The 144179-nt window shown below is 40.5% G+C and overlaps 2 long non-coding RNA genes and 1 pseudogene across 2 annotated transcripts; 2 read left to right on the forward strand and 1 right to left on the reverse strand.

Annotated features, from left to right (window-relative positions):
* The first annotated feature begins 13192 nt into the window (after positions 1 to 13192).
* On the forward strand, positions 13193 to 15191 carry LOC120364953 (protein FAM32A-like; annotated as a pseudogene).
* A 7053-nt stretch (positions 15192 to 22244) lies between these two features.
* LOC141584977 (uncharacterized) lies at positions 22245 to 68650 on the forward strand. Its single transcript, XR_012518260.1, has 4 exons — positions 22245 to 22301; positions 26278 to 26430; positions 63450 to 63519; positions 67746 to 68650. It is a non-coding gene; the product is annotated as an uncharacterized LOC141584977 (long non-coding RNA).
* A 40412-nt stretch (positions 68651 to 109062) lies between these two features.
* Positions 109063 to 114101, reverse strand: LOC141584978 (uncharacterized). Its single transcript, XR_012518261.1, has 3 exons — positions 114006 to 114101; positions 110953 to 111555; positions 109063 to 109148 (listed from the first exon to the last, which is right to left on the reverse strand). It is a non-coding gene; the product is annotated as an uncharacterized LOC141584978 (long non-coding RNA).
* Positions 114102 to 144179: the final 30078 nt, after the last annotated feature.

Here is a 144179-nt window from a genome sequence, read left to right on the forward strand (position 1 = left end):
TAGTTCCCAGTGTCTATTTTTGCCATCTTTATGTCCATGATTACCTAATATTTAGCTCCCAGTTATAAGTGAGAACATGAGGTATTTGGTTTTCTGTCCCTGTATTAATTCGCTTAGGATGATACCTGAGGCTGCACCCACGTTGCTGTAAAGGACATGATTTTGTTCTTTTTTATGGCTGTGTAGTATTCCATGGAGTGTATATACCACCTTTTTTTGTTGTTGTTTTAATACAATCTACCATTGATGTGCATGTAGGCTGATTCCATGTCCTTGCTATTGTGAACAGTACTGTGATGAACATATATGCATGCTGCTAATACTGCAGAATTTTATAGAATTATTTATTTCCCCTTGTGTATATACCCTGTAATGTGATTGCTGGGTCAAATGGTAGTTCTCTTTTTAATTCTTTAAGAAATCTCCAAACTGCCTTCTACAGTGGCTGAACTAATTTACATTTTAACAGACTGTATAAGCATTCCCTTTTCTCTGCAACCTCACCAGCATCCTTTTGTTGTTGGTGGTGGTTTTTTGTTTGTTTGTTTTGTTTTGTCTCTTTGATAACTACCATTCTGACTGGCATGAGATGATATCTTATCATGGTTTGGATTTGCATTCTTCTGATAATTAGTGATATTGAGCAATACGCTTTGTGATCATCTGCATGTCTTTTGTTGACTTAAGTTTCTTATACATTCGGGATATAAGATTTTAATTGGATTAATAGTTTGTGCAAATTTTCTCTCATTCTGTGGGTTGTCTGTTTACTATGTTGATAGTTTCTTTTGCTGCACAGAAACTCTTCAGCTTAATTAGGTCCCACTTATCAATTTTTGTTTCTACTGTAATTGCTTTTGAGGACTTAGTCATAAATGCTTTGCCAGCGCTGAAGTTCAGAATGCTATTTCTTCTAGGATTTTTACAGTTTGAGGTCTTACATCTAAATTTTTAATCCATCTTGAATTATATTTGTACATGGTGAGAGGTAGGGGGTTCAGTATTATTTTTTGGCATATGAGTAACCAGTTATCACAACACTATTTATTAAGCAAAGAGTCCTGTCTCCATTGCTTATTTTCATCATCTTTGTCAAAGATCAAATGGTTGTAGGTATGTGGCTTTATTTCTCAGTTCTGTATTTTGTTCTATTGGTCTATGTGTGTTTTCATACCAGTACCATGCTGTTTTTTTTACTGTAGACTTGTGGTATAGTTTGAAGTTGGATAATGTAATGCCCCTGACTTTCTTCTCAAGTTTATATTTCTGTGGCTTCTGTTCCACATAAAAAGATCTCACTCGTGCTGTCTTTCTGGATTTGCTTTTCCCTTGAGATTTAGATATGTTGGTTTGGTCTGTGACCTCAATTATCTGATGAGTCTAAGAGAAGTTATAGAGGTTACATATATCCAATTTATTTATTTATTTACTTAATTGTAAGTTGATAAATAATGATTTCTGAACTCTTTATAGGTAGGAGCTGAAACTGGAAATCCTTGATAGACTTTTTTTTTTCTCATGTCAATGGAGAATGAAAATGCCTGCACATTCTTTGTTGCTCCTTTCCTTGAAAGTTGAAGTTTATTTTATCTTCCCTTGAATTGCAGTTGACATTATTAAAGCTCCAATGGTAGAATATGGTGGAAATGATGTTCTGACGGCCCCTAAATGATATTGTAAGGACACTATTATCTTTGTTAAAATACATGCTCTTGGAGTACTCCAATTTGGGGCTGTCACCACAGAATTCCACAGAAGAATTCTCTGCTGGAGAGAGAGCTCTTTTGGGAGAACAGAAAGCCATCAGACATAAAATAATCCACCTTTGATATTTCTGCATCTAGTAGTTTGTGTCATCCTAGATGACACTCCAGACATTATGGAGCTTCAAAGACTGACCGCACAGTAACTTTGTCTAAGTTATTCATTAATGAGAAATGTTTAATAATAGTATGGTTTTACTAAGTCACTAAGTTTGGGAGATGTTTGTGACATAGACATAACCACAACACTCCCCTACATGCCTCTTCAGCTGCTATGTGTCTCACATTCTTTTTATTTTTTTATTCTGAAATCTAAATATTTACTATCAATATAGTTTTGAAATCACTAAAACTCTCTTTAACTGTGTCTAATGTGCTCTTAAATATAATCACTATGTTTTTAATTCACTTATATTTTTAGTTCTAAAATTTTTTTAAATTTTACTTTAAGCTCTGGGATACATGAGCAGAATGTGCAGGTTTGTCATATAGGTATACACATGCCATGGTGGTTTGCTGCACCCATCCACATATCATTTACATTAGGTATTTTTCCTAATGCTCTCCCTCCACTAGCCCCACACTCCCACCAGGCCCTGGTGTGAGATGTTCCCCTCCCTGTTTCCATGTGTTCTCATTGTTCGACTCCCACTTATGAGTGAGAACATGTGGTACTTGGTTTTCTGTTCCTGCGTTAGTTTAATGAGAATGACATTTTCCAGCTTCATCCATGTCCCTGCAAATGACATGAACTCATATATAGCGCAATGGAACAGAACAGAGGCCTCAGAAATAACACCACGCATCTATAACCATCTGAACTTTGACAAACCTGACAAAAGCAAGCAATGGAAAAAGGATTCCCTATTTAACAAATGGTGTTGGGAAAACTGGCTAGCCAGATGCAGAAAACTGAAACTGGACCCCCTCCTTACACTTTCCACAAAAATTAACTCCAGATGGATTAAAGATTTAAATATAAGACCTAAAATCACAAAAACCCGGTTCTAGAATTTTTATCTGAACTTTTATAAGTGAAATTTATTTATGGACATTCTCTTTCTTGTCATCTTTTTCATTGAGCTGCCTCCACTTTTGTGTCCTATTCCTTTTTGTGTCTGGTGTTTGAATAATAAAATAAAAATTATAGCATCTGGATAAACCTGAATAAAAGATATTATATATTACTAGAAGATAGTTGGTGTTGGCGCTTATCAATTTTATCTAATCTGGAATATGGATGGATGTGAGGCTGGGTTTCAGTCTTTGTACATCTGAGATATCGCTAGCTTTCTCATCTTTTTAGGATAACCACCTTCAGAGTTCCCAATGGAATTCTGAATTGTTTAATAGGATCCTTATCTTAGGTGAACTCTACACTTCAATTTCACACCCCCGCACTATAAGACTTGTGAAAACTCTATTTAAAATTTAAGTTTTCAGCTACTGCTCTGTGCTTAGTTCTGCTGCCCTCATATATGACTTTGTTGACACATAAGTAAATTCGTTGAGAGGATAATTAGCTCCGAACATCGGGCTTATTAACCTGATTCCCCTTCTCCATGTTGTGTTGGCCCCTCAATTCATTCCTACCATGGCAACCATTACATCATTTTTTTTCCCATCACTATGAGATGACTAAAATCTCTGCTCACCCACTCTACATTTTATTTATTTATACATTTTATTTATTTATACATTCTACACTCTCTTTATTTATACATTCCATTCAGCCTCACTGGCCTGTACCACTTATAAATCTAATAATTGCCTTAGAAGAAAAAAAAAGCATAAAATTCTAGGCTCACCTTAATAAATTTGCATTCTCTTTTTCTTGATCTTTCCAGCTCTGGAAACCTTGAGAATTCTTTGATGTCTTTTAAAATGTCACTCTTTGGTGGTTTTGGTCAGGTATTTTTGTTGTTTTCAAAAGTATAGGTAGTTTAGTATAAATTGGTGCATTCTAGATAGAAATGAAAGAACCTGCATGTCACTGTTTTTAAGAACTTTTAAAAGAAAAGGTAGAGTGTTTGCTTGTTAAGATAAATTGGCCTGAAGCCACCTCACCCATTTTGTTTTCCTACTGTTCATTTTTTGCTTTAATTTATTTAACCAATTAAATATAAAAATCTAACTTAAAAACAAAATTATGCAGGACAAGCTATGAAATAAAGAAGAAAGACTGTCATTCTCAGAATATTTTTATTCTGGCTTAGGCTATAAAGCTATATCACATAAAACACACATCAACTAATTTAAAACAATTATATTTAATTAGTAGAAAGTTATGCTACATGTGGGAAAATGTGTGTAAAATAATAAATACCACATAGACCCTGTCACGCTATGGAACTTGTCTTAACATTGTAATTCAGTATTTTAAAGTTAGGCATTTTACAAATTCTGTAGATTTAGCATGGTTGGCTCCTGGTATGGTCTCTTTGACCCAGTATTACAATACAGATTACTGTCTTTTGTAATCTTTTAAGCAAATTCTAACATTATTGGAAACACGTTTGCAAGGCTGCAATTGGAAAAAAAATTTCAAGATATACAAGGAAGAAAAAACACAGGTCTTTGTAGGATGAAGATAGTTCTTTATAAGGACTGAGCATACAAATTAACTCTGAAGAACTTTAAAAACGACTCATTCCTGTGAAATTCTGATTTAATGGGATTAACTCACAGGTATCTAATAAGATCACTGATGAAGTTGCAGGATGGATGATAATGACATCATTGGCCAGCATTTATCCTGTTATTGAACGTTGGAATGGTTGCTTCATTCACAAAGATTTGACCAGGAGTCTTCTCTGTAAACCCACCAGGTCCTTGAACCATCCCTGTAGCTGACTGAGTTAGTGGTGAAGGCATTTGGTCCAAGCAAGGTCCCCTAAAGGATTAGGCCAAGACCACCAATAGATGTGGTTAGAGAAAAGGCACATGAAATCCAGACACTGGAGTCTCCCAGCTCTTCTCTTCTTGGACCTTGTTCAACACTCACTTCTCTCAAGTACCTGAGCCAAAGCCTTTTAAGAAGTCTCATTTTAGTGTTAATTATCCAGAACTGTAACCAAAGAAGCTAACTAAAAGCTCACTGCTGAAGAATACTTTCAGAGATGCAGATACTTGATAGTCAGTCAACCCCAGACACTGGGGATTCAACAACGAAGACTGAAATAGGGTTATCAACTAACATATGAGCACCCCTGAGCTGATAAAAACCTGGACCCTAATGAGTAGCAGATGGTGCTTCTGAATAAAATGGTCAATTAGCTGTTTTGAAAACAGTCAGCATTCTAATGATCATAACCCCCTTTGAGAACAGGGATTCCTCACATGATGAGGGCATTATTTACAACTAATTCAGCCATGTAAATCTAAATGATACTAATAGTGGTAAAAATTAACATTTATCAAGCACTTACTTAGATGTGTCCCAAGCTTTCATGCTCAAAGCTTTAGACTTATAATTACATTTACTCACCACCGCCATTTTATGGAAAAGATCCTATCGTTTTCTGGTTTTGGAAATGGAAAACAGACAACAAACAAAAAAAACCTCGAGGCCTAAAGAGTCCACAGTCCACGGTCTCTTAGCAAGCAGCAGAGCTGGGATTTGAATCCACATCTGACTTGGGAATCCACATGGACAACCTCTGCTATTTACTGCTTCCCTGTGGAAAGAGGGCTCTTCAGGAGATAGCGACATGCAATGTCGTCTTCTTAGCTTGTGGGTGTCCCAAAGGAATAAAGTGTTTATTCATGCCTCAACATCCCATAAAGTGTCTTATAGAAATCTGTGCTAACGAGTGAGAATCAAGCTGTAAAAGTGATACTAAAATCAATATATTATAGATTATGAAATGCAAACATTGTCTTGGTAAATATTTATGACATAATGCCCCAAATTATGTTCAATATTATAATTCAATTATCATTTTTAAAATTGTACTTCGTATAGCATAAGCCTAAATAGGCAACTAATCAATAGCACTTGAAAAAAAGTAGGATCCTATATTGACCTTAGAAGCTTGGGAATAAATAAGATATGCATGGGTTGCAGAAGAGATGTACTGAAACTCCTTGCAAAAGAGTCACATATGAAAGCCAGTTAGTAAGACTGGATAAAATCAAATCAGGAGTGATTCTTCAGGGATCAGATATTTTTATTCACAATTTGGTCCAAAAAAAAAAAAAAAAAAAAAAAAAGCAACCCAGCAGCAACAACACATACACACATTTAATTAATAATCAAAAATAAGTTGTTATTCATTATAGTCAACCTGAATGAATACAGCCTTTCTCTGGTATCTTTGCGGGATTGGACATGTTGTGAGTTTCCTCATGAAATACTTCATAGGATGATAAAATGCAACAGAAACTCTTGTCTAGACACCATCCTTGCTGAGGCCCACTTGGTCACCTTGGAAAGCATCACAGAGCCACACCCAGCCACTCTGCCCTCTACACACGAGGCTATACCAAGTACAATATTTTAAAGCAGGTTTCACAGTGAAAGTCTGGACTCAGGCCATGAGACACTGGCTCTAAGAATCCTGTGTATTATCTCAATGTGAACTTTTTAAACAATCTCCTGAATTAATGTGGTGATTCTCAAACATTAATTTTGCCTCTTCCTCCTTCGGCAGGAACATTTGGAAATGTCTGGAAACATCTTTAGTTGCTTTAAGTGGGCAGGATGCTACTGGAGTCTAGATGGTCTAGGTCGAGATGCTGTCAAACATTCTACCATGTACAAGGCGGCCTCCCAGGTGATGAATCACCTGATACAAAATGTCAATTATATCAAGGTGGATGATACGGCTTGGCTCTATGTCCCCACCTAAATGTCACCTTAAATTGTAATAATCCCCACTTGTTGACTGGGCGTGGTGGCTCACACCTGTAATCCAAGAATTTTGGGAGGCTGAGGCAGGCAAATCACAGGTCAGGAGATCAAGATCATCCTGGCTAACACGGTGAAAATCGTCTCTACTAAAAATACAAAAAATTAGCAGGTGTGGTGGCATGCACCTGTAGTCCCAGCTACTCGGGAGGCTGAGGCAGGAGAATCACTTGAACCCAGGAGGTGGAGGTTGCAGTGAGCTGAGATTACACCACTGCACTCCAGCCTGGCAACAGAGTGAGACTCTGTCAAAAAAAAAAAAAAAAAAAAAAATCCCCACTTGTCAAGGACACAAGGACAGAACCAGATGGAGATAATTGGATAATTGGGGTGGTTTCCCCATTCTGTTTTCATGATAGTGAGTCTCATGGGATCTGGTGGTTTTATAAGCATCTGAGGTTTCCTCTGCTTGTACTCATTCGCTCTCCTGACACCCTATAAATAGGTATCTTAGCCATGATTGTAAGTTTCCTGAGCCTCCCTAGCCATGCAGAACTGTGAGCCAATTAAACCTCTTTTCTTTATAAATTACTCAGTCTCAGGGAGTTCTTCACAGCAATGTGAGAACGGACTAATACAGCGAAGAAAACCTGTTTTAAAAGGTCCCCTTCCCTACCTAATATATTTATTATTAAATACTTAAAAAATATGAAACACAGAACTGAAGTCCAGGCCGTTCTCAGCACTAAGGCTTCAGCAACGACAAGGCAGAGTCCCTGTCCAGAGATTACCTCTTTTTTTTTTTAATTGCATTTTAGGTTTTGGGGTACATGTGATTTGCTGCCTTCCTCCCCTTCACCTGTATCCGGCATTTCTCCCCATTCTATCTCTCCCCAACTCTTAATTAGCAATGTGAACTTAGGCAAGACATGTAAACTCCTGAAGGCTGGTCTCTTGTCTGTAGTATAGGAGTACATAATAACAACTAGAGTGCACATTTTTATTGAGGATTAAATAAGTTTATAGACAAGTTCTCTTTTGTTCTTCTCCTCAAATCTCACGCCCTCTTCCCATGACCCCTTAGGAATTATTTGCAACATCTCATCTAAGGGACTCCTTTGGTTTTAGATACCTTAAATTATTAGTAGGTTCTGGATCATGTTTGATGACTATACACCTTCCAATGTTAGTCCTGTCTTGTAATATTCCTTATTCTTTGCTTTTTCGCATTTCCCCTGGGAGTTGCTGGCGCAAACAACAGGTGGAAAAATTCAAGGGCAAAAGGAACACTTACTAAATAGAAGTTTATCTGCCATTAAAAGCCATCCGTTAGTCAATAATACCGGCAAAGTGGCCGTAGTATAGCAGGCACTGGAGCAGGGTCTGGGAAGTGCACAACATTATATAGACAGCCCCATGGAGATAGAATTCCACAGCAACTCTGAAGCCATGTACATCTCTCAACCTAAATTCCAAAAAATTCTCCATGATGTTTCAACTTGAAAAAGAGAAGTATAAGATCCCTAGAAATTAAAAACAAATAATCTCAAAATCTTTAAACTTTGTTCATTGATGTAAAAGGACTTCTAAACTTTGTTCAATGAAATAAAAAATAACTATTCTGCTGTAAGGTTCAGGCAAGTCCAGAAAACTTGCTGCTTAGTATGGCAATGGGACAGCATCAAAGCCTCACAGTTGTTCTGTGCTTACAGTCAGCCTGTGGCATGTTTCAGTTCTTACAAGAGCCAAGAGAGGTGGACGTTATAGAGAAGAGAATGGTGCAGCTCAGGAAGGCTGAGTGGATGCAGTCTCTATATGTAGACCTCCTTATATCTTCTTCAGCACCAAGCATAGTGCCTTGAATTATTCACTATATTTAATGCTTTCTAAAAACAGAGATATGCCTAAAGACCTGTTTTACTGGGTCAGGAGTCAAGAGAGATAGTCTATTACTTTAGGTGTGTCCGTTTTTAGATTACTTCATGTTTGCTTACAAAAATCCAGCTGGATTTCTAATGTAAATGTGGTCCAGGAATATGTGTCCCCATTTCCCTGATGGACTTTTCCTAAGCCAACGTGTAAGCTCCTCAGGCTGAAAGAAATAACAGTTTTGTTGACCCTGTGCTTCAACAAATTTGCTAAGAAGGCATAATGTTGAAGCCCCTGTACACCTGCGGGATGCTGTGGGAGGCCTGCCTACCTTCCTGGAGAATTCCTTTATTGGCTCTGCCCGGGAGCAGTTACTGGAATCTCTCCAGGACTTGGGACTGCTACAGCCTGGCTCGATCTCAGGCCTTAAGATTCCAGCTCGTCACTAGAGGCGGTCCTCCATGGACCCATGGAGACTGAGGTGAAGACCTTGGTACTAGGGAGGGAGGGAAGGATGTGGGCGCGTTTTCTTCTTGGACCTGAGAGATGATACATGATACCAGATTAAAAGAAGGAGAAGTGTGTACCATAAAAAAAACAAACAAACCACAGCAACAAAAACACTTTCAACACCATCCCGCAGGGCATACAAAATGCATTTGCTAAGAAGGCATAATAGGTTTCCTCAATTCAGGTAACAAAGAGGTCAGGATATCAGAAGGGGTTCAGAGACCTGTTTGCGGGTACACAATTTTCTATCCTGCATATCTCTGCATGAGAATATCAAAGGTGTAAAAAATATGATTCTGTCTTGAACTTCTCTTTCTACTCAATGGGTGAGATGAAATTCTAATTATTAAGGATTAAACAGCTGAGAAATTATCAACTAACTATATATAATACAAAAAGATAGTTCACTTGAAATCTGAAAAGAGAACATAAAAATGCAGTACCTATGTTTGAGAGGTTGGTTTGTTTGTTGTTTTTGTTGTTGTTGTTGTTGTTGTTGTTGTTGTTGTTGTTGTTGTTGAGACAGAGCCTCCCCTCTGTCACCCAGGCTGGAGTGCAATGGTACAATCTCGACTCACTGCAACCTCCACCTCCCGGGTGCAAGTGATTCTCCTGCCTCAGCCTCTTAAATAGCTGGGACTACAGACATCCACCACCATGCCCAGCTAGTTTTTGTATTTTTAGTAAAGACAGGATTTCACCATACTGGCCAGGCTGATCTCAAACTCCTGACCTCGTGATCCACCTGCCTTGGCCTCCCAAAGTGCTGGGATTACAGATGTGAGCCACCACGCCCCGCATTTGAGGTTTTTTTGTTTTTTTTTTTCTTACTTTCAGATTCTAAAGGTTGAGAAAGTTGGGTGTGATGTGACAATTCATTCTGCACCAGCCCTGCTGTCAACGCCTTCACCCAGATGTCGGCGTTGAGGTCCCAGACTTCAGAAAAATGAGAGACCACATGCACCAGGATAACAGAGACAAACCCCAAAAGCCGTATGTGAAAGTTGATGTCTCTACCGGCAAGGCAGCAGGAGTCTGAGAGCCTTGATTTAATAGCTTGAATTTGAATTGAATAAAGCCTCAACCAGCTGCAACAAAATGTGCAAGCTTTCTGAAAGGTGACACTGGTAAGTGTGGATAAATTCACTGTACTAATTAACCTTACTCGGATACTAAAGTAATTCCATTCAAGTATCTTCCACTGAATAGGGCAACATAATGGACAGTGAAATACATGCTTTCCATTGGTAAAGATTACAAATTAAAATTTTTATTTGTGTTTGCTTTGCTTTCAATTTTTAGCATGACCTGTGGAGATCAAATTGGACATTAGAAGGCATACGATATACAGTTTCGTACCCGAATACAATGACAAACACACATATGTTATTTTAGAAAGTTTTTCAGGATTCCACTGCCTAATTTCTTTTTCTTTGCAAGAAAATTGTGTTTTTCAAAGCATTTGATTTTTGCAATGACTTATAACTAAATAATAAGCCAATCTAGAATGTGTTTTTTGGTGAACATATGTTTTCATTCATACTGACAAGTATGTAAGGATGAAATGTTGGTTGTCAGGTCTACATATATTCAGCTTTAGTAGGTACTGTTTAATAACTCCACAGTATTTTAACAATTTTAATTGCTGTCTTATAATGTTAATGTTAATATAAAGAATGTTTTCTTTTTTTTCTACTGATTATTTAAGCTAACATATTGTCTTACATGTGGCCTCTATACAATGAATGTGGATGCTTTTGACCCACTGAGCATTGAACCTGTTCCTAAAGGGAGTTGATACCCTCTGTGGCACTCTCCTCTGGAGACAGACATCCTGGGTTTTATTTATTTTCTTCTCTTATGAGTAAGATATTTAAATTCCTTGGGTTTCAGCTTTGTCACCCGCAAAATTGGGATAATAATAGTTCCTACTTGATGGTATTGTAGTGTGAAATAAATAGTATCACACATAAAGTGCTTAGAAAAGTCCTAGATACAATTTAAGAGCCTGAATTGTGGGTTAAAGCCATAAATTACAACTGCAATAAACTGATCAGTGGAACACCATTTTATTTGCCATTTCTTTTCATGGCTGACTTGCCAAAAAGTAATACAAGAAGATCTGCTAGCTATTTCTGGGAAACAGTTGTCCCTCTTTAAAAAGAAATTGCTGGCTGGTCATTGTGGCTCATGTCTGTAATCCCAGCACTTTGGGAGTCTGAGGTGGAAGGATCACTTGAGCCTAGGAGTTTGATACCATTCTGGGCAACATAGTGAGATGCCTGTCTCTACAGAAAAAAATACCAAAATAGTTAACTAGGCATACGGTGGTACATGTCTGTAGTCCCGGCTACTTGGGAAAGTAAATCAGGAAGGTCACTTGAGCCCTAGAGTTTGAGGTTGCCACAAGCTGTGATTGCATCATTGCACACTCCAGCTGGGTAGAAAAGCTAGACCCAGTCTGGGTGGTGGGGGGGGGGGGAAGAGAGAGAGAGAAAGAGAGAGAGAGAGAGAGCCACATATGGAAAATACTTTCACACTGCCCTCACTATTGATTGGAAGCTGTCAGGTGTGGACATAGTATCTGTAATTTCAGCAGCCGTATTTGACCATGCAGAGACAAGAGTTAATAGAAAACCAGCATCCCAAAATACACCAATTGGAAAGGAAAGTCTGGTTCCCTGATGACATCACAGATGTGTGCACACACCTTGCACTGGCCTGTGTCTGCATTTACTGTTACGTACCCAGTAACCACAACCATCATTAACCTATTCGTAAGGTGTGCCATGCCTTGCAGTCAATATATCCTAATTGATACAATTCAAAAGCCAGAAGGGGTAAAGACATCGCAAGGTATGTAAGAAAGATTTTTCAGATGTGCCGTCCCTCCCCGTCCTTACTCCTGAAGAGAAGCTTCAGGAGCAAGCCAACCATAGCGTTCTATACAAATGTACAAGATTGCAATCAACGCCTCCTTCATTCTTTCTTCCCTCTTCTTTGCTGGCCTCTTTTCTGCTCCTCAAACACACTGAGCATCCTCCTTCCTTAGGACTCTTTCACTTACTATTCCCTCTGCAGAGAGTTATTTTCTGCAGATGAGCCACACCTTTCTGACTCACGTTCTTCAGGTGCTCAAACATCACCTGCGGGACAGGCCTTCTGTGTGTAAACTAAATCACGTGCAAGCACTTCCCCTCACCCTCTATTTTTGTCCTTGCCTTGTTTTATATACATGATCACAGTGATCACAACCTGATAATTCATTAATTTTTACAGCCGCTTCCACCATTTTATCAACTCCCAAGAACGTGGTTTTTTAAAAATATATTAATCTCTTAAATAATGTAGAAAACATAAAGTGGAGTTACACATCCTTGTTACAATAATGCTAGCTTTTACAATTGTCCATGTATTTACGCTTACTGAGATCTTTTTCTTCATAGAGCTTTAGTTACTGTCTAGTGTCCTCTCATTTTGACCTGTCGGGCTCCCATTAGCATTTCTCACAGAATAGACCTAGTGCTAATGAATTCTTTCATCTTTGATTTGGAAATGTTTTAATTTCTCCCTCAGAAGGATAGTTCTGCTGGATACTGAATTCTTGGTCTACAGTTTGCTAGGGCTTCCTTCCTTCCTGCCTGCCTTCCTTCCTTCCTTTCTTCCTTCCTTCTTTCCTTCCCTCCCTCTTTCCTTCCTTCCTTCCTTTCTTCCTTCCTTCCTTCCTTCCCTGCCTCCCTCCCTCCCTCCCTCCCTCCCTCCCTCCTTCCCTCCTTCCCTCATTCCCACCTGCCTGCCTGCCTGCACTTCGAATATATCAGCCCACTGCCTTCTGGCCTCCAAAACTTCTGATGAGAAACAGGCAATCTTACTAAGGATGTTGGGCCAGGTAAACTCCTGGCTGCTCTCCATCCCTGTGTTCCAAGTCTTGCTGGTTTCTTTCCAGAGTCCCTTCTCCCATTGCCTCTTGTCTCTATTCTGCAGAGCCAGGCTCACATCTTAGCTACCACACAGCCTCCTCTCACTTTCAGAACACCTGGTTGGCATCTCTATTAGCCACATTTGCTTATAAAACTTACTTGTCTGGGTTAGAATTCTTGTTTTTTTCACTTTCTGCATAATTTTGGGCAAGGTGCTCACCTTTCTGTATTACAGTTTTCTCACCTGTACAAATAGAGAGAATAATAGTACTTACCCCATAATGTTTTTAGGAGAATTAAATGAGCTAACACACAGTCTACCCACAGAACTGCAGGCAGATGTCACAGTGGCCCACAAGCAGGTCCGAAAAGAACCTCTTAAGTTTAAAAGCATCACAGAGCTCAGCGTAACCAAGCAGAAGAAGAAAAAGAAAGACCAAGACAAGGCGAAACTCAAGGAATGATGGAATGAGCAAAAAGAATCAGGAGGAGCAGTGTGGCCAGGACAAGTGGACCCCAGCCCAGGTGGCCTTCAAGAAGATGCAGGAGAACAGACAGAGAGGATCCTGAAGAAAGCATCCAAAAGCTACAGGCAGAGGGCAGAGGACTTCAACAGACACCTGCTGCACACACTCAAGGAGCATGATGACGTTTCTGCAGTGAGCTGGACGATGTGGTCTCCACGCTGGGATGTGGCCGTAGCGTGGGGAAGTGAGAGTCCACATCGGAGTTAAGTCTGTTTCCTTTGGTATTTTCTAGAAACATTGCTTGGCATGCACCCTTGAATCTCCTGCTGCGACGCTGCTTTTCAGAGCTGTGCACCCGCATTACAGAACTTGATTAAAGTGAAACGGTTTCTTCATAGAAAGTACACCTTTTGGTGTAGATGGGAAGTTTTAAAAGCTTATCCAGAAGTAAAGGCCACGTTCGTGTCCATGCCCTGTAAAAAATGTTTTTAACTTCGAGTTGCATCTCACCCTCTGAGGCCAGGCAGCTGTCTTTGCCTGGATGAAATGAACTCCAGAGGATGAAGCGCTAATGGCGTGTGACCTGCTGTGTGCAGACCCCTGTGAGACCCCCTGTGGGTGCCCTTCCAAGCTCCCTCCAGCTCTGGGCTAATGCTGTTCCCTGCAGGTCCCAGGAAAGCCACTTGCAGCTTCGTGGTCCTCTGACTGCCTCCTCAGCCACTGGCCAGTGAGACAGTGCAGCCTGATAGCAAAGCAGCATCTAAGGCAGGGATGGACCATGAACCTCGTCCCTTTCTGGATGTGTCTCTCCCAGTCTCCTTCCAAAAACTCCTAATGGGCATTGTCAATTGATTTTCACTTTTCTTTGTAATGAAGCCCAGACACAAGCTGCCTCAGCCCTCAGCTCAGAGCTCCAAGGAGCCTCTTGAGTTTACTCAGAGTTGACACATCACATGGGGTTCTTTGGCATTTCTGCCTTAAGACAGGTCAGGGGTGACAGGACCAGGACAGAGCCCCAGCACAGACAGACATGGGCACAGTCAAGTGGTGGAGCTCAGGTAGCAGTGCTGGAGGGCCAGGAGGGTCTGGGTGTGCCAGATGAGAGTCCAGCTCCACGTGCTATTGGGAAAAATGGTCTCTTTTGGGAGAAATGGTCTCTGTTAATGTAGGTATTTAAAGAATAACAAAGGCAGAAGAGAAAAACCAAGCGTGGAGTTTGGAGTTGTCTGCAAACTGTAGAATAAAGCAAAAACTGGTTATTAAAAAGTGAGCTAATATATACAAATAAGTTAGAAAATGGACATATTGTCACAGCTTGATAGATATTTGCTTTTAAAATTATAACTGTAATAATCATAGTGCTTTGAATCATCAGTCCTTTGTATAATCTTCACTCCCAGCAGACTAAAATACGTCTTAGTGCAAATGAAGGGATGGCATTTCATTTATTTTAGAATATTTTCACAGAAGAGTTCATATATCTGGCAAAAATGTAGTTCTATGTAAATGCATATCTCATTTCCACAGTTAGCGTATAAAAGGAAATTATTTGAGGTCAGAATTACTCTTGAAATTTCTTTAAATCAACTATAAATTATAGAGTATAAATTTGTGTACATAATCCTTTTAAGTAACACCCATGCCCATCAAAGTGTTGACAATCACTGAGTTAGACCAAAAGTGTAATGAAAGAGAAAACAACACACGGAAAGGTAAGAAGTCGACCAGTCCTCAACGTGAATCCAGCATCTTAGAGGAGCCACACCGGTTCCTTCTCATCTGCAGGCTTGACTCCCTTCAGTTCTGCTGCTAACCTCGATACACAATCCTAGATTGTCTTGTTGTAAAGATTAAGGAGATCACAGAAAACATCTTGCTAAGGATTGAGTTTTAATGCTGGTGCTTTTAATTATTCTTTCATGCTGCAAAACCATGTGAGGCAAAGTATTAACATTTAAGTTTTTTTTTTTTTTTTTTTTTTTTTTTAAGCATCAAGAATTCCAAAATCAGGTACAAAATCAAAAGGCAGATTTTCAAACAAAACCTTTGAAAAGTGGTTCTTTAATGCTTAAAGGATCTCACCCTTTTCCAGAACAGAGAAGTGTCAAGAGAAGTGAGCAAGAAAAAAGTTCTTTGGACAGAGCCTGGCGAAGAGACATCTTTGTGTTTAAAGGAGCTGTTGAAACTCATGGGTGCTATGGTCTGGGATCTGAGTCCTGCTTAAGATGTGTGAGGCTCAGAAAGGGCTGGTTTCCTGTTGGACATCACAGCTTGGACATCACTTCCTAGCTGCGATGTCCAACAGGAAACCAGGGCTCTCAGAATGGAGAGAGGAGGCAGCATGTCCTGTGCACCAGAAGTGGGTAAGCCCTGGGCCAACCATGACATTTGGCATTTATTGTCCAAAGAGAGTTATGTTTGAATATCAGCATGCTTGCTGTTGATAATTATCTATTACATAAAAAAAAAATAGACAAAGCTGAGAGTTAAGCCAGGCAATCGGAACCCTGTGGTCACTCTAGCCATGCAGAAAACCAGCCTGGAGCCATTGAAAGGGCACCTTTGGAGGTCATAGGGGCCTAGGCAGAGTCTGAGTGTGGTGGATGAACAAATAAAAGCAGTTGTGGAGGTTCAGGAGGGGTCAGTAGAAGCAAACTATGCATTGCTCAGGGGGATTGCCATCTGAGTGCCCAACAGGGTACCTTCCAGGAGTCCATGAAGTCAACAGAGAATGAATCAGACTGAAGCTCCCACCAGACCAGAGACCTTAAGCCAACTGAAGACAGTAAGTTACTACAATCTCTCCTGTCTTCTCTTGTGCCCTGTCTTCCCATTTGTTGGAAATAGCTGCTCGGTGCTGCAAAGAAAAAAATAGCACTGAGACAAAGGATCTTTCAGCAATGCAATTTTTAATTCCTGCGCTGCAGGAAGGGCACCCTCCCTAGTCATCATGCCGTAAGAGTACCATGAACAAAAGAAAACACACAAATTTATTCCTTACGCATGTGGGATCATCGTTGCTGCTGTGTCTGATCTCCGTTGGCTGGAGTCAGACCTCACAATCTAAACTAAAACCCGATTGGCTAACAACTTCAAACTTTTTTAAACAGGGAAAAGCAGTGGAGAGCTGGGACCTGCCTGTGAGCAGGACCGGCACAGATATTTTGGTTAAAGAACAAAGACATAGAATGTATTATGTGTCTGTAAGCATGGCATGTCTAACAGCTACATAGGATGGGGCTTAACAAAGTCATTAGCACACTTATTGTTTAACAAGAAAGGAGACTTTAAAAAGGAACTTTTCTACTTCCCACACCTTTCCTCCCCCTAACCCTCAGCAACGCTGGAAAGATTAGAAATCCTGGAAAGAAGAGAGGGGAGACTGCTTCCTTCCAAAGACTTCCAGCCTGAGCTGAGAGAGGAAATAATTTAATATAGAACTGTATTTGAAATTTTCCCTCATTATATATTCAAAATAACCATTTTTTGAATTGGTTATTCTAATTTAGACTGTTCGCAACTTTTAGGGGAACATAGGACTTTTTTTTTTTTTTATCCTAAGAGAGGTGGTGGAAAGTCCTGGGCTAGCTGAAATTTTCACCCATTTACAGGAAGGATTGACTCATTGGAGAAAATTTAAGGGCTCAGGGAGACAGAATAATTGCATTTTAATCACATCCCATAAACTACATCTTCAATGTACCTGCTAATCGGGATTTCCTTGTTTCCATTCCTCCTATTAATAAATACTTGCAAAATACTAGGTGAATCGCCCTCTTTAAGAAATACAATTATGATATAACTTCAGCTTACTTAATACCTGTTGCTTAAAGTTGAACGTATTCATGTATGTGGTTTCATTAATCTAATCCTTCCTTATAATAAAAACATAATCCCTCTGGCTTAATACAAGGAAAATTCACCTTAAAACATTTCGATGTTATGAAGAAGTCTGGTGTATATTAATGTCTCCCTACACTTCCTACAAGTCAGCTTCAAATACTTTTTACATTTTACTTTTCATAGAAAACTGCCCTGCACTGAAAAGAAGCCTGCTGGATCCACATCCTAGGTTCAGCTTTTATGAGCTGTGGGGCTCGGGGGAGGGGAGGTTCACTAACATGACTCGGAGGAAGTATAAAAATTATAGTAATGAAGAACAATGCCTTGAAGATTGTAAACACTGAAAGTCGTTGCCTGACATTCATCCTATCATTTAGGATCTTGTTTTGGTCTTAAGTGATAGAATTGCAGCAGGAACCAGTTCAGAGCAGAGATTGTCTGGGGCTGTTTCTGGGAGGCTGGGTGTTGGGGGTGGATGTTTGTCTGGAGCTGTTTCTGGGAGGTCGGGTGTTGAGGGTAGAGATTTGTCTGGGGCTGTTTTTGGGAGGCCGGATGTTGGGGTCGTAGGTGCAAAAGGCAGGGACCAGAGTCCCAAGGACTGGAAAGAAGCCAGTGCCTTTCTCTCCCTCCCTGGTGGTTTCATCTCTTCTGGTCTTGGTTTGGACTCCTTTGTTCTCACAGCAAAGTCTTCTCCACAAGGTTAAAGAGCACCCATCTCTCTCTCCAGCATGTGTCTCTGGAGGCAAGGCTGGTTTTACTCCAACTTCAAGCATTAAAAATCCAGAGACAGTTTCAGAAAGGCCTGGCCTGGTTTCCATGCCTACCCCGAATCTATCTTGGGGGAATAGGCAGCTAAGATTGTCCATGATGGGCCAGGTGCCTCCAAGAGATCAGAGGAAGGATGGAGTGCACCCTAAGAAAAGGGAGAAGACAGCCTTGGAGTAGGATCCAACAAAGACTTGGAGACTCTTAGATGTCAATATAAATCCATTCAATAGCCTGAGTGTCTACCCGAGGCAAGCAGATGCTGCTGCTTGCTGAAGATCCAAAGACAAGAAAGACACGTACATACTCCTTGAAGAGGGCACACACTCACTATGAGAAACAGAGCTGTCCCTCAACAATCACAGCACACTGCGAGGAGCTAGCATAGACATGCTAGAAGGCAGCATTGTGGGCTGGGCACGGTGGCTCACGCTTGCAATCCAGCACTTAGGGAGGCTGAGGCAGGCGGATCATCTGAGGTCAAGAGTTCAAGACCAGCCTGACCAATATGATGAAATCCCGTCTCTACTAAAAATATGAAAATTAGCTGGGCATGTGCCTGTAGTCCCAGCTACTTGGGAGGCTGAGGCAGGAGAATCACTTGAACCCAGGAGGCAGAGGTTGCAGTGAGCCAACATTGTGCCACTGCACTCCAGCCTGGGAGACAGAGTGAGACACCATCTCAAAAAAAAAAAAAAAAAAAAAAAAAAAAAAAGAAAGAAAGAAAAAAAGAAAAAAGAAAGCAAGCAGCATTGTGGTAGCTCTTAGAAGAGGTTGGTCTCTGCCCTGGGCAGGCAGGCACCAACAACTTCCCAAGATGATTGATTGAGGCCTTGAAGGATGAGTAAGAGTGTCCCAAAGACAACAGGAGGAGTGACTTCCAGGCAAGGCATAGAATGGCACATCCTCAGGCAGAGTTGAAGGGTCCCAAGTTCTGAAATTAAAAGGAGTAAGTAGGAAAATGGAAGTCACATCTGCTCATGGATAAATGGGCAGGAGTTAGCGTGGAGGGTATTGCCCACCATGCTGAAGAGCTGGGAACTTATTTCTGAGTATGATTTAAAAATAAGCTGGTGATAAAACTCTCATGGGGTATAACAGCAGGGCCTCATCACTGTGGGCTCTGGATAGGCATCGTGCTCTGTGTGTTTCACACTGTGGACAGATGCTGTTCTAGATCTTACAGTGCAGGTGAGAAAATTAGGCTTAAAAGGGCTGTATGCCATATCCAGGATCCCTCAGACAGTAAATGGTAGATCTGGAAAGCCACTTTACTACACTACATAGCCTCTTGAAAAAGGCAATGCATGTGGCAAACACAGAATATAGAGAAATACTGAAAATGGAGCATTATGACTTTCAAGCCAATGTCAGAAACAAATAGCTAACATACTGGACCTTCTGAAATATGTGAACTCCCAATTTGTCCTATAAAATTCATCAGCATTATTCTCAACTCCCAAAACGTCCATTTGAGTGAGGCGAGTTGCCAGTTTATATTTGTTTTACCAAGATTTCTATGAACCAGGTTTTGAATTTCAACGTTTCTTCATCAGAGAATAACCAACAATGATTGCAGGGAAATAATGAGTTCCACTTTCTTACTAAAACTGGCTGTTTCTTTTTTATTTATTCCTTTATTTTCTTGAGATGGAGTCGGCCTCTGTTACCCAGGCTGAGGTTCAGTGGTGCGATCTCTGCTCACTGCAACCTCTGCCTCTTGGATTCAAGTGAGTCTCCTGCCTCAGCCTCCTGAGTAGCTGGGATTATAGGCATGTACCACCACACCTGGTTATTTGTGTGTGTGTGTGTGTGTGTCTGTGTGTGCATGTGTGTGTTTAGTAGAGACAGAGTTTCACCATCTTGGCCAGGGTGGTCTCAAACTCCCGACTTCAGGTGATTCACCCACCTCGGCCTCCCAAAGTGCTGGGATTACAGGCGTGAGCCACCACACCTGCCCAGAATCCATTTTTAATGTTAATTATTGATATTTTGAGAGGGTCTAATTCTGTAGCTATTTTGAGATTTTTTTTTCATTTCTACAATGATAACTAAAGAGGGAAAATATCTAAGAGTTGGCTTGACAGCATGGGGATTTTTAGGGGTCCTCTTTAGCGTCTGACTTCTGAAAGTTAAATATTTATGGGAGTAATAACTATAAAGCTGTCTTTGCTGCTGACATTAATGGCAATGCCTGATCCTAAAGCACAGAGTTGACCTTGGCCTTAGAACACCAAAGAAAAATTCCATTTGTCTCTGGAATAAGATATGCAATTACAGGGAGGAAAAAAAATAAATGCCTGCCTGACTCCAGAGATTCTTTCCAAGGAGAACTATCCTGATTAAGTTTCTAAACAAGCTTCAATGCAGATGCTCTGGGTATCTCTCGATTCATTTCTTCCATGTGTTTTCTGAGATGTGCTAATTTGTGACAAAACTCTCTCCTCCCTACCTTCTCTTAGTTACACGGTATATATAATCTGTGCATTTGGAAGAATTAATTTTATAGTTTGTGAAGTCTTCAAGGCAGGATATTGGTGAAAAATCAGGCAGCAGAGTGGGTGGAGGGGATGTATTCGTCTGTTCTCATGATGCTAATAAAGACATACCCAAGTGTCAGGCCTCAAAGTCCAAGCCTGGCCATTCTAGCCTTGGTGACCCTCATGTATACCTCTGAATGGTCCCCAAGAGCCAGGAAGTCTGAAGTAACCACAAGTAACCAGATGGCCACAGAAAGAAGTAAAACAACTTATTTCTGCCTCAACTAATTGCTCTCCCCCTGCAACCTGCAACCATTTTTCCTGTTCAGCCTTGTGAAAATTTCCCCCTGGACACTGGGTTTCTCAAGACCTACACCCTTGTAACTATGTGATTTATCTCACCCTCTCCTCTGCTTGCAAGGGATATTGCCCACCCTTATGATCATGCCTGTTTGTAGTAGATGACCCCTACCCTTATGACCATGCATCCTGTGACACCCTCCCTGCCGACAACACCCCCGGCCCCAGCTTGCAAAACCGCCCTGAACTGTAACTACTGTAACTTTCCACTGCCAACCCCAAACCTATAAAACCAACATCTATCCCACCGCCCTCTGCTGACTCTCTTTTCAGACTTGGCCCAATGCACCCAGGTAAATAAACAGCCACGTGGCTCACACAAAGCCTGCCTGGTGGTCTTTTTACGGAAATGACGTGCCTGACACCAAGACTGGGTAATTCATAAAGAAAAAGACTCTTAATGGATTCACAGTTCCACATGGCTGGAAAGGCTCACAGTCATGGCCGAAGGTGAAAGGCACGTCTCACACGGCAGCAGGCAAGAGAAAGCATGTGCAGGGGAACTCCCCTTTATAAAACCATCAAATCTCATGAGACTTTTTCACTATCACAAGAACAAGGCAGCTTCTGGGCTGAACAGAGTGAATGCTTTCATCTACCTCAACCCTTTGCTTTAAGAATGCACACCGGAGACGGGATAAATTGAGTGCTGTCACTCAACTTATGTTTTCAGCTTCTTAAACTTGTCCCCAGATTTCTCTGCTTAATCCCTTCAGCTCCAAAATGGATGAGGGCCAAAGACAATATTTACAGCTAAACTGATCAGGTATCTCAGTGAAAAGAATGAAAGATCTCTTACATCTGCCCACAGGGCCAGCCTATTTGTGGGTTCAAAGTCTGGGCTGTTTAAGAAACGTGAAGGGAAAACATCTTGAGCCCCCTCAAGCTGGGAACTGCTCAGGGCAAACCTGCCTCCCATTCTTTCAAAGCCACCTCTCTGCTCACTGAGATAGATGCACATCTGATTGCCTCCTTTGGAAAGTCTTACCAGAAACCAAAAAGAATTGCAACGATTTGTCTCTGACCTACCTGTGACCTGAAAGCCCTCAGTGGAAAAGAGGGAGGCTTGCTTGAGTTGTCTCTTGTCTTTCTGGACGGAACTCATATACTTCTTACATATATTGATTGATGTCTCCTGTCTCCTTAAAATGTGTAAAATTAAGCTGTGCCCCGACCACCTTGGGCAAATGTCCTCGGGACTTCCTGGGTTGTCACGGACATGTCTTCAACCTTGGCAAAATAAACTGTCTCAATTAACTGAGACCTGTCTCAGATTTTCTGGGTTCACAGAAATCTTATACAAAAGGAAAAAGAAAGTTTCCTTTAGTAAAATACTTGTTAAAACATCTCCTATTGCATCTTAAGGCTGTATTTTTTTCTTTCTATCATGTTAGTGAAACTTTTTGATGGCCCACATCCATTCATCCTTAAATGAGAAAATACCAGTTCCAGCATGGTATTGTAGCATAAACGTGGTGGGTGTAATTTCTTTTCCTTGAATTCCTTCACCATTTACCCAAATTTTCATTCTAACATTCCAGTGGAGCACAGTCAAAGTACATGTCCGGTAAGCAAGCAGCCTGGAAGATGAAGGATCGGGGCTGCCAGGGGTCTGGGTAAGGAAGTTGTTCTGTTGCCTTGTCTTCTCCGTGTTTTGGGTTTCCACTGCTGCAGGGAGCAGCTGTCTGAACCTGGATTTTGTCTGGTCTGGAGTCCATGATGGACAGCTCACATGGCCAAGTTCAGCTCCTTTTATTATTTCTTTCTGACCCAGCAGAGAGAAGACTGGCCACTCTTGCCTGGCCCCTGCTGTAGGTCCTGGGGGCCCTGCCTGGGAGTTCCGATCACTGGTCCTTTATAAGCTGATCATCCTTGAATGAAAAGAGCTACTCAGTGATGTGAGATGCACCTGCCTGGTGGGCTGCCCTCTCCGTGTGCCCACTCTCACTCACAGATGTACACAGCAGGGGGTTCTGCCAAGATCTGTGTACCAGCTGATGCTATTTGGGGTGCAGGTTTCTGGAAGCCATGCTCAAACTGGTTTCAACAAAAGAGTTGAGCCAGGCATGGTGGCTCATGTGGTAATCCCAGCACTTTGGGAGGCCAAGGTCAGTGGATCATGAGGTCAGGAGTTTGAGAACAGCCTGAACAACATTGGTGAAACCCTGTCTCTACTAAATACAAAAATTACCCGGGCATGATCGCATGTACCTGTAATCCCAGCTACTCAGGAGGCTGAGGCAGGAGAATTGCTTGAACCCAGGAGGCGGAGGTTACAGTGAGTTGAAATGGCACCACTACACCCCAGTCTGGGTGATAGAGCAAGATTCCATCTCAAAAAAAAAAAAAAAAAAAAAAAAAAAAAAAAAAAAAAAAAGAGTTTACTGCTGAATAGAACTACAAAGCCCAAGACTAGAACTAACTGACTAACTGACTAGCCTCAGGGGCCTGACTAGATTCAGGCGCCATAATAATGTATCCAGTCTCTTTCTACTTCTTGGTATCCTTGGTGAATGTTAGATTTCATTTTCAGATTCCACTCACCATCTCAGGCTTCTGTGATCCATATGTTTAGTGATACCTGAGGAAAAATATAGTATCTTTATCTGATAATTTCCTAGGAGTCCCAGAACTTACACTATTCATAATAATCATCTCAATCTATTCAATATCCCAACACTTAACTTTGGCCACCATGGTCAGAGGGATGGAGTGAAGAGGACTGGGGAAGAAAGCCCCCGTCCGTCATGTGCCTCCTGGTTCCCAGTGACCGCAGCAGGGAAGAGGGTGGGCTTTTGATGCTCTAACTGGTCAGAAGGAAAATCTCATCAAAATCCCCATGTAATAAAAATAGCTATATCCAAATAAAATTTGGTACTGTGAGGCAAACAAATGAGCTGGGACATGAACAACATTAACAGTTGTCTGCCCCGATATCCACTAACTACCTTTAAGTGAGGCAGCACCGTTTTGCCAGAAGAGGTTCTGCCTGTTGTGGATATGGATGACTCTCTGTTCTTGTTACCAGCCCATGAAAGTGATACGGCTCTGATTAGCGGAGGAGCATCAGGTTCTTTGTCTGGAGTTAGAAAAAAACGACACAGACACATGTGGAGTAGTTTTAAGGAGCAGAGAGTTTAATAGGCAAGAAAGAAGGGAAAAGACAAAAGGAAGAAGCTCCCTCTACAGAGACAGAGGGAGGGGAGCTCCAAAGGCGAAAGGGGAAACCCCAAGTGTGGGGGTTACTAGCCAGGCATAGGTAGAGGCTGGAGGAGGCTGTGTCTGATTTGCATAGGACTTAGGGTATTGGTTTGATCAGGCATCTCATTTATGCAGCCCATGACAAAACCGGCCCTCCTACCTTGGCCTTTAATATGCAGATGCAGGGCGCCAGGATGTTCTGCACACGTGGGGATATGTGGGGGCAGCCATGTTGCCGGGAACAGGCGGGGCAAGGTCAGGAAGGCATGGCAATTGCCATGTTTGGGTGGACCCATTTCTATGGCTGGTATTTGCATATCAAAGGTTGCCAGCCTGGCTTGAAGAGCCAGGGCTTTCCAGCTAGGCAAGAAGCTTCTTTAAAAATGAAAACCTCCCAAGGACGCCTTTTTCTCTCTATCTGCCTAAAATAATTTCTTAATAAATCCTACCACGAAAGCATCCTCTTTCTTTAAATATCCCCTTGTTTGTTTTACCAGGGAGAAAGAGCTAGTGTTGACACAGTTGTTCAATTTAAAGACCTAATTGGAATTACCCAATTTTAAATAAATTCTCAGAATGGGTGTCAACTTCCTTGGGTCCATAATCCACATGAAGAAAGAGATTAGAGTGTTTGACTCCTTTCTTAATATGCAAAACTAAAATTCTGGATGCTGTTGATAAGACAATCCCTTCTTTTTTGGACTGTCAGAAACATGATAGCCAAACAAAGATTCTGATTTACTTTTATGAAAGAAAGTGGAACTGATGTTGAAATTGCAAGGAGAATTAGACTTCATCAGAAACAAGTCATGCCATGATGTTGGAACTCTACTTTCTTCTTCAGTTCTGACGATGTGACATAAAAGACTAGATATTTTATCAATTTTCCATCTTTATTGATATACAATTGATAAATAAAATTGTAGATATTTAAGGTGTACAATATGATGTTTGGATATACACATACATTGTGGAATAATTACCACCATTGAGCTATTTAATATATTCCATTTCACATAATTACCATTGTGTGTGTGTGTGTGTTTAGTGAAAGCATTTAATATCTCAACCCTTAGCAAATTTCTAGTATATAACACATCATTATTATCTATAGTCACAATGCAGTACATAGATCTCCAGAACTTATTTATCCTGCATAAGTGAGATTCTGTTCTCTTTCACCAGTATCTCCCTATTATCCTCTCCTGCGGCCCCTGGCAACCACCCTTATCCTCTCTGCTTCTATGAAGGTAATTAGTTTTAATCCACATCCTAGGGGTAGCAGTTTCACTAATCACACACTCACACTCTTGCATTGATTAGCAAATGCCTAATTAGAAAGTCCACAGTCCAGAATTCTCACTAAAGCCTGTCAGCTGTCATTTTCTATGTCCACTCAACACTGAGGTCTCATTAGCTACTGTAATGCGTCTAGGGATGCTTTTTCCCTGGAAAGTTTAGCGGTGTGTTTACTAGCAACATGGATGTAGAAAATGGGTTTTCATTGACGAGAAAGGCAGATGGAATGAACTCAATAAGTCACTCCCCATACCTGCAAAACAAGGTCTCACCATCTCATAAGCCACATACTCTATACTTGTAGGGAGAACACATGAGATCAAACCTGAAACCACCCTCCATCCAGTCACTGAGATGGCAAATTCTGGTTGCCAGATGCCAACTGTGACAGATTTCTTCTCTGAGAACATTGTCATAGCTGTCTCATGGGGAAATTTTATGGGATGTGTTATGGACTGAATTGTGTTCTCCAAAACTTATGTGTTGAAGTCTTTGGTTTTTCTGTTTGTTTTTTTTTTTTTTGCTTTTGTTTTTATTTTTGTTTTTGATAGAGTTTTCCTCTGTTTCCCAGGTTGGAGTGCAGTGACATAGTCTTGGCTCATTACAACCTCTGCCTCCCAAGTTCAAACAATTCTCCAGACTTATCCTCCCGAGTAGCTGGGATTGCAGGCGTGCATTACCAGGCCTGGCTAATTTTTGTATGTTTAGTAGAGTCGAGGTTTCACCATGTTGGCCAGGCTGGTCTTGAACCCCTGATCTCAGGTGATCCACCCACCTCAGTCTCCTAAAGTGCTGGGATTACAGGCATGAGCCTCTGCGCCTGGCCTCATATGTTGAAGTCTGAACCACCAATGTGACTGTACTTGGATATAGGGCCTTAAAATAACAAATTAAGATGAACTGAGGCCATAAAAACGGAGCCTATTCCGCTTTGATTTGTGTCCCTGTGAGAAGAGAAAGTCACATGAGAGATGTGCACGCTGAAAAGAGACAAAGCGAGGACACAGTGAGAAGGTGGCATCTGCAAGCCAAGGACAGGGGCCTCCAGAGAAACTGAGCCGGCATACATTACACCTTCATCTTTGACCTCCAGCCGCCAGAACTGTGAGACACGCCTTCCTGTTGTTTAATCCATCCAGGCTGTGAGACTGTTACAGAATGTGTGGTTGGATCACTTACAAGGACAGAGGTATCGTGCAGTTTACAGAAGGTATGGACTGCTATGCTCCTGAGGTATGATATGATTAATTATCAAATACTCATGTGCATGGCAGAATTTGTCCTGAGACTTTCTTTTCTCTTAATCTGATTATGAAGTTGGAGAAAAGGCCAATCCCTTGCCCCTCTCAAACTCTGACAACTAGGTAATATGATAATTATTATTATTATTTTTTTTTTTTTGAGACAGAGTCTCACTCCATCACCAGGCACCAGGCTGGAGTGCAGTGGCGCAACCTCAGCTCACTGCAACCTCCGCCTCCCTGGTTCAAACAATTCTCCTGCCTCAGCCTCCTGAGTAGCTGGGACTACAAGCGCACACCACCACGCCCAGCTATTTTTTTTTTTTTTTTGTATTTTTAGTAGAGACGGGGTTTCACCATGTTAACCAGGATGGTCTTGATCTCTTGATCTTGTGATCTGCGCACCTTGGCCTCCCAAAGCACTGGGATTACAGGCATGATATAATATTATTTTTAAAATGGTTACCCACTACCTAAAGGGCTGAGGCTATTTCATAGCATCTGCTCTTTGACTTCACCTGGACAATCTCTATAAATATACCTAATGTTGCCTCATAAAGTGCCCAATATTTCCGATTGCTCTGGCAAGCTGTTTTTTTTTTTTCTTTTTTCTTTTTTCTTGGCATGGAAATTAGATGATAATGAAGCCTGAGGTCTTCTTGAAGTCATTTGGTTACCTATCTTGGTATCTTGGCTCTAACCAGTTTCAGCTGGTTTGTTTATAAAGGGAACATTTTATTGCAGGCATCCTTAAATATTAGCAGAATTTGGATAGGGTAGAAATTCAGCTTTGTCACGTAGGCATTATACTAAGTAACATGAACACCAGGGAAGAGACAATACCCTTCTCATGAGTGGGGGCACTGTCACCAAGGAGATGGTGGGTTGGAGCTCTGCCTACCAACCAAACCTTATATCAAGACTCTGTTCTGTTCTTATGCTCTAGAATTCCACAGTAGTATTGCAGATAGGACATTTCCTTAAAGAAAGATAGAAAGCTAAAGCACGTTGCTATTGATCTGTTGGATATAAACAGCTTGCATGCCTGCAAATTATTTTGGTTGATTTGTGCCCACTCCTGTTCAAACAAGGCCTTCAAAGACTCCTCGGTTCATTCTGGAAACACAGACATTTAAAAACCTCCCATGTTGGCCAGGCACAGTGGCTTATATCTGTAATCCCAGCACTTTCGGAGGCCAAGGCAAGTAGATCACTTGCGGTCAGGAGTTTGAGACCAGCCTGGCCAATATGGTGAAACCCCATTTTTATAAAAAATAAAAATTAGCCATGTGTGGTGGTGGGTGCCTGTACCCCCAGCTGCTGAGGTGTGAGAATCGCTGAAACCTAGGAGGTAGAGGTTGCAGTAAGCTGAGATCATGCCATTGCACTCCAGCCTGGGTGACAGCGAGTCTGTCTCAAATCGAAAACAAAAAGAAAAACAACAATAAAACTTCCCGTGTTCTTAGGCTCTGGCTCTGTCCAGGAAGTCTGCTGTCCATAGGACAACCTGAGGGCTTTTTTCCCAGCTTCTAATTCCAGAGGCTTTTGTTCCCTTCCTCTCTGAACACTGCAGTCGTCAGGTTGACAAGTAGCCCTGGTTTCCCAAAGTCTTGGTTGAAACATGGGAAACAAAGGACATTTGACAAAAAAAAATAATAATAATAATAAATTTTAAAAAGTTCCTCAACTAATGCCACAGCGACCCCAAAACAATTCAGCAAATGCATCAGGCCTCAGAATCATTTGTTAAATCAATTCTTTCAGCCTCTGCCGATGACCATTCTCTCCGTAAGTCTCCAGCAAAATTCCCAGTGGGAGGCAAATAAAGCTGTATCCGCATATCGACTGTCCTCCCTCCCACACACCCTGTCCACTTCCTTCCTTGGCAGGCCACAATCAAAGCACCTATGCAAACTTAGTGGTTCTTTGTAATTTCTTATCCACGGAGCCTCCCGAGCTCTGCTTATCAGTTTTCCATGAGCACGAGACAGTTGCAGAATGGGCCGGTGCTTGGGACAACTGTAGATGAAAAATACATCCTTGGAGGTTGTGATCTAGCAAGGAAGACAAGACAAAGTTTATACATAGGAATGTTAGGAAAACAGGAGCCTAGGAGAGCCAGGGCGACACCGTTTTACAATTAACTCCATTTTCAAACTCACAACACACATTCCTTGCCAATCATGACCCATGGTCATAAAACATGTACTGCTGAGGAAACAGCTTGGCAATGCCTGCAAGGACGAACTCCTACAACTGCAGAAAGCCCAGATGTCCCAATAACACATAACAATATACGCTTTTAAGAAATGTATAACCATGCTATGATGTACTTATAAACTAAAATGCCAAGAGTAACGTTCTTTAAATTGCCAAAGTGCTAAATTTTGTCAGACTGTCAGCTCACCTACACATAGAGACAGCTTAGCTTTTACGTAGATAAGAGCCCTATATAAGAAGAGTTTAAAACAAAGACCAGGCATTCCTCCTCTTGCTTTCTGAAGACACCCTACTCTGAATCTGAAGGACTTTCCATAAATGATCTCTTCCCACTGCACTCTACGGCTCACCTTGAATTCCTTTCTGCGCGAGGTCCAAGAACCCTCTCTCGGGGTCTGAGTCATAGGGACCCCTTTTTCCAGCAACAAAACATTGACAACATAAAAAGAGAACATGTTTACCTATGATATCGATATCTGTAAGTATACCTAGCTCAAATCTGTATATTTGTCTAGTTATCTAACTATATGTCTATATCTTTATCTAATTTCTGAGATGTTGTTGTAGGAAGTCATAACAGAACCTACCATGAAATGACAGTCTCTCTCTAGCTCCTGTTTTTTTTTTGTTTGTTTGTTTGTTTTTTGTTTTTGTTTTTGTTTTTTGCGATGTTGTCTTACTCTGTTGCCCCAGCTGGAGTGCAGAGGCATGATTTTGGCTCACTGCAACCTCCGCTTCCCAGGTTCAAGGGATTCTCCTGCCTCAGCCTCCTGAGTATCCGGGATTACGGCACCTGCCACCACGCCCAGCTAATTTTTGTATTTTTAGAAGAGACGGGGTTTCACCGTATTAGCCAGGCTAGTCTCGAACTCCTGATCTCATGATCCACCCACCTCAACCTCCCAAAGTGCTGGGATTACAGGTGAGAACCACCATGCCCAGCATTTGCTCCTATTTTCTATTCATCCATTTAGGTTAAAGTCTTTCTGAAGCACCCTCCCCCACACCCCCTGGAATAGTTACTCTGGCACAGCCACTCCAGCCTGGGTCTCAGTTTTGCTTTTCCTGGACTTCTTGCTGTGCAGACGTTAGAGGTCTATGCAGAGGTTAGAGGTCCTGTTAGCAGGAGGTCTCTGCTGGCCTCCTGCTCCTTCTCTGGAAGTGAGCAGTCGTCCCTCTGGGTGGCATTTGAAGTCAAAGTTGGGTATCTTGACATTGCCCGCATCTCGTATTTCCACTGCAGGAGGGAGGCCTCTTCTGTCAGCGGTGACAGTTATTACAGAAGAATGCCTGGAGAGATGATGACTTCCAACAATTTCATTGTCTTTCCCCTTGACAGCTCAGCTCCCACACCAGAGCAGGTAACACAATGTCTAGGAATAAGAAAGCAAAATCGCAAAACCAGAGCCTTCCTTGAGTTTACTTTGCTTTCTAAGCAGATTTTAATTATTATTATTAATATGATTATTATTTTAGAGTTTCACTCTAGTCACTCTGGCTGAAGTGCAATAGCATGATGTCAGCTCACTGCAACCTCCGCCTCCTGAGTTCAAACTATTCTCATGTCTGAGCCTCCCGAGTAGCTGAGATTATAGGTGTCCGCCACCATGCCCAGCTCATTTTTGTTTTTTTAGTAGAGACGGGTTTTCACCATGTTGGCCAGGCTGGTCTTGAACTCCTGACCTCAGATGATCCACCCGCCTCCGCTTCCCAAAGTGCTGGGATTACAGGCATGAGCTACACCCCCAGCCTCTCACTAGATTTTCTGAAAACGTCATAGAATGATCCAGGGTTCCAGATTCAATTTAATTTAAGGTGAAATAAGTGAGCTGGTTAGCAAGTAGCCAGCTTTTCTTTGGTCTGAGAATAAAAAGAGGGTGGCTACTTTCTATGGCTTTCCAAACAGTCTACGTTTCACTTAGTTCAAAAACACATGTTCACACAACAAAGAAATGATACATATTTGAGGCGATGATATACTAAGCTGCCTAATTGTATCATTCCGCCATGTATGTAGGCATCAAAACATCACATTGTATGCCAGAAACACATACAATTACTATTTGTGAATTAAAAATAAAAGTATAAAAAAACGCAAGACACTAACGTTCTAGATGACTTCTGAGGCATTTAGCAGGTATTGAGTACTTATACTAAGTCTCTTACTGCTTCTACTCATCAAAGATATTTATATTGTAAGTTAACATAATTATTATCATATCCACTTTACAGATAGAAAACTAAAGCACAGAAATAAGTATTTGTCTAAATCTGCACAAGAAGAGGTTAGACACAGGGATAGAACCCAGGGAGTCCAGTTTTCAAGACCCACCATCTCATGTACTACACTGCACTGCCCTCCGTTCAGTGCAGCTAAGAGTCAGGAGCAATAACTGGACACAGTCATACAAGTTTGCATTTTTACAGAAAATTCCACCCATTTTGATTAATGAAAATTCATATCTTTAGCTATGATTTGGTTCCCAGAATTCCTCCAAGTCAGAGTATAAACAGAGCTAGACATCTACAGATAGTTGGTCATACCAACAAAACTTGAAAAAGGATACAGAATCAATCCATCAAGTAGGAAATTACAGATTTTTATTAGGCTGAATATAATAAAGTCAACTGGCCATAATGCAACTCTTGAGCCCCATGGGTGGAAATCTTTGGTTCATAAAGAGTGTTTAGTTCCTATCTGAGCTGAAACAACTTTCAATCTCATTTTAAAGTAGAAAGAAGACAAGGACTCCTTCCCACACCAATAAAATTAGAACAAATATGTGTAAGCAACTAAGACAATCCTGGAATATTGTGGGCACCAAATAGATATCATGGATTCATCTTACACAGCCAGACAGGATGACCCAACAATTATCAGACATCTAAAGGCTCATAGATTTTGATCTTTCAAATTCACTCTGATATATGAAGTCCTATTATTCTTGGCAACTGAGTTTTTTGATCTGTAAAATGGATGTGACCATACTTTTGGAAAAAGTGTGTCCTAACTGAGCTAACATTGAAATTTTGTATTTAAAGACACCGAAAATGACTTTTCGGGAGTCAGTGCTCCCATCAATGAATCGGAAGATATTCCTTAGCTCCTAGCAGTAATAAATGGCATCTGAAATTACCTCAAGATGAATCATCCTGGGTAGACTTTGAAGGTTCGTCTGAAATTGCACGTAACAACCCAGAAAAGCTGTGCTTTGCCCAGCTAAAGGGTAGTCCCTGAAAGTCATTACCTCAGCCAGGTAAGCTGCTAGGCCACATAGGGTAGAAAAATACAGAGCACCCTATGGGCAGAGTTTCTTACCCAAGGCCGGTTTAGATGGAAGAATCACTTGAATGATTTTCCACTTGGTTCTTTCTTCAATCCCAGAGGATACTTACTCTTGGAATATTCACTTTACTCCCCACATAGCCATATTTTTCTCACTTAACTCCATCTCTTCTTCCCTTTAAGGCCTGGTAGAAAATGGTCAAATTTTATAAAATGAGGTAGAAATGTCTCTAACATCGCCCATATGTGGTAAGATGAAATCTAGGAAACAGAACTTAGAAGGAGAGAGTCATGGTACTCACTGGGGCTCTCAATGAGAACATTGTAGAAGGTGTAAATTGGTGGACTGAAGGCTGAATACAGCCCATAGGTATGTTTTCTTGGCCCACACAACATTGCTTTTAAAATCACATTGATTTTCAATAGTCAAAATTCAAGGAATTTTATATGTAGGGTCCTGAATTTCAGGCTGCTCTTAAAAGTTTAGAAGATGTGGCAATGCTGATCCTGTGTTTCTGCGCAGCAGCCTAGGTCGGGAGCAGTGTAGCAGCTGCCTGACACACAGGTGGCATTAGATCTCCACTACACCACAGTCCCCAGCACTCCCAATTGCCTTACCCTGGTTCTGACACTCATTTGTGTCACTTGTCAGGCTGCTATGGGCATTGGAGTTTGTGTCCCCTACTTAAATACTACTTAAATACCTTTGGAAAACACATTTCCACAAATAGAATAGAGCAAAAATTAATCAGACCTACATCCTGCTCCCATGTAAAAGTAAAGTGCAGAAGAGTATATATAGTATGTTTCCATTCGGGCAAAACAACAAAGAAACAAAAACCACATCTTCTCTCTATATATACAATGTAAATACACAGTGCATAAATCACAAAGATCTCTTAGCATCGGAGGCAGTAGATATATCTGGACAATTTATCAAATTACAAAATGCTTATATTAATTTTTAATAAGAGATCTCATTGTTACTATAGGCTTTAGAGAGGGTTACCATAAATATTATTCCTTTTCGTATGTGCATTAACTCAAACCACCAAAAAGAGAGTCAATTTCTTCTCCCCTTATATCCAGACTAGCACTATAACTTATCTGGGCTAGCGCTGTAACTCAGCTTGAACAAGAGAAGGTGGTAAAGGGTCACTACGATGATTCCAGTCACAGTCTGTAAAAGCTCCAGTAGCTTTTGCTTTCTCTCTGGGGAAAGCCAGGCACTGTGCAAGAATCCAACCATCCTGTGACTGCCATGCCATGAGGAAGCTGTAAAATGGATATGACCATGCTTTTTAGAAGTGTGTCCCAACTGAAGTAACGCTGAAATTTTGTATTTAAAGATACCTAAAGTGACTGTGGATAGGGATAAGCCAGGTAACTCGACTGCCAGTGACCACTGAGGCCCGGAGTATGTGATCCTGATAGAGCCATCCCAACCAGCTCCCTGCCACCACTATTTGTGACATTCCAGCCAAGGATCCAAACACTGGGAAGCAGAGAAAGCCCCTCTCATTCTATCTTGTCTGTATTCCTGATATTAAAAATGGCGAGCAAATAAATGATTGCTTTCAGCTCCTGATTTGCAGGAGATCCTTGAAACAATAATGAAGCAAACATTTTGCATTCTAGAACTCAAGCAACAGAAAAGGAATGTGTGCAAGACCAAACAGGCACATACAATCATGTCATCTTTCTGACTGAGAAATATTGCAGGTGCAATAAAAATCCATCGGCTGGGCGCAGTGGCTCACGCCTGTAATCCTAGCACTTTGGGAGGCTGAGGTGTGCGGATTGCCTGAGGTCAGGAGTTCAAGACCAACCTGGGCAGCATGGTGAAACCCCATCTCTACTAAAAATACAAAAATTAGCCAGGCATGCCGGCATGTGCCTGTTGTCCCAGCTACTCGGGAGGCTGAGGCAGAAGAATCGCTTAAACACGGGAGGCAGAAGTCACAGTGAACTGAGATCACAGCACTGCATTCCAGCCTGGGTAACAGAGCAAGACTCTTGTCTCCAAAAAAAAAAAAAAAATACATCTATCATCAAAGGGCATCTGCAGTAGGTTCAAGTTGAGCTTACCCCTCTGTATTCAGTTGGGAGCCATTGAGGATTATAGCAGGAGTGTCTCCCATACTCTATGGTGAACTCTCTAAGATAAAACAAATCCCTGGGAGCTTTAGTTTCCACACAAATGGGTAATATTGCTATCTCACTCTCTCCATGGGCTTGTTGAGAAGATGAAATAACATAACTGTGGCCAAAAGTGTTTCATAACTTGAGAAGGGCGTAGAGATTTGGTGAGTTACTAGAGTGGAATTAAGAAGAAAAAACATTCAGGTACCGAGTTCAAGTGAAGCCAGTTCATGAAAGTCAATGTAAGTAGGAGATAAGACTGTGGACACAGTGTCTGGTTAAGACCCTCGTTCTGTGATTTGGACACTGTTTGCCCTATAGTGTGATGCTTGGAAACTGTGTGTATTATTTTGCTCATGGTAAATGAGAATTGTAACAAACACACTATGAGGGCATTTTGTAGTATTAATGAGTTAGCATGCAAATATGCTTAAAACAGGGCTTGGCACACGCCGAGGGCTTAATTAATATGAGCCATTAATTTAATTATTATTACTACTGTAATTACAACTTAGAACATCTTCATGGTTCTAATGTAGTTCTATTTCTACAGCATATGATTAATTCATAACATTTCAGATGTTATACAGCATCTCATCCTATCGTTATCTTTATGAGAACGTTTCACTGAAATTCTCGCTAGTCTGCCACCTACTTCTGCTGAAACTTTTTCCGAGATAGCAATTTCTATGCCAGAGAAGCCTCTAAACTTTTTTAGTTTATTCGCTTGTGATAAATATATAGGAGAGAAAGTATTGAGGTAATTGGTATGTTCACTTCTAAGGCAATTGTCACATTACCCTCCATAATGCCTAGAGTAATTTTTTGAACTCCTACTAATCCTGTTGGGTGCATACATCAACATTTTCTCCCAACAACGAAAACACAACCTTTTAAAATACTTTTCAGTTTGATCAGTGAAAAAAGTAATTTGTCATTTTATTTGGATTCCTTTAGTTACTAATGAGGTTGATTTATGTCTCAAACACTTGTTTTTTAGATTTTCTTTTACTGCTGCTGACTTGTTTTTTCAAGGTTTTCATGCATGACCTGTCTACTGAGTTGTTTTATTATAACTCAATGTTTTTGCTGTTACTCTGTTTTACGATTGTGCGTATGTGTGTGTGTAACTGTGGTGAAAGGCAGTGTTTCTAAACTTGGTTTTTCATTCTTCACCTTTCTTCCCCTGAGGAGACGTTTAAGCCTGTTTCCGAATCACTTTCCTCCCCCCATGAAATGCTGATGCTGTAGTCATGTTGCCTGTCTCTTTGGACATCACATCTAAGCTGGTATTAGTTGTACTCCCTACCAGCCCCACCAGCAAGTGTTGCCCCTGTAAGGATGGCACCTTTGCTGTTGAGACTGCATGGTGTTAAAGACAGAAAGGGCATTTTTGAGCAGGGGACTTCATTTCCACCTGACTCCTGCGGAGACAGTGCATCAGAGCCCCCCATCCATGTGATGTTTATTGTCTGTTTGCCTTCCTTTGCATTTTTTTTTCTGTTTGTTTGCTGTTTGTTAGTAAATCCTCTCCTGATCACATTGAACGCTGCTGGGCTTTTTTGGATGTGTTCTCCCCACTCTCATGACATGGAGATACCCCCGACATTCTATTTTCTGCTCTCTTTGATCTCTAGAGTAGCTGTTTATTTATTTATTTATTTACTAATTTAAATGGAGTTTTGTTTTTGTTGTTCAGGCTGGAGTGCAATGGCACAATCTCGGCTCACCACAATCTCCACCTCCCAGGTTCAAGTGATTCTACTGCTTCAGCCGCCCGAGTAGCTGGGATTACAGGAAAGTGCCTGCATGCCTGGATAATTTTGCATTTTTAGTAGAGATGGGGTTTTCCATGTTGGTCAGGCTGGTCTTGAACTCCTGACCCCAGGTGATCCACCTTGGCCTCCCAAAGTGCTAGGATTACAGGCATGAACCACCACGCCTGGTCGAGTAGCTGTTTTCAAACTGACTCCCAACGATACACATGGCTTCAGTGAGATATGGCCAACAGTCCCAAGACACATGCTCTCCTTCAGGGTTCTCCAACAGTAAAATTCACCGTGCAAGAAGTACCCCATTAATCTCTTCTTCCTGTTTTTAATTTTGATAAAATATGCATAACAAAATTTACCATCTCAAGCACTTTTATATTATATTATATTATTAATTATGAACCTGGGTATCACTCTATTACCCAGGCTGTAGTTAAGTGGTGTGATCTTGGCTCACTGCAGCCTTGACCTCCAAGGCTCAAGCAAGCGATTCTCCCACCTCAGCTTCCTACATAACTGGGATTACAGTTGTGCACCACCACACCCAGCTATTTTTTTTTTTTTTTTTTTTTTGTGGAGATGGGTCTTCACCACCTTGCCCAGACTAGTCTTGAACTCCTGGGCTCAAGCAATCTTCTGGCCTTACCCTCCCAAAGTGTTGAGATTATGGGCGTGAGCCACCATGCCTGGCCAATTTTAAGCATTTTAAAGTGTGTGCTGCACTGGCATTAAGCACATTCATACTGTTGTGCAATCATAGTAGCATGTAGTTTCTAGAAATTTGTATCATCCAGAGAAAAACCTCCTACCATTAATTAAGCAGTCACTTTCTATTCCCTTCTTCCCCAGTCCTCAGCAATGACAAACCTGTTTTCATTTCTGTGGATTTGCTTCTTCTGGATATTTTATATAATAAAGGTCTATTATCTAGAATATATTTTTAAACTCCAACTCAACAACCAAAAGACAAATGACAGTTTTTAAATTGGCAAGATAAATATACGTTTCTCCAAAGAAGATATACAAATGATCAACAAGCCCATGAAAATATTCTCCATGACATCACTTACTACGGAAATGCAAAATCAAAACCACAATGAGGTATCACTTCAGACACACAAGGATGGCCATGAAAAATCAAAAAGTATAAAGAAGGAAAGAAAGTAAAAAAGAAAAGGCTGGGTGCAGTGGCTCACGCCTGTAATCCCAGCACTTTGGGAGGCTGAGGCAGGCAGATCACAAGGTCAGGAGTTCAAGACCAGACTGGCCAAAATGGTGAAACCCCATCTGTACTAAAAAATAAAAAAATTAGCCGGGCATGGTGGCTCGTGCCTATAATCTCAGCTACTTGGGAAGCTGAGGTAGGAGAATTACTTGAACCGGGCCCCTGGAGGTGGAGGCAGAGGTTGCAATGAGCCGAGATGGCGCCATTGCACTCCAGCCTAGGCTACAGAATGACACTCCATCTCAAAAAAAAAAAAAAAAGAAAAAAGAAAAGAAAAGAAAAGATAAAGGAAGAAGGAAAATGGCAAGGGATGGTGACAGTATGGAGAAATTGGGGCCCTTATTCATGGCTTGTGAGAAGGTAACGTGGTGCAGCTTCTATGGAAACAGTTTGTTGGTTTCTCAATAAGTTAAACACAGAGTTATCTTATGGTGTAGCAATTCCACTCTTAGGTAATTTACCTCAAAATATGAAAAACAGGTTTTCAAACAAAAACACTTATGGCCCATCAATCTTGCTGCTTACATCCTGTCTTTTGAGTAAGGGGTTGTTCCCGGGATACTGGGCTCTGTAGGGTCCTTGAGAAAATACTGGATGCAGCTACATTTGCTGCATTTGCATAGATTTTTCCCCCTAGTTTTCCACGTTAATTATGCTCTCACAAATAACACAAATATCATTGTGCCCGTATGTTTTGTTATTTTCTATTTTGTTTGTTTTTGGTTTTGGGTTTTTTTGTTTGTTTGGTTGTTTGGTTTTTCCTTTTGGCCAGGCACTCACTGTTGGTGCTGGGGAAGCCCAGGAGAAGGGGGCTGTGCTGTGTGTGTGACAGAGTGAAATATCCCGCAATGAGGAGCTGCAGGGTCTGGTGGCACAGGTGAGCAGTGCTAGGGTGCGATGAGCTATCACAATCCAGGGACTGGCAGAGGAAACGCATCCAGTGCTTTAGAGGATGGGCAGCGGCTGTAGCCTTTTCTGCTGGACAGGCAGGAAAACATAAACTCCAAAAACAATGGGCTGAGAAAAGGCCCAGAGGGTGAGTGAATGTGTTCTTCTTCTTCACTGAATACAATAAATCAGGATTTAAGATGCAAACCAGGCCATTGTGGGAAGCCAAGATCAAATACATTGTTTCATTAGACTAGAGAGGAGGGTCAAAAGACTTTCCTGTACACTTGAGCAATTTCATTCAACACCCATTAGATAAAGGCAAAGTTGGCTGAGAGGGTAGTTGGCAATAATGACCGCTTCTATCAGTGGAAATAAAATGGCCTTTGACTTACTAATTTTTCTGTCATTATCTAAAATCTAATTTCATTGGGAAAATGAAGTTAAAATTACTTTAATTCTACCTAAATAAAGTAAACTAAAATACAAATGCATTTATAGATAAAATGTAAGTCCTGGAGTTTCCCTCTAGGATTTATATGATGAATAAAGAATAACACAATTATTTATTCTAGAAAGTTTCCTGCTTATTTCTGAGTGTTGAGTGGGAAAATATACCAACACTTACACACACAAAACCTGCTTTAGGATAAAAATTTCCTTTAAAATGGTCAGAATTTTATTTTTAACCATTAATTATGTAACAAAAGCAAAGTCAATTTAACCTCTTTAAGTTGCACAGGGTAAGATCTTTGCCAATGCCATGTGGAACCTGTTAGAGCAGTTCTGCCCCTCCGGAGGAAGCTGAGAGGGACTCCGTCCATCATCACAGAGGCACTTGGAGTGAAGGCGTGGAAAGGAGATTGGGCAGGGTTACAACCTGCAAAGCCTTGCGGTCTATGATGGGGGACTTTAGGTTGGCTTTGTATTATGGGAGATGCCGTTGGAGAGTTCCCAGCATGAAAGCAATATGACTGGTTACTCCAGGCCTCAGTTTTCCCATCTGTAAAATAATAGACTAGGGTGAACTGTATTCAGTGCATTCCATCTCTATCATCTGTAATTTCAGGGAGTAGGATGAACTGAATAAGAACAACACAAAGAGAAAGTAACAGGCTTTCTGAATCCAGAGCTAAGTTTGCAGAATTGCAAAGAGGGGGGTGTGTGTGTGTGTGTGTGTGTGTGTGTGTGTGTGTGTGCACATATACATATGCACATATACATATATACAGACACGCACATATATGCATATATATATATGCTTGTCTCAATAAGAACCTGCTTATTAAAATGGTTGTGTCTTTCAGAGGGTGAAGGGTTAGAGGAGAGAGGGGATCAGGAAAAATAACTAATGGGCACTAGGCTTAATACCTGGATGATAAAATAATCTGTACCCAAAACAAACAAACAAAAAAACGCATGACACAAGTTTACCTATGTAAAAAACCTGCACTTGAACCCCTGAACTTATTTTTAAAATTCCTGTGTAATAAATAACAAACTATTAGAATATGTGCAAATTGCAAATAGCTTGGAATGTTCAGATAATCAAGTTCAGAGAAAGGCACTGAAAGAAAAAAGAAAGAAAGAGAAAGAAAGAAAGGAGGAAAGTAGTTAAAATTCTCATATGGCCCTAAATCAGTAACTGTCAATTGTTTTAGCCCCAGGACCCCTTTACACTGTTAAATATTATTAATGACTCTAAAGGAGTCATTAATACTCTATTTATTGAGAATCCTATCCACCAATTTTTATCATATTAGAAATTAAAACAAAAATGTCTGTTTTTAAAAATATTAAAACCATTACATGGTAATATAAAGAGTGTATTTTATAGAAATAACTATATTATTCCAAAGTAATGAGAGAGAAGAATGGAAGTGTTTTGCATATTTGCTAATCTCTTTATTGTCCAACTTAATAGGAAACAGCTGTGTGTGTGTTCTGTCTGTTATAGCATCTTGTAGCTTCTGAGAAACTCCGCTGCCCACTCATGGGAGAAAGAGGAAAAGAACAAATAGCATTGTGGTATGGTTACTAACAGGTGGTTTCTGGCCATCATCAGGCTTTCTATTCTAATTAAATTAACAAATCATGTTCAAAAATTTATCTGGGTCACACATTCAAATATCTACAGAGGCCAGAGAGGAGGATTGCTCAAGCCCAGGAGCTCAAGATCAGCCTGAACAACATAGAGAGACCCTGTCTCTACTAAAATCATTAAAATGTTATCCGGGTGTGGTGGCACGCACCTGTGGTCTCAGCTACTCATGAGGCTGAGGGGGATCAGCTTGAGCCTGGGAGTTCGAGGCCGCAGTGAGCTGTGATCACACACCACTGCACTCTAGCTTGGGTGACAGAGGGAGATCCTTTCTCCAATATATATATATATATATTGCATATATATATATGCAACATCTCAAATGTCTAAAATCGCTCAGCAGACAACACACGTGAGGGAAAGTGCGTGGTGCAGTGACATGGGACTCTAACCAGGGGACGCTGGCGAACTTGAACATTCATGCCACTGAAAAGATGCCTGTTACTCAGCTCCAGCTCCTGCAGATGTGCCCATGGGAAATGTGAAGTCAGTATTGCCCATATTCCAGTATTTCAAAAGAAGCCATGCATTTGTGAATGTCTGTATGTGTGTGTGGGCTTAGTATCTCTTATTTTCCTTAAGTGAGAACAATGGGATAAAAATCATAAAATGATGACTTTCTGCCTCCGAGGCTAAAGAGCTTACATGGACTAATCTTTGACCTCTTTTGTCTTTTTCTAATTGCAAAAGTAACTCATCTTCGTCCCAAGGGCTGGGCACAACATCTGTTCTCTGCAGTTCTCTTCTCTGGGCTGATGCTTTGAAGGCCCACAGTAAAACACTACTATCTTCTCTTTTGAAAGTCCTGGAGTTATTTCTCAAATGTCTTTGTTGACAGCTGATGAAGTACAAAACAAACCCAGGCCTCTTTGGAAGTAAGCAGGAATTAGCATATCAGCAGCTGAGCATCTCTTCAGACACACAGCAACAGGGATGTCTGCTGAGAAAGCCCACATAGAGAAAAGACCTTTGCAAAATCATGAATTCATTTTCAGCCCACTATAGGGAAAAAGAAGCCATTGTTTCTTGTAGAAGTACTTTTGGAGGAGGAGAAGTGGTGGTGGTTCTAATTAACATGGAATCTTTACTTCTGGTTAAAAAACATGACACTGAGATATTTTGAAAAGTTTTCCCTACAGAGGAGGAAAGTGTCTTCATTTTAATCTTTTTCTTTTTTTCCCTTGCTGCTCTAATATATCTGTGCATTTTCAGAGTCATACATAGATTAGGATTTGTAAAAGCATCCTCTATTTTTTAAAGTCATCAGAATATAAGCCCAAACAAAAAGGGGAAATGTGAGAATTAATTTTTTTTTCATAGCTTTAACCCCAGCGTTGGGAGTCCACTGAGGTGGTATTTTGGAAACTCAGGGAGGACTGACCTCAGTGCCCATAATTAGAAATGAAATGCCACATTGCAGACCCTCTACAGAAGCAAAGGGTGCAATTATTTGCATGCCTAGGACAGATATGCTTTCTCCTCTTAGCAGCCCTGGGGGAAATTCCCTGCAGAAAGATTTTTATCACTCAAAATTGTATGCCAGTCATGGATACAGTGAAGACAGTAAGAGCAATATTTTTTTCTCTCCTCTCTGAGTCTTGCTTTCTCCCACTTCCGTGTCCTATTACAATTATTTTTTAACAGATAATCTTGTTACCCATTTCAGATCTCTGAGTCTTGCAGGCTGTTATTAAGGTTTTACTAGGCTCAAGCTAAAATTAAGTGACGGAGACTCAGAGTTGAGCTTCAAGGTGGAGGAGCAGAACTGGACAGTGCTAAGAAGCCTTTGCTCTGAACTATTGTCTTCCATGGAGTCGGCCATAGGGTATCACTAGAGCCAAGACAGGTTAAGACAGAGACCTGTAACAGAGCCTACAGGGAACAGGTGAGGCCCTGGGGTGAGTGCACAGAGGTGAGAGGCGAGGAGCAGAAGGAGATGAGGGCAAAGGTGGGCATTGCATAACATTTGGAAAACACAGATAAGGAGAAGGAAGAAAATAAAAACTTCCGCTGTTCTAACAGTCAGAGACAGCCTCTGTTAGGATTTGGATGCAGATCTTCTCGTCTTTTACTCTTTGCATTTTGGAGTCAAGAAAATAATTCTGTTGTAAACAATAGTTGATAACATATTTGCTTTTTAATATCATGCATATCTTTTTCTATTAGTATTTTTCAGCAGTACCTTCTTTTTAGTGGCTGGCTAATATTATATTATATAAATGAGCTATGCTTTATAAATATCTGGAACTATGAGCTCAAATATTTCAAGATCCAGACAGATGATAAAAACTATTAAAGTAATGATTAAGTTAGACAAATAGAGTGGTGGGTACTGGGACAAACAGGAAAATGTTTACACAGTCTAAGGAAAGCAGTTCCTATTTTACCACGGCCAAGTTCTGTTGTGTTAACATGCAGTGTTCATGGATGTTCTGGTTTTTCGAGGCAAATCAACATTCCAGCTTTTATTTTAAAAGTATATTTATAAAGATTGTCAAGTGAATGAACTTAAAAAAAAGAAATCACTGAGTTGGCCACACAAAAAAGTACTTCTAGGCTGGATTGTCCCCTAACTTCCAGTTTGCAGCCCTTGTATGAATTTAACTCAACTTTAACTCATTCATGAAGTTTAGACATTTAGTTTGTTCCCAATTTTTATCTTAAGCAATGTAAAAATGAGAATATTTGAACCAAAATATGTTCGTTATTTGACTAAATCTTAGGATTAATACAAAAACTGTAAGACAGCTAGGTTAAAGGTTATATATTGCTGGAGAAATGTGTGCAAAACGTTAAAGAAAAAAAGGTTATCTATTGTTCAAATTTTTTAAATATTGCAAAAGTGCCTTAAGAAAAGTTTGACTGATAAACAATCTCCCTGTATTACAGTTTGGCTGTGAATCATCTGCAGATGATCAGAGATACTCTTACATACAACTTTCCTGCTTGTGCAAAGTGAATATATCTTGTTTCAATGATAAGATAAAACAAGGTCAGAGGGATAAAAAAAGGAAGCATGAGAAAAATACAAAATCAGATTAAAATTTTACTTCCTCCAGGGAACAAGTCAGCCTTCCTCACCTTGAAATTACTGCGTGGAGCCTAATGGCATCACGCACATGTCCAGCGTAGGATGCCTGTCACTGAAGAGCTGCTGCTAAGTCGTCTGAGAGTTTTGAGTAAATTCTTCCATCAGGACTCTGTCTGTGAGAGTTGAGGTTTCGGCCTCCTAGACTTCCCTGTACTTGGTTAACACCTGTGGATCCCTGTATGATTTCCAAAGCCAGGTACAAATGCTCCCAGACTCACAGTGCATCTCATGCCTTAGCTACCCAGACTCTTTCTTGTAGGAATTCACGCTCTGTCTTTTGTGAAAACGCTTCCCAAACTTTAGTCCAGAGCCTCTTCCAAAGTGGAGCCTGCAACATCAGATATCACAGCACCACTCACTTTCATTTATTTCCTATGCATTGGTATTGATGTATAATATCATTAGCATGCATCTTCACCCACCAGGTTAAACTCAACTAACATACTTGGATCCCTTAATTTTTGTCCTTAGAAGGATGTAGTCTCCCCAGTATTGCTTTATTTTCTTACCTGTATTTTCATACCATTTCTTACTAAGATGTCTTCCCCTAAACTTACTAATTTAATACAACCTATTTAAAATTATACTAGGTTTCCCGTATTACCACATACTGATGCCTCTAAAGCCCTTTAAACAAATAAAACATTTACTAATAACGGAGTACATCGCACCTTCACTACGTAGATTTCCCTTCTGGTCCATATTATCTAACTTTGTACACTACCATTTCTCCATTTTATACTTGAGCAATATCCAACTAAATGTGATGTAGAAAGAACTGAGATCAATCTGTGAAACACAGAAAGGATCATGCATGCATTTCATGTTTACATGCCACGCTGTTCCGTAGTTTCATTCCTTTGTTCACAGATTTCCTCCTTCTGGAACATCTCTATATGTTCTGCCTGAAACTCTTCATAATCTAACTTGGTTATCATTGTTTCTGGAAACTTTATCTCAACTCCAAGCTGAGCTAGGTACCCCTCTTCTAAGTCTGCATAGTAACCTTTATATAAACCTAATGTATTGGTTTGTCAGTTTTTAGTTTCTGAATTTGTTTTATGTAAACTATAAGCTTGCAGAAAGGTGTTGAGTCTCATGTGTCCTTTATCTCTGTGTCTGTCGAAGCCCATGGAACGTAGTAAATCTTTGGACTAAACCAAGGGGATTCATTAGGATCATTTTTGAAAGCTCTTTCAGCTCTAATATTTTATTCTACCTATTGGGTAAATGACCAGAGAAGGAGCTATTATTCTTAGTTTAAGCTGAATGGAATGTCAGGCTTCTGGCTCAAGCTCTATTCACACTATGGTCAATAGAATCATCTTATGATTTATTGAATCTGCTTAGCTCATGTGAACATAATTCATCACTATAAGCCCGGAGAGCTCTGAGCTTCCATCAGATTTGGGAATTGTGCCACCACGGACGTATTGTTACTATTTTAGAAACTGGAAACAAACATTTCTGCCACCTATACAGTATCTTCAGGCTAAAACAGAGGAACTCTATTTCTAAATTGTGTTGCTTGGAAAAATAGCCATTTCTATATTTACTAGTTTAGGCTTTTGAGAAGGAATTGGAAAGACACATTCTGGATTAGTCAGGGTGTTTATCACCAACCACCAACACACATGAAAATCACAGTAGTACCTGTGGTTTGGTTCTGGCAACTGTCTTCTACATTGTAACTGCAGAGGGGAACAAGTGGCTTCTGAGTCCTTGTAGCAAGAGAAAAGAGAGAGCGATAAAAAGGCACACCAGCTTTTAAGTATGTCATTCCAGAAGTGATAGATGTCACTTGCTCTTCCAGAATGAGTCACATGAACCCCAATTTAGCTGTGGGTGAATCTGAGAAATATAGATGATTTCATTGACATATATGTAGGTTTCTCTCTATCTCTGCCACACATTTTCAGATATTGAGATGTTATGAAACACATTCTTTTTTTTTTTTTTTTTTTGAGACAGAATCTTGCCCTATTGCCTAGGCTGAGTGTGATGGTGTGATCATGGCTCTCTGCAATCTTTACCTCTTGGCCTCAAACAATCCTCCTGCCTTAGCTTCCTGAGTAGATGAAACCACAGGCATGCACTACCATGCCAGGCTATTTTTTCACATATGTTTTGTAAAGACAGGATCTTGCTATGTGGTTCAGTCTGGTCCTGAACTCCTGGGCTCAAGCATTCCTCCTGCCTTGGCCTCCCAAAGTGCTGGAATTACAGGTGTGAGCTACCACGGCCGGCAGTCGTATGGATTCTAACATCTCAGCTGGAATAAACTTTGTGCCTGGAGGAGAAATCCCTTTTAGTCTTCTAGGTTCTAGAAACTAGAGTTTGAGAACTTGACTTTCCCTCATCAATACTAGTCTTTGGCTTCAGGCACAGGGGTTTCTGAACTTCAAGTCCTCCTAGTATATTAATTATTTCAGGCACAGTAAAACAAAAAGGATGTTTTTATGAAGAAGTAGATTGAGACAGAGCTTGTGGTAGAGCAATTTTATCCTCTCTCTCGGCTTATTTTGGATCTCTTGACTGGATCTATTCCTTTAATAGGCTTTTAATGACTGTTCCACCTGATACCTGGGTGTGAGTCCCTGTGCTCACTGCCTTAATTTCCTGGAAGACAAATCAATTAAGCCTCAAATCTTGCTGACCTTGCCTTGTCGTCTGTCTTATTCTGACAACCAGTATTTCATTAACACACTTGGAGAGGGCTCACCCCAATTTGTTTCTCCAGATGTTGTGGTCATCTCACATCAGAATAAGATAAATTCTTCTTTCAAGCAGCCCCAGAGTTCAATGCCAGATGATGTGATGCCTTGCTTCAAATATCAAGGACTCCACCTCAGTGGGGGACCTCTATTGCTGAACTTTCCACGTTAATTTAGAATCATGACCCCTATTGACTTCAGAAAGCCTCATTTGTTGTTTAATACTCTGGGTCCATGATAAGGCACATAAATTAACAGGAACAGAGGGTCATGGTGACCCAGGTGGAGGCTTCACAATGCCCTGCAGTGCCAGGGCATGGAAGTGGCCCATGCTGAATGAGTGTTGTGGTGAACTGTGCTAGTGCTGGAAAATAGAAACCTGCTCTCAGTGCACATGGTCTGAGGGGATAAACCATACCTGCTTCATTTAAATTTTTTTTTTTTGTATTTTTGTATTCATTTATTTATTTTATTTTTTGAGACAGAGTCTCGCTCTGTCCTTGCCCAGGCTGGAGTGCCGTGGCTCAATCTCAGCTCACTGCAACCTCTACCTCCCAAGTTCATGCAATTCTTCTGTCTCAGCCTAACCGGGGCTATAGGTGTGTGCCACCATGCCCAGCTTTATTTTTTATTTTTTATGTTTTATGTTTATTTTATGCATTTTAGGTTTTGGGGTACATGTGAAGAACATGCAGGACTGTTGCATAGGTACACACGTGGCAGTGTGGTTTGCTGCCTTCCTCCCCATCACCTATATCTGGCATTTGTCCCCATGTTATCCCTCCCCAACTCCCCACCCAGCACTGTCCCTCCCCCAGTTCCACCCCACAGACCCCAGTGTGTGATGCTCCCCTCCCTGTGTCCATGTGTTCTCATTGTTCAACACCCGCCTGTGAGTGAGAACATGCGGTGTTTGATTTTGTTCTTGTGTCAGTTTGCTGAGAATGATGGTTTCCAGATTCATCCATATTCATGGTTTTATATGGCTTTTTGTGATGTATATGTACCACATTTTCCCTGTCCAGCCTATCATTGATGGGCATTTGGGTTGGTTCCAAAAGAAACAATCATTACAGTGAATTGGCAACCAACAGAATGGGAAACTTTTTTTTTTTTTTTTTTTTTTTTTTTTTTTTCAGTAGTGACAGGGTTTCAGCATGTTAGCCAGGATGGCCTAGATCTCTTGACCACATGATTCACCCACCTCGGCCTCCCAAAAGGCTGGGATTACAGGCGTGAGCCACCACCTCCCGCCTCCTGCTTTATTAATGTGTTTACTAAGAGCCTGGTAAAGTTCATGGCACGTAGTGGGATTCAGTAATGAATGTGTCCATGCATAAATGAAAGCTTTTATGGTAAAAAGAAAAAACATATGTTATTGGTTTTGTTTTTTCTACCTTCTTATATATTAGCAATTCAGAATACTGGAGAAGTTTTAATGGGGATGGCAATGCCTTGCTCCCAAATCAATATAGAAACACGGTTAATCCAAACTGCACCACTTTGTAAGCCCCCCACCCCACACCATTTCACAGACCTTGGTCAAAGGGAAACATTCCACAGGGGCTTGATACATGAGAACCAGCCTGCCCAACTGCCTGACTTTATCACATTCTGGGGGAAAAAGTCCAAGGAACATCACATTCCATCAGGACGGGGGCCAAACCGCCTCATCATGGGAACATGTCATCAACATTCTTCCAGGGAGCAGACCGTGCCCCTTCCTCTCTGAGACCCCTCTCACCCAGGCCTATAATTGCCTCAGCCTATAAGCAGCAGTGGACACTGCCATGAAGCTGGTGTCCCATCCCTGCAGGTCTTATGCTGGAAATAGAACTTGCGTTTGCTGTAGAGGCTCCAACTCTCTCTGTGTGTGTCTTTCTTTAATTCCCATCTTCCCTTCAAAACCTAACAAACATCTTCCTGTGGTTGCCATGGGTAACTTAAAGGTTCTTATGCTTGTGTCTTCACTCACCATTTCTTGTTTTCCAGAGACTGCACAATTGCATAATTCTATTTTTTTTTTTTTTTGAGACAGAATCTCGTTCTGTCACCAAACTGGAGTGCAGTGGTACTATCTTGGCTCACTGCAACCTCCAACTTCCTAGTTCAAGAGATTCTCCTGCCTCAGCCTCCTCAGTAGCTGGGATCACTGCACAATTCTATCAATGCAGTTATTAAGAGTATTCTTTCAGAACCTGATTGCCTGGGTTTCTATGTTTATTCTGAAATTTTCTAGCTCGGTGTGAGACCTTAGATAATTTATTCAATCCCTCTGTGTCTTGGATTACTCACGCATAGAATGGGATTCATAGTAACATTTATATTTCATTGGGGCATTAGTCACCCGAGCTGAATTCTTGACTGAATCATGGCCAGCTCCCACCAGGTGGCTCTGTCTACACAATACTCGATGCACCTCTTCTCCTGGTTCTAGAAACTTCCCTGAGCCCTGGTCCCTTTAGAACCAAGGATGACAGGATGTTCCTTACTGCTACTGTCCTCAGGACACTGCATTGTGGGTTTCCCTATAAGTGACCTACCCACTGATCCTCATTATTTATGGATTCTACATTTGTAAATTTGCCTATGTGATAAAATTTATTTGTAACCCCAAAATCACTCTCTTTGAATAAGGTGAAACTCCGCCTTCTGGTTTAAGCTTTCATGCTGTACATACATGTCTTTTTGTGGTCTATTTAATCTCACTTTTCTTTTTCATTTTTATGCCTTCTGTTGATGATCTTCTGTTATAAATGACCCCCAGGCACACTGCTCAAGTGCTATTTAGTGTTCTCAGGCTCAAGAACGTTGTGATATAATCTATAGAGATGTGTGTGTTAGATACGCTTCTTAAAGGCATATGTTACAGAGCTGCTGGCCATGAGCTCATTCTATAAGAGTCAACAATTTATATTACATAATATATAATGTTATTAACATAAACATCTGTGTCTTTAAAACAGGCATATGCATAAAACAGGCATGTCTACTGATTGATGAAATGTTGGCACCAGAGGCTCCCAGAAACCTAACCCTGTGTTTCTTCTAAAAGCAATGGTTCAACATGTGCTAATTCATTGTGGTGACTTGATTGAACACATAATCTCAAATAATAAGAAAAGGGAATCCTTGTACACTGTTGGTCAAAATGTAAATTAGTACAAACTCCATGGAAAACATTACGGAGATTTTTCAAAGAACTAAAAACAGAATTTCCATTCCATCCAGCAGTCCCACTACTAGATATCTACCCAAAGGAAAATAAAGCACTGTATCAAATTATTCATCATTATATCAAAAAGATACCTGCACGCATTTGTTTGTTGCAAAACTATTTACAAGAACAAAGATACGAAATCAACCTAAGTGTCCATCCAAGGGAAAATGGATAAAGAAAATAGAGTATATACATACAATGGGATATTATTTAGCCATGTAAAAGACTGAAATTATGCCTTCTACAGCAAGATGGATGGAACTAGAGGTCATTATCTTAACCGAAACAAGCCAAAAACAGAATGTCAAATGTTGCACTTTCTCACTCATAAATGGGTGCTAAAAATGTGCACGGTTGGATGTAAGGAATGATAGACAGTGGCAACTAGAAAGGATGAGGTGGGTGGAAGAGGAAAGATAATGAGAAATTGCTCAGTGGGTACAATGTGTGTTTTCTGAGTGATGGGTACCTTAATGCTCTGACTTGATCACTATGCAATCTATGTACGTAACAAAACTACAGTGTATCTTATACATTTATAAAAATAAAAAAATTATAGACCCTAATTGGCCTTGAAATCATTATTATATTACCTAAGCTTTATGCCAATAAAATTGGGAGTAGATATCACAGGTTTATTGCCCTTACAGGGTATACAACTAAGACTTATTTAAAAATCGAATGCAAAGCAAAACTGCACAGCAATTTCAGTTCAATTTCAATGTGAGAATGGTATTATTTTTTTCTGAAACTTGTCCACCCACCGCTTGCAATATGATTGTGGTAGTGGCTATGATGCTGCTTGTTTGCTATTTTTTGTTCAGCTAATCTAGAGTCCTGTGTATGTTTCAGTAACTCAACTCTCTTACACTCTTTCTCTAATTGAACACAATGCAATACTGGCCATATTATGTGGCAAGAGGTCACTGGAAGATTACCCAGCACAAACACGTCATTTGATGTTCCATATCAAACTTTATCATCTTTATTAGTGTGAAGCATACAGAAGTACTTCTTGACAATAGTTATAAAAACACACTCAATGCCCCATGCTAAAATGGGCTGGACTCAGTCAGATGGTGTTGAACCCTATGGTAGGGGATATACTAAGATTGGCTGTGTCATCAAAGTGGAAACTCCCAAATAAGGCAATTTCTGCTTGCAGTCTTTCAACTGCAATTTGAAATATACTGCCTTAGAAATATTTTTCCAAAAATAACAGCATCTTCCTATTAGTGGCCCAAGAAAAGCCCAAGACCTCTCTGAATTTGCCTCACTTTGCCTGCATGCCCCACCTAATGCTTGTCAAGTTTGGCCTCAGGGACGTTGAATTCCAATAAAGACAAAGACAGGTCCATATTGCCCAGTGATGGAGAACGTATGCCCCAGACCAGGCACCCTTGGATCCACATTTCCACTCTGCTACCTGCTAGTTATGTAACCTTCTTCATGGGATCCAACCTCTCTGTGCCTCACTTAACTCAAATGGTGTTAATAAGAGAACTCACTGTATGGCATTGTGAGGAGATTAAATAAAACAATTCAAGCAAAACACTGTCACAGTGTCTGGTAGATGTACATGTTCAATATGTGTTAGCAATGACACAGTATCATTTCAATCCCTCCCCAAAGTATCATACAGTATCATTACTGCATGATTTTTCTAATTGATACCTAGCAAACTCCAATAAATTCAGTACCTTAAACAGCACTTAATTATGATTACACAGTGCTGTAGGTCACAAGACTCAGGGGGCTCCACTGGGTCTGTGCTCAGGGAATCAGAAAGACAAAATGAAAATGCTGGTCAGTTACTTGGGCTCTGTTCTGGAGGCATTGGGGATGAATATGCTTGCAGTCACATTCAGGTTCTTGGTTAAAATCCTATCCTTGAAAATGTAGGACTGAGGTCCCCATCTCTTTGTTGGCTATCAGCCAGGGACCACTCTTAATTTCTAAGAGCTGCTCACATTCCTTGGCCTCTCTTGGTCTTCAGAACAACAATGGCACTTCAAATCCCTCATGGGCTTGGAGTCACTGACTTCCTCTTCTGCTCTCAGCTGGAGAAAACTCTCTGCCTTTAAAGGGCTCATGCAATTAGATTAGACTATCCAGATAATCTCACTTAGTTCAAATATGGTAACAGATTTTATCCACATAGAAAAGGGAAATATACAATCATCATCAAGACAATAATAGTTCATAATTGTGTTAGTGTTCTATTGTTGCATGACAACCCACCATGCATGAAGTTCTATGCCAGGAATTGTTATAAGCAGTTAACTTATATTAAGGTAGGTATTACTATTATCATTTCACAGATAAGAAAATCGAAGTACAGAGAGATTAAGAACTTATCCCAAACCATCAAGTTTACAGCCTTGCATATAGTAACCATTCCACAAAGGCTTGCTGAATTAATATTGTTATTCAGTCATACTTTAATTTGCATGCCAGCAGTGACAATTCTCACAGTACCACAGGGCAATTAGAAAATTGTACCTTGAAATGTCTGCATGTGGAAAGTTTGTTGCCCTTGACAACTTTCCTCTCATGGGAAATACTTGCATTAAGGAGCTGACTGAGAGCCTGATATATGATGTGGCTTGTGATGTGCAATTTGGAAAAGCACTTGTTCATGGAGTGATAAAGCACTCGCTTCTGTTCTAATTCTGAAATTCATTCCAGGCCACATTTCCCCCTCAAATTAGCCTCCAGGGGAAATAAGCTTTCCTTGGTTACATAAATGCAGCTCCCCTGACCCAGAAAAGCACCAATAGCAGTGGAAATTCCTCATTAATAAAAGCAAAAACAACTTCCCCATGATTCCCTATGAATCCCTGTGTTAATGAAAAGCCAGAGAAAAATGTTAATGCAAATTTTCTTAATAATAGACATTTGAACTAAGTAAAATAAGAAAATTGCAAGAATGAACATAAACCATCTGATTTAACTGGTTGGAAATTTTTTGGAAAAAGATTCAGTCTGCGGTAGATGATGTTTATAGACAATATTCTTACAGAAAGCTAATATCCAGTAGTCAATTATCAAAAATTCATCACTAAACTCTGTGTAAAACCTCACTGCCACATGTCCTGAAAATTAGCCAAAATGTTTTTCCTTTCTTTCTGGTTGAGAGTTAGAGATTTTGAAAAGTGGGTGTTCAAAGGTATTTCCTTTATTACTAGTAAAAGTTTTATACTGTTTATTATACATATCAATTTCTATCAATGAATCTCCTTTATAGAGTGTTCACACTTACAGTTCAATTATTTATAGATTTGGGACTTGGGTAATATACTTCTATTTGCTTTTAATTTCCTAATTTTATCTTGCAAATGGTGCTACACTTTGTTATGCATGATTTGGTGTTAAATTATGTAGTGGTGCCATATTGCCATTGAACGCCTGCATTTGATGAGGTTATTAAAATAGTAACAATATAAATCACCATAGCAACAAAACATAAATTCGTATCCTATTTCATATTCTGTGTTAAAAATCATATAGCTCTTGCAAATTCAGGTAAAATGTAACTCAAACCCAGCCACTGAATCATTCGGAATGCAGAGATACATCAACTTTAAAGAGCATTGAATCTTTAGAATAGTTCATACCAAATAGCGTAAATCACTTTTTAAATAATTTCAGACTGCTAGAAAAGCTTAAAGATTAGTACAGAGAGTTCCAAAATATTCTTTATCCAATTTCACCTGATGTTACTTACATAACCATATTTGATTCTTAGAATCAGGAAATTAACATTGAAGTAATACTATTAACTAATTAGCAAACTTTATCTAAACTTCACAAGTTTGTTTTCCCTCCCACATCAGTTTTTTTTTTTCTGGATCCATTTTGGACCAAGTTTATCACATTTCTCTAGTCTCATCCAGTCTGTGATAGTTCCACAGACTGCTTCATCTTTTATGACCTTCCAGTATTGAAGAGTACTTGTCAATTGTTTTGAAGAATAGCCCTCAATTTGTATTTTTCCCATGTCCTATTTATTTTGATATAAATCCGCATAACAGAGGCTGTGCCTTTGTCAGTGCATCATATTAGGTGGTTCAGGGCATTGATATTTTGTTTTATTAGTGATGTTAAATTGTATTGCTTAAAATGGTATCTGCCAACTTTCTTCATTCAAAATTACGGGTCTCTCTTTGTAATGAGTAAGTGTCTTGTAGAAAGATACTTTGAGCCTTGGCAAATATTAGGTTTCTCTTCAAACTTTCGGCTTTAAAAGTCCAAAGTATACTGACATTAGCCAACAATTTTATTACTGTAGTATTGGTCTCATAATGATTTCCCATTTCACATATTTTTTCTGCATTTCAATGATGATTCTACTCCATAAAAAGCTATGCCTTCTCCACTACTGAGTTATTGATGAACATCAATATCATATTTTATTGTTGAGTTACTCAATAATACCATAGTTTGTCATTCAAATTGTTCCAAATTCAAATAGTTTGATCTCCTTCAAAATTTGGTTTCTATAACCTTTCAACAGGTCTTCATCACAGTTGAGTTCTTTCTTATTTTGGGGCACCTTTAGATGTTCTGGGCTCATTTAATAATTCCTCTGTCTCAGCTTAATAATCATCTTTTTTTCTTTCCAAGAAAGTCTGATTTATATTATTGGAAAATGGTATTAGAGACCAAGATCTGGGAAATAGGTGGTCTCATTGTTACTGTGGTGCCATTGCTTAGGTCCTCTTAAAAGACAGGACTAGGGACCGTATGTGTGTATATTAAGGCATATGAACATGCATCTCCATTGATTTACATATCTATTCATCTGCATGTGGGTGTGTGTTTGTGTGTATGTGTGTGAGTTAATACAGTTGCCTCTAGATATAGGTGAGGGATTGGATTCAGGACTCCTGCATATACTAAATTTGCACATACTCAAGTCCTGTGATTGGATCTATGAAATCTACATAGAGGAAAAAATCAGCCCTCTATATGCTTGAGTTTCACATCCCCTGAATAGTGTTTTTATCTTTGGTTGAAAAAATTCTACATATAAGTGAACCCACACAGGTCAAACCCATGTTGTTCAAGGGTCAATTGTTGTAATACCTCTCATTCTGAATGAACATGCCTGGTTCACTGTAGCCTTCTCCATTTCCATAGTTGTAGTTTTCCTCCAATGTTGAGAAACCAGGCCCTACCATACATTTATGTGTGTGTTCAATCCTAGTATATATACAAAGTAGTTTCATAATTCATATAGTTTTCAAAATTGCTAACTTACACCTTTGTGAGAAACAAATGTACTACTTTATGAAAACATCTGCGCACAGTTCTTTTCGTCTTCAGCCTTTTAATGTACTGCCACAATGCTGTTTTCCGAAGTTGCTTAGGTTAGCTCTTTGCTTTCTCACTCTCAGCTGGTTGATACTTTTCATTTGTAATATAGACATCTCTGTGTGCTCTCTGCATTCCTGTCTTTCTGCCCCTGCCCCCCACCCACCACATGCATTTTGGTTGATTTTATTTATTTGTCTATTTAGGAAGTATGTAAAACATTAGCATTGTTCAATTGAAAAAATGGTGTACTCAGAGGAATGCCACTCCTCCTTACACCTGCAATCTCATTCTCATTCTCCATTCATCACATTCTGTTCACATTCTGTTGCTACCCACACCCTGCAGAAAACCTCATTTATTTTGAGTTGTTCCTTCCTGTAGCTCTTTCATACAAATGATTATATTCATGCCTATTTTCTTAACTCCACTTCTTACATGAATGGTAGTATGCTACAGATGATCTTGTATGTTTTGCTTTTTTATTTAATTTATAGCTCTGAATCATGCTTATTTCCAAAAATAGGAGTCATTTATTTCACAGTGTGAGTTTTTGTTGCAAGCAATACATAGAACAACAATATTTCAGATGAATCAGTTCACCTTTTTCTAGGCTTCTATGGCTTTCTCAAATCACATAAAACACCTTTAGAGAAACAACATATAGATTTGTTGAAATATGATAGTTCTCTCTGTTCTCATCCCTATGTATTTCCACATTCGAGAAAATCATACTTTTTCTCCTACACTTTGAAAAATATGATTTTATGGCAAGCAAAAATTTTAACATCTTTTCTGGAGCAAACCTAATAGCCATCTCATAGGTAAATAGCTAAGAAGTCTGTGTTCTTCCATTTCTATAAAGCAAAATCAGCTCCTTCAGTGCTGCAGCACATTTTAAAGAAACAGAAAAATAGACTGACTTTCACTTTGAAAACTTCATTATTGTATGTAGGAAAACACATCCCTACATGTCAGTGTTCATGGAACATACTGGATATTGAGCATAGAATCTTTTAATTTTGGGGAACAGTTCATAGATAGAATGTGATTCGCTAAGATTTGCATTTGCACTCTCATGCAAATATGTAGTTGTTAGGAAATTCCAGTTGGCATCTGAACATGTGTGTGTGTGTGTGTGTGTGTGTGTGTGTGTAAAATGTAAATACATTTATTTAATATCTTCCACAGTTTTAAGAAAAATCTTTATGGAATCAAAAAGACATTTGAACTTCCATTTTTCAAAGCAATGTATTTAAGAGCTAAGGGGAACACTGTTTTTTGTCTTTAGGACTGGACACATCCCTAGATGTAGCTTAGAAAGCATGACTCTTCGTGAGAGCTGACAGAATCGGCTCTATAGGTGAGAGCCCATACATATGTCATCAGAATCCTCTGTTCATTTGCCCATAAGCCATTTTAGTCTCAATTACTGGATTAAGATATGGAGCATCAGTCAGTTTCTTAGACAAAGCAAGGGAACCATACAACCAGGTACGTTCATTTGTGACATCTGCCAGGCTCATTCAGTAGCCACTATTTTCAATTGAGCATTCGTTTCTTGAGGAGATGAGAAAATATGATTGGTTTACAAGTGCTTACCAGTTTCTTCCAGAACTTGTGAGATTCAATCTCCATATATGGGATCACCTCCTCTTTCCCACCATGCCGACATCTAATTCTTTTCTGCATAACGTAAGGGATGCTTTGTTTTGGTGACTTACCTCCCTATCTATTTTTATGTGTCTGTCATTGAAATAGCACCTTTCAAAAACATTAATTTTTTCAGTTATGCCTGGGCCATGACAGTATTAGTATTATTTATCATTTTCATGATCTGGACTTTTACAAAACATGGTCATAACATTCACAATGGTAAAAAATAAATTAACATGATTTCTATAAAAAGCACAGTAGTTAATCCACAGGCAAAGTTCAAGAGAACCATTCGTGAGGGGGTGAGTGAACTAAAATAATGAGTGATTCCTGAGTGTGAACCTTAGATGATGGTTGCCAGCATCCAAAGAGCTCTGGGGAAAGAAGAGAGACAGCCACTGCAGAGGTAGATAACCCATGCTGGGACCCTTTCACACTCAAAACAGTATTGTTCAGCACCTGTTTGGGGGCTGCCATATGAGTCTTATACTGTCCCCTAAAATATTTTATACCCATTACTAAAATTCAGGATTGCTCACAACCCAAGGAGGATTTCCAAGGGTGCAGAACTTTCAGTGCCACACCTGGATTGCTGGCCATCCTAGAAAAGGATTCTTAAAGCACTTTGAAAGAGGCTTGCAAACACAGGGGCAGAGTTGACAGACTCCTTCCACTTTCCTTTTAGTCTTTTTTTCCTCTGTATAATATCTTTCTTAGTACTCCATCCACTTCAGTCTTTTTCCTTCTCAGACTCCACTGTGAAGTGCTAGTTCAAGTGTCGACATTGCTACCTCATCTGCTGTGGATGAGTCTGGGACAAATTCTCTACTCGCCTTCTTGAGCCATGGCCTCTACATTATAGAATGGGGATTAAAATTCAGTACATTATAAGTTTATTGTTAGGAGAAAATGAGCAAATAAATATAAAATGCCTGACGTCATAAAGGCTCAATAATTCTTAGCTATGGTATATTTTTGTCATTGCTGATTTTTCTAATTTGAAAGAAAATTTACTATTTAACAAAGTTACTAACGTGTAAATGTATAACATATGTATGGTGAAATCTCAAGTGTACTTCTAAATTTATGTGTATATTATGTATATATGTATATATAACTATGTATAAGCATATACATGTACATATACAAAATACACAAGTATATATACTCACATACATACATATATACACATACATATATGCATGTACATTCACACACATACATGCATGCATACATATACATACATACATACATGCACATATACACACATGCACACACATATCTACACATACACATGCACATGTATGTGTGAACATGCATATGTATGTGTATGTGTGCATACATATATATGTATATGCATGTGTTTGTGTGTGCATACATACATATACATACATGCATATTATGTACACACATATATACACATACACAGATACATATATACACACATGCACATATACACATGCCTACATATACACCCATACATACATATGCATATATACACATATACACACATATATGCATATACATACATACACATATATATCTACATACATACATATATACACACACACACACAAACATCCCAGAAGACCCCTTATTGTCCTTTTAAAAAACTCAGCCCATGTGAGGAAAATGACCACCCTTTTCAATTCTATCTCCATGTTTTTTATTGTTATGTTATCTGTCCTTAAATCTCTTATTAATGAAATAACACAAATCCTGGCCGTTGGGTGGCATCTTTTGCACATTATTTCTGTGTGATCCATCCAAGTTCCTATGTGTATATCCATTTTTTTATTTTTAATTCCAGCACAGTATTCCATATAAATATGCAATATTTTTTATCTATTCAACTTTAAGTAGCGATTTAGATTACTTCTGGGTTTAGGTGTTATGAATATGGCTGCTATAAACATTTTTTGTGCATGCGTTTTGATGGACATATGCACTCATTTTCCTTGGCAGATAACCGAGAGTAGTACTGATGAATAGATAATAACTGCTGGCTTTAGATAATATCACTTTGTTATTTGTTAGTAGTGTCACATAGTTTTCCAAAATGGTGGTACCCATCTACTTGTTCTAGTCCTCATAAGAGTGTCAGTGAAATCATTTTCCTAACTTTCAGTTGCAGAAATCATTAGAGCTAGCCCAATCATGTATGCCTCAGCTTTTCACCTTTCTTTACTCACTGTCCCTCTGGATGCTGTCTGTGTAACAGAGGTCGAAGGGAGACACCTTCCCGTCCATCCTCACTGCCTTCTCTCAGTGATAATCCTGCCATCGTGCTGCAGAAACGGATCCATTCCCAATCACTTTACTTTGAACTTCTCTCTTATTTTTACATCTCCATGACAGCCATTTTATCTTCTTCTGCTTTGCTTCAAAGACCTAAATTTCTCCCCAAAAAAACAAAGGAAAATTCAAAAAAATCCAAACATATCTAACTTCAAACGTTCAGTTTTCCAGGTTTCTCCACTTTATAAATTTTCTTAATCAGAATTCTAACAACCCTGTGTCAGACCACTCTGTTTATTACACTTGAGGAAATTGGCAACCCCTGGGTAAATTTACATTCCAGAAAGGGTAACTGCACACATCTAGCCTCTGTAGTCATATGCAAACGTAGCCCACAGGAATGAGAGCAAAGCTCACTGCTGCCACGTCATCCACTCACAACAGTGCCCTCAATTTGCTCTGTGAAAATGAAATGAAGGTCCTGCTGTGTGTTCCTCTTGGAGACCAATCTAAGCATCTTCACAGGAGCATGAGGATGCAACTTGAGAAGAAATCAGTGTTAACAGGAAGTCAAAATCTCACACTCCAGTAGCTCAAAATTGCCTTTGTTTCTACTGCTCCAAACGAGGAAATGACTCTCTGGTTTTAACCAGGTAGAAGGATACTGACACGTGTCATTCATCTAAACTGACAAAGAAGGTTGTTGCTTATTGACTTGGCTTCGTTCCCCAAACAGAGCCTTGATAGGTGTGGGGCTGCACCCTGGGTGGAGAGAAGACTCTGTGTTTATGTTTTATTAGCTGCTGTTGGGTCATTCTACATGGAGCCAATAGGGCTTATTCCATAAAACTCCAGAATAGGCTTCGGGAATTACTGACACAGGTTCCCGTGGATCCTCCGAGAATGAAAATGTTAAAGAAAAACCAAGGCTGGGTGTGGTGGCTTACACATGTAATCCCAGCCCTTTGGGAGGCCTAGGTGGGCTGATTGCCTGAGCTCAAAAGTTCGAGACTAGTCTGGCAAACATGGTGAAACCCTGTCTCTACTCAAAAAAAAAAAAAAGAAAAAGAAAAAAAGAAAAAAAAATAGCCAGGCAGTGGCATGTGCCTGTAATCCCAGCTATTTGGGAAGTTGAGGCAGGGGAATTGCTTGAACCAGGGAGGTGGAGGTTGCAGTGAGCCAAGATCGTGCCAATGCACTCCAGCCTGGGTGACAGAGCAAGACTCCATCAAAGAAAGAAAAAGAAGGAAAGAAGGAAAGAAGGAAGGAAGGAAGGAAGGACAGAGAGAGAGAGAAAGAAAGAAGGAAAGAAGAAAGAAAAAAGAAAAGAAAGAAAGAAGAAAAGAAAGAAGAAAGAAAGAAAAAGAAAGAGAAAGAAAGAAGAAAGAAAAAGAAAGAAAGAAAGAGGAAAGAAGGAAGGAGAGAAAGAAAGATCAAACTCTGTAAAATATTTTAAACCAATTTATTCTGAGTCAGTGTGAGTGACTATGGCCCCAGTAACCACAGTCTCAGTGGAGGCAGTCATGTTTGTTGTTTTTGCTGTTGTTGCTGTTGTTGTTGTTTGAGACTGAGTCTTGCTCTGTCACCCAGGCTGGAGTGCGGTGGCACAATCTCAGCTCACTGCAACCTCTGCCTACTAGGTTCAAGCAGGTTTCTTCCTTAGCCGTTCAAGTAGCTGGGATTACAGGTGCATGCCACCACCCCTGGCTAATTTTTGTGTTTTTAGTAGAGAAGTGGTTTCACCATGTTGGCCAGGCTGGTATCAAACTCTTTACCTCAGGTGATCTGCCTGTTTAAGCCTCCCAAAGTGCTGGGATTACAGGTATGAGCCACCATGCCCTGCCTGAATTAAAGTATATTTTTTACATTTCAAGGAGTCAGGAGTTAATAGGAAAAGACATAAATCAACACCTGGAAGATGTACATATGTTCACCCCAAAAAGGTGGGATAGTTTCAAGTGGGGTTGGTTACAGGTTATAGGTGGAAGACTCTACAGAGAGTCTTCAGTTTGTTATGGATCAAAGGAGTAAGGCTCTGTTTACAAAGTGAGGTCTAGAAAAAAAAGATTTCGTTGTTGTTGTTGTTTGTTTGTTTTGTTATTATGACAAGGTTTTGCTGTCTCTCAGGCTGGAGTGCAGTGGTACAATCACAGTTCATTGCAGCCTGGGGTCAAGCTATCCTCCCACCTCAGCCTCCTGAGTAGCAAGAACTACAGGCATGTGCCACTATGCCAAGCTAATTTTTGTATTTTTTTATAGAGATGTAGTTTTTTATAGAGGCTAATCTCAAACTCCTGGGCTCAAGCAATCCACCGCCTTGGCCCTCCAAAGTGGAAATATTCTAATACACAGATGACATGTAGCAAGGCTGGTGGCCTGCGAGCACGATTTAACTCTTTACTTTGCCTGGCCTTTTGACTTGTTTACAATTTGGTATCTTATTGCCACAGACAATTTGTTTTGTAGGTCATACAGTCTCTATTTTAACATTAACACTGGTCAGATTTGCCTAAACTGCAAAAGAGAATATAGAAAAGAGTGTCCTACCTTCTGTCACATCCTGATAGAGAACTGTGTTTTTCAGATTTCTCTGGGGTCCTCTCGGCCAAGACCTCTCGGTCAGTTTGGGAGCTTAGAATTTTACCTTTGGTTTACAGAAACAATATAGACATACGAAGGTGGAGGACTGAGCCAGCCTGCTCAGCACGCATGAGCTTTATAAGGGTTCTACTTCAAAGATTTAAAAACAAAACCAAACACAAACAGCACTGCTGCACCACCCCCTTTTAAACTTGGTCAATCAAGGAAGAGATTGTAAAACATGAGACAATGATGAAAATGAACTAAACTGCCTGCATACTACACGTATTTAGGGTGAACAACTTGAGAAATACCGAAAGAGGAAACACAAAAACAGACTTTCTGTAGCCAAAAATAGACGTTCTGTGATTGGCAGCCTCCTGTCTTCTAATTCCACGCAGTGTGGGGTTAGTTTCACCCCTCCAAAACTCCCCTCATCCCCTTTAGTAATCGACCCCATGCCCTACTCCAGCTCCTGACAGCGACGGCTCGATTTTCTGTTCCCGGAGTTTTGCCTTTTGCAGTGAAGTCACACAGTATTTGATCTTTTGAGTCTGGTTTCTTTCACTTAGTGGTGTGTATTTAATTGTCTATGTAGAAAATCCTGGAGAAACATACCAAAAAAGATGAAAAGTAATAAGTGAGTTCAGCAAGGTGGCAGAATACAAGATCACCATACATACGAGATCACCATACACAAATGAATGTGGAATAAGTTACCTTGATTAGGGTTTGGCAAACTGAGGCCTGGGGGAGTTGCTTATTTTTTTACAAATGAGTTTTTATTAGAATATAGCCACACCCATTGATTTACATATGTTTTTTAGTCTGCTTTGTTGCTGCAGGAGCAGAATTGAGGATTTGTAATAGAGACCATAAAATATTTACTCTCTGGCTCTTTACAGAAAAAAATTTCTGACATTTTCTAGATAATAAGCATTTGGGCATTAAAATTAACTAGGAAATATGATACCTAAAGCAGGTTTTTGTAAAGATTTAATGACATAATATATGGGAAATGTAATTATAGTGTATACAACATACACATGCCTTTAAATATAATTCAACATATAGACTACAGAAACTGTATTTATCCATTGTTTCAAAAGTATAAAATAAAAAATTTACCATACTCTATCATAAAACAATACTTACAGGGTTGGCAGATTTGCAGATTTAGAATTCTGTTCTGATTTTTAAAAATGGCACCAAGACAGTATCAATTTGATTTTAAAACTGTGTATAGTATTTTTCCCACAGAAGTTAATTTTTCAGATCCTACTATTAAGTGATCCCTCTGTGATTTTAGTACACTTACTATGTCTTTTACATAAACAGTTGTTTTCATCTTTCTTCCATGGATCCTGCAATTCCACAGAGGTTCAGTTATATGGGGGAAGTGGTCTAGAAGTCCTAGGAATTAGAACACGGGCATCTTTGATAGGGCATTTTTTTGCTTACCATGGTGGACGTTCTCAGGGTTGACCTGGAAATTCCAGGAGGGCCTCTCCCATCCTTTCCTGCCTTCTCTAGCTTATTTAATGCTTAGTCTTTCATGGTCCCTAGATGGCTGCCTCAGATTCAGGCACCATCCTGTGCTTCCCACAAAGCAGGATGGAATATGAGCGTTGCTAAAGGTCTTTACGGGTGTGACTACTTTCCATGTGTTAAGGAGAAAAATATTTCCAGTGCTTTAAGACTTCCTCTCCTGTCTTATTGTCTACAAATGGGTCACGTGCTTGTGCCTAGACCAGTCATTCAGGAGACACATTTGTCATGAGTGGCCTAGGTTTGACTTCGTTTATCTCCTGGCACTGGAAACATGGGCAGCCGGGTCAAATCAGAGTCCTGGTCGTAGAAGGAAGGGGGAGAGTGCTGTTGAAGAGACAATAAACAGTGAAAAACACAGGAGATCGATAGATTTGAAGACTTTTCAGCTCTAGTTTTCTGGCACTTAAGGTGAGAAAGAAAAAGTAGAAAAATATTATTTTAAAATAAACATAAATTAAGTCCAAAACTGACTTTGTCCTCAAAAAGAAAAGTATATGGCAGTTCAGAATAATTGCTAGGCCAGACGCCATGGCTCACATCTGTAATCCCAGCACTTTGAGAGGCTAAGGTGGGTGAATCACTTGGGCCCAGGAGTTCAAGACCAGCCTGGGCAACAGAGCAAAACCCCATCTTTACAAAAATACAGAAAGTAGCTGGATGTGGTGGTACACACCTGTAGTTCAGGCTACTGAGGAGGCTGAGGTGGGAGGATCACTTGAGCACAGGAGGTTGAGATTGCAGTGAGTGGAGATCACACCACTGCACTCTAACCTGGAAGACAGAGTGAGACCCTATCTCAAAAAAAAATTGCTTTTTATGCATTTTAAAACTGTACCCCTATTTTTCCTAGAGGTAAAAATTATCCTCATTTTGTCTTGCCAGAAGAATAAAGCTCCTTGTCTCTGTTAGAAACTACCATCAAAAAGATACATCAATTCATTAAAATCAAAAGGTAGTTTTTTTAAGTGTTAAATGATAGGAACATCATTGTTAAAGTTTGCTTCTAAAGCAAAGATTCTTTCAAGATCACCTAGGAAATCTGAGCCAGATGGGTGAGGAGGAAATTATTTTATGTTAAAAATAGTTATTTCATTGTTACCTCTTGAGTTTTCTAGCCCTTTTAAAATCTGATCATCTAATGATAAGTCATATTTTGAGGTCATTACAAAAAGTTTCAGGTGGTCATTTCAAATTGGAAAAACATCTGGGTTCTGTAGTTGATGCCTATAATCCCAGGCTTTTGAGAGGCTGAGGCAGTTGGATCACTTGAGGTCAGTAGTTCGAGACCAGCCTAGCCAACATGGTGATTTCTAAAAATACAAAAATTAATCGGGCATGGTGGTGGGCACCTGTAATCCCAGCTACGAGGGAAGCTGAGGCAGGAGAATCACTTGAACCTGGGAGGCAGAGGTTGCAGTGAGATCACACTACTGCACTCCAGCCTGGGTGACAGGGGGAAATTCTGTCTCAAAACAAAAACAAATTGGAAAAAACATCTAAAATTATAAATTTGGCAATTTAACAACTATACTCTTAAAAATAGAATCATGCAAAATTCATGTATTATGGCAGTCAGAATACAGTGAAAACAACATCTGTGTATAATGCATGTGCATCGCAAATGGACTTGCCCTGTAATTTATTCCTTCTGAACCAAGTTCATCTGAATTCATCCTGAGAAGATTGATACCTGAATCTCTGATTAGGTTCATAAGTAAATAATCATCATATTCATTCATGCATTTCTGCCACAAATATGCCCTAAATCAGGATGGTACATAGCTATGATTCATGCCCTCAGTGATTTTAAGGAGTGGGGAGGAAGCATGTCTCTGTGAGTTATGAATCTGAGCCAGAGTGAGTATAAATTGACACGAGCTAATCACAGTAGTGAAAGGTGTCATCCTCCCATCAGACTGAATCGCGATAACAAGCACAATAACAAGGTATGTGTGAGAACGTTCCCCTGCTGGAGGATAACCCTGCAGACTCATTTTCAAACTAATGACATTTCACATTTTAAAACCATTCAATTTTTGTTATAAATGTATTCAATTATGTGAAATACAACCATACAATCACTTTAGAATAATCAGAACATACAGATTATTTTTAAAAACATAAATAAAAGTTAAACTCATTGTTACGGTTTAGATGTTTGTCCCCACCAAATCTCCTGTTGACCTTTGAACCCTGGGAATGGCATTTTTACATGAAAATTGGAGATTGAATCATGGAGGCCAGAATAATGGATGTGAAAGTGATTGAATCATGGAGGCCCAATCCCTTATGAATAGTTTAGCACCATCCCCTTGGTGATAAGTGAGTTCACACTCCTCTAGTTCACACGAGATCTGGTTATTTAAAAGTGTAAATTAGTTCAACCATTGTGGAAGACAGTGTAGCGATTCCTGAAGGATCTAGAAATAGAAATTCCATTTGACCCAGCAATCTCATTACTGGGTATATAGCCAAAGGATTATAAATCGTTCTATTATAAGGACACACATGCACATGAATGTTCATTGCGGCACTGTTTACAATAGTAAAGACTTGGAATCAACCCAAATGCCCATCGATGATAGACTGGACAGGGAAAATGTGGTACATATACACCATGGAATTCTATGCTGCCATAAAAAAAAAAGAGTTCGTGTCCTTTGTAGGGACATGGATGAACCTGGAAACCATCATCCTCAGCAAACTGACACAAGAACAGAAAATCAAACACCATATGCTCTCACTCATAGGTGGGTGTTGAACAGTGAGAACACATGGACACAGGGAGGGGAGCATCACACATTGGGGTCTGTTGGGGGGAACTAGGGAAGGGATAGCAGGGGGTAGGGAGTTGGGGAGGTATAACATGGGGAGAAATGCCAGATATAGGTGAAGGGGAGGAAGGCAGCAAACCACACTGCCACGTATGTACCTGTGCAACGATCTTGCATGTTCTTCACATGTACCCCAAAACCTAAAACACAATAAAATATATATTTTTAAAAAAAGTCTGGGACATCTCCACCCCTTACTCTCTTGTTCTGGCTCTTACCATACGATGTTACTTGCTCCTCCTTCACCTTCCACTGTGATTGGAAGCTTCCTGAGGCCTCCCAGAAGCTGAACAGATGTTGGTGCCATACTTGTACAGCCTGCAGAAGCATGAGCCAATTAAATCTCTTTGCTTTATAAATTACCCAACCTTAGGTATTCCCTTATAGCAACATAAGAATGGCCTAATACAATCACCCATATCCTACCACCAAGAAAAAAAATGATTTATATTTTAGTAGCATTTCTCAAACAAATATAAACCTAAAAATGCAGTCATACAGTATTTTCTCCAACAACAGCAGTGTCTTTAGTTTCTAAGAAATGTAAAATTTCAAAGAATATTCACCAGATACAAATAAGCAAAATTTCAAAAATGTAAAGTTAATTTCAAAGAATATTTGCCAGACACGGAAATGTAAAATTTCACCCTAACTATAACATGCAAAAGCAAAGAGTCAGACAGGGTTTCTCTGATTCACTCCTGATGGAGTTTAGGTCATTGTCCTATATTTTACTAAAACGTAAAATTAATTTCAAAGAACATTTGCTGGGTACAGAAATGTAGAATTTCAGCCCAACTGTAAGATGCAGAAGCAATGAGTCATACCGGGTTTCTCTGATTCGCTCCTGATGGAGTTTAGGGCCGTTGTTCTGTATTATGGCATGCCCCCGTGGCCACCTGTTTATACCTTTTGTGCCTGTACTCTGCCGTGTCCCAGGGAAAGCAATATTCAGCAGATAGCTCTTTATGGTGCTCTTTCTCTCTGATATAGCCTTCCAAGCCACTCTAAAATTTTCCACTAGTCAAATCTTTATCTTCTAATTCTGACTCTTCTGTTGAAACCAGTAATCCATTAGCCAATGGCATCTCCAGTTGCTTTCAATCTGGACACCACTTTGCTATTTTTAGGACTCAATACTTCCTGACTCCTACAAAGGGATTTTTATTTATTTATTTATTTATTTTGAGATGGAGTCTTGCTCTATCACCCAGGCTGGAGTGCAGTGGTGCGATCTCAGTTCACTGCAACCTCCACCTCCCAGGTTCAAGCGATTCTCCTGCCTCGGCCTCCCCAGTGGCTGGGACTAAAGGTGTGTGCCACCACACCCAGCTAATCTTTTTGTGTTTTTCATAGAGACAGGGTTTCACTGTGTTAGCCAGGATGCTCTCAATCTCCTGACCTCGTGGTCTGCCTGCCTTGGCCTCCCAAAGTGCTGAGATTACAGGCATGAGCCACTGCGCCCAGCCCAGATGACTAATTTAAGATGACCTTATGCTGATTAGCCAAGACATAGGCCAGGCAGGCTGGAGTAAGACTTCAGTAAAATGTTAAATAACTACGGATATAAAGCAACTACCCCGCCCCAAAGAAATTGTCTACTAGAAATTTTTTAAATCAATAAAATAATGGCATTTGCAGCAACCTGGATGGAATTGGAAACCATTATTCTAAGTGAAATAATTCAGGAATTGAAAATCAACGTCGTGTGCTCTCACACATAAGTGGGAGCTAGGCTGTGCAGATCCAAAGGCATGAGAATGATACCATGGACTTTCGGGACTTGGGAGAAAGAGTGTGGGGGGTAAGAGACAAAGGTCTATACTATATACCCCGTGTGTACTGCTTGGGTGATGGGTTCACTAACATCTCAGAAATCATCACTGAAGAACTTATCCACGTAACCAAACACAACCTGTTTCCAAAACACCTATTAAAAAATTATGATAATTTTTTTTGAAAAAAAAATTATCTCACTCTTCCACTCTCTCCTTTCTATTTCTGGAAGGAGGGGAATTGGGTAAGCAGTTGGCTGCAATTTCTATTAATTACAGTTTTTGTTTCTTGTAAAAGGTTTCTTATGTTTATTTTTAAATCATGATAATTTATAAAGAAACATGCCGATGTGTGAGTACTTATAGTTTGACTTTTCCGTGTTCACATTCTCCTATGCTTTCTATATACTAAAAAAAAAAATAAGAAATGTAAAAGTCTACCAAAGAGGGAAAAGAGCAGAAAAAATCTTTTTTATTAACAATGTATACCTAAGTAGAGAACCTGTGGAAATGATGCACATGGACAAATCAAAATTTCACACTGTAGGCTTCTGTAACTTATTTTTCAGGACATGAGTTATCAGAATTATTTCTCCTGAAAGAAAGTGGAGATCAAATGTAGAACATCTAAAGAGAATGAGATAAAGGCAGATAAAAGAAGTTAGCAAAACATTACCTGACTTGATAATATTGCATGCATACAAAAACCTTACAAAATCAACTCATTCTAGTGACCATCTGTTTTTCTTCTTGTCCTAATACTTTTTTTTTCTCTTGCAATGATATTGATTCTTCTGCACCTGGCATCAAGTCTGCATTTGTAGAAGATGTTAAGAACACAGGAAAATGGAATAAGTGACTTTACCTGCAATCATGTGGCAGCAGGGATGCCCATTTCCTCTCTCCTGAATAATGTCTCATTCTGCACTGGCTTCCACAAGTTTCAAGGTAAGAGCATGAACATACACAGAGTCACCAGTACTACCCTCACCACCAACACCATTATCACCACCGCATTCACTCTTTTGATCTGCAAACTTCCTCCAAGGCCTCCCGAAGTCACCCAGAAATGCATTTTCCCAAGAGTGAGTTGTGCTGACTTTTTATCCTGTGGAACTCTGGGAAGTTACCCTGTTCCTCACCTCTTAGAGTCTTGCTGACTGCATGTTCCAGGCTCTGCATTGAAGCCCCAGTGATTGCTGATGACTGCATGACCTAAGGCATATCCTCAATCCTTTCTTGGCCTCAGTTTCTTCACCACTAAATTCTGGGTGCTGGAATTGGCAATATTCCAGGTTCTTTTCAACTGGAAATACCTATGCTAATAATTTTAGTAAGGCAATATCCATAAAAACCTACTGACAAAATGAGTATTTAATAGAGAGAGCTATACTTTCTTAATTTTTACCAGAAGGGAATGCATATGTATAATATCTATGTTGCCTTATATGTGTAAAAATAAATACACAGACACAGATGTCTAGTTTTTTGTAAGTTTGGAGACCATTATTCATTCATTCATTCGTTCCACAAATATTTGTTATGTATGTCAGTTGGGTTTTCCTGCATAATAGACTGTGTGCAAACAAAGTAGCTTTAAGTAGAATTATTTGATTGCTCACAATTTTGTACATTGGGAATTTGGTCTAGCTTCTGCTGAGATGGGTTTACTCATGTGTTTCCAGTCACTGGGGGTTCAGCAGTGTAGTTACGTGTCAGGCAGTGGGTGCTTGCTCCAGGCAGAGGAGATAGGGGGTCATAGGAAGTGCGTTCATCACCCAACAGGCTAGCTCAAGCCTGTTCAGGGGTGACCATGGCAGGCTTCCCGAGAGCAGCAAGAGAGGGCAAGTTCTAAAAAGGAAGCACTTTTCTGACCCCACTTAAGTGACACTTACTAACTTACTATTGATTAAAGCAATTCTCAGTTCCAACTTGAGATTAGAGATGTGAATGAATAGATTTCCCCTTTGATTAGAAGGAAAGGGAAAATCATTCGCGAAGGTGGGTGACTAAGTGAGGATAAAAATCTGTGACCCCTTTTGAAGCCTAGCTCCATGGGTCTCTACTCTGTGCCCAGCACTGGGTAGTCTGATGATCAAGCATTCCCACCCTGACAAAAACGAAAGCCAAGTAACAGCACACTGGAGCTCCCCGCTCCACTCCTTTTTTTTTTTTTCCTGTTGTTAGCTTGTTCGTTTACTCTTGGTGGTTTGGCTTTACATTTCATTGTAATAGAATAAAAAATTTTTTACTGCAGTTTTAGGTTCACAGCAAAATTTAGATGAAGGTACAGAGATTTCTTTAATACTCCCTGCCCCGCCACATGCACAGCCTCCCTCACTATCAACATCCACACCAGAACGGGACACCTGTTACAATGAATGAACCTGTAGTAAGACGTCACTGTCACCCAAAGTTCACAATTTATATATTAGGGTTCACGGTTGGTGTTGTACATTCTGGGTTGGGAAAAATGTAGAGTGCCATGTATATAGCATGACAGTGTCACGCACAGTAGCTTCACTGACCTAAACATCCTCTGTGCTCTGCCATCCAACTCAATTACTTTTTAGGGTAGGAATGGTCAAGGTGGGGTCTCTAAGGAATAGACGCTTAATCTGAGACCAGGAAGATGAATACGGTTTAGCTCAGTGAAAGAAGTTAGACAGGACAGAGGATTGAAGGGTTCTCCAAGCAAAGAGAAGGGCATGTCCAGTCAACATTCAAGAGCCAGTTGTTCAGTTTCCATGAAGCTGTGTGATTCTGAGTTAGTTTCTAAATTCTGAGTTCTAACTTGATTGCACTGTGGTGTGAGAGACTGTTTGTTATGATTTCTGTTCTTTTGCATTTGCTAAGGAGTGATTTACTTCCAATTACATGGTCAATTTTAGAGTAGGCGTGATGTGGTACTGAGAAGAACGTATATTCTGTGGATTTGGGGTGGAGAGTTCTGTAAATGTCTATTACGTTTGTTTGGTCCAGGTCTGAGTTCAAGTACTGGATATCGTTGTTAATTTTCTGTCTCGTTGATCTGTGTAATACTGACAGTGGAGTGTTAATGTCTCCCATTGTTATTGTGTGGGAGTCTAAGTCTCTCTGTAAGTCATTAAGAACTTGCTTTATGTATCAGGGTGCTCCTGTATTACATTGCCATGTATGTACCTATGCAAGTTCTTCACATGTACCCCAAAACCTAAAACACAATAAAATATATATTTAAAAAAAAAAGAGAGAAGGGCATGTTGGGGGTTATGGGTTAAGTAAAAGCCTGATGTGTTTAAGGAAGAGGAGAAAGGCCAGCGTGCCAGGTGAGGGATGAGGGGCAGAGGGTGGGCATGTGGCTGGAGAGGTGGGCAGGACTGGTATGCAGAGTGAAGGTGATGAAGAACACCAAAGGGTTTTAAGCTGGGAGCCTCAAGATATGTGTGGTTCTTTCTAAGAGACCTCTGGAATGAATAGGAAGGGACACAAATCAGAGCAGATGGACTGGTCCACTTTCAGATGCTGTTCTTTCCTTGTCACTCATGTTCCTCTATGGTTGACCCTCCAGAACATCAGCAATGTTGAGTCCTCCACCTCCCATGAGCACCAGGCATGGAACACAGACTCTGTGAATCTTAAGAGGCCTGAAGAGAAGTGGTACTCAAGGCAGGGCATTCCACTCTCAGGCAACAGAGACAGGTCAGTGAAACTAAGTTCCCTCTGGGGTCTCTGCAGACTTAGGGACTGATACAGCAGGAGCATCACCATCTTGGACAAGCTCCTCATTCTAAAGTTCACCTTAATAAACAACTGCCAAAACCCAAAGGGCATAAGCCTAATGGCTGAGGTCAGCATGACCATAAATCACAAAACATCTCTGACCAAAAAGATTCCAAACTCCTCCCTAACTGAAAATATGCTAGCCCCAAGAGAAACCCCTACTGGCCAGGAAAAGGCCAGCCCCAAAGTAACCCCTGTACTGCCGGAAAGATGTCTGCCTCAAGATAAACTCTCCTCCTCCCAGAGACCTTCCAACCCTACCATAAAACTTCTCTTACACACAGGAACATTCCAAGCTTATAATAAGCTCCTCATCCTAAAACCAATATATGCTTTTAGTCTGTAAGAGAAGGTACTCCTGACAAAAAAAAAAAAAAAAAAAAAAACAGCCAGAAGCCTCTCGCAGGTTTTTATCTAAAGCAAACTTATCTTTAACTGCCAGGTCACGTTCTATGTTTCTTTCCTCTTTCTTTGTTTTTTTTTTTTTTTGGATAAACAACATTTTCAGAGTTTACTCATAATATATTCTTTAACACATTCTTTCTTTCCTCTTTCTTTAACTCTTACAGGGGCTTCCTCTGCCTTAAGAACTGGTGGACGAAGGAGACCCTGGGCTATCAGGAAGCAGTTTAACTGCTCTAAACAGGTTTCAATTGTAATGTCCAGGAGATTTCCTTCTTCTTGTAGCTAAGCAGGTAGGAGAATCTCAACACTGAATCCTCGAAGGTATACATTATTTTGCATGGGTAGCAAATAGCATGCTCAGTTTTTAAGTAACTAAAATGTTCATCTTTTTTGCTGTTGTTTGTTTTCTTTAAGAAAAATGGAAAACTCTATGCATGAACATTGACACAAATATAAACATGTGGTATGTGTTTCCAGGACGCTAAGCACAGTAGTCTGGCCAGCCTGAAGTCACCCCAGCACTTAGTCCCATGTGTGAATAACAGACCTAATGGGTGCTACCTCCCAATACCACCATCCCAGCCTTATCCCATCTCCCTTCTACACTCGAGCACAAATCCAAGGGCACATGGGCATGTGGCCAGGGGATGCACTCCTTATCATTTTCAGCCAACAGGACTCTGAAAAGCATCTTAAATTAAGTGATTTATTAATACACCAAGAAAGTAAAGGACCTTCTGGACGTGGTGGCTCATGCCTGTAATTCTAGCACTTTGGGAGGCCGAGGTGGGTGGATTGCCTGAGCTCAGGAGTTTGAGACCAGACTGGGTAACACAGTGAAACCCCATCTCTATTAAAATATAAAAAATTAGCCGGGTATGCTGGTGTGCACCTATAATGCCAGCTACTTGTAAGGCTGGGGCAGGAGAATTGCTAGAACCCAGGAGACGGAGGTTGCAGTGAGCCAAGATGGCATCACTGCACTCCAGCTGGGGCAGCAGAGCAAGATTCCATCTCTTAAAAAAAAAAAAAAAAAAAATCAAATTAAAAAAAATTTTTTTTAGGTAAAGGACCTGAAAGAAGCTTCTAATTAGAATGGTAAAATAATGTATTATCCACTTTAGGGCATTTCAAAGAGTGACAAGAGAGCACTATAAATAATTAGCTGACACAATAGACATAAAGAGAGGCTGCATCACATGTGGGTGATAGATGAACAACTCAGTTACCTAGTGACAGAAATTTTTGTTTACAAGAATGATTTCATGCTCATTTAAATGGTGCATGAAATGTTGCACTGGATATTATCTCCTATGTTCAAACTCATTTTTCTTAATTTAGAGACATAACTATTAATAACATGGAAAAAACAGACATTGCATTGATAATGAAAATAAAAAGTAATACAAATCACATAGAAGCATGAACGTATTTGCAGAAATACATTTTTCCCCATGAAGTAGCTTTTCTGGCCATTTAAGAAAGCAGAGTTGACAGGAAAGTCACATGGGAGCCAGGGCTCAGAACGTTTGCAGCTGCTCCTTTTGTTCTGTGATGCATCATCTTTCATGTTTGATTTCCTCCTTGCTTGCAATTTTGCAGTTTGAAAAAAGCTTTTTCAATAATTGGGATGAGTTGAATTAGTTGGTTTCTTAAATGGCATCATTTTTGAATGGGAGAATATAGCCTAGTGGTAGCCATATTGAGAGTGTGTGGAAATGACTGGGTAAGATGGAGGAGTTTTTACACAATCAAACTCTATTAACTCATTTCCAAACTCTTTGCATTCTACTGGACTATGTCTTGGACAGCCATCTCTTAACTCTGCCCAAGCAATCATGACACAGCTATCCAGAAACAGAAAGTCATTATTTACCTGTATTTCTGAATTAAACCTTTAAGCACAATAATTCACTGTATCCTAACAGTCATTGGTCTTGGTTTGCATTTCCCTAAGGACTAAAGATGTTGAACATTCTTTACTGTGCTCATTGGCCATTTTGTTTGAAGAAATATTTGTTCAATTTTTTTCCCACTTTTTAATTGTGTTATTTGTCTTATTGGGTAGTAACAATTTTTTCTTTGCTTCAAAATATATTTTTATGCTAAGATACATAATTCAGATACCTATTGTCACATATTTTATGATTCTATTTATATGAAACACCCAGGATAAATAGATTTTCAGAGAAAAAAAGCAGATTCCTAATTGTCAGGGGCCATGGAGAGAGGTTATTAGGGAGTAGCTGCTTGTGGGGAGTGGCTATTAATAGAGTTTCCTTCTGGGTGATGATTTTTTTTTGAGACAGAGTCTTGCTCTGTCCTCCAGCCTGTAATGCAGTGGTACTATTTCGGCTCACTGAAAAATTTGTCTCCTAGGTTCAAGTAATTCTCCTGCCTCAGCCTCCCAAGTAGCTGGGATTATAGGAGGATATCATCATTCCCAGGTAATTTTTACATTTTCAGTAGATACGGGGTTTCACCATGTTGGCCAAGCTGGTCTCAAACTCCTGATCTCAGGTGATCCACCCACCTTGGCCTCCCAAAGTGCTGGGGTTACAGGTGTGAGTCACCATGCCCAGCCAGGTGATGAAAATATTTTGGAACTAATTTTTCAACACTGTTGAAAAATTTCTTTTAATTTAGCAATTAAAAGAAAATATTGACCCTGGATAATGTTTTAATGAGATAATGAATTAATGAGATGGAAATATTGCAAATAAAAGAATATCTACAAATATCACATATCAATGTTCAAAAACTAAAATAATAGTAATGTGTTCACCATGTATCTCTTGACCTGTTGTCACTGTGTTTGGCATTATTGCATGGTTGTGCAACCTCCCAGGTTCAAGTTACTCTGCCTCAGTCCCCTGAGTAGTTAGGATTATAGGCATGCACCATCACACCCAGCTAACTTTTGTATTTTTAGTAGAGACAGGCTTCACCACGTTGGCCAGGCTGGTCTCAAACTCCTGATCTCAAGTGATCCACCCACCCAGGCCTCCCAAAGTGCTGGGATAACAGGCATGAGCCACCACACCTGGCCAAATCTGGGTTTTAGTAACATCATTTTCTTGCTTTGTCCCTCCAGCCAGGCATGTGCAAGAAACTAGGAAGAAAACAATGCAAAATATAGATCTCACCCTACCCACGTGGAGTCTGCAGTCTAGTAGGTAAATTTCATAATGTTTAACAAAAAAGACAGTGGATATTCAACTCAGATGGTACCTGTGCTCATACAGTCATTTGGCATTAAAAGAAAAAAATGTACATTTTTTCCCCCAAAGGGACTGAGAAGTCCAGTGTCCTCCCTAGATTATTTACAAAATCGTGATGCATTTATATTTCCCCGGTTTCTTCAGTATCTGCATTTCAGATGTCGTGTCTCTCCCATCTCACATGTCTACAGAACCAGGTTGTCCTCTTACCTTTGTTCTGCCCAAAAAGAGAACACAGGAACACGCTCACCTAGGGACTTTCTACTCCAGTTGACATCTGTTGGATAACACTTCCTTTGCTGGTTCTCTTTCCTGTATCACTTTCCCAATTCTCTACTAGCGCTTTCTGGGATCATCTCCCACATAAGCCCTGAGAACCTGAAATCTCGTCTCTGGATCTATTTCTGAGTGACATCAAACTGAACAAATTTCATCTCACACCTGGGCAGGTGGAGAGGAGCATCTTCCCACTACAATCTCCTACTGCAGGGGAAATTACAGTACAGAGAAAATGCTCTTGAAATTAATGCCTTTTTAATGTCCAATTTTCAGGACTCTTCCATTTCAATCCTCTGATATCCTCAAGATTTGCTGGGTTACCAGTGATCAGCACCTCACTTTGGAAAGGGGGAGAACTTGCCTTCTGTCATTTTCTGAGTCCCGAAAGAATCTGTACATAACATCTTGTCACAGATATCAAGAATAATATAACAAATGGCTATGCACACAAGGTAGAGTTTGGAAATAAAACATTATGAATACTGCTGATGTCTCCTGGGTAAACTCCAATTTTCTTCTCCTTTGCTTTCCCTTGACGTAACCACTGCCCTAAATTCTGTTTTAATCATTATCAGGACTTCCTTCAATAAGGAGTTTTTTTGGCAAGAGAGCATGAAGACGTTATCTACAATACCATCTGCGATAATTTATAAAGCAGAGGTTTCACATTTAGACTCACAGTTATCAGATCTAATGGGTACTAATGTTTCCAGTAGATATAATCTATTTCATTACATTTTACCTTACTAGGTCTAATACATCATTTGCCAGTAGGAGCATTGAAAACTTAAGACTTTAAAAGAAAGTTCCTTTCAAATAATTTGCTTTTCATAATTCATGTTTACTTGAAATGTGACAAGGTGCTTGTTTCTGTCCAGAAAGGTTTGCTTGAATACAAAGGAAATATATTTTCTATAATTACAGGTTTTGATCATGCTAATTTATGTACATTATCTTCTAGCAAAACATTATTTGGCAGCACATTTGATAGGGGGAAAGAACTAAAGGTATTTTAGAGGGGACAGTCAGTGTTTACAGAAGTAACTGAAATGTGTGATGATGTCAAAGAAAAGCGCCAGGATAATTCACATTGCTTAATTCAGCAAACACATCAGCTTATGTTCAGTGGTGGTTATTGGCATGTAACTTGCAAAACATAATATTTGGGGAGAAAGCATACACTTATTTTGTTAATACAGGTAGGTAAATTGGAAGCTCTGTGAAATATCTGAGTTCATACTTTTTGGGTGTCTTGAGAATAAATGGGATGCATTGACTTCCATCCTTTCTTTCTAACTCACCCAGGAGGCTATGTGGTAAGAGATCACATGGGAATGTGTCTTATGCTGGAGAAAGATACACCTGGCATTCTATGCAGGGACACTGAATATCTTTGAAGGGAAGTGGAAACATCTTCAAAGTACCTGGGTATCAAAGAAAAAAACATTTGCCTAAGCCTCAGGGAATGTTACAAACACTTCATTTAGAAAATATCTGACACTAAAACTAATATTCCACCTTAGAAAATAGAACATTGCCTCTTAACATCTTGTTTACAGAAACGCTGAACAGGAATTGAGATCTACAGAGTTTTGAGAGAAATTGTTTGAATGCTTCAATCACTACATCAAACAGTGTTTCATGTTCAGGAGCTAAGGTATATACGCTGACCAATTAATCCTTTAGACCTGAAAAATACCATCCTTTGAAAAACACATAAAAACAATATCATCATTCAACAGTCAACTTTTGAACTATCTGTCTAGGCTGCTCTGGCCAATATTTTATTTATTTTGAAATAGCATCCAAATAGGCGGCACAGCACCCTCTCTAATTAAAATGGGGCACACTAAATGTTTTGTTTCCTGAAGTGAAAGGTATCACAGGGCTCAATGGAATGGTTGTGTGACTGAGATCAGCACTGTCTTGCAAAGTCTGAGGGTTATCTCAAGCTCCCTCCCTGGGCAAGTGCCTGGCGGGCATCTCCAAGCCACAGGGCTGGGTGGCTCCACCTCCATCTGCCCCTTGAGTGTGGCGTATTCAGGCAAGGGCTGCTGAACTGGGGGTAGGGGCCTGGCCACTCTGCCTGCCCAGTGATCTCTCCATGTTGGCTGCCACTCACTGACAAGCAGAGGGCCACCTTTCTTCCCCAGCATTCTCTCTGCCTGGTGGAGGGGTTGGTGGGGGTGGGGGTGGTTCCTTCTTCATCTTATCATGGGAAAAAAAGCTATTGCTTAAGAGAAGATGAGGCTGCTGGCGTTCTGAGCTTCTGTGCATGGACTCTCCCTGTGCTTGTAGGTGGTTACACATCTGGAATTCTATTTGGATGAACAAATGCTGATCATGTCCAGTTTCCCTCCACTTTCCCAGTGCCAGCGTCCCCATCATTTCCATGCAATTTCCATCCTGGTGTCAGTGACTTACTCATGGATCAGGACATCAGAGGCGAGTGAAGGCCCAGATGATTCTATTTCTTGACCTGACAAGCTGTTTCTTTTCTTTTTTTTCAGTGGTGGAATGCTAATATGAGATTACAGAAACTGTCCTGTATTTCAAATGCTTACATCCTCTAAATTAATACTTTAAATATACGAATGTATGTGTATGTACTTGTACTGGCAACATTTAATTATACCACCTAACACACAATGACTCACAGTGCACTGCAGATTTTGCTGTCAGGTCCTGTGTGTGTGTTTTAAGGTTGGTTTATGGCCGCTGGCTGTCTTTTTTCCATTCTTCTGGGGACACAGTCTCCCTGGCAGATAATGCTGTAAGTCATCTTCAAGACTGTTCTTGAATGACAGATCCCACCCCAGATGCCCTCCTGGCATCTGCCCACAGTTCCTGCTCTGGGGAATAGACTGTTTCAATTCTTTCTGCCTTGGTGAGGAGCATAGCTTTGGAGTCAGAGAGGACTGGGTTTCCTTCTCACAGCTGTGCATACTAGCTGTGTGTGACCTCAGCCAAATCAATTTTTCTCCTCTTCTCATTTGTAAAATAGATATAACAATAATCTAGGCTTCTGTGCATGAACTTTTCTGTGCTTGTGGGTATCTATCCATCCTGGCATAGACATCTAATTTATTCAGTCCAATAGTTATTAAAATAGATGTATAATAACTACACTGATTTAAATAATAATAATAGGTGTTATATATTTATTTTAATAATTACTGGATGAATACATATGATAATGCATATTAAACAATTAGCACAGTATCTGGTATTTAATAGTTGCTCAATTATTATTATATTATTAAAAATTAACACAATAATCAAATAATAATAGTAATTATTCTAAGTACATATTATATGTATTTTACATTTATAATATATATCTGCAAGTGTGCATCTGTACATATAAACACACATTATGTATAAATTATATATATAAACATACAAATATCCTATGACTTTCTGAAGATCAAGAACTAACCTACCAAATTTCTTAGTAGAGTAGTATGCATGAAGATAGAATTGGTAGAATATTTGTATCAAGAACTTAGTTAATTTAAGAAAAGAATATGGATATTCTTTTTCCAAAGCATCAATCCTGCTTTAAAATTAATTAGTTGGTTCAATACAATAAAGATGATATCTATATATTTTTTAGCATAGTCTTACTTTAAATTAAAGGAAAGGTCCATTATAATCACCTGAAGGATAAAAATACATATCAGGCTGGGCATGGTGGCTCAAGCCTGTAATCCCAGAACTTTGGGAGGCCAAGGCAGGTGGATCGTTTGAAGTCAGGAGTTTGAAACCAGCCCGGCCTACATGGCAAAACCCTGTCTCTACTAAAAATACAAAAATTAGCCAGGCAAGATGGCTCATACCGTAATCCCAGCTACTTGGGAGGCTGAGGCAGGAGAATCACTTGAACCTGGGAGGCGGAGGTTGCGGGTGAGCAGAGATAATGCCACTGCACTCCAGCCTGGGTGACAGAGCGAGATTCTGTCTCAAAAACAAAATCAATTATGAAACATAATGCCAGCAGGATTTTCTTTTTCTTTTTGGAGGGATCGAAGTAATTCATCAAACTATACATTTGGCAAATGTAATGTTATTCTCTATACATGGTCCGTGTTTTAGTATCTCAAAATGTGTAAAGCTAATGTGGTGATTGCTGATTTGAACCAGAAATGGGTTTGCTGCTGTGCGTCTCCAGTCTCACACACAAGCATGGCATTGGCTTTGTAATAAAAGTGTCCTTTATAACAACCTTGTGGCCTATAATTTAGTTGTGGGCCATCGCAGTCATCTTAACTGGGTAGGTTTTTTCTTTAGAGTTCCAAGAATGAGACAGGAAAACATAGGACAGATGATGGGCAGAGATGTGTGTGTTTTCCTATGAATTATCACAAATGAATGAGAGGGTGCATTTGCCAATGCAAAGGGCTCATATTTTGGAAGTCATGCCCCGGTTGACGACATAAATAAATGTTGCTGATTCTTTCCTCTATATGTTCACATACAATAGGATGTCAAAATATCTCCATTCTCACAATGTCCCAAGGCCAGTAACAAAGCAAGAGTTGCCAAGGAGCAGTCCTCTCTTCCCGGCAGGGTCCTCGGAAACACCTGGACAGGACCTGCCTAGAGAGGATGAGCAGGTTCTTAGTGTTACTGGAAAGGGGTCCAGATCCAGACCCCAAGAGAGGGTTCTTGGATCTCGCACAAGAAAGGATTCAGGAAGAATTCACAGAGTAAAGTGAAAGCAAGTTTATTAAGAAAGTAGAGGAATAAAAGCATGGCTACTCCATAGACACAGTGCCCGTTTTTATGGTTATTTATTGATGATTTGCCAAACAAGAGGTAGATTATTCATGCCTCCCCTTTTTAGACTGTATAGGGTAACTTTCTGACGTTGTCATGGCATTTGTAAACTGTCATGGTGCTAGTGAGAGCGTAGCAGTGAGGATGACCAGCGGTCACTCTTGTTGCCATCTCTGTTTTGGTGACTTTCAGCCAGCTTCTTTAATGCAAGCTGTTTTATCGGCAAGGATTTGATGGCCTGTGCCTTAAATGAGAAATGGGGGTTGTAGTGAAAGTTGTTCAGGGTGTACAATGACTGACTACACAAGGGGGAGGGTTGATGTAGAAATCCAGCCTCTCCTGCTCACCACCCCGTCCCTTGGTGGAAAGGAAGTCTTCAGCTTTGTACAACAGGAGTCCCAGGCTGTGGCCACCCAGGGACAAAATTTCTTCTTTCAGTACAAAGGCCTAGCATAGCTTAGAGGTGCTCTTATTGAGATAAAATAAACAAATTTACTTTTTCTTATTTAACCTCACTAGGTTCATTAAATTAACACGATCACACACAGACACACACACACACACACTCACTTCTCATATGATTTATGATTTTACCCACATCCTAAAGACATCCATGGACCCTGTGTTATGAAACTCTGGATAAAGTTTTCTCTTCATTCTTATCTAAGTCAGAGGACAGAATTCACAGTATGCTGAGGTCTATTCCTGATCTAGGGTTTCCTGGAAACAATGATGATTTGGGGTCTGCTGAGAGCAGTGAGAAGTGATAACAGGTGGTAGAAGGAAGGTGGAAACACATAGACATCAAAGAGAAGCACCCAAGGCACTTGTTTATATGAGACCACCTCCCGAGAGAAAAGGAAATTGAGGAAAGCAGACACAGAGACCACTGCTGGGTACGACACAGAGCATGGCAAAGTCGCCAAGGTCGAGAGTTGACAGCGATGGCTGTCAGCTACACCCACACACACGACACACATACACATAAACACACAGGCGCACACACACAGGCACATGCACAGGGACGCACAGACACACACATACACACACACACACACACACACATACACACACAGAGCAGACACAGGCACACCCAGAGGCACACACACAGTGCCCATGCACACACACAAGCAATGCACTTGTACACAGACAGGCACACACAGGCACACGCAGGCACACGCACACAGAGGCACACATCTACATGCTCACATACTGGCTTTACTCTGCTTAAATTGCTTTTTTGTCCTACTCCTATTTATAAGGATGAAAAGGGGGTTTAATCCTTAAAAAGGCATGAGCTTTGGTCATATGATAGGAACCATGTGTATGCTATTTTCTAGTATCATCTGTCAAAAGCAAAAGTTTTGCTCTTTAAATAATTACAGCACCTGGGTCAGTGGTCTCTCTGTCTCTCTGTCTCTCTGTCTCTCTGTCTCTCTCCCCCCTTGTCTCTCTCTCTCTGTGTCTCTTTCCCTTTTCCTCTCCCTCTTTCCATCTCTCTCTCTCTCCCTCTGATACGGTTCGGCTTCGTCCCCACCCAAATCTCATCTTGAATTATAGCTCCCATAATTCCCATGTGTTGTGGGAGGACCTGGTGGGAGATCATTCAAACATGGGGTTGGTTTCCCTTCCACTGTTCTCTTGATAGTGAAAAAGTCTCACAAGATCTGATGGTTTTGTAAGGGGAAACCCCTTTTGCATGCCTGTCTGATTCTCTCTTGCCACAGCCATGTAAGAAGTGTCTTTTCTCCTTCCACTGTGATTATGAGGCCTCCCCAGCCACATGGAACTGTGAATCCATTAAACTTCTTTTACTTTATAAATTACCCAGTCTCAGGTATGTCTTTATCAGCAGTGTGAAAACAGACTAATACACCCTCTCTCTTTTCCATTCACCTTGTCAGAGGCTGTAGTGTAGAAAGACATTCCACTGGACTCACCCACGCATTTCAGCCTGCTCAGGAAGTCACAAGTAAGACGGCAAACACTAAAAGGAAAACATTCCTTGCCTCCTGAGGGTAGGCTTTGTGGGCCAAAGAGGCACACCTCCCTACAGGACCTGAAAGTAAACCCAATGTCCTAAGAGACTTAAACCCATAGTTTGTGCTGGTGGAATTATTTTGGCCTGAACTCCATCCATCGTGGTGTTGGGGTCACCACAGCATCCATACAGTTTAGAGAAAGGTGTGTTTAGAATCTCCTTAAAGGTGCTGATGGCATTAAGGGTCCAAAGACATTCCAGAGCAACTTCATACATTAAAACACACACACAAAAACCAAAAAGCATCTAGGAACACGAGCAATGGAGAGGAATTGGAATCTTCCCGAAAGATTTTCTGTGGTGGAGGCACCCATCTACAAGGTGAATCCCAGACACTTTTTTAAGAACAAGAATGGAAACTTCAAAAGAAAATTCATTCTGGGGGATAGGAACATATCAAAGTTTAAATCTAAGAAAGACTTGTATAAATCACAAGCTATAGGCAGTTATGGGATAAAGAGAGACCCACTATCACAATATTTTAAATATTGTGGAATTTATCGTAACATGCTCAGCTGCTACTAAAAACTAGAATAATGAAGAGAAATGCTGGAAGGTTTTATATAGCAGTCTTAAAAATCCATCTAAAGAAATGAAAATTTTAGCCAAACATCCAGATGGTTGCTCCCAATTTACCATTCCAGTGCAAGAATATTTGCAAATGCCCAGATGTTCGCATGTTGAAACTCTGCCAGCTCCAGTTTCCTCTGCCTTCTGTGGGTTACTCATCTCACGTTGCACCCAAGTCCCCAGAGTGGTAGCAATTAATCTTTTTGTGTGAGATTTTCTGAGCTCAGTCCTGTTTTTTTTTTTTTTTTTTTTCCTTTAACCTCCATTTTTCAGGAAACAAGATAACAATCACTGTAAATTTAAGATAAAACTTGAGTTTCTAAGAAAATATAAAAGGCAGACCTTAGGAAAATAAAAGTGAGGTTATAGCTTTAGCAAAAGAGTAAAGTTGTTGGAGTGAAACAGTATGTGTCTTCAGAAAATGCAAATAGAGGATTATAATTTGAAAAGATGGCTGGCTTATCATCCACAAGGGTGAATTCACCATATTTAGAGTACCATTTTTCCTTTTTGTTCTCTCTTTTGTTAGGCCTCCAGTTCCAAGCCCGACCATTTTAGCCTTGGTGATCTGCACGTGCACCTATGGAGAGTCCCCAGGAGCCAGAAAGTCTGAAGTAACCAGGTGGCCACAGAAAGAAGTGAAACAACTTGTTCCTGCCTCAACTTATTGTTCTGCAACCTGTCACCATTGTTTCTGTTCAACCTTATGAAGATTTCCTCCTGGACACTGGGTTGCTGAAGACCCCCACCTCTCTAACTAAGTAATCTACCACACCCTCCCCTCTGACTGCAACCGATACTCCCCACCCTTGTGATCATGCCTGTTTGTAATAGATGACCCCTACCTTGTGATCGCGCATCCTGTGATGTCCTTCCCCTCCGCAAGATAGATCACGATGTTTAGCTGACCATTTGCCCCAACCTATATAACCAATCCCCTTGGCTACCCCCTTTGCCTAACTCCTTTCTCAGACTTGGTCCGCTTGCACCCAAGAGAGAAAGAAACGGCCTTGTTGCCCACACAAACTTGCCTGGTGGTCTCTTTATGTGAGCAACACACATGACATCTTTGTCTTTTCTTCTCTTTCCTATAGACCAAGCACTGCAAAGGAGAGAAAGAAGGAGGGGTAGAAATGTTCCCCATAATGTTTCTTTTCAACTTGTCCAACACACGTTGAGCTTATTAGTGTAAAACATGTAAAACATACCAAAAACCCATCATTTGGCAGCTGTATCATTTTCCATGAAGAGAGTGAGTGAGAGTTGTTTAACATAGTTACTAAGCTAGTACTGAAAACAGGATTGCGGTTTACAGAAATCACTGGAATTGGAGAGGTAAAAGGATCCCCTTATTAGGAATTAGAGACTACGTAGAGAGAAGAAAATATTAATGAAGAGATGAAGACCTAGGGATATAATCAAAATATATTAAGATATAGAAATCATTTTAAAAGCAAAATAGCTTAAAAGAATAGAAAATGGTTCTCTCTGAGTAGAGAAATGTGAGTGTGATGGTTGTTTCTATGTGTCAACTTGGTTGGGCCATGAGATGCCCAGATAATGGGTTGATATCGGTCTGGATCTGTGCCTTCACCCAAATCTCATGTTGAATTACTAACCCCAATGTGGGAGGCAGGACCTGGTGGGAGATGATTGGATGATGGGGATGGAGGTTTTGTGAACGGATTAGCACCATACCCCACTGGTACTGTGTAGTGAGTGTCTTCTCACAAGATTTGGGGGTTTAAAAGTGTGTGGCACTTCCCCCATCTCACTCTTGCCCCTGCGCTGGTCATGTACGATGTGCCTGCTTCCCCTTGGCCTTCCGCCATGATTGAAAGTTTCTGGAGGCCTCCCCAGAAGCCAGCGTGCTTTCCCTACGGCCTGTGGAACTGCGAGCCAATCAAACCACTTTTCTTTATAAATAACCCAGTCTCGGGTATTTCTATATGGCAGTGGGAGAATGGACCAATGCATTGGCTAAGCATTATCCTTCATGTGTCTGTGAGGGCGTTCCTAGAAGAAACTAGAATGGGAATTGGTGAACTACGTAGGTGTCCTCCTTATGGTAGGTGGAAATGGTCCAATCCATGGGAGGTCTACATTGGAAAAGGGCAGAGGAAAATTGAATTAACTTTGCCTGATGTTTAAGGTAGGGCATTAATCTTCTGCCCCTCTATGCTCCTGGTCCCAGACCTCCAGACTCAGACTCCAATCTATTCAAGAGGCTTCAGGCTCCCAGGGATTCAAACCATATGCCCAGCTTTCTTGAGTCCCCAGCTTGCAGAGCACAGATTGTATACACGCACACACACACACACACACACACACACACACACACACACCCTGCTGGTTCTGCTTATCTAGAGAACCATGACTAATATACCACGGGAAATTGTTAGAGAATTGTTGATATAACAAGGCTAATTGGGTATTTGAATCTGTATGTTTGTAATTGCCCAACTTTGATGTTTTGAAAGCAAATATCCATGCCATTATTTTCCTCTTTAAGGTTTTCTTTTTAAAAGTTTGTATTTTCATATTAAAATGGTGAGAGTTCCTCATGACATGTTAAAACATTTGATATTCCTTTCAAGTGGTCTGGCTTATAGTTCAAATAATCTGTTATCCACGAGTTTACAGCCTCTTCTATACATTTACAGCAATGTAAATCATGGTGCCTCTTCTCAAGTAACTCATAGATTAGCTGGAGAGAGAAATCAGGTAAACATAACAAAGTAACAACATATTTTAGTCATTCTAAAATTCATGTTTTGCCACACCTTAAGATCATAGAAATTGAAAATCATCTGATGTTTGAAAGGTATCTGAATGAGAATTGACAGTATTAATTCTTTGTAGTTCATAAAAATAATATTGTAATTTATAGTTGGTATTTTAGATTGAATGAAGTATATTAAAAATTAAAATTCAGTAGTTAATTTTAATAGATAAACTATTTCACACTCAAAGTGCAGAAAATGGGAGGAAGAGGATGGGGACCCCCTAGAAACCTTCCTGGAGGAGGAGATTCTTAAGGTTGAAAGCAGAGTGATGTTCATGCCTAACTCCTCCTCGGATGTGTGCTGCAGTGACCATTCTTTGTACTGCAGGTCATCTCTCATAGTTTGGACCCTTTTTTTTTTCTTTTTCTTTTTTTTTTCTTTTGAGACAGAGTTTCACTCTTTCACCCAGGCTAGAGTGCAGTGGTACAATCTCATCTCATCCACCCCATGGGTTCAAGCCATTTTCCTGCCTCAGCCTGCCGAGTAGTTGGGGTGACAGGCATGTGCCAGCACACTGGCTAATTATTGTATTTTTAGTAGAGTTGGGGTTTCCCCATGTTGGCCAGACTGGGCTCGAACTCCTGACCTCAGGTGATCTGCCCACCTCGGCCTCACAAAGTGCTAGGATTACAGGCATGAGCCACCACACCCAGCCTGGATTATTCTTACCTAGATTATCTGTCGTGAAGCTCTGCCCCTTCTTGGCTATCCAGCCAGATTTTCTTGGAACAGGTAAATTGTGATCTGCGATTTGTATAAATCAACATGAATTGTGTTTTCTTGGTGAAACGCAATGTATTTGTGAAAGAGTGAAATAAATTTATTTCCTTTATGACCTACTTCTAGCACTCTCAGCTTCTGCCCCCACCAAAATAGTTGGTGTCTTTTGACCCAGGCATGCTGCCCTCTTGGACAGGACTTCATTCTAAGCATCCCCAGGTGGGTGTTTTCATATCTATATTGGGGTCCAGAATGGGTTCCAAGAGTCACACAACTTTAGTTCACAATAGAGGGACACGTTCTCTCCCCTGCTCCCCCAGGGTGCAGCCCTCTGTTCAGCCATCCCTAGCTCTTTCTATCCTTCTCGGTGTAGGCTGGCCACCTGTCCTCTGTGCCTGCCTCACTGCATGGGACACATGTCCAGCCTGCAAATGCTGATGGAGCTGCTTTCACTGGCCTGGGCTTAGGGGCTGGTTCCCCGTGCTTCCTGCTGGAGATGAGCTGAAACCTGAAGGCCAGCTCTGTCCAAACAAACCCTCCTTTCCAGTCCTCCATTGCCTCACCCTGACTTATCTTCAACAAGGCTGAGTCCCCTCACTGGTGATCATTAATTGCTTTTGAAATGTCCCTGGCGCCTGTCTCACAGCTCAGGGATGAGGAATCTGTTTTCTATTACTTCTTGGTACCGTACGTTTAGCTCCCAGTGTACCATTTCTTTGCCAATTATTAGCAGAAAGTTTCTGTTTACTAGTCTGTTTCTTGCAGCAGACTGGATATCTTTGAAGTTTGAGATAATATTATGTTCAAGGCTCTGTCACTAGATCCCAACACAGTGACGATTGCAAGGCAGGTTCTCAGCAAACATGTCTGTATTTGATGCATGACAGCTTTCTAAGTGAGGAAATAACAAAAGCATAATCAGAAAAGGCCAGAAATGGAAGTGTTGTGAAGCTCACCAGATACAGTTGCATAGGGTGTGCACTGCTCAAATAAGGAGGTACCACTCACACACGTGATTATATAAAAGATGCTTCTGAAGCAGGGTCATTGTCTGGGGTAAACACCAAAGGTTTGTCATCTCATGCCAAGGAAATCAAAGATGTGAACACATGAGAAGTGAATCTAAGGGCAGAGGTTTGTAGGTGAGAGAAGGGAGAAAAGAAACTCTTTCTCTTGCAAAGAGAGAGGGGCTCCCGACTGGGTCTTCTGGTTCTGTGGAGAAACGCATGGAGTTTTATAGATGAGCTTGAGGAGATGGGCTCTGATTAGCATAGAGCACTAGAAATTGCCCTAGGGTGGAAGATGCTGGCCATCCCACCCTTCTCCTTTATCATGCAGATGGACTTTCCACCTGGCCAGTGCCATGTTGCCTGCTGGTTATGGCACACTTGGTGACAAAGAAAAGGAAAGAGAGAACCTCCGTGTTGAATACACCTGGCTTCCAGGTATCCCTTTTCTGTTGGTACAACTGCCGGTATTTACCTATGCAAGCTTCGAGCTTATTTATGTCTGCAGCTCATAGTACAGGTTTCTCTTTGTCAGAAAAGAAATAATTTGGAGGATGCTTTTTGTTAAAAGAGAAGCCTTACCGAGGACTCTCTTCTGCTCACTAACTGCTTAAGTAATTTCTTTTTCTCTCCTGTATCACTTCTTAGTTTTGGTCAGGGTAAAACGTGAACGAGCCTTTGTGGCAGCCCTTCATGGGTCATGTCACTTCAGAGTAAAGTCATTATCACCCTATTCTGTTCCCCTGCTCAGATGGAATTTTCACAGATTTAGGTCCAGATTCATCAGAACACAGTCGACTCAAGGGGGAAAAAGTGAAATTACAAAATCGCTGCACACAGCAGTCTGGTACAATCCCATTACCTCACTTTACTTGACAATTTCAATTTCAAATAAACTTCAAAATGACTTAAAGCAATACAATATAAATGTTTAATATCAATAAAACAAATTAACAATGCAAAACTAAAATATCAGTGCTAAAACTCAAAAATATCTTACAGTTGAGACATTAAAAATCATTCATAGTGGAAACTGCTTTTGATAAAACGTTCTAGTCCATACAACCCTTTAAGATAGCTTATTTAAAGGCATTATGAAATGTAAAGATAGTCAAAGCAGGTAGTATCATTTCCTGCCTCACTGCAAGACCGCTGTAGGCAAGCCATGAGAAAGAATGTCTATGCAAAGGGTTGGTTTCTATGCTTTCCATGCTGTATTTCAAGTCATAAATGGTTGTAATTGTTGTAAAGGAAGTGGCTAGTCAGAAGCCTTTATGAACCTGTCTGAAAGCTCCAGTTCCTTGCAGATGTGGCTTCAGAGCCCTTGGGGGATGGGAGCCCTGGACAGACCTCCAGGCTTTGCTTGCATGGGGACAATTAAGAAGCACAAAGGAACTGGATATAGAGGAAAAGAAATGAAAAGCTGCCTCAGAAAATTGGAGACCCACGTGCTGACTGAAAGTGCCTGTGTGTGTGTGTGTGTGTGTGTGTGTGGCAGGGGACCCTGCACAACACTCTCCTCCAGCAGGCACTCAGTGCACCCTAGCACAGGTAGGACAATTAAAAAGTTATACTCAGAAATTGCAGGGATGATACAATATAACAAAGTTAAATTCAGCTACTTGAAGAATGGAAATACAAAGTCAAACGTCCAAACTGCTGATGGGAAGAGGGAAGGAAAAAAAAAAGAATAAACATTAATTAACCCTAAAGCAGGCAGAAAAGAAGAGGCAGAATAAATAAGCAAAGGAAAGCGTGGTAACCAAGGCTTATCGCCTTAACCGGTAGCAGCAGGTCTTCTAAGGAAGGAAACGCTTTGCTTCAGAAGGTACCTGGATAAGTATTTCGACTGAATGTCTTGCCAGTGTGAGTATAAGCAGAAGAGCAAATGAGCAAACAAACAAAACAAAAAGCATTGTTTGGCTGCTCTTCCTGAGAATATGAGGAAATTGGCCTACTTCTAAGATTTAAAGGAAGAACAGAGCATGCAATGGGCAGAGAAGGGCCAGCTTGTTTGGTAATTTTTTAAAAAATTAATTAATTTTTTTTGGGCATAAGTAAGTTCTTTAGTGGTGGATTCTGAGACTTTGATGCACCCATCACCCAAGCAGTATACACTGTACTCAATGTGTAGTCTTTTATCTCTCACACCTTCCACCCTTTCCCCCAAGTTTGCAAAGTCCATTGTCTCATTCTTATACCTTTTCATCTTCATAACTTAGCTCCCATCTATGAGAACATATGATGTTTGGTTTTTCATTCCTGAGTTACTTTGCTTAGAATAATGATCATCAATTTCATCCAGGTTGCTGCAAATGTCATTATTTCATTCCTTTTTATGGCTGAGTAGTATTCTATGGTGTGTGTGTGTGTGTGTGTGTGTGTGTGTGTGTGTGTGTGATGGGCATTCGTGCTGGTTTCATATTTTTGGCAATTGCCAAAATATCACTGATTAATGGGCATTTTGACTGGTTCCATATTTTTGGCAATTGCAAATTGTGCCGCTATAAACATGAATGTCCAAATATATTTTTTTTTTTTTGTATAATGACTTCTTTTCCTCTGGGTAGATACCCAGTAGTGGGACTGCTGGATCAAATGGTAGATGTACTTTTAGTTCTTTAAGGAATCGCCACACTATCTTCCATAGTGATTACACTAGTTTACATTCCCACCAGAAGTGCAAAAGTGTTCCCTTTTCACTGCATCCACACTGAAATCTATTTTTGTTGTTGTTGTTGATTATGGCTATTCTTACAGGAGTAAGGTGCTATCGCATTGTGGTTTTGATTTGCATTTCCCTGATATTGGTGATGTTGAACGTGTTTTCAAGTTTGTTGGTCATTTGTGTAACTTCTTTTGAGAATTGTCTCTTCATGTCCTTACCACGATTTTTAATGGGATTGTTTGTTTATTTCTTGCTTATTTGTTTGAGTTCCATGTAGTTTCTGGATATTAGTTCTTTGTCAGAAGCATAGATTGTGAAGATTTCCTCCCACTCTGTGGGTTGTCTGTTTGCTCTGCTAATTATTTCTTTTCTATACAGAAGCTTTTTAGTTTGATTAAGTTCCATCTATTTATCTCTGTTTTTGCTGCATTTGCTTTTTGGTTCTTGATCATAAAATCTTTGCATATGCCTAGAAGGTTTTTCCAATGTTTTCTTCTAGAGATTTTATGGTTTCAAGTCTTAGATTTCAGTCTTTGATCCATCTTGAGTTGACATTTGTATAAGGTGAAAGATGAGGAGCCAGTTTCATTCTTCTGCATGTGGCTTGCCAATGATCCCAGCACCATTTGTTGAATGGATGTCCTTTCCTCACTCTATGTTTTTGTTTGCTTTGTTGAAGATCAGTTGGCTGCAAGTATGTGACTTTATTTCTGAGTTCTCTATTCTGTTCCATTGCCTTATATGCCTATTTTTATACCAGTACCATGCTGTTTTGGTGACTATGGCCTTATAGTAGCATAGTTTGAAGTCAAGTAACGTGATGCCTCCATATTTTCTTTATCCTTTACAATTCTGTGTGAATTTTAGGATTGTTTTTTCTAGTTCTGAAAAGAACTATGGTGATATCTTGATGAGAATTCATTGAATTTGTAGATTGCTATGGCAGTACAGTCATTTTCACAATATTGATTCTGCCCATCCATGCGCATGAGATGTGTTTCCATTCGTTTGTGTTGTCTGTGATTTCTTTCAGAGGTGTTTCATGGTTTTCCTTGTAGAGGTCTTTCACCTTCTTGGTTAGGTATATTCCTCTTTTTTATTTTTCTTTTATTTTTCTTTTTTTGCTAATGTAAAAGAAGTTGCGTTCTTGATTTGATTCTCAGCTTAATTACTGTTGGTGTATAGAAGTGCTACTCATTTGTGTACATTACTTTTGCATCCTGAAACTTTACTGAATTCATTTACTAGTTCTAGAAGCTTTTTGGATGAGACTTTAGGGTTTTCTAGGTATACAATCATGTCTTCAGCAAACAGTGACAGTCTGACTTCCTCTTTACCAATTTGGGTGGCTTTTATCTTGTTCTCTTATCTGATTGCTCTGGCTAGGACTTCCAGCACTATGTTGAATAGAAGTGGTGAGAGTGGGCATCCTTGTCTTGTTCCCATTCTCAAGGGGAATGCTTTCAGTGGGTTTGTCATTGATAGATGTTATTACCTTAAGATGTGCCCCTTCTCTGCCAATTTTGCTGAGGGTTTTCATCATAAAGAGATGCTGGATTCTGTCAGGCGCTTTTTCTATGTCTATTGACATAATCATGTGATTTTTGTTTTTAATTCTATTTGTGTGATGTACCACATTTATTGACTTGCATATGTTAAACCATCTCTGCAACCCTGATACAAAACCCACTTAAACATGGTGCACTATCTTTTTGATGTGCTATTAGATTCAGTTAGCTGGTATTTTGTTGAGAATTTTTGGATCTATGTTCATTAGGGATATTGGTCTGTAGTATTTTTGTTATGTTCTTTCCTTGTTTTGTTATTACGGTAACACTGGCTTCATAGAATGATTTAGGGAGGATTCCCTCTTTCTCTATCATTTGGAATAGTGTCAATTGGATTGGTGCCAATTCTTCTATGAATATCTAATAGAATTCAGCTGTGAATCCGTCTGTTCCCTGACTTTTTTTGGTTGGTAACTTTTAAATCACCATTTCAATCTCGCTGCTTGTTTTTGATTGTTCAGAGTTTCTATTTCTTCCCAGTTTAATTTAGGAGGGTTGTATATTTCCAGGAATTTACCCATCTCCTCTAGGTTTTCTAGTTTATTGCATGGCACTTTTTCTGCTTTAGGAAAGGCATCTTTTTCTACAGACTGAGGCAAATCCACACAAGGACATTAGGAAGCAGAGCATGATACAGATTTCAGTCTCTAATGGGCCTCTCTACCAAGCTCCCTTTTGCTGTGCACATTCCAGCTTAGTAGCTATACCAAAAATGGGAGTCTCATAGACAATTGGAGGCAAGGTGGTCTGAGAACATTTCCCTAAGGCCAAGGGACTAATGGATGTTTTAAATGAAAACTGATTAACAGGGATGCCTCATGCTCACTTTTCAACTGTCAGAATTTCCAGGATGTTCGCCCTTTGTCTTTTCCATTTCCCACCCAACTTCAGCAGAGTCTGTTGTAACTTGATGAATCTTTGCGTAAGAAAAGGTTTAGGTGAAAATGAAGGAATGGGCTGAGTTTTAAACCTGGGTTGTACCTAGACCCAAAGAGAGATTAACCTTAGAAATAAGAGTCAAACAGTAATACAATCATAAACCTCAAGGATTCTCAGAATACTGGGGAAAGACTTCTACAGAGAAAAAAGATTTCAAACCAGCCAATTAGTACCAAGCACAAGGAGATCCTATGTGAAATCCTGGTGACACATGCAAAAATTAAGGCACAAAAATGCCAGAAACAACCTGGTAATATTAAGTTCATCTTATTTGTCCTAACTAAGTACATGGTATGTAATATTTATATGTAATACCTATAAATGTATATTCTACTTTGTGAATGTCTAGGAAAATATTTACGAAACTATAAATATTGGATCACCTTAAATTATATACTTATTGAATTGCATTTACTGAAAAAAATAAAATTTCCTAAAATGAAAGCCATCTTAAAAATTAAGGATAGCGACCATATAAGAATCACTTGCAGAGAGTTCTTGTTTATTATTTCTCCATTTGTCATTTATTGGTTACCATAAACTGTGGCTTGTATGATGTTAATTGAGTGGTACACTAACCTCTAAAATATAAGAAGGGTCCTTGGTCTTCCATTGAGGGCTACAGGTGACTGATAAACGGTGGTTGGTTTGGGGAGCTTTAAAATGATCACCTCTAAGACTTAACAGCCATTCGTGACAAATTGCATTCTGAAAAGTGCATTTATTTTAATAATCAAAGCATGAGTCCTAGAACAGATGATTCTTGAGAACTAAATCTGTATATTCAATAGAAAGCCATTATCAGGCAGTGCAGCTGAGTCACAGGAGTTTATACCCTTGTTAAGACTGGAGACATTGGTTCAACCAGGAGGTAGGTTTCAGAAGCGGGCGTGACATCAAACTAGAGGCCAAAGTCTCATACAAGCACACACACAGGTTTCCATGCATATATATACTTTCACCTGCACATACACACACCTGGGCACAGATACAGAATAAATACATATTTCCTAGCAACAGCTGCAAGTAAATTTCGGTGCCCAGTGTCAGGGAAACCTGCATCCCTTATCACTCTTATCTATATTTTCTATCCAGAAGAAAATTAAACATCCACCTCTCAGTCTGAAATCCCCACCTTACACAGGATAGCTGGAGCCTACATTTTCCGTGCTGTCTTTCAGTTCCTCCCTGTTTCTCATCTAAACTGGACTCATCAACATTCAGTAAACAAGATGTGCAGTTTCTTTACTCTTGTCTTTTTCAAATCCCCTGCCTATGTCTGGAGCACTCTTTCCTTACATTTCCCTCAGCTGGAATCTAGCCAACCTCAGAGAGGCATTCAAAGCCCCTTCCTATGTCCAAGAGATGGCTGTGGGAGCCTCATTTCTATTTTAACCTAGGAAATGCCTTGATAACCCACATTAGCTAGGAGGGGAGAGTTTGCCTGCTCAACTCCATAACTCCCACAAAATCACGGGCAAAACCTACCTCCACCACCAAATGTGATTGCAATTATTTTAATTAATAAGGAAAACCCTTTTTTGAGTCCTAAGTCTCTATTGGGTTTTGTGTCTTATTCTAAAGAAAGACATTTTACTGATCTATTCCATAAAGTTAAGTCCCCATATCATTTATCATGATCTTCCTGATTCTTAGATCACTATCTGACACATAGTAAGCAAAAAGGAAATGCCTGAAGAAATAAAATAACAAATGAAAGAAAGTCAAACCTAGGTTTTAGCGGAATGACAACTTGAGAAAGGAGGGTATAAATACACCAACAGTTTGACAATATTCATTAAAAATCTCGTTCTCTGGCCGGGCGCGGTGGCTCAAGCCTGTAATCCCAGCACTTTGGGAGGCCGAGGCGGGTGGATCACGAGGTCAAGAGATCGAGACCATCCTGGTCAACATGGTGAAACCCCGTCTCTACTAAAAATACTAAAAAAATTAGCTGGGCATGGTGGCGCGTGCCTGTAATCCCAGCTACTCAGGAGGCTGAGGCAGGAGAATTGCCTGAACCCAGGAGGTGGAGGTTGCGGTGAGCAGAGATCGCGCCATTGCACTCCAGCCTGGGCAACAAGAGCGAAACTCCGTCTCAAAAAAAAAAAAAAAAAAAAAAAAAATCTCGTTCTCACCCAAATAATGCTACTCATGGAATAAAACCCATTTTCTGGAAGCATCATTTGTCTGTTCCACAGCTAATCACCAAACAAACAAGCACCTGCAAAAATCTATGATGAAGAAAAGTAATTTTAGTTGGAGTTCAAGTTGTATGGTACATGGACTTTCATAAAACAGCTTGTTCCAAGAACATACTTGTAGGAAAATATTTTCTGAAATCACTAACAATGAATTAAATATAATGCTTCAAGAGAAACTTGGAATCCTCAGGTGACATCTGAAAAATATGCTGACCTCCCGCAGATAACCCACTCAGAACATACTGACCCCATTATGTGTTTTTCTTTTTTCCTTCTGACCACAGAGGGCAAAACAGAATTAAGTGATCTGCATCTGCATTGAGACAAAACTTCTTTTAGGATAAACCTGAAACATTTAGATATTCCTTGTTTTTGAAACAGCTAATATTCAGGAATACAGATAGGGAAAAACAGGTGAATGAAGGCCATGGTTTTCAAATTTGAGAACTATGTAGACCACTTTTAAAGGTTAAACAATTTTGAAACCCTAAGCCTATTTCTTCTTACTATCAGTGTGGAAGACACTCAACTAATAGTTAAAGGCTCTGTTCAAAGTAGCTGACTTATCAGGAGGGTGCATCCTTCTTCCTTTCAGCTGCCAAGAATGTGAATGTGATTTTACAAGCAGCTCCAGCCTCATGAGAGTGCATCCACAGGACCTGAAGACAAGATCCTATTCTAGGAGGGCAGAGAAGTGTAGTCAGGGTGATTAACACAGGCTGCTGAAACAAAAATACTCCATTATTAGTGTCTTAACAGTCTGAAGGAGGTCACGTAGCTCTTTTTATTTATTTATTTATTTATTTATTTTGAGATGAAGTTTGGCTGTTGTCACCCAGGCTGGAGGGCAATGGCACCGTCTCAGTTCATGCAACCTCCACCTCAGGGGTTCAAGCAATTCTCCTGCCTCAACCTCTGAAGTAGTTGGGATTACAGGCCCCTGCCACCACACCCAGATAATTTTTGTATTTTTGGTAGAGATGTGGTTTCATCATGTTGGCCAGGCTGGTCTCGACCTCCTGACCTCAGGTGATCCGCCCTCCTCAGCCTCCCAAACTACTGAGATTACAGGCATGAGACACCGTGCTCTTTTTGACAGCCCTCCTCCAATGGGTGATTCAGGTTTCCAGGTTTTCTGTGAAGCTTCCAGATATATTACAGGTTCTTCAAGATTTCTTCAAAAGAAGAGGAAAAAAGCATAATAATAAGCCAGTCATTATGACCTCACAGGAATGTTAAGAACAGTCCTAGAAGTAACATAAACTATTTCTGCTTATATTTAATTGTACAGATCCAGTCACAGGGTACTAACTCATGAACGAGGCTGGGAAATGCAGTCCAGGAAGAGGAAAAGGGATATGGTTCGGTGAGCATTAAACTCGTCTCTGTTTCCAGCAAAAGATACAGGAGGCCCTGCACTGCCAGCCTGAAGAATTTTCCTTGAGAGAGAACAATATCTCCACCTTGAGATACATCTCTGTTAGTCAGAAGTCTAACATGTGCAGCTAAGCTGTTAAGTGGTGTGGATATGAAAAAGAAGGCTGCTGCTTGGAGAACTGTCCCCAGCAGTAGGAAGTACATTGGTGTTGGCTCCTTCCCACTGGGAGGGCGCCAACTTCCTGCTGCACGGCCTGCTGGGAAACAAGATGGTGCTATACAACATGCCCTGGGGCATCATGGGGATTTGAAAACTTGCATGATGACTGCCCTGGGTAGGTCTGGTGGAGTCTACAACAAATTACCATAGGCTGGGTGGCTTGAATAGCAAGCATTTATTTCCCACAGTTCTGACTCCACCCAACAAAAATTGAATATGCATTTTTCTCTTCTCACATGTCACATACTCTAAAATTTACCACATACTCAGCCCTAAAGCAATTCTCAATATATTCAAAAGAATTGAAATCATACCAACCATACTGTCAGACCACAGTGTGATAAAAATAGGAATCAATACCAAGAAGATCATTCAAAACCATAAAATTAAATGGAAATTGAACAATCTGCTCCAGAATGGCTTTTAGGTAAATAATGAAATCAAGGCAGAAATCAAGAAATTCTGAGATTAGGATGAACATGGCTGGGTTCTGGTGAGGACACCCTAACAGGTTGTGGATTTCTTTTTTTGTTGTTGTTGTATCCTCACATGGTAGAAAGACAGTAAGCCAACCCTCTGGCTTTTTCCTATAAGGCCACTAGTCCCATTCATGAGGGCTCCACACTCACTACCTAATCTCTTCCCCCAAATTCAATTATTAATACCATGTCAATGTGAGTCCAAGGTATCAATTTTGGAGGGACATAAACATTCAGACTATTGCAGTGACAGAAAGAGTACAGTGCTATGGTGCATGGGCCATGAAGGATTGAAGTATTTCATAGTAACGCTGAGCGATAATTATGCTTAGGAATTATGGGAGAAAAGGTGATTTATCAATGCCCTCTCCAAAACGTTCATACAAGCCTAGTCTTTTCCCAGCTACCTTATTGTAGTTACTCTATAACTTGGAGCCACTATAAGGAAGAAATAAAATAGTATAATCTAACCTATTCCAATGGTTTTCAATCTTACCGTATTACAAAGTCTAATGAACAGAAAAAAAAACTTAGAAAACAAAACAAAATTTCAAAGAAAAAAGGAGAGAAAAAATCAAGAGATCATCATGTCTGTGAAAACGTTGGTGTGGGTTCATCAGAGTACAGGAATATTGATATATATGTTTATAGGAAGACAAACTAACTAAACAAATTAACTTGTAGTTCTCTTGCAATATTTCACAGTCAATTTGTTTCCCAAAAAGTGTGCTTTGAGTGATGCTTCACCTTGTTGATTTTGTATAAACCATACCTTATTTATTATCTTAATTTCTTAATTTAATTACTATAAAATAGGCTTTTTTGCTTTTAATCATTTCTGTTATTTTTCATTTTTGTTGTTGTTTCCTTTTTATTTCAATGAAGAAAATTATAACTCTCCTGCTTATCTTAATGAGGCTATGAATAATTTGGGGAGGAGATGTGAAATTGTTTATAAATACTTAAAACATTAATGACAAGGTAATACATGCATCATTACCTCATCCTTGATGTTTTAAGAATTTATAAACTTGAAGTTTATTAAATTAATTTTTTCAGCTGGAAGTTAATTCTGGACTTATTATTAGAAATAATAATTCTGGAATTACTAGAAATAAATTAAGAAATAAATTATTCATTTCTAATAATCATTGGAGGTATTATTAGAATTATTCTGTAATTATTAAAATAAAAGATCTAATGTTAATATTCTAGGTAAAGAAATAATGTCGACCAGGTGCGGTGGCTCAGCCTGTAACCCCAGCACTTTGGGAGTCCAAGGTGGGTGGATCACGAGGTCAAGAGATTGAGACCATTCTGGTCAACAAGGTGAAACCCCGTCTCTATTAAAAATACAAAAAATTATTTGGGCATGGTGGCGCGTGCCTGTAATCCCAGCTACTCAGGAGGCTGAGGCAGGAGAATTGCCTGAACCCAGGAGGCGGAGGTTGCAGTGAGCCGAGATCGCGCCATTGCACTCCAGCCTGGGTAACAAGAGCGAAACTCCGTCTCAAAAAAAAAAAAAAAAAAAAAAAAAAGAAAAGAAAAGAAAAGAAATAATGTCTATGAAAATGTTTTAAAATCTTGGGAAGGTAAAATCTAGTATAAAGTGCTTGTGATCTAATCATTACCTCTCTTTGACCAAGTCTAAGGGTCAAGTTTAATAGCCTCAATAGCCTCAATGAGTTCCTTATAATTTACAAACTCCTATTTAGTTATAAAGTCCTTTCCAAGAATGAAGGATTTGTGTGAAATCACATCCTCACAAAAATAGTTATTTTCCACATTCACAGAAGTGTAGTGTGAGAGCCTATGTCTGCTGGTAGTCGTTATATCCATGCATTTTGCCAAATTACTTTCCTCTGGTGCTGAGCCAAATCCCTTGTAAAAAAGGAGAATGAGGCATATGGGCATTAGTGAGACCTTCATTACCTTGTGTCTCAAATGCTTAAGCCCTTTCAATAGCATTATATTGCCGAAGAATATATTTAAGGCAATTTAACAATTATAAAGCCGCTCCTCAAGTATCCAAGAGGTCGTTTTAAAAACTGACATGCACTGGAAATGATTAAGAATAAATACTCAATGCTGAGATTTAGCCACCCTCAGGAAGGATGAGGATTCATGTAATTACGTAAAGATGCGCCCACACCACGAAACAGTCACTCAGGGTGGATGCTTGCTTGGTTTCTAGAGTTCAGGAATTCACTAACACCTATCCCCATGAATGACCATGGATCAGATATGTGTGAGACATCATCGATCATCACACAAGAAGAATGAAGTAAAAGCTTGCATATGCACCAGGAGGAAAAATCCAACCAGGAGAAATAAGCCCTCTTTGGGGATGGATTCCTCATTCACCTGCTCTCTGAAGAGGTCAGATGCATGTCTGATTTCAGAAACACACAGAACACAGAAGCACTAGACAAGATGAGATTTCTCAACAGAAGAAATCAAGATGAACCTTCCGAGGCTCGTAGTCCACCCCAGTGATCCCTCCTTGTTCTGTGGGGAGGGACCATTCAGAAAAGCAGTATCTTGGCAGGTGTGCACGGAGCTCTCTTTGCGGTTAATAAGGGAGCGGAAGGTCAAAGAGTAGAGGTGTGTTCATTGCATAATGACTCCAGCTGTACCCTTGGCCTGTGGGATTAGGACTCAGGAGCTACAATCCTGCAGCCTCTACTGTTCTCTGTTTTGTTTTGACTGAAAATATTTGATTGTTGTTCTTTCTTCCATTCATTAATATCACCTTCATTGAGGTATAATTCACACATCATACAATTCACCATTTCAAAGCACACAGTGCAATAGTTATTAGTACATTCACAGAGTTGTGCAGCCATTACCACTAATTCCAGAACCACCTACCACCCCCATACTCATGAATAGTCATTCTCCGTTCCTGACAACCCCTCTTTCCTGGTAACCACTAATTTCCTTTCTGTTCTCTATGGATTTACCTATTTTAGACATTTCACATTTCCAGGAACTATGTAATACCTGGTCTTTGGTGTATGGCTTCTTTCTTGTAGAATTACATTTTCAAGGTTCATTTTCATAACCCACAAGATTCTAAAACACTCTGCTAATGACATCAATGTACATCTAGGTTTGAAAGCCATGAATGTTAGGACAGGAGTTCCTCTTACATAATGGTTGGGTCCAGGATTCCAGGGTTGGAGCTGTCTGGGTTTGAATTCCAATTCTGGAATTACTCTGGAATTATTAAAAATAAAAGGTTTTTTAATAATCACACAACTAACCAGTTGTGTGAGCCTGGCCTTGGCCAAGTGATCTGAATTTTCTGTGCCTCACTCACTCATTTGGTTAAAAGGAAGTGATAACAATATTTATAAAGGTGTTCAGAGATTTGAGACAATTAATTAATGATGTTCGAGAATGCTTGGTCAAAGTAAGCTGTTATGCAGAGTAAGCTATGGTGAGTTGTTACATTTTGTCACTATTGGATGGAAACTTAAGTAGATGAGATGGCAGCAGATTAAACCACCAGTTCAGGAAGAAAATGTCTGCCTGTCTTTCTCCCTTTTCTCCACTCATTTCTTCAGTACTTGAACCTAGCCTTGGGCTGGGAACCACTGGGGCATCTAATGCATATCTTCTGGTGAGAAAAAGTATCGATTGTTGAATAAATAATCCTCCTAAGTTCCCTCATAACTTTTCTTAAAGTTACCAAAACTTTTGATCTTTCAAGGAAAGTAAAATACCAGAATATTGGATGAAATCCCACAATTTTTTAATATTAGAAGATAAATCAATAAAAATGTTCTAGTGAAATCTCTTTGCTGTCCAAAGTCTGACAGGGTTGGACTTACACACTGAAGTGCTTGTGTCTTTTTGCTTTTTTTTCCTCATAAGTGAAATGAATTAAATAAAAACAACATTCTTCGTTGCAGAAAACAAGATTCACTTTTGTTGAAGCAGCAAGAAAGTATTGTGAAAGGAAAATTTCTTGGGCCCCCGTCAAGCTGGGAACTGCTCAGGGCAAAAACGTCTCCTATTCAAAGTCATCCCTCTGCTCACTGAGATGGATACATATCTGACTGCCTCCTTTGGAAAGGCTAATCAGAAACTCAAAAGAATGAAAGGGCTCCTTTCTCTCTCACCTATCTGTGACCTGGAAGCCCCTCCTCACTTCCAGTCTTTCTGCCTTTGCTTTGAGTTGTACCTGCTTTTCTAGACTTTCAATGTACTTCTTACATATATTGATTGATGTCTCATGTCTCCCTAAATGTAAAACTGAGCTGTGCCCCGAACACCTTGGGCACATGTCATCGGGACTTCCTGAGTCTGTGTCATGGGCTTGCGTCCTCAATCTTGGCAAAGAAACTTTTTAAATTAACTGAGACCTGTCTCAAATGTTTGTGGTTCACAATATTAAGGGGATATGAAGAGGCTTGCAGAATTGGAGTCAATGGAGTGACAGATTCTAGTCTGAGCTTCTGGGAACACCACCTCCCCCAAAACCCCTTCCTTTGACCTGCTTGCTAACACTCTCAATGTCTCTGACATAATGTGGAAGCCCCCAGCACTACCCATGACTCCAGAATGTGTTGCTTCTGACATCCATAACTGCAAAACAGATGCTCTATGCTTCTTCTCTTTGCTACTCAGTCATGCCTCATGCTGAGGTGTCTGAATGGTAGAAGCAAGTTCATGTATTCATACTCTTGTGTCAGAAACTGGGAGCATCTTTTTTTCTGCATGTTGTGTTGGGAATGTCAATTTGCAACACCAGATACAACCAAAATATACAGCTGGAAACTGTGGAACATACTGATATATGGCTGCCAAAACCCAGTGCCACTTTCTTCTGGGCACACAGCTATACTACATGTTCCAATCTCTTGGTAGTTTGACAAATTCGTGTACCTAGGTTCTATCTAAAGGAATGTGGCAGAAATTATGTGTGTTACTTTTAGACTGAGTTCATAAAACCTTCCCATATAACACTCTTCCTGTTTTGTCTCCCCACCTCCTGGAGGGATGTGCAGAACTCAGCTGAGGAGAGTTAAGACCTTAGGGGCTAGCAGAGTCATAAAATGAAACGAGCCTGGAAACTCAGTGACTGTGCGGAGCAGAATTCCCCATACTCCTGCGGCTAACTGGACTCTTTTTGGGTGAAGTCATAGAGATTTAAAGGTGCATCTGTCTGCAGCTAGCATTCATTTAAACTAATAAATGACAAACCCAAATAATGATGAAATATCCCTTAGCTAAGCATTATGCCCTCAATTTTGAATTAAAATTTTAATCATAAAAATTACAATAGCTTTTTATATGGTTTGACTCAAATCTCATTTTGAACTGCAGTTCCTATAATCCCCACATGTCATGGGAGGAACTCACTGAAAGGTAACTGAATCATGGGGGTGGTTACCCTTAGGCTGTTCTCCTGACAGTGAGTGAGTTCGCACAAGATCTGAAGGTTTTATAAGCGGTTTTGCACCTTTTGCTTGGCATTTCTCTCTCCTGTTGCCATCTGAAGAAGGACATCTTTGCTCTTTCTTCTGCTATGATTGTAACTTTCCTGAGGCTCCCCAGCCATACTAAACTGTCAGTCAATTAACCCTCTTTCCTTTGTAAATTACTGAGTCTTAGATATGTCTTCATTAGCAGTGTGAGAATGGACTAATACAGCTTTAGAAGAATAATCCTGATTGTCCTCAATTATAGACTTTATGGATTTAGAAATCTACTAGTGTTCAGTCTTTCCCCCAACACAGCAAATATTTATGAAATGTCAATGCTATGAAGTGTGTCACCCGATGACTAGGTTTCTAAATGCAATACAATAAAATGTTGAACACTCTGCACCAACCAAAACCCTTATAAAACCTTGTAAAACCTCTGTTAAGAAAATGCATGAGTCTCACTTTATAAACTGCTCTATTAGGTTTCAAAATGTTTGCATATTTTAAAACTTTCATGGTGGAAAAATATCATTTCTTTTTCTTTATGGATCATTTACTTTTCTGTATGTTAAGTTAAAAAGAAAGAGAGAGTGAAAAACTGACATTTACTCTAATACATTATTTGATATAAATATGGATGAATCTCAAATACGTTCTTCCCATGAATACAAGATATGTGAACTCAGAGTGTTTCTTTCCTCCAGGCCCCAGGAAAGCTTGCTATTATATCTTTATTGTTGATCTTTTCCTATGGATGAAATTTCTACTTCAATTGTTCTCTTTGAGGCCATCCAGATACTAATTTCTAACTGCATTTTAGTAACCAAAGGGAATATCACTAAGAGGCTGATTTTTTTTTTTAAAGTCACATGTGTAATTGTTAACAATGTTTTCAAGGCTGGGATATCTCACAATCGAGAAAACAACAGCCTCTGCTTGCCTCTAATCTTCTGCTCTCTGATCTTTTGTGCTTGGTTGGATAGGGAAGTTGTGACATTTTAAATTTATTCAATGAGATAGCCAGCTTTAAATAGCCTCATGAGTAAGATCTCTAATTCTGGATTTAGAAGGTTTGGGTTTAAGCCTACTTACCACTAACATGCCCTGTGAACCAGGGTAACTCACTTACCTTCTCTAAGCCTTAGCATCATCATCTATAAAATGATAAAACCAAAGACTATTGAGTTGATTCACTCTGTAAATTACATAGAGCACCCAAGACAGTGCCTGACACACAGTTACTCTGTTTTTCTAGCTCAGACGTTATTTTCTTTGAACATAAAAATATTTTGAAATATCCCCATACATTTAAATCCCAAAACAGTGTTGGCATGGACAGCTTTGTTTATGAGTCTCTATGGAAAAAAGTCAAGAAGCATTTAAGGAACGTTTTCTTTGATCTTCCTTTGCTTTAAACACCTATAATGGGCCAAGGATTAAGTATAAAGTAAAGGTACCTAAAATACTTCCCTGATCCCAGCAAGTACATTACAGAGACTTGGGGACATCTTTTAATATCCTTTTGTTCTTCTCATGGTCTACCTTCCCTCCCAAAATTGTCCTCAAGATGCCATTATTTCAGAGAAATTTCTAAATGTGCCATAGTCTATAGACCAGAGAGACAGGCATGAGAATAAAACCTATTATTTATGGGACGAAAATTGGTGCAAAATTATTTACCATAATGCCTTGGAGATTTGGACACATGGATAATAAAAAGTTAAATAGTGAAATAGCAGCTGCCTTAGAGTTTCTACCTCTGATCATTTAACTAAAGCCAGGGGCTAAGACAAATCCCTGAATCATTCCTGTGGAATTAACATAAGTACATCTTCCATTTGATCCAGCAATCCCATTACTGGGTATATACCCTAAGGATTATAAATCTTTCTATTATAAAGACACATGCACACATATGTTCATAGTGGTACTGTTCATAATAGCAAAGACCTGGAACCAACCCAAATGACCACTGATGATAGACTGGACAAAGAAAATGTGGCACATTTACACCATAGAATACTATGTAGCCATAAAAAATGATGAGTTCGTGTCCTTTGTAGGGACATGGATGAATCTGGAAACCATTATTCTCAGCAAACTGACACAAGAATAGAAAATCAAACACCACATGTTTCTCACTCATAGTTGGGGGTTGAACAATGAGAACATAGGGACACAGAGAGGGGAGTATCACACACTGGGGTCTGTTGGTGGGGGGCAAAGGAGGGACAGTGGCGTTGTGGGGAGGTCAGAGAGGGATAACATGGGGAGAAATGCCAGATGTGGGTGATAGAGGGATGGAGGCAGCAAACCACATTGCCATGTGGTAGCTATGCAACAATCCTGCATGATCTGTACATGTACCCCAGAACCTAAAGTACAAAAAAAAAAAAAAAAGAAAGAAAGAAAAAAGAAAGAAAGAAAAAGAAAAAAGAAAAAACACTTAAATACGTCTTCTTACTGGTGACAGTGGAGAATGCAATTCAAATGATGGATTCTTTTAAAAATATCAGACACATTTTCTCCAGGAGAAAAGGGGAATCATGACTTTGTCCTACATAATAGTGGTCACAAAGGCTCAGTGGAAAGGTGGCTGAAAAAAATAAACAACCACACTTCCTCTGTTTCACCAAATTTAAATTAAAGTTTGAAGGAAAAGTTGGTAAAATGAGTCATGAGAGTTCAGAACTTTGTCTAGAGGAGGATTTTTAAATGAGTTTGAATTCATCAGCTTTTGCCTTAAAGTACATTCTAACAGCAGTAGCTACCTCTGAGTCAGCCTCTGGAGTTTTTGGAGTGAAAACAATTAAGTTTAAAGACAAAATTGGGAAGGCAGGGGGACTTTAGAATTTCCACACACATACACACACACGCAGACACACACACACGCACATACACACACACACACACACACACACACACACACACATATATATATATATATTTGGGTAATATTATGTAGTTAAAACTTACATATTTTTTTTTTCCAGGAACAATGGAAAGTACCTTACTTGTGCTCATGTGAAAGGACATAGCAACCTACATTACATTATAAACTCAATTAAGTAGGATTAGTTCAAAATAATTATTGATGCAGAATTCCTCATCCATCACGATAATCTGAGATGAACTCTGCCTTGTTACGTCTAACATGAAAAGATTTGTTTAGCTAAGAATGGAAGATTTTGGATATTTAAACTAATGAAAGTCAGTAAGTCTTCCAGAAAAATTGACAGGTTGGCCTATAAGTAGTAATAATAATAATAATGATAGATTGTCTTCCCACATTGCCTGGGTGCACGTCAGGCTTCCACCTTCTCACGTCAGGCCTCCGCCTTCTCACTGTGACTAGTTTCAAACAACACACTCAGCCAGTGCCTCACCTCCGCCATCTGTTAATGGGGACGCTGGTGTCCACCGTGAGAATGAAGGGAGCTGATACATATGAAGCCTTTCTGCCTATGCCTGGCCCATTTAAACACCATGTAAGGGTGGACTAGTATTGATGTTATTATTCCTCCCCCCCTTTTTTTTTGGTACAAAGGTTCTGGTGTTTACATTTTGCTGCCCCTTCTGAAAATGAATCAAGTTAAAATTGAACTTTGTCTCTACCACTTAGGCAGTTTTCGTGCACCTAGTTTTCCCTTCCCCGAGTTTATTTCCTACCAAAATCATTCTCCTCCCTATAAATGCCTCTATTTGTCATCTGATTGCTCAGCACCGAATCTGGGGACCTTATTGGCCAGGTAGCTAACATAAATAAGTGAAATGTGTTTCATTGAGTCCTAAGGGACATTCTTCTTTGCACATTACTAGCAGGAATATTCCTCACCAAATATTCTTTGCTTCTCCACATTTGAAACACACCCCGCACCCAACCACAGCTCCTCACCTTCTCTAACACTGCCCTGGTGTCCTGTGCTCACCTCCATCCTGTGGACAGAGCATCCTCCTCCTGCTCCTCTTCTTCCATGCAGCTTCTTCTCAAAGTAGCCAGAGAGGCCTGGGAAGCAGGAATGGCCTCACACCTTCTCAGTGCTCAGAAACCTCCATTGCCTTTTCTCACACTCAGACCAAAATTCCAAGGTGGCGTTTGGGATCCTACTGACTGGCTCCTGCCGCCTGTCCTGCCTCACCCCCTACCACTCCTTTACCTGCCCACCATCCTTTTCTCCTCCAGCCTCTTTCTCTTCCTGGAATCCGCTGAGCAGGGCATCCCTTCGCCCCTTGTTCCTTTGCCTGAAACAGTCTATTGCCAGATTTGCTTATTTTTCTCTCATTTCTTACAGATCTACCTTCCAATATCATTGACTTAAAGTCCACTCTGTGTAAGAAGACTCTTCTTATCCCCAGTACCCTAATGCCCCATACTGCTTTGGTCTTCATGCCACTGATCACTTCCTAAGCCTTATCAGCTGAAGGACTTTGAGTGAGTTACTAATCCCTTCTGTGACTTCCTTTCCTCATCTCTACAAAGGGGCAGATCACATCAGTACCTATTGTAGAATTATTTTGAGAATTAAATGAGTTAACTTATGCAAAATGCTCAGAAAATTGCTTGTCTCATAGGAGATGATATTACAGTATTAATCATTGCATTTTCTTTGAGCCCTGATGATCTCTGCTTCTCCATAAGGACGGGGATCATGCTGAATTCACCAATGTGTTCTCAGCATCTAGCATCATGCTTGGCATGTAGGAGACACTGCATATACAAATGTGGAAAGATAAAAGAAAAGAACAGACATGATAAGGCAAATTGCAAAGTAGAAACTCAAATGTGTTCATCAGGAGCTGTCTATGGAGCCCTGTGGCAGAATAAACACAACCTTTACCAAAGGCAGCCGTGGATCTGACTATCCACCTGGATCTGGCAGCCTTGTTTGATGTTTCCTCCTTTTACTTTCATCTGTATCTTTTTAAACAAATCTTGCCTATTGAGGAAAAGCACATTGACACAGAAAGGAATAAACAGAAAATTCTCATTAGCACAAGACAGATTTAATCTTTCTGCAACTCTTATTTTCCTATTTAATGCCTGTCAATACATTTTATAAAATGCAATCATCAGTCCCTAATAATACAATTCCTCATGTTCCCAGACACTGGGCATTCTGCAGAGTGAAGACAGAATAAATCCAGTTTTGCCAAACCGTAGGGAAGGCGATCCACTACCATTTTTAACTTGTTCTTGGGCCAAATGAGATCCCAACAACTTGCTTAAAAATATGTTATCCCCAAATAAGCATGTATGTAGTTCATCTAAGCTTAGAGGAGCAGAAAGAATAAAAAAACCTCTGACATTGATCTCGACCTATATGTGTGTCCATCCTGAAACAGAAAATGTCTGTTTCAGGAACCCTGTGTTCAGGTGAAGTTGGAAAGCTCCAGAATCTAGCTGGACTGGAGGCTGTGTGGGGTCCCTTGGTCTGTAGACACAGAAGCTGTGGGCCAGGCATCTCCAGTTGGAGTGCTTGCAAGAACCTGGCAAAGAATATAAGTGAGCGGAACATTCTGGTGGTTCTAAAGGAACACTTTTTTGTGGCATGCAAAACTTTCAGGGATACTCCTTACTTTCACAAATAAGTATAAGTTCTACTTTTCCGGAAACAATTGACCCTCTCAGTCTAGCTTTCTTCATCTACTTTGGGTAAGAGACATGGGGAAAAAAAAAACCCACTTTCTTCTGAAAGCTCTTTCAAGTAAAAGAAGAACCTGAAAAAAAAAAGTAGATACACAGACCAATGGAACAGATTAGCCCCCAAAAAAGGCCAAATACTTATAATGAACTGACCTATGACAAGGCATACAAAAGCATAAATTGGGGAAAGGACACCCTGTTCAATAAATGCTGCCGGGAGAATTGGATAGTCACATGTAGAAGAATAAAACTAGAGCCATATCTCTTGCCATATGTAAAAATCAACTCAAGATGGATTAAAGACTTAAATATAAGACCTGAAACCTTAAAAATTCTAGAATAAAACCTAGGAAGAAACTCTTCTGGATATTGGCCTAGGCAATGAATTTGTAACTAAGAACCCAAAAGCAAATGCAACAAAATAAACAATAAATAAATGTGACCTAAACTGTAAAGATTCTGCACAGCAAATAAATTATCACCAGAGTAAACAAACAACCAGTAGAAGGGGAGACAATATTTGCAAATTATGTATTAAACAAAGAATCTACAAGGAATCCAAAAATAAAAGCAAGAAAAAACATAAATAATCCCACAAAAAAGTGGGCAAATGGCATGGATACACAGTTCTCAAAAGAGGATATACAAATGGCCGATGAACATGAACATCACTAATCATCAGGGAAATGCAAATTAAAGCCACAGTGAGATACCGCCTTACCCCAGACAAACTGACCATTATTAAAAAGTCAGACAACACTAGATATTGGAATGGATGTAAAAATCAGAATAAAGAGAAAAGGAAACAGCACTTAAATAATAGATGATACAACAGTAATAGTATAGACCCATTAAGCACATACTGTGTCTCAGACCCTATTCTAAGGACTTTATTGATATATTCACAACTTGTGAAATAGATATTGACACATCCTTTCTACAAATGAGGAAACTGAGGCACAGTATGAAAATGAAAAACTCAGAGAAAGAATAATTGATTAGCACTTTGCTTCCTTCGCCCAACCTATGAGAAGGTTTGCTCACAGACTCCAAGTCCTCATGAGAGGATGAACTGCTGAGCATGGAGCCAAGTGAAACGAGAGTCGGGGATTGTGTTCCACCCTTTTCGCTCTCAAGGTTCTCACGATCACATCGACCTCTTCACATCCTCGTCTTCAGTCTTCGTCCTGACGTTGCCTTTTCCACTCTCCATCTGGGCCTAAGGCAAAGTTTCTGTTTAACACCCCTTTCTAATGGCCCGTGAATGCCAACATTTTTATATCTGTGCAGTCTTCTCTTTTGTCTCCAATACTTACAATGTTGATTTCATAAAGGTCTTATCATTACCCCCTTGCTTCCTAGAAATCAATGTAATGCCATCCAAGCAAAATGTCATGAACTTGTCATTTGACTTAACTGTGACTCTAGAGCTCCAAAGATTGAGAAATTTTGCTACTGAAAGCATTTTCATTTAACAGATCCATAAAGGGGACAGCAATATCCATAGCTGGATATAAAACGGGCAGTTTTCAGGTTGTTGGATGTGGCTTCAGGTTGCCAAATGATGACTGATATATTCAAGGTCTTTTGCCATGAGAGAGGAAGCGTATCTCAGAAGGACTGAGTGATTATTCCAAACTGTATCGCACGAAAAAAGTGCCTCTTGGGGAAAGTCTGGAGAGGGGCTGGCTTCTGAGGTTGACAGTGAGCAGCAGCGATTGAGTCCCAATGTTGTATAAAATTCATCCACCAAATGTTTGCATTCCTTCTCTATGGGAGGCACTGTTCAAGACATGCAGATGTAGCTGGGAGCAAAGCAAATGAAAAACCCTGACTTCATGAGCTTGCATGAAGGTCAAATTTCAGAGCTATATTCAAGAAGACAGAGAAGGTAATGAAAAGTTAATAATGTAATGTATTTTCCATGATATGAACACAAATAAAAAATTAAGAAAGATGGGGGATGGAAAATTTGGTGGGGGACATGGAGTTTATGTAACCTAACTAGAAAAGTCTCCCCTGAAAAGATGCATTTTGTGGACTGAATATTTGTGTCCACCCCAAATTAATAGGTTGAAACTGAATTCCTGATATGATGTTGGCCTTTGTATTGCAGACAAGTAACAGGAATTGGTGTAAACAGAAGAAAGAGAACAAGAATAAAATTTTCTGATTACCCCAGCGAGGCCCATAGGGAGAATCAACCTCTGTGCCCCACTCCCACACTTCTTCCATGAACCCTCATTTCCTCCCGCCAGTGGAGGATGACACCCCATTCCATGGGCAGAGGAGATGGGGGCTGAGGGAAGAAGCGTGGAGGTTGGAGCACAGAATCTACTTGTGTATCACGGGAAGCCATGGATGGTACCTGTTTAAAGATTAAGCTCTCATTATTTTTTCTTTCATTAATTCACTACTGTGCCACTGACCATGATTGGAGCATCGGCCATGGAGTGTCTTATTTTGTAATCAGTAGAGTCAAGCCCATTCATCTACCAGTTGATATTTAATATTTGAAGTGCATGCAATTATTATTATGCTAGGAAAAAAAAGAAAATGTGTGCCTAATTGTATTTTTATATTTAAAAATTCTTACTTCTTTTTTAGTTCGACTACTAAAGCTGAAAATTATTGAACTCCTCACTGTGGTATCACCTCTTAATATAACACATAAAAGAACATTCCCAAGGAAGACATACCCTGAACTCAATGATAAATAGTAAAAAGCAGTTATGAGAATCACTGCTATTTTATTGGGGAAAGGTAGAATACTGCTATTTAAAAAACAAAACAAAACAAAACAAAAAACCTTACAATTAAATTTTCCAAACTGACTAGAAATTACTCTCAGGGTTCAATTATGGGGAAAGGTAAATAAGAAAAGGAAGAAATACATTAGACAATGAAAGAAAAAAAATGGGATTTCAACCAACAGTATTGATTTTACATTTTGGAGGAAATATGAGTAATGTAAAAGTACTTTTTGTTTTGGTGATAAACTGCCACATTAAAGCAGCTACATAAAGAGACAGAAGATATTACTCTCAAGATACACCTTCACTACACACTGATCTTGAAGCCTATTAAGAATATCTCATCATCCACAAGCAAGCTACCACCTTGGAAGTTCCTGGATATCGTTTTTCTTTCTACAGAGAGATCTCATCTTAGGAAACAAAAATAAATTAATTAAAAATGAAGGCAGGGCATCGTGGCTCACTCCTGTAATCTCAGTATTTTGGAAGACCAAGGCGGGCGGATCATGAGGTCAGGAGATTGAGGCCATCTTGGCCAACATAGTGAAACCCCGTCTCTACTAAAAATACAAAAAATTAGCTGGACTGGTGGCACGTGCCTGTAGTCCCAGCTACTCCAAGACTAAAGCAGGAGAACTGCTTCAACCTGGGAGGCTGAAGTTGCAGTGAGCCAAGATTGTATCACTACACTCCAGCCTGGGTGACAGAGAGAGATTCTGTCTCATAACAAAAAAAGAAAGAAAAAGAAACCTCACAGGTAACATAAAATCTGGGCTGCTTGCATTAAAGTTATTCAAAGGCAAGATTTGTTGCTGTGTTGGTTGTTGGTTTTTTTGTTTGTTTTAGCAGCTTGAAGCAACAAGCATGCATTTTCTCACAGTTTCTGTGGGTCAGTCATCAGGTGCAGGTGACTTACTTGTGTGCGTCGGGCTGTAGAGCCCTCATGAGGTTGCAGTCAGGCTGGTGTGGCTGGGGATCCAGGTTTAGCTGAAAGCTCTACTCAGGGAGATCCAGTTCCAAATGCTCTCCGTAGCTTCAGGGATTCCATTTCTCATGGGCTGTTGAAACAAGGACCTAAGTTCCTCATCGACTGGAGCCTGGAGGCATCCTTCGGTTTTGAGTTCCTGAACCACTCTGCAGGGCAGCTCACAACATGGCAGCTGGCTTCTCTCAGAATGAGCCAGTGAGAGAAAGGGCGAGTGAGAGAGGGAGCACACAACGTGGAGCCACAGTCTGTTCTTTGATACATGAAGAAGTCTCATTTGGCTTTTCAAAAGGAATGAATTCATCAACCAGAGAGAGCCTTGAACCCATATCACTGTTACGCTCAGGAACTAATGATAATCACTCTTAACCATCCAAGCTCACTTTATTCTATAAAATGTCAGACTCACATCACTGGAGGGATGGGAGCTATTATTAGTGGCAGTTGCTGTCACAGTTCAAGACTTTTAGGTGTTGTTGTACGATGACTCATTAGGCAATTTCATTTCCAGTTCTCTTTCAATGCCTAATGCGACTGTAAGAAAAAGAGTCTCATTTTAATGCTAGTATACTAAAAAAAACTCTCTTATGCTAGACAATCTTTTTAACAAAGAGGTCTTAGTTCAGGAAATTTGGTAGGCAACCAAATATAAGTAGGATTTAATATTTTTTTTAGGGAATTTAATAATTTGAGGTGAGGTTTGCTTTTTTAAGTGATTCTGATTTTCCATTTCTGGTAGCAACAGAAAATTTCCTTTTAAATGTATTTATTTAAAAGCAGTCAAAAGCATGTATTCTTAAGACTGCTTTTTGCATTGAATATTTATGATATGCTGTATAGTTGCATATTTTTTAATCTCATCATTGTGTATTATTCTTTTATGTAAATATATTACATTTTATTCATTCTATTGTTCATGCCATTTTTTTTTCTGTTTTTTACATGTAGAGCTGTGGACACTCTAGATCATAAACTGCATGTACTTCTACGTTGTATGTGTATCTTAAAGTTGCTGGGTCATAGGATATGCATGTACGCAAGCCTTGATGGCTATTTCCAAAGAGTTTATTCAAGTGATGTACCAACTATAGGGCATGTGTGCAGCAGTTTAAGGAAAATTTGGTGGCCAGCATCTGTCTTTTTCATGTTAGTCATTGTAGTGAGTATATAGAGATACTGTATTGAATTTCCCTGGTGAAGGTTGAGAACATATAATGTGATTAGTAGTTATGTGGACAGTTTTTTTGGTAGGGAACCCCTTCATAACATTTCCTCATTCTTCCACTTAATCGAGAGCAAAGAATCAGGGTTGCTGTTATTCTTGGGGGGAATTAGTGACTGGGAGGGGGTACATGGTAATATCTTATTTCTTGTTTTGAGTATGTGGAATTTGTAAAATGTAAGCTGTGCAACTTGTCGATTTTCTTCTACTTCAAAAACATCTAAAAATTGAAATGAAAATTATTTTTAAGAAAAAATGTTGAGTCCATTTAAGGAATAAAACATTAACAACAGGGCAGGAAGTTCACAATTATGAATAAACCCTTGAGTGGCATGATAAAAAAAACAAAAAACAAAAAACAAAAAACAAAAAACAAAAAACAAAACAAAACAAAAATAAACTATGGTGGGATTACCCAAATCACTGGCATTTGGGGAAAACTGTGTGTGGAGGTGGTAATGACACACAGCCCTCATGAGTTCCCAAGCTCATGCTCAGTCAAGTGATGATACCAAGTCCCACATGTGTTTGTGGACCATCACATGCTGCAACTTGATGGTATCCAGAGATGGGGCCTTTGGGAGAGAATTAGGTTTGGATGAGGTCAAGAGGGTGGGGCCGTGATGAGGAGATTAGTGCCCTTATAAGAAGCAACAGCAGAGAGTTTACTCTCTCTCTTCACCACGTACGAATACAGTGACAAGGTGGCCATCTACAAGGCAAGGAAAGAGCCCTCATCAGGAACAGAATCAGCTAGCACTTTTATCTTGGACTTCCCAGATCCAGAACAATGAGAAATAAATTCCTGTTTTTTGTGCCACCCAGTCTACTGCACATTGTGATATCATCCCAAACTCATCAATACATTGGGTATACTTAATACGGTCATGTCAGGCAAATAGACTCACAGAAGGTAGTAATATGGGGGAAATTTTATTTGGGGAACTGGTGACAGAGAACTGAAATTCAGGAAAGATGATACAACACCGACATTAATACCACTGGAAGCCCTAGCCCTGTAGGGACAATGGGAAAAGGTGGTGCTAGCTGAGCCTGGGAGTTGAAGCCAATGGGAAGGACTTAGAGCTCAGAAGGAGGGAACATCCCCAGAACTGGAATCCAGCTGGAAAGTGTCCAGGTCGGAGTAGGACCATAGAGGTAAGAATTGTCTGATGGGAGATAGAAACTGAGAACACAGAGCCAGTGCCAGCCGTACTATCGAGAGTAGAGAATGGGCTCAGCAATCCCCTGAATTCTCTCTTCCTTCTTACCACCAGTCGCCCACTTTTGGCCAAACCTTCCCACGTATTAGTGAGCAGAAGGGACTGAGAAATTTAGACTGCAGGAGTTAAGGCCTGTGGCACAGAAAAATCAGTAAAAGGCCGGTAGCGAATCTGAAAAGTACGTCATCACAACCAAGTGTGTGTGGTCCCTATACCATTTTTATAGAGATAAAAGTCATTATCTGGAGTATCTTAACATTCCTTCATCTACTCTTGTTTATGCCCCAAATGTCACAGAATGAGTATCATGTATATACTCTGCTACATGAAAAGGAATTTATGGCTTTCATCCCTCTGTTTCCTAAACTGCATTAAACACCTCTTGGGTTTCTCAGATGATTCACTTCAGTGCAGAACAAATATGAGCAGAGAGCTGACTCTGGGACATCTTGGCTGAATCACATCCTCTTGGGTGGAAGGCAGAGCTGGGATCCAGGGCACATATGAAGACCGCCTATGAGCATCTCCTAAACCCTCACTAGCCATGTCCATGTTCTCAGGTGAACCCCAGTGTTGACATCACTCCTTGGGCTTCTGCAATCGCCAACTTGCACCAAATGAATGTTCTTCTTCCATTGTGGACTTGAATCTTAAGGACTGAAAAATCAGATGCTTAATATTAAAGACAGCCTAATATTCTTCCATCTCTCTCCCTGTAAGGAGGGGTTGGTTATAAGTTCTCTGACTTTATAGTATTACAGAACCTTCAGTTTCACAGCTTCTACATGTGGTAATTTGGTACATAGTTGCAGAAGAAAATATTAGCCTATGATGAGACCAGAAAGACAGAAGAGAGGAAGCTAGAGTCTTACCTTTATATTTTTACATTGTAAGATCATAAGAACATCTATTATATTCCCTAGAAAAATATGTATAATCATGCATAATTCCACTTTTCTATATTCTTGACTAGACCTGATTTTTTTAGCAGCAGCTCTTGAATAAATGGCAAACCTTACTGAGAAACTCAAATTGCAGCTGCTCACAGGCACACTAAACGGACTGAGAAGTGTCTGACATGTTAAGTAAAATGAGTATGGCCATATCAAATGGTGGAAAAGTAGCAAGCTCTACAGGGTGTGTGACTGGGGTTCAGGTGAACTCTCACCTGTTTTTCTTTAATTTACATATTCCAATTTCCACTCTTTGTGACTTCTAGAAACAGAGTATGTTATCTGAGCCAATGATCTATGTGCATTTTCTCTTCATCTCTCTCCTGAGCCAATTCTGATTTAATTTCCACCCATGGTGATGTGCAGCCATGCCCGTAGGCCAGTTGGGCCCATCACATTTGAATGAATGTGATTAGACAGATGTGAAATGGCTCAATCCCAGATGCTTCCTCTAAGTGCTATTGTGGATGTGGAGAGAAACATTATCGGTTGTACTTTTAATATTCAGTAAATTGTCTCAAAATGGCCCCTAGGCACACGTTTGGTTCAGTAGCTGGCTGGCATTCCAATCTCACAGTAAGTGAAATTCTAACTTCAGTAATAAATTAACTTGGGAACTTTGGACATATCTCCCAATATCTGCGAGATATCAAACCATCTAAATTTACCAATATCCGCACACAAGTCTAGAACAATTACAATATACAGACCTAGAAATTTGGGACATCTGGTTTACCAGTTGCTCCCCCCTCTAGCTCAGCTTTCGAAGATGCTCCCGTTTACAATTAACAGACATGGTTATTTCACGCAGATGGAAGGTCTTGCTGTTGGAGTTAAACACATTTGACTCAATCAACAGAGTTATTGTTCTGGGACCAAAATGTCTCTGACTCATAACCTTGCTTTTGCTCTTCATATCAAATGAGTGTGATATTAATTTCTAGCCCTGCAGTGGCAGAATCCTCCCAGCAATATAAGAAGATAGAAGAAATAAGAACGTCAGTTGAGGACTCCCCTGACATACCTTTTCCTTTTACTGGTCACACCACAGTAGCAGAACAAATATTACAGGCTTGAGTAAAGTTCTATAACTAATGCAATAAATGACAAGAATCTCCAGTCCTCAGTAATTCTCATTTAGGATGTGTTTCTTCTCTAATACGTTTCCCTTTAAATGTTTTGTGTCGTGAATTCACTACAGCAAAAACCTTTAAGAATCTGAAATTCATTGGCGCTATCCTGCATTTACAGCCCAGAAATTGCTGGCTCTAGCAGTCTCTGCTCTCTCAGTTTAATCTGAACATAAATACAGGTATTTGCTGCAACAGTTGCTAAAGGAAAGCTATAACAGTGTCAAAACAAACTTGGAGAATCTGCCTGAAAATAGTGTTCATTTCCCTTTTCTTTCAGCATTCTTTTTTGTTAGCACAAGTCAGAGGAGTGTACCAGTAGAGTTACTACCTTTTTTCTTTCCATGAGGTGGAAAGCCACTACCACCTACCGAATTTTTTTCTAAAAGCAAAACCTAAACAGAAAAGGTCTTTGCTCCTAGCAAATAATCAAAACGCAGCGAATGGATTGTTTCAACATGACTGCTTTGAGGGAGTCAGCTCATTGGTTGGCAGTGAAAACTGACTCCTGAAATAAAAAGAAAAATTCAAATGTGATAACCAGTCCTCAGATTGTATCGCTTTTAACTCATAAGCCTGAAGGAGAGCTAATTATCTTGCACTTCTTATCGCCTTGGTGAAGCATTTCAGGTGGGAAGAAACTGAGCCCACTGAAGCCTGCTTTCTGAGAAAGAAACAAAAGACCGTAAATGGAGCTAACAAGAAATAAAGACATATGGTTGTTGCTTCTCCCTTCCCTACCTTATCTTCCCCTCCGCCCCCATCTCTTCCCTATTTTTTTCTCTTTTCTTGTCTTTTCAAACTTTACATTCAATTATATCTCTTTACAAGCTTCCATTAGCTTAAGGTCAGATAGAAGTTTGCATGCAAACATAGTAAAATAGGCTTCTGCACAGCAAACAACTACCAAAAGGTCATGCTTTTTATTTTCACAGACGTAAAAGCCACCATCGACATTTGCAATGAGGGCAGTGAGACATAACAGGAACAACTGCTACAATAAACCGAATAATAGCAAAGATTGTGCCTAGTTTGTACATTGCTATATCCCATTACAAGACAGTGACGGGTATAGACCATGGGATTGTTAAGCAATTTTTGAATGGATGAATGAATTAAATGTAATTTTGAACACGTTTCCCCCTCTTCCCTTGGTAATATATATCGGTGCTGCATTTCCTCTTGACACCTCAGTCCCACCATTTTTTCTAAGGCTGGGAGGTACATTTCCCTGATGCATTTGCCTCTGAGCAGACTGGTTACAGTTTGGTTTAAGGGGAACTCACGAGTGATTTGGTAGGCAGAAAGAAGCAGAAATCATCGACCCCTGGACCCCATTCTTCCAAGGGGAGTGTTGGCTTCACTGTCCTCTCCAGGAGCCTCCACTTGTACTCTGGCAGCTTATGGAGCTTCTTCGTGAGGTCCTGCTTCTTCAGTGCTGCAGGAAGAGATCTGAAAATCAGCACCTTTGTTTGGAATCCTCCACTGTAGCCTTCAAAATATCTCTCCCACAGCTCAACCCATATTTGTGTAAGCTCTAATTCCAATATTCCTGTAAAATTTGTATTGACTCTCTTTCCCTGACCAAATCCAAATTAATGCTGAGAGAGAGAGAGAGAGAGAGAGAGAGAGAGAGAGAGTGTGTGTGTGTGTGTGTGTGTATGTGTTTGCTGCATAGCTTTTATTTTATCAGAGTCCCTTCCGTAAGAATTCTAATCCATAAAACACTTCCCTGGCTTCTGCTCCCTGGAATTAAGTCTTGAGCCGTTTCTAGAAGATAATTGGAATTTGTATTGATTAGGGAGAAGAAAAGCATGCTGGTTGTATATGCCACAGGATAATCATTGGTGATAACCATGAATCATAACTAATGTACTGCTCTAAATGTATTTGCTCTAAATGTGTTTAACTACTCAGCAAACATGTCCATGTTCTTTAGGGGTAGGGACATAAGGATCCTTGGTGTTCATTTACTATGATATCTGGAGGTGGCCAGGCACAGTGGCTCAGACCTGTAATCCCAGCACTTTGGGAAGCCGAAGTGGGTGAATCATCTGAGGTAAGGAGTTCAAGACCAGCATGGGCAACATGATGAAATTCCGCCTCTACTAAAAATACAAAAATTATCTGGGCATGGTGGTGCACACCTGTAGTCCCAGCTGCTCAGGAAGCTAAAGTGGGGGGATCACCGGAGCTGGAAAGCAGAGGTTGCATTGAGCTAAGATCATGCCACTGCACTACAGCCTGGGGGACAGAGTAAGATCTTGTCTCAAAATAATAATAATAATAATAATAATAATAATAATAATAATAAATAGAGTGATATCTGAAGGTGAACTTCGCATTGGTCCAGAAACTCAAATATGGCACCAGGGTTCCAGGCTCTTTCAGTCCTCCTGTCCGCTAACATCTGCATAGTGGTTTACTTAGAAGGTATGTACCTCATGGTAACATGATGGCTGCCACAGCACCAGACATCAGCTCTTCACATTGCGGCTCTAAATGTGGTGAAAGAAGAGGCTTCATTCATTGTATTTGATTTTATCATGGAAAAAAACAATCTTCCAAGAATTTCCAGAGGGTCTCTCTTTGTTTCTCAGTGGCTAGAACTGGGACTCATGCCCTATCCCTAGACCAAACCTTGGCCCAGGGGAATAAAATCACATCAGTATTTTAGACTAATATTTAATAACATTAGTTTTTAGCTCCCCTCGGGCTAGGGCTGCCCATCTGCATGTGCATCTGGTAATATCAGAAACTAAGTGACGGATGTGTATTTCTGAAGCTTCACATGGCAAGCCAGATGGTTTTCTGGGTGATGTAACTGAAACTTAAATAACATGTAGGAGCACAGTAATGAAGTGCTTCCTTGCAGATACACAGTGGGCTTTTCTGATTAACTTGAGTAGGAAGTCTCAGTTTGTGGTTGCTTCTGTGTCTGTACCATCAAACTGACACTTACCTAACCTTCCTTTTTCCCAAAAGGAAGCAGGACTCAGCCTCAAACCCATAAGCAGGCGAGAGAATCTAAGCAAAATGTTTTGCCTGTGGTACATTTATTCTACAATTGTCTTCTACTTACAGCAAGTGATCACGGTTTTCCATTTGTAGTACAGCTGTCATTCCCTTTTAAAATACATGTATCAGAGTTAAACAGGCATGCTTAAAGATAATTTTAAGTAAATAACACAAATATCATTATGTGTTATACTGTGGTAAATATTGCATTCTGGCAAATATGACAAAAGTCATGAGCATTGCATAAAATGCTTAAAATTAGTCAATTTTATCTTTAGGAAGTGTGAGAAAGAAAGTGTGGGAACAACAGGAGCTTCCAGAATTTTCTAAAGCCTACATGAGAAATCTGAACGCTGCATCTAGGTTAATTTCTCGGGAAAAATAATGCATGGAAGTCTAAGCTCTTTGCATGGAATTTCTTCTCTGTGACACCACCCTGTTAGGCTGAAGAAAATCTGTAAGAAAATCCCCAGTTGTAATAAATGTGCTTGTTAAAAGATATGAATTATTTCATCTTTCTTTAGATGCCATGTTGGCCTTCCTCACTGACATTCTAACTGGTGGTTGTTGCCACAGTTACTTTTGTTTCTGAAAATAAGCTGAGGTATTCAAGGTCATGATTAACAATGTACTGATTCCTTGATTTCAAATGTGGTACTAAAATGACAGAGGAATCCACAATCGTGTGTGTGTGTGCACGGACGTGTGTTTGTGACTAAGACTCCATTGTACTAATTTATGCTAGGTAGCAGCAATACCCTCTAAAACTCTCTGTTTGAGCCTAAATAGTTCATGTGCTCGGTATTATTAAAAACGTCGACCTGTTCACTGTATTATAGCTGTGTTTGCCAAAATGTGGATCTCCCCCATGGGGGTATGTGCAGTGTGATTTCAGGTGGTCCCAGACAAAACGTTGGAACACGGAATCACGGACTAATACGGTTTGGCTCTGTTCCCCACCCAAATCTCATCATAAATTGTATTCCCATGATTCCTACATGTTGTGGGAGGGGCCCAGTGGGAGATAATTTGAATCATAGGGAGCAGTTTCCCCCATACTCTTCTCGTTAGTGAATAAGTCTCACAAGATCTGATGGGTTTCTCTGGGGTTTCCACTTTCGCATCTTCCTCGGTTTCTCTTGTCACCACCGTATAAGAAATGCCTTCTACCTTCTGCCATGATTCTGAGGCCTCCCCAGTCATATGGAATTCTAAGTGCAATTAAATCTCTTTTCTTTCCCGGTCTCTGGTAATGTTTATCAGGAGTGTGAAAACACAGAGTGGAACATTTTTTTTCATCTTTAGTTATTTTTCAATCCTTCCCATTATGAAAAGGAAAATGATTTCATTGAAGGACAGAAAGATTTAACACTTCTAACATTTGCTATCTGTTTTCAACCCAGAGGAACCTGGCCTCAGGCCCAAAACCACGGGCAGGATTCAGATTCTAACGCAAAACATGTGCATGTGTGTGTATGTCACAGTAGCATTTTGTGTCACTACAATTAGCAGAATCCCCACCAATAACACTGTTAACAGCACATGTTTAATTCCTCACATGAGGGGCAGCCCACTGTGGGCAGCACCAGGGTTTTTCAGCAGCTGGAAGATGCCAAGGGTATCTGACTCTGTCCCTGCAATTCTGCTGGCCTTTTATCCAAGTGGCTATAAAATAGGGAGTTCAAACATCAAACTCTGAGATATTGACCTCCCAAACATGAAGCAAGGTGAGTAGGGTCACCCCTCCCTCACCAAAGGAAAGGGTTTTTCCTGGGAAGACTGGCTTTATCTGGACACTCCTTCCCCTGCTCTGACCTCACTTTTGTCTAAGGGTTCAGAACTGTAGCTTGTGCCCAAGCATGGTCCCATCACAGGCAAAGAGACGTGGGGGTCCCTGTGTCTCAGACCAGCTCTGACCCACACCCCTGGGTGGTCAGGGCAGCAGTTTAGGCCCATCGCAGCAGGACACCTGGGCTGACAGAGACAAGAGAGATCCTTGGTATTCATCCACCCAGGTAGTATCTCTGGCCGCCATTAGAAGCAAACTGAATCCATCCTAGAGAGCAGAGAAACACTTCCGTCTGGAAACTTCCTCAGTGCCGCACTGTGAATCTGATATTGTCTTTAACATGAAAAGTGTAACAGGCGTTCTCCAAGACAAAACATGACTCACTCCTGCATCAACACAGGCTGGCACACAAATCTTAACTGGAGGGTAGACAACTTCTTGTTATCCTTTTATGTAACATAAGATTTCGTGTTAACAAGGGAGAACAAGCTCTTTTGAGGGAGTAGACAAGTGCCCGGTAAGTTGGAATATGACCAAGCACCGATGACTGCAGCAGAGCCCCTCTTTATGGGACTCATGCATTTTTTACAAAGAAAATGCCAAAGAGGGCTCATAGGTTCAGCTAAGTCTCTTCAGTGCTAATTAATTAAGGGAAAGAAGACTATGTTTATTAAGGTTTGAATTATCAAATTTTGTAAAAAAATGATTTGTACTGTCAAATATCATAGTCTTGGTAATTCCAACAAGATGGACCAACATCGAAACACAACCTTTTTAATAATTAGGTAAGAATGAATCCCCATCAGCTTTTCGGGGCCATACTAATGGGAACCTGCTCGTACGTTCTTTGTGTGTTTCTTTTCCTGTAAGAGGTTACAACATTCATGCTGCTTGCTCTTGAGTATGCTGTTACTTCAGACTTGCTTACCAAGTGTTTAGTTAATGAGCTTATAACTTGACCCTCTTAATTAACAGAGATTTAATATCTGGGGCACCTGACTCTATAGGCTGACGGCATGCTGGGCAACAAACAAATTGGTGATTTTAAGAGAAAGGAAGCCAGCTCATAGGCTGCCATTCCTGAGCACTGACTGGGCCTGCACTTGCACTGAGATCATTCCTGTATTTGCCCATTTGCCATCAGAACCACCACGAGGTGGGCAGCCATGACTCCCCCATAGATGGGGTCCCTGTACATAGGAGGCATCACACTGGACTCAAAATTGCCATGGTCCCTCATCCTCCAGCCTCCCTCTCCCCAGACCCACCACGTCCCTCTTTTCTGCCCTAAAAGAAGTGTCAGGTCCCTGAGATCCCCACCCAGCATCAGACCATGTCCACTAGAGGGTGAAGCCAGTGTTTGCTCCTGTTTTTGGAACCCAGTTTCTTGGCCAGGACTTGGAAGCTGAGGTCACACAGACCCAGGACTGAGTCCTCCTTTGGTTATGAAGGAGAGTGACTCAACTTCCCCATGCCTCAGCCTTCTCATTTATAAAACGGGGATCACAAAGACTCCCTCTTTGCAGCGTCCAGGAATTAGTGCTGCAGGTGAGACTTTTCACAGAGCACAGCACAATAGTCACTTGTGGATTTTGTGGACAATGCATTTTACTCCATGGCCCCAGGCCTGGAGCTCTGCAGGAAGCTCCCCATGAGCTGCAGGGAGCAGCATTTCTGGTTGGGCTTCTGCCACGGGCCTGCTCCAGGTGCCCCTCCTCCAAATGGCAGCTGTCTCTTTGTTTCCCCAGCCCAGAAGAGAGGTGGGAGTGGCATATGTTTCAGGAAGATGGAGTCCTGGGGAGCAGGTGTGTGGGGTGGGGGGATGGTGGTATGCCCAGGAACCCAGGCCATGACAGGGGTGTGAGGGTTGGGGATAATGATGACCGTGGATCTGAGGCCATGACACAGATATGGGGCTAGGGGATGGTGGTGCACCTGGATCTGAGGGCATGACATAGGTGTGAGGGTAGGGGATGGCGGTGCACCTGGATCCGAGGCCATGACACAGGTGTGGGGGTGGGGATGGCAGTGCACCTGGATCCAAGGCCATGACACAGATGTCGGGGTGGGGATGATGGTGCACCTGGATCCAAGGCCATGACACAGATGTCGGGGTGGGGATGATGGTGCATCTGGATCCAAGGCCATGACACAGGTGTGAGGGTTGGGGATGGTGGTGCACCTGGATCTGAGGGCATGACAGATGTTCCCCCAGGTGCTGCCTCCAGGACACAGGCCCAGTGTCTCCTGTCTTCTGTATTTTTCACAGGAGGACAAAATTTGGAATTTTCATTTGAGTATATGAGAGCTTCCTATTTTATTAAATCTTTTAAAGTTCTCTTTGGCCCTGGCACAGTGGCTCACGCCTGTAATCCTAGCACTTTGGGAGGCCAAGGCAGGCGGAACACATCAGGTCAGGAATTCAAGAGCAACCTTTCTAAAACGGTGAAACCTTGTCTTTGCTAAAAATACAAAAAATTAGCTGGACGTGGTGGCGTGAACCTGTAGCCCCAGCTACTCAGGAGGCTGAGACAGGAGAGTCGGAAGTGGAGGCTGCAGTGAGCCGAGGTACTGTCTCTGCTTGCAGCCTGGGAGACAGAGTGAGACTCTGTCTCAAAAAAAAATAAAGAAAGAAAAATAAAGTTGTTTCTGAATAGATCGAACACAGCAGGTCAGCGAGCTGCACTCAGATCTCCGTCCTCCCTCACTCTGCAGTTCCGCATAACCTTGTCCCGTGACTGAAAGCTCCAGCCCAGCCCCACCAAGAACCGTCCCCACCCCACCTCATTGCTTTGCTGGTCCCAAATCCCTTCCTCAGTCTCATCAGACCTGAAGATGCTTTCAGAAGGAACAGAACAGAGTAAATGAATTACTACCAGAGATGATGACTGATGAAGCTTAATCATTGACCTCTCTCTGGAGAAACGAAGATTAAAAAGCTTTTTCTGGAGCAACGTCATGAGTGCCTGTCCACAGGTCCCCTTCTCTTTCCTCCTGATTGACCTAGCCCACATCTTACAATAGATACTCAATAAAGATTCACATTGCCAGGCCCTTTGTAGATGACAAGTGACCCAATATTGCCCAGGCAGACCTAAGAAGACACTAATTGAGGCTTATGTAAAGCTTTTTCCTGCCAAAAAATAAAAATAAAAAAGAAACAAGTAAAACTTGCCAGTTTTCTGCCTCTGAACGTAAGTAAGCAGGTGAGGATATACTGTGAAAAGCTCCAGCAACCATTTTGTGAACATGAGGAGGATAGACCAAGAATCAACCAGTAAATACGCATTGGGTACAGGAGAAAGATAGAAAGAACCTGGGTGCTTGGAGACCTGGGAAATGGCTGAAAAAAACCTGATATTTCCCAGATTTAGTTTGATGTGATGTGAATTAACCTTTCTTATTTAAAATCTTCCAGTTGAATATTCAGGTATTGATCGACTTACGACCTATGCAACTTACGATCATTCGACTTTACCACCACAATCGCTAGCCACGACTGCTCCACATAATGGCAGAGAAAACGTTGCCCAGCTGGGCGTAGACAGTGCGGACCAGCTCCCGGCAGCACTACCATCTCTACGTGCACCATTTCAACTGTTATCCCAGACTCAGTACAGCAATTTGTGTTTCGCATCTTGGATATTTTTCATCAAACCCCTCCCAAGATGTCTACCAAGAGGAAATTGTCTTTGTCTACACCTCAGCCTGCCAAGAAGGAAAGAAAGGCCATTGATCTCAACACGAAAATGGAGGTCATTAAGCAGTACGAAGGAGGAAAGAAAGTGAATGTGATCGCACGTGATACGAAGTTATCACTCTCGACTGTGTCGACGATTTTGAAAGATAAAGAAAGAATTTGTGAAGCTGTGAAAGGTTGTCACCCATGTGATCAACAGTTATAACAAAGCAACGAAGGGGGCCCATCCACGAAATGGAGAAGTTGCTATATATTTGGATAGAAGATCAAATTCAAAAACGGACACCATTAAGTCTTTTTACTGTGCAGATGAAGGCAAGAAGTCTATTTCAGACTTCGAAGGCGCATGCTGGAGAATATTATAGCCAAGAATTTGTAGCAAGCACTGGCTGGTTCCAGAGATTCATCATTTCACAGTACTGTACATATAGCCTACTCAATTCATGACCAAATCGTGTTATGACCGGTCTGTCGGAACCAATTGTGGTCTTAAGTCGAGCACTAGCTGTATTATAATTGAGGGACTGTGTTAAATAAAAACTTCTCTTCCTGGGTCCACAAGGGTCGTGGTTTCAAAGGTAGGAGTTTCCTGGCTCTAGTCCCAACATCCATGAACCAGAGGGGTTTCAAATGGAAAGTTCTCTGTCTAGGTTTTCCTGTGCGCAGATAGTGGAAAAATCCAGGTGGGCTTCTTTGTCCAGAAAGCATGCCAAAAGCTCTGGGAAGAGGGGGCTCTGTTGTGGACCAAGCAGCCAATCCAGTATCGGAGTCAAAGATCAATCACTCCAGAGGAAGACTGAAAGAATTCCTCTCATAGGACGAGAACATTAATGGGGAGGGAATAACTCAAGGATTAAAATCCCACTGCTCCCTCCATATACCCATTCCTTCTCTGGATCCCCTCCCAGGGCAGTGTGGGAGCTATCTCTCTTTCTCTGTCTTTCTTGCTCTCTGCCTAATAATTCACTCTCTGCAAAACTCTTTGGATCCGTGATATTTATTCAAACGGCAAACTCACCACATCTCTGGGATCCCTTTCCCCATTTTTGGGGGTAAGAGAGGCCAAGAACCTCAGATAGGGGAATTAGGAGTGTCTTCTAGACGCCCCCCAAGCCCATGGCTCCCCAGTTACATAATGAGGTGGTGTCACATGATTCACAAAAAAGCTAAGATTCTAAAATGCAAAATGTGGGCTGGGTGTGCAGTGACCCACTCCTGTAATCCCAGCACTTTGGGAGGCCAAGTTGGATGGATTGCTTGAGCCCAGGAATTCAAAAGCAGCCTGGGTAACATGGCAAAACATTATCTCCACAAAAATAAAATAGAATGCAAAATGTAGAGCACCACCTATGTAAGTTAAATATGAAATTGACCTCAGTATGGCAGCACTGACTTTTCTGGCGTAATTTCCCGATGACATCTGCTACCTGTGTGAGTCTCTGTGAGGGCTGGTGTGTGTTGTCACAATACAACCTCACTAAAGTGAACAGGCAGCCTTATGCTTTTATTCACCGTTCAGGCTCCAACCTAGAATTAATGGGATGGATGGTTTCAATGAAAAAAAGACTGCCAGATGCAGCAAGAACCACAGCATTGTGAAAATGAAGGCGTGCTGGAATCTGGCTGACTTCTTTCCATCCTGTGTGGCCAGTGCAATCACTCCACCACGATCTGTCCTAAATTCCTATGGAAAATAGTCACAACGAACCTTCTTTTGTCAGCCTCCCAAATGATGCGATTTGAAAACAAACAAAAACTCCAAACTTTCTTATGCAACTGTAAGCAAATAAATAATTGTTTTTCACTTCAAAACTATCCATCTTTTTCTCAAACCCCTAGCTAACATCAAGCCCCCTAGACATTTTCCATGTCATAACCCTCTCCCCGCAGCTGGGTCTCCTACTGCACCCACCAGAATTCTATTTGTCTTGTTTTTACTGCCTGATAAAAGTAGAGATTGCATTAAACAATGACTCCATGTCCCACTGAGATCATGCAATTTAGAGAGATTAAATGGGCCAGATTTTAGATGCCCAAGGTGTTTACAGCAATGAGCAGTGTCAAAATAATTAGAAAATGATGCATGGCCTACCCCAAGACATTTCTCATCTGAACAGCTGATAGAAACCCCCACAATGTTCCAGATGTGGGTGTTTTCTTCAATAATGGTGAGTTAAAAATAATCCTCCCAGTTCCTCCAAATGATGTATAGCAGGGCCACTGCCACCAGGAATTCTGCAGAGTGGAGCCTCCTCAGCTACTATAGAAAGGCTTGAGAATAGAATAAATATAACCATGTGCTCATTATTCAAATGAAATTTTAATTAATTCAGAACTTGTTCCCAAAGCTTTCCAAGACAGCTCATGCTAATGAGCTGTCTGCGCTCTTCTTCCTCCAGTTTATGATGTCATGCTAAATGGGCTGCATCTACCAATGTTGATGAGATGGAAATCCATTAGTTCTGGACTGAGGTTTGACTCTAGTTTTAGGACCTGCTGAAACATCTCAATTCCCCTTCTTCAAAAAAACCCGGGGTCTCTTCTCTCTCTTTCCTTGTTGGGCTGAGATTGATGGCTTTTGTAAAAGCTTTCCAGGCTTCAAGGGAAGAATCTCAACTCAATGCATTGACTCTTTGGGGCATTAACCAATTTCCATACTTAAAACAACCATCTCCCAGCCCTTCCTCCAGCCAGCATTTCGTGTGTGCATGACACCAGCAGTGAGGCTGAATTATCTGTTGTCCTTAGCCACGCAGCATGGCCACTTCATTGTCCATGGGTGAAGGGTAGCAGGATGTCATCACCTTGGGGTGAGTGCAGATCTACCATGCTGGTCAAATTACACACATTCGGTCTCTCCACTCATAAAGAAAATGCCAACGCTTACCTCGCCTTTCCCAAGAGCCTCGAAAAAGTCAAATGAGATGAGTTGTGTACTGTGTGCACTAAATAATGTGTATGCACAGACATAGAATTGGAATAATAGTCACTGGGGACTCTAAGGGTGGGAGGATGGGAGGGAGACGAGGAAGGAGAAATCACTTAATGGCACAATGTACATCATTTAGGTGATGATTACCCTAAAACCCCAGACATCACCACCATGCAATATATCCATGTGACAAAACTGTTTGTGCAGTATAAATGTATACAAATTTTGGGACAGGTGCGGTGGCTCGAGCCTGTAATCCCAGCACTTTGGGAGGCCAAGGCAGGTGGATCACGAGGTCAAGAGATCGAGACCATCCTGGTCAACATGGTGAAACCCCGTCTCTACTAAAAATACAAAAAATTAGCTGGGCATGGTGGCGCGTGCCTGTAATCCCAGCTACTCAGGAGGCTGAGGCAGGAGAATTGCCTGAACCCAGGAGGCGGAGGTTTGGTGGGCCGAGATCGCGCCATTGCACTCCAGCCTGGGTAAGAGCAGCAAAACTCCATCTCAAAAAAATAAAAATAAAATGTATACAAATTTTTAAAAATGCTAAGTAGCTGTCACATTGGAATTATACCTCTAATGTTTATCATATTGGGTTTCCATTGACCCTGGAATTGTGAGACCACAGAGGGAGAGTAGGAGCCAATCCCAGCTGTGCCACCCCTCACCAGAGTGGAAGCACCCGAGGGCAGGATAGACCAGAGGAGGAAACATGGATCATGATTTTGTGACATCCTGGTGCTATTGCTAGGCATTACCTTTTCACATTTCCTCCTAACACCACAAGGATCTGATATACGGAGCATGAAAACCACAGCATGGGAGAAAATACAAGGTTTTCTTCAAATTCTCCAATTCTCGTCAGGTGAGCAAGTGTGGACACCTGCATGTGATTGGGGAAGCTTCCGATGGGCAGTCACCGTTCCAGGGGTGAGTTCTGGGGACGTGGGCCTGCACTTACACTGGCAATCCAGCAGGAGGGCTACACTAAGAGTCAGCAGCCCTTTTCCTGTGAAGGACCTGGTAGAAAATACAATAGGCTTCTAAATGCCCAACTCCACTGTTGCAGAGTGAGTGGACATGGCTGTGTTTCATTAAAACTTTATTTATACAAATAGGTAGCAAAGGAGGGAAATCAATTCAAAGATGTTTAAGCGACAAAATTAAAGTTTGGAAACCAAAGACAGTTTGAATAAGGTCCTTAACTAACTAATGCCCACATGAGGAAAAGAATTAGATATTATCTCTCTTACAGTCTATTTCACACATCTTTCATAAAAACAAAACAAGGGAATGTTTCCCAACTATGGATGCAGATCATTAGTGGGTTATTACATTGATTTATTTTTATTTATTTATTTTTTTGAGACAGAATCTTGCTCTGTCTCCCAGGCTGGAGTGCAGTGGTACAATCTCAGCTCAGTGAGTGCCTCTTGGGTTCAAGTAATTCTCCCTACCTCAGTCTCTTGAGTACCTGGGATTACAGGCACATGCCACCACTCCCCGCTAATTTTTGTATTTTTTAGTAGAGATGGGTTTTCGCCATGTTGGCTAGGCTGGTCTTGAACTCCTGACCTCAGGTGATCCACCAGCCTTGGTGGGATTAGAGCTGTGAACCACCATGGGTGACCCATTATGATGATTTAGTGGATCACAACTTTCAAATTAAAAAATGCGAAATAGGGCCGGGTGCGGTGGCTCACGCCTGTAATCCCAACACTTTGGGAGGTCAAGGCGGGTGGATCACGAGGTCAAGAGATCGAAACCATCTTGGTCAACATGGTGAAACCCTGTCTCTACTAAAAATACAAAAAAAATTAGCTAGGCATGTCGGCACATGCCTGTAGTCCCAGCTACTGGGGAGGCTGAGGCAGGAGAATTGCTTAAACCCAGGAGGCGGAGGTTGCGGTGAGCCGAGATCACGCCACTGCACTCCAGCCTGGGTAACAAGAGCGAAAAAAAAAAAAAAAAAAAGGAAATAGTCTAATAGTAATAAAATCACATTTGATATAAAATAAAACTATTTTGCTTTCTATAAAAGTGAGGGAAAATATTTTCTATATGACTTTTTTAACTTTATGCATACAGGTGTGTGTATAATATATGAAATGTATATTTTCCTTTGGGCCATAATCAATGAAGTTGGAAAAACTCTAATATAACGGAAAGAACACAGCACGAGGAAATGGGAAGGCTGAACAGGCTTTAAACTAAATTGTTCTATTTGTTAGATTTGGACCTACATTTAATGTCTCTAGACTTTATATGTCTCTTTTGTTAAACTGAACCATTCATTTACAGTTTTAAAAATCTATATACAGTGATGTGTGTTATTAATTAGTAGAGATAAATGACCCAGCAACTGGGCTGGGGCACACTTTCAATCTGCAAAGATATGGGCCAAGATAAAGACGCTTAAAAAGGATCAGTACTGGGGGAGGGGAGAAGTGTAATTATTATAATGGCTAGTTTAAGGCCAAACATGTTGCCCAGTGAGAATGACTGATAGACTTGCTGATGTGCATGTTGGGGGTGAGGTGTGTATATACTTTTCTCCTAACTGGCCATTCAATGTTCAGGCTGTCATTCATATTGGATAGGAAAAAGCTGGCGAGAAAGGAATTGAAAGAACAGGATCCCTGGACTGCTCTGATATGCCAACTGCAATGGGAGAATTATTGAATTTGAAGGGTTTACCTAAACTTGTCATCCCTCTTGGGGAAACTGAGCATTTCCACACATAGTTTAAAAACAAAATATGTCTCAACCTGAGATCCCATCACCTTCCAAGAGGGGTTGCATGTACCCTGGTTACTTCTCAGTGAATATCTTGAATAATAGACAAGTTCAGAAACGATAGAAGTAAAAGCCAAATGAAATTTTCTTTATCTTTTTGGAGAACCAAGGCCAGAGGCAAAGCTCTGAGCAGAGAATCATTAGAATAAGAACTAGGAAGAAAGACAGTATTTCATGGGGGACCGGGATCCCAGGAATAACACCTGCTCTTCCTGGTAAGGTCTGTTATCAAGAGACAGAATAATTTGATGACAAACTACTTGAGTTCCTGTTCTGGCTTCACACCTTAGGAATGACAATTGGGTGAAATACTTGATCGGGCTCCAGATCCACATCTGTAAAGCTGGCTAAGAAAATATTGATTGCCAAAGAAGATTGTGGTGATTAATAAGTTCACACAAATAGAATGCATAGAAAGAAGCACTGGTTTTCGCTCCTAAAAGCCTCAACCTTTACATAATGGTCCTCATTTCCTGCTCCTGACCACACATTCCATGTCCCACATATATATATATTTTTTGAGACAATTCTCACTCTGTTACCCAGGCTGGAATGCAGTGGCATAATCTCAGCTCACTGCAACCTCTGCTTTCTGGGTTCAAGTGGTTCTTCTGTCTCAGCCTCCCAAGTAGCTGGGATTACAGGCATGCACCACCACCCTCGGCTAATTTTTGTATTTCTTCATAGAGACGGGGTTTCACCACGTTGGTCAGGCTGGTCTCGAACTCCTAACCTCAGGTGATTGGCCTGCCTTGGCGTCCCAACGTGCTGGGATTAAAGGGGCAGCAGATGTTCCCCACAGAGTGAGGTAGCCTATTGCTGGCAGGCTGGGGGATGGCCTGATGTGAGACTGTGACTCTTCTCTTTTACCTTTTATAATCCGAGCAGCTGCCAAGCCTGGAGATGAATAGGGTGGCCATTAGCAGCGAACTCTGTCTTCTCAGATGACACTATCCCAATAAAGAGTTAGAAGATGTCATTCAACATAAACACTTCTTCACTTAATTCACTGTGGATTTGTGCAACAGAAGGGCATATTCTGCCCCTCATCCTGGTTATTCTTCTGCCTAAAAAGTCAGATATTGCTCCTCCAGGCAGCCATCCTTCCTCTCATTATGTCCCATGCTGGGAAATTCATTGCTCCAAGACACTTGATTTCTTGAGCAGATAATGATTTCCAAAACTGAGGAAAGGAAAATACTCACTTTGGATGGTATTTGAGGATTTTTTTTTCCTTTTATTCCTAATGTGTTGACAACACACCTTTCTTTTACAGACCCTCTGATACACTCATTGTGGAAATATATGGTCATAAAAGTGAATTGTGGTTGCTGTAAATTGTGTAATAGCGAAGTCAGGAGCCACACATTTTAAAACACGCCTTCCTTTCTCAGTGAACAGCTCAGCTTTGAGCACCACTCCTCTCTGAGTGGATGCCCTGCAGGGAAACTCTGGTCACAGCAAAGGGTGATGGTATATTTGCTTGTTCAGTTCTCATGAGAAAGGAAACACATAGGCACAATGTCAGACTGAGAGAGCTGGGCAGCCACCCTGCATCCTCCGTTTCACCCACACCCCCTCCCTCCAGCACTGGGCCCTGCAACCTTCCTTCCCCGTTCTGCTTCTCTGTGGGTCAGTACCCCCAATTTGTGGAATCTATTGTTAAATAGCAACTCTTTCTCTCCGTTTTTCATGTTGTCCATATTTTTTTAAAGCAAATGAAGCATATTGCACAGGTGAGATTTAGCCAAATTCCTTTTCTTAATTTGAATTTCAAAATGCTTCTTTACATTTTGTGGTCCACCCTCCATAACAGTGTGACCCTGTCTAAAGCAAGGTCATCTTGCTTCTTTGGGACACAGCATCCACATTCTGCAAAGTGGGACTGTAACTTGTCACTCAAATTCACTCAGTATCTTCTCAAGAAAGATGTGCAGCATCGAGTGTTAATAACAGAGGAGAAGGGGAGGGCATATTCAATCTTGAAATCTACTCTAAGCCCCATGCCCTACCTTTTTCCTAAAAACTCCACCAGGTCTCTCAATATACAGAGTGAGAGTGTGGGGCCAGTGAGTATTCAGTCACTCAAAGTACAGCCAAGGCTTGAAGAAGGATTTATGAGTCCACTCATCAAGAGTCTATTGATTGCAGCACTATTCACAATAGCAGAGACATGGGATCAACCTAAATACCCATCAATAGTAGACTGGATAAAGAAAATGCGACACATATACACCATGGAATACTATGCAGCCATAAAAAAGAATCAGATCATGTCCTTTGCAAGGACATAGATTGAGCTGGAGGCCATTGTCCTTAGTAAACTAACACAGGAACAGAAAACTAAACACCACATCTTCTCACTTATAACTGGGAGCTGAGCTAAATGATGAGAATACATGGACACAGGGACAGGAGCAACAGACATTGGGGTCTTTCGGGGGGTGGAGGGTGGGAAGAGGGAACAATAGGTAATGAGTACTAGGCTTAATACCTGGGTGATAAAATAATCTCTACAACAAACCTTCATGACACAAGTTTACCTATGTAACAAACCTGCACATGTACCACTGAACTTAAAAGTTGAAATGTTCAACTCTCCTTAGTAAAAAGAAAAAAAAAAGATTCTATTCTTGCTGCTTCAGAAGGCAAAACAAGCACCAAAATAGACCACAAAGAAGTTCTCTCTTAACACCCATGGAAATGAAATTAATGAAGAAATTATTTTCCAAATAAGTCCTGCTCTGTCCCCTTTCTCCAACGTCCTTGAGAGTTACAGATGGCCTCATAGAAGGACAGCATTTCATAGGATGCCCAGTCTTCTGGGAGGTATTTCCAACCTAAGACTCCCTAACTCCCACTTCAGGCAGGGAGAATCCAACTCCTTTCCACTAAAACACACAAGGAGCCCCATGTAGACAAGTCCTGACAACACCTGCAACACCATAAGATGTGCTGAGGGAAGCTCACCCTCGCCATTGGTCAGTGTCCTGCATGCCACCTCCTGTGTTTCCAGCCCCCCCCATCCTCTTCTCCAACACCAACAACACAGATTCACATACACACGTGTTTTGATGTGCATGTGCATTTCCTACACTGGCCACTTTTTTCATCACATTTGTTGCTTTTTAAAATCTTTATTTAGCTGGACATGGTGGGGCACACCTATAGTCCTAGGTACTTGGGAGACTGAGGCAGAAGTATGGTTTGAGCCTAGGAATTTAAGGCTGCAGTGAGCCATGATTGTGCCACTGCAGTCCAGCCTGGGTAACAAAGCAAGACTCTGTCTCTAAATTAAAAATAATTAACTTGTTTATGACTCTTTGCTGCATCTATTTTTTTAGGTAGCTCCTTTAAAAATATTTCAGATAGGCAGGGCGCCATGGCTTACACATGTAATCCCAGCACTTTGGGAGGCCGAGGCAGACAGATCACAATGTCAGGAGTTTGAGACCAGCCTGGCCAATATGGTGAAACCCTGTCTCTACTAAAAATACAAAAATTAGCCAGGCATGATGGCACATGCCTGTAATCCCAGCTGCTTGGGAGTCTAAGGCAGGAGAATCACTCGAACCTGGGAGGCAGAAGTTGCAGTGAGCCAAGATTGTGCCACTGCACTCCAGCCTGGGCAATGGAGCGAAATTCTAACTCAAAAAAAAAAATTTCCAGATAGATAATCTTTTGCTCCATCAACAGGTAATGCAGTGGCTCTGCATGAGTGTCTTTTCTAATGCTGGGTGATACGGTTTTGCTGTGTCCCCACCCAAATCTCATCTTGAATGGTAGTTCCCATAATTTCCTTATTGATATGGTTTGACAGTGTCCCCACCCAATTCTCATCTTCAATTCCCATGTGTTGTGAGAGGGACCTGGTGGAAGGTAATTGAATCACGAGAGTGGATCTTTTTCTATGTCATTCTCCTGATAGTGAATAAGTCTCATGGGATGTGATATTATAAGTGGGAGTTTCCCTGTACACTCTCCTCTCTGCCTGCCACCAACCACATAAGATGTGACTTACTCCTCCTTGCCCTCTGCCATGATTGTGAGGCTACCCAGCCACACAGAACTGTAAGTCCAATTAAACCTCCTTCTTTGGTAAATTGTCCAGTCTCGGGTAAGTCTTTATCAGCAGCGTGAAAACAGACTAATTAACTCCCTCCCATGTGTGGGAGGGACCCAATGGAAGTTAATTGAATCATGGTGGCAGCTTCCTACATACTGTTCTTGTGGTAGTGAGTAAGTCTCATGAGATCTGATGGTTTTATGAGGGAAAACCCCTTTCACTTGGTTCTCATTCTCTCTTTGCTGGCTGCCATGTAAGGTGTTCCTTTGCTCTTCCTTCATCTTCTGACATGACTGTGAGCCTCCCCAGCCATGTGGAACTGTAAGTCACTTAAACCTCTTTTCTTTTTACATTAGCAGGGCTCAGGTATATCTTTATCAGCAGTGTGAGAACAGGCTAATACACTAGTTCTATCTCCCCGTGGATCCCCAACCTTCCTCAACTCATATTTTTCCAGGCTGTTAAGCCTAATTTCTTGAGATAAAAGCTTTGGAGTCTGCCTCAAACGAAATAATGGGCAGAACCTTCAACAAGTTCATTCCCAAGGTTAAAAGCATATTGGAAAATAAACCACCATTTTACAACATTGGTAAGAATATTGCTAATGCCTTTTTCTTTTAATAGAACTTATAGACATGATTCATTTATGCTTTGAGTGGAGGAACCACAAGTTATTCATTGGTTTATCCCTACCGTGTGTACCATAGTGCTTTGCTCTTAGAAAAGGCTGAACATATTGATTGTTAGATGAATGAGTGGGTGAATGTCATGAAACAGAAATGGAGATAAAAATACTCTGTGACCCAGAGCACAAGAATACCAACAACAAGAGACACAGCATAGTAAAAAAAACACACAAAAAATACCCATCTCTTTTCTAAACGCTAAAAGAGAGTGCTATTATTACCCATCTCTTTTCTAAATGATGAAAGAGAATGCTATTATATACATCATTCTGTTATACATCATTCTAAGATTGAGTGGAAAAATATTTTCTTCATCTGAAACTCAGCTTCAGGACAGATTATGGTCAATTGAATCATTTACAAATCTTGTTATTACCCAGGGAGTTTTCTAAAAAACCTATAATTTCAGACCAACTAAATTAGACTCTCTAGTGAACAAGGTTATATAATTTCCATTGAAATGAAAAAGTGTTTTTCAGGTGGTTGCAATTCAGAAATCCTGGTCTAGTTAATGGGATATAACATCCTAAGACAGAAGACAGAAGACCTGCTTGGATTTTTGTTTCCAACACTAACTACCCATGTGACTGGAGTGTCTCTGCAACTATTGAGTTCTTACATCTTGTAAAAGAAAACATTGACCAGCCTTTGCTAATCTCATATCTATGTCACCAGGATAAAATAAGTCCCAGTGGGTAAAGTCTTTCTATGAATTGCAAAGAATTACGGAAAAAGGTCTCTGTTGTTATACATGGCTGGAAGAGAGGGTTGAGGGGAAATCTCTTATACACAAAGTTAAAAGTGGGGACAGTTGTTCTTTATCTGAGACCAGGGGACCAATTTTTGTGTTCTAAGAAAGAGTGAGCAAGAGAAAGTGAAAAGTGAAGAAAGCTGTCCTGGAATGGGTGACTCTACTTAAGGTTGTATTTGTTTAATTTAATTCTGATTGGCTCCTTTATTTCCATGGTTGCTTTAATCCTGAAAATCACATTCTGCTGGCAGGTTGCATCCTCTCTGGAGCCTCCTCTGGATTTATTGCTTCCAAATCCATCACTTTCAATGATTTCTTTGACTTCTGGGTGGAGTATTTTAAGTAGCTCTAATATCCTTCTCGAAAGTTCACTCCTTCTGGGGTCCAACCTTTCCATAATGAAAGGCAAGACCAGACAGTGACCTCTTGTCTGCTATTTTAGATCTCCCTGAATCATTCATCACGGCCCAGTGCTGTTGCAGTCTGATTCCATTGAGCCATTTTTTTTTTTTTAGCTCTACAGAAATAGTCTCCTCTAACATTTGTGGTCCTTGGGATCACAAAGCCCATCTCCTCCTGGCCATCTAAAAATTCCAACTAGTAGAGTTGATGCAACAGGAAACCAAAAAATATCTTTAACCTGTTCATGCCCTGTCCTTCCTCATCTACCTTCTCCAGTCTTTGGAGAGCCATCCCTCCTTCCTCTTGGCTGACTAATCCCATAACCATCAGTGGATGCAGAGTTATGTCTGAGAGACAGGGTTGGTAGCAGCTTCACATTGCACTAATTCCTACTTTGTGCTAAACGCCATTCTGTGCTTTATATAATAATGAGAACTAACTCCAATTCACCATCTGCTATGCATCGAGCTGCATGTAGTTAACTCACATAATATTTGCCAAAGACCTAATAAAGTAGGTATCATTATTACTCTGCTTATACAGAAGAGGCATTCAAGACACAGAGAGGTTGAGTAACTTCTCAAGGATCACATTGCTAGTGATCTGCAGAGGTGGACTCCAGGCCCAGACCGGCTTCCTTCCTTTGTTAGTCATATCCCCACCTTTTTTGTTGTTTTTTTTTTGTTTGTTTGTTTGTTTTGGTTATTTGCATTAATTATATGAATATACCTGAAGTTAATATCATGTTATTTATGCATGATGAAATGCATACTCAAAGCGGTAAATGGCGTGAACCACCCAGCACGTGAACAGCAGTTTGGGGTGTAATTTCATCTGACTCTCAGGCCAACAGTCTTTATAACACACCACAAGCCTCCTTTAAAACCTCAAAACCACTAAACATTCACATGCGAACTTGGCAAGCACAGTGAGCATCCCCAGGGCCACATTCCTGACGGGTGATGTTAGGTGTCACATGGACCAGAATTGAGTAAAGTTGATTCCGCAGTGTTAAGTTGCTCCCTTTTCTATTTTATTTCAGTCCATCGGATCATGATGACAAGGCAAAAACCTTTCTTGGGTTCTAGGATTCTTTAATGTCTTGCAGACCCTTGCTAACCCCCCTTATTTAACAGATTCAGAATACCAAAGCCCACACTGCATCTGTACACTGTATCTGCACATTTGGTGTGAAGAGAAAATTTAATAACATGAGCTTCTTTGCTTTAATTTTTATATTTAATTTATTTTAAAAATAAGAGCAGTTGTCTATTTATGGTAGTGATTAAACATTTTATTTAAATAAATTGATTAAAATTAGAAAAATAGGGATGGGCATGGTAGCTCACCATCTGTAATCCCAGGACTTTGGGAGGGCAAGGCAGATGGATCACTTGAGGCCAGAAGTTCGAGACCAGCTTGCCCAGCATAGCAAAGAGATCAGCCTGCCCAACATGGCAAAACCCTGTCTCTGCTAGAAATATAACAATTAGCTGGGCATGGTTGTACTCTGCTGTAGTCCCAACTACTTGGGAGGCTAAGACATGAAAATCCCTTGCACCCTGGAGATGGAGGTTACTCTGAGTCAAGATTATGCTGCTGCACTCCAGACTGGGCAATAGCAAGACTCTGTCTCAAAAAATAAAATAAAATAAATAAAATAAGAAAAGTAGAACATACTAGATATGTAACAACACAGATGATATCAGAAACAGTAATAGCCTTGGAAAGTAAATTCATGAATATTTAGAAATACGATACTAGTAGGTTTAGGACTGGAAGAATGTCTTACTCATTTTTTTATTTTTATTTTTTTTGATACTGACAACCCCACCAGTGACAGAAAACTGCATCTCTTTTATTCATGTCTGCAAATCCAGGATAAACAGTACCTGATATCTAATAGGTGCTCAAAAATAAATTTAATTTATAACTTAACTAATGCATGGCTGTGACCATCTTTTCATGGCAGCACTGTAGAAATAGAAACATTGGTAGTGGCTCCTTTAACTTTGGATTGGACTCTTCAGTGGGTATCTGGCTTCCCTCTCTCTGTTTCATCTGTGGACTCAGTGACCAATCTCCCTGCTTAAAGATCTATCATGAGGCATTATTTATTATTAGGTTCTTACACAGGACAGCCTTTCTTTTGCAAGTACTGGGCATCAGCTAATGATGCAGATTGACACAGATGTGCAAAAACAGACAAATCAGTTGTCCCTTACTGAACTGCAGTGGACCAACCCAGGAAGAACATGCCTGTGCCATGGTTCCACCTGGAGATCTGAGCTTCTTGGGCGTTGTCAAGCCAGGGCTAGGGCCCAGGTTCTTCCCCTCCTCATGCTGAGCCCAGCCATGTGGATTTTATTAATCCACTCAGACACCTTTTGAGTATTAGGATTTGTCTTAAGTTTTGCATGGAGAGTTTGTGGGTATGGGAGTAAATTTGACTCAACCCCAGATCTTATTGGGTGACAGATTGGTATGGGGAGATAATTGTTTTTATAGGTATATACAATTTCAGATATATTTAATTTTAAAAATGGAGCCATTATGGCTCTCTTCCTTCCTCCAATATCCCCTTGCTTAGTGGGCTTGAAATGATTTTTCAGATTCACTATTATTAACTTGATAATTTGTTTGAACAGTATGGCTTCATACTCACTCTGCAAACTCCAGTCTCAAAAGACCAAAATCAATTTCATGGGAGTTGGAGATCTCAAATCATGTTTCACTGGTAGGGGATGAGGGAAGAAAGCTGTCCCCAGAGAGGAGTGCCAGCTGTAGGAATCCCTCCGGCCATGGCCCCAGGAGCAGAGGACACAGCAACGGCTCTGCGGGTAATAATGTGGTTGAGTTGGTGTCACGTGGTGGGTGTGTGACCCCAGTTACAACTGTGAAAATGGGTGTTAGCATTATTTTTACAAAGCTGTTGTAAGCTCCAAGTTAGAGGGACGTTGAAAATGGTGAATGATTGGACAAATATCAGGCCACATTCCACTTGGAGCAGCGAATACAGCAAATAGATTTTATTAACACAAAGGTATTTAAAAAAAAATAAAACCTGACAGCCAACTCTGATCCTACACTGAAGCACCATGAGCTGGGAGAATGTGAGGTCACTATCCAGGTACAGCTAGTGCCCGACTTACGACCACGATTGGTTCCAACAGACCAGTCATAACACGATTTGGTTGTAAGCTGAGTAGGCTATATGTACAGTACCGTGAAATGATGTCATAAAAATCTTTAAGTCAGATATTTAAGCCTTCTTGGCAGGCTGAGGCGTAGACAAAGACAATTTCCTCTTGGTAGACATCTTGGGAGGGGTTTGATGAAAAATATCCAAGACACAAAACACAAATTGCTGTACCGAGTCTGGGATAACAGTTGAAATAGTGCACGCGGAGATGGTAGTGCTGCTGGAAGCTGGTCCGCACTGTCGTACGCCCAGCTGGGCAACGTTTGCGCTGCCAGACGCGGAGCAGTCGTGGCTAGCGATTGTGGTGGTAAAGTAGAATGGTCGTAAGTTGCATAGGTCATAAGTCGATCAATACCTGTAGATATGGAAAGATCTCTAGGATATACTGTTAAGTGAAACAAGCTAAGTATAGGACAGTATGCAGGATGTTACATTTTATACAAGAAATAGGGCCTAGGGATATAAGAATACATATATTTCTATTTGCTTCTAATTGAACAGTAAAACAAAGGGTATATATATAATTTAATAGCAATATATTTTTTTCACATTGAAGGACGTGGAGTGGGGATGGATGCGATAGTTAGATTTATCGATCTATGTTTTTATTTTGTTTTGAGTCAAACAATTTAAATCCAGTCTTAAAAAGTCAGCAACATATTTTTTTGTGCATTCCTCCTTCAGGCCACAGATCACATTCTTAAACACTGCAGTGTCAGGGAGCTGAGATAATTTACTTTCCCAAACTTGCTAGAATCCAACCAAATTACAATGATGGTCTTGCTACTGCTGATGGATTGTGTTAACCTAATACCACCATTAAAGGTTTCCCTTCAAGAAGAAAATATCTCTTCAGTTTAAGTAACATATTTTCTGAGATGTGTTATTAATATACCTCTCTTGAGGCAAAGTTGCTGTATAATTCCAGTGCTAGGAAAACACATAAGTCTATAATCTATGTTTTATCTTGTCTTTTTGCCAGAACTGAAGGAATTTTTTTCTTCCCATGTTACTAGAACTCCTTGTTACAAGGAAAACAGGTACACTTTCTTTTGACTGTGCAGATTGGCTCTGGGTTTGTCATCTCCATGGGGGGAAATAATTACTGCCTAAATACCCTGCACTGGTCTGAGAACAGATTAAAGGGTGAGGAACCCAAGTACTTGAGGCTGTTTTGGGGAATATTGGGTGTCCTAATCAATAACCAGAAGGTTGAGTTACCCTGTGCTTTCCAGCAGCCAATAGGACCTCAAAGATGTCTTGAAAATCTGGTCGGATCATGATGGCCCAACAGAAGGGGACCCATTTTTCAAACACGGACCACCACATCTTAGAATGGCAGGTGCTAATAAGGGAATGGTGGAGGAGGCGCCCAGCTCTCCACAGAATGCCAGCCCTTCCCTCTCCCACAGTGCCCAGCCATGGCTGGGAAGCTGTTCCCCAATGGAGCTTGTCTTATCCAGCCCTCTTCATTTTAGGCTTGGACGTGAGAACAACTCCTGAAGTTATACCGGAGAGAAAAGGGTACATGCCACTGTCAGGCCAAGGCTTTTTGTGATTTCCCTCTCCTCTCCTCCCAGGCAGGTGAAGGCAGTTCTGAGATTCCAAGGAGAAGGCTCAGCTGTGTTTTGGAATCATAGAAAAGACTTGCCCACCATCCACAAGGTATTCTGTGAGCAAAAAATAATTTTTATATTGTTTGGACCATGGTGTGCCCTGGGTTCTATTTTTTAACATGATTTTAACCAGTACAATAAAGTATACCATTTCAATTCACGCAGTAAACCTAACGTCCATCACATGTCTATCATGTGCCAGGCATTTTTCTAAGTGTATTGTATGCATTTTAAAATTAAATCTGCAGAACAGTGCTATAGGAAATTATCATCCCCAATTTGGAGATCAGGAAATTGAAGAACAGAGAGTTTAAGTTACTTGTCCAAGGTCACACATCTGTAAGTAGTGAATCCAGTGTGAATTCAAAGCCCACACTCTTAATCTTATACTATATACTGGTTGATGTTTTCATGTAGGGTATCTAAGAAACAATAACACGGGTTATGAAAAATAGGAAAGTAGAGAGTGAATAATAATTGTTTAAACACCTCTCAGTGCTGTCATTCAGGGTCGAGTGCAGTGGCACGATCTCAGTTCACTGCAACCTCCGCCTCTGGGTTCAAGCAATTCTCCTGCCTCAGCCTCCTGAGTAGCTGAGACTACAGGTGCCTGCCACCATGCCTGGCTAGTTTTTGTATTTTTAGCAGAGACGGGGGTTGTCTGTTTTTATAAGATTTAATTTTACAAATGATGCTTTTCATGCATCATTTCATTGAGCCTTTGTGGCAGTGGTCCCCAACATTTTCGGCACCAGGAACCAGTTCCTTGGAAGAGAGTCTTTCCATTCATGGGGTTATGGGGTGGGGGGCAATGGTTTCAGGATGATTCAAGAGCATTACATTTATTGTGCACTTTATTTCTATTATTATTACATTGTAATATATAATGAAATAATTATACAACTTACAATAATGGAGAATCAGGGGGAGCCCTGAGCTTGTTTTCCTACAACTAGATGGCCCATCTCGGGGTGATGGGAGACAGTGAAACATCATTAGGCATTAGATATTCATAAGGAGCATGCAACCTAGATCCCTCACATGCACAGTTCGCTACAGGGCTCACACATCTATGAGAATCTAATGCTGCAACTGGTCTGATAGGACGCACAGCTCAGGTGGTAATGTGAACGATGGGGAGTGGCTGTCAACACAGATGAAGCTTCACTCCCTCACCTGCTGTTCTCCTCCTGCTGTGCAGCCTGGTTCCTAACAGGCCATGGACCTGTGGCCGGAGGGTTCAGGAACCTTGCTTTACAGCAATTCTGTGAGGGAAGTACTATTACTATTCACATTTTGGATGAAATAATTGAGGCTTTGAAGAATTTATATAATTTTCGCTCATGAAACTTTTATTAATGATCAGCCTCTGGCTCTGAGTCTGAGATCTTCACAACCCTCTGAACTTCCCTTTCTATTAATAAGCAGCAGAGTCAACCCCATCTGAGGCCCAAGCCCAGCCCATTTCCACCTACTGTGGATGTTGCTTCCCCAGGTCTTGGGTCCCTAAGGGCCAAGTTTACTTCCCACTAAGATCTGGGCCTCAAGAGCATCAGAACCACAACCTTCTTTCTGAAAGTCATTCCCATCTTTGGTTTCTCAATGTCTGTTGGGGACCTCGATACTGTAAGTGCTATTAACTGAATTGTGTATCCCAAAACGTATGTGTTGAAATCACAGCACCCATGTTCTCAGATTAAAGGACAGGTAGGCAAAATACTCAGAGCTGCAGTGAAACATGGGTATAATTATATTTATGCCCTTGGAACAAAACTTTGCAAAATGGCAATGAGAGTCTATAATGTTCATTATGATCTTTTGATTCAGCTCTTGGAAGAACTCTCTAAGATACGAAGGTTAACAGTTTAATGTTTACTCAATGTAAGCCTCTCTTTTTAAAACCATATCATCTTCATGACTAAATAAAATATTTTGGCCAGGTGCAGTGGCTCATGCCTGTAATCCCAGCAGTTTGAGAGGCTGAGGCGGGTTGATCACTTGAGGTCGGGAGTGTGAGACCCGCCTGGCCAACATGGTAAAACCCCATTTCTACTAAAAATAAAAAAAGTAGTCAGGCATAGTGGTGGGCACCTGTAGTCCCACCTACTCGGGAGGCTAAGGGAGGAGAATTGCTTGAACCCAGAGGCAGAGGTTGTGGCAAGCCAAGATCACACCACTGCACTCCAGCCTGGGTAACAGGTGAGAATCTAAGAAAAATAAAATTCAGGAGACTGTCATTTGTGTGTCTAGGTGGGGAAAAGAAGGTGGGGCAAGTATTTCTTCATGTGCAGAAGACAAAATTAATAATAAACTCAGTACAGAATCATAAAACTTCAAGGTTCCTACAATCTTATTTTATAGATGAAGAAACTAAGGCCATCAAGGTGACTAGCTCAGAGATGCACACTACTTGTAGGGGTGCAAGATCAGGCTGGGGCTGCTTGAAGGACTCCCCACCCAAGTGAGTGGCGCTACCACAGCCCATTTTGCAAGATATAAACCTCAGGGCATTGCTCTTTTGTCTACCCCAATTTATACTTGCAGATTAGGTCTTCATGTCCATTGGGTTCCTTGACATCTTCACATGAGTAGATCAGCGGTATTCCAAACTCAGCATGTCCAACTTCAATTTCGAGACCCAGCCATCATTTTCAGATATAGTAACCAGGAATTGTAGAAGCCAGAAACCAGTCTTTCTTCCCCAATCTCTCCTTCTTCCTCATCTTCCATATCCACTAGTTCTCCTGATTTTCCTCTTCAATATGTCTTGAATATGGCAGTTTCTCTCTCCACTGGTGTCTATCCTAATTCAAGCTTCCATCATCTCTCATCTAGACAATTCCAATTGACTTCTAACCCCCTCCCCTCCCAATTCTACACTGTAGCCAGAGAGCACTTTTATAAATGAAAATATATTGTTTTGCCCTTGTTTAGACACATCAATGGTTTCCTATAATTCTTCATATCAAAAAATAACTATTTTATTCATTGTTTACACCACTTACTTCTGCAGGTTCCTCTCACACCACTCTTTCTGTTGTTCAATGCTCCAACCTCATAGTGCTCCCCACAATGATTGTGCTATGGTTTTCCCACCTCAGAGCCTTTAGCTCTCAGTTCCTTCTGCCTAGAACAATATCTTCCTTACCTCTTCTCAGTTTTCACACAGTTAAACTACTCATTCTTTTCATATCAGTCCAAGTGTTTTTTTTTTTTTTTTTTTTTTTTTTTTTGCTCAGAGATTTCCACATGAGGCATGTCTGATCTCTGTTATTACACATCACTCCAGTTCCTTTTACTGTTACTATCAAATCATTGCCTTTCTCCCTTGCCTGGCTATAAACTCCTTGAAGGCCTGGACCAGCTGTTCACAGAAATCAGTAGAGGACCTGGCACATGCAGGTTTTCTTTGTTGAGAATTGCTTTTGAAGCCCAGGCAGGAAGACAGACCATCTAAATCCTGACCCCAAGTCCTTTCTATTGGCACATGTTTCACACACAGAAGAGTGGCAGAGCAGAGGCAGAGCTATTTAGAAGGGAGAAAAATGTATGAAACATCTACATTTGAATCAGCAATGCATCACAGAACTTTTCCAATATAAAATTCTGGACAAGAGAGTGTTGGATACTGTTGAATAGAAGACAAAATATTTTTCCTAAAAAGTCCCT

This window comes from Saimiri boliviensis, chromosome 7 (assembly GCF_048565385.1).
Source record: "Saimiri boliviensis isolate mSaiBol1 chromosome 7, mSaiBol1.pri, whole genome shotgun sequence".
NCBI lineage: Eukaryota > Metazoa > Chordata > Mammalia > Primates > Cebidae > Saimiri > Saimiri boliviensis.